Source organism: Balaenoptera ricei, chromosome 3 (genome assembly GCF_028023285.1).
Source record: "Balaenoptera ricei isolate mBalRic1 chromosome 3, mBalRic1.hap2, whole genome shotgun sequence".
NCBI lineage: Eukaryota > Metazoa > Chordata > Mammalia > Artiodactyla > Balaenopteridae > Balaenoptera > Balaenoptera ricei.
In genome coordinates this window covers 165,005,195-165,142,349 of record NC_082641.1, presented here as the reverse complement: position 1 = coordinate 165,142,349, position 137,155 = coordinate 165,005,195, and the positions used below count along the sequence as shown (strand labels likewise).

At 43.2% G+C, this 137,155-nt stretch overlaps 3 protein-coding genes, 1 non-coding gene and 1 pseudogene across 4 annotated transcripts; 4 read left to right on the top strand and 1 right to left on the bottom strand.

Moving 5' to 3' along the window:
- Positions 1–18,189: 18,189 nt before the first annotated feature.
- CBY3 (chibby family member 3) lies at positions 18,190–20,199 on the bottom strand. The gene is made up of 2 exons (XM_059919138.1): positions 20,150–20,199; positions 18,190–18,874 (listed from the first exon to the last, which is right to left on the bottom strand). Exons 1-2 carry the CDS (start codon positions 20,197–20,199, stop codon positions 18,190–18,192), a joined length of 735 nt encoding a protein of 244 aa, XP_059775121.1.
- An 11,056-nt stretch (positions 20,200–31,255) lies between these two features.
- Positions 31,256–31,823, top strand: LOC132363958 (60S ribosomal protein L7-like; annotated as a pseudogene).
- A 2,346-nt stretch (positions 31,824–34,169) lies between these two features.
- Positions 34,170–65,477, top strand: CANX (calnexin). The gene is made up of 15 exons (XM_059917908.1): positions 34,170–34,347; positions 50,600–50,776; positions 51,053–51,126; positions 51,579–51,637; positions 52,107–52,248; positions 52,688–52,769; positions 53,276–53,468; positions 54,888–55,077; positions 57,591–57,704; positions 58,010–58,166; positions 59,307–59,522; positions 60,425–60,544; positions 61,425–61,551; positions 61,738–61,817; positions 63,607–65,477. The coding sequence occupies exons 2-15, from the start codon at positions 50,603–50,605 to the stop codon at positions 63,658–63,660; spliced, it is 1,782 nt and encodes a 593-aa protein (XP_059773891.1). The 5' UTR covers positions 34,170–34,347; positions 50,600–50,602; the 3' UTR covers positions 63,661–65,477.
- Positions 65,478–67,686: 2,209 nt separating this feature from the next.
- On the top strand, positions 67,687–115,700 carry MAML1 (mastermind like transcriptional coactivator 1). The gene is made up of 5 exons (XM_059917907.1): positions 67,687–68,242; positions 104,443–105,855; positions 108,411–108,650; positions 110,148–110,244; positions 112,188–115,700. The coding sequence occupies exons 1-5, from the start codon at positions 67,916–67,918 to the stop codon at positions 113,165–113,167; spliced, it is 3,057 nt and encodes a 1,018-aa protein (XP_059773890.1). The 5' UTR covers positions 67,687–67,915; the 3' UTR covers positions 113,168–115,700.
- On the top strand, positions 107,515–107,587 carry TRNAW-CCA (transfer RNA tryptophan (anticodon CCA)). Its single transcript has one exon. It is a non-coding gene; the product is annotated as a tRNA-Trp (tRNA).
- Positions 115,701–137,155: the final 21,455 nt, after the last annotated feature.

The following is a 137,155-nucleotide window of genomic DNA, read 5'->3' as shown; positions in this document are numbered from 1 at the left end:
GGGGGATGAGAAAGTTTCTGGAAAGTGGCACTTAAACTGGGATTTGACAAGTGACAGGGCCTGGTTAGAAGAGAGTGATTTGGCAGAGGGGAGGCTTTGAGGCTGGGAGACTCCAAGGCAGGAGTGGCAGCCCCAAGGCCAGATGGGCAGGGAGGGGTTGCTTCTACCTGCAGAAGGAAACCACTGAAGGGTCAAGGTGCACAGTGGCACGACCCAATTTATATCCTTCAAAGATTATTCTTGCTTCTGTGCTGGGAATAGTTTCAAAAGGAATCCTCCTTCCTCCCCCCACCCCGTATGACATTCACCACACCCTGCCTTGTACCCATGGGCACCACTCTGGCCCAGGTTCCATCATCCCTCTGTCATCTGATGAATGCAGTTGATCTCCCTGGCTATACTCTTGGCATTTGTCTGGTCACCCTCACCACAGTCAGAATGATTTTTTTCCTGCCAACAGCTTTTCTGAGATATAATTCACATACCATACAATTTTTTTTTAGTATATTCACAGAGTTGTCCAACCATCACATTCTAAGTTTAGAACATTTTCATCACCCCATAAAGAAACCCCATAACCATTATCCAGAGTCATCTTTCAAAACTGCAAATCATATCATGTAACTCCCCTGCTTTAAATCCTCGGTGGCTCTCACTGCACTTCAAGTTAAGTCCTTTCTTTGCTGTGGTCTTCAGGGTCCTGCATGATGTGATGCTGTGTACCTCTCCAGCACCTCATTACTTTTCCACCCCCTTTTTTACTCCCCAGCCACACTGACCTCCTTTCTGCTCTTTTCCACCTGTAGGCCTTTGCAGATGGTGTCTCCTCTGCCTGGAGCTGTCTCCCCAAATGCTCATCCTCACTAGCTTCTTCTTCAGGTCTTTCTCTATCAAATTCCTCTATTCATTTCCTTCACAGTGTTTCTGCACTCTGTGATTATCTTATTTATTTATGTAATTACTTTTTATTGCCTGTTCCCCACACTAGAATGTTGGTTATATTGCTAACACTGGATGGAGTGCCTGGCGTGTAGTAGGCATGAACAAGTAAGTGTTGGATGAGAGGTGGATTAGGGAGAGGAGGCAGAAGGACATGTGAAGGTCAGTGCACTGGAGCAGATGAAGATGGGGAGAGCCGCAGGCAGGCAGAAAGGAAGGGGCATGTCAGTAGATCCATTTTAAACATGTTAAGTTTGAAATGCCTCCAAGATATCCAAGTGGAGATGTCATATAAGCAGCTGGCGTTTTTTGAGTTTAAAGCTAAAAAGAGTAATCTAAGCCGGATATAAAATCTGGATGTCACAGGATACAGATGATATTTAAAACCTTAGGAATGAATAAAGGGGCTGACCTTTGAGAATAGGCTCTTAGAGATTCCAACACAAGGTATCACACACATTACAGATTGGAAGTTTGTGACAATGAAAGAATGAGTGAATGAATGGGAGAAAACAGCAAAGGGGTCTGAAAGGGAGTGGCCAGAAAGATGGGCAAACCTGGGAATCATTAGGGTAACAAAGGAAAAAAAGGACAGGGTTTCAGGTGAAACAGTGTGGTCAACAGCATCAAATTATGGTGAGAGGACTCAGAAGATAGAGGAACCGAGGCCCCAGAATTTAGGTCTCTGGTGCCTTTAGCAAGAGCAGTTTAGGCTGAGCAGAAAGGGTGGAAGCAAGACTAGAAATGCAGAGAAGATTGAGGGCAAATGCAATACCAGCCTACACTTCTTAGAACCTAATATAATAAACGTGTGTTGATTTAAGCCACTAAATTTGTGGTAATTTTTTATAGCAGTATCAGGAAACTAATACAGGGTTTAGTCCAGGAAATAAAAAGGATCGTTCATTTTCTTGCAAATTAAGAAGAAAAATCATATGATTACCAATATCCATAAACACTCACTAGATAAAATTGATGGATAGATCTCTATCCCTAATAAAATCATAAGTTAAATAGGAATAGAAGTAAAATACTTAAATATGAAAATACTATTTATCAAAACCCAAAAGTATAAAGCAAACTAAATGGAAATATCAAAGTCGTTTCCACTAAAATCCAGATCAAGACAAGGATGCCCACTACTTCTTAAGACTGTGTTGGAGAGTCTAGCTATACCGTGCAATTAGAGCTGGTTTAAATGATTTTAAAGTTCAATTGGAAGAACAAATGCCTGAGTAGACCCCAGAATACCGTGAATAGAAGAATGGTAGTGGAGTGGAACTGGCCAAGAAACGGACAAGAAGAATTCAGAAATAGCTGCAGATATACGTTGGAAATTAACATATGGCTAAGACGGCATTACTGTTGAATGGAAAAAGAGGTGATTAATTTGATGACTGGTGCTGACATCATTGGCCATGATTATGGGCAAAAGAAACAAAAGCTGGGCTCCAACCCAGTCTTTCTCAAGTAGGGGGGACTTTACCCCCAACAGACATTTGGCAATGTCTGGTGACATTTTGGTTGTCACAACTGGAGGGTGCTATTGCATGTAGTGAGTAGAGGCCAGGGATGCTGTTAAACATCCTACAATGCACAGGATAGTCCCCACACCAAAGAATTATCTGACTCCAAATGTCAGTAGTGCCGTGGTTTAGAAACCTTGCTCTGAAATAACACAAAACACCAAAATACTTTTCTAACGTGTTAAAGATTTCATACTAAATATTTAAATATAAAACCAGATAGCAGAAGAAAAAAACAAGCATATTTATAAAACTTTGGGGTGGAAAATCCTCCCTAAGTCTGGAAACCAAAAAGCCAAAAAAAAAGATACATTTGACTGCACGCAAATTTTTAGTTTTCCTAGTAGAAGATAAAATATATAAACAAATGATAGGCTGAGAAAATATTTCTAAAATATGTGAAAGACAAAAATTCAAAAGCCCTAAGTCAAAAGTACCTACAATTTCTAACAGACCAATAAGAAAACAGGATATGTAAATGGTCTAAAGCTTACGAATAGGGGTTCAACCTAACAAGTGGTCAGAGAAATGCAAAGTAAAGCAGCAGCAGGATTGGCTAAAATTAAAGAGCGATTTGTGTCCACAATCCCTTATCCCCAATCCAAAATTCATAAAGTCCTGGAAACCAGAAAGATGGTAAATTTGAAGCCAGTTCATTTAGCAGCAAGATTTAACCTGGGCTAATATGAGGCTCTTTGCAGCATTGACTCGTCTTGCTTGGTGAGAATATTTCTTATATTCTGCTACAAAACCATTAATTAATGAGTTTGATTAGGAGATACTGATTCAGAGCCTGCTGGGAGTGTCATAGAATTTCCTAAAATCCAAAAAATTCTGCATTCTGAAACATATGTGAGGATTGTGAATAAGAGCTTATAGATCTGTAATCTCCAGGGCTGGCAAGGGGGCAGAGTAAGAGAAGCATGCACTGACTGATTTTCAAATATTAAAACAACCTTGCATCCCTGGGATAAACCCTACTTGGTCATAATGTGTTATATTTTTATATAATGTTGGATTTGATTTGCTAATATTTTATAAGGATATTTAAGGCTGTATTCATGAGGGCTATTGGTCTGCAATTTTCTCTTTGTAATGACTTCATAGGTTTCTGTCCTAGGTAATGCTGGCCTCAGAAAAAGAGTTTCTTCAGTGTTCCTCACTACTCTATTTTCTGCAAGTGTTTGTATGAGATTGGTGTTTATTTCTACTTTAATAAAATTGACCAGTGAAATCATCTGAGCCTGGATTTTTCTTTGGGAGAATGTTTGGATAACAAAATCAGTTTCTTAACCTGTGTCTCTTTTTAAAAACAAGCCCCAAGGCAAATACCTCCCCTGTCTCTCTCCACAGTCACAACTTGGTCACATTCTCAGCCCCAACCAACCAAGGGCGGGAAAATGGCTCTGCCATAATTGGCTTAGACAAGTCAGGATTTATCCCTGAACCAGGATAAGGGGCACCTTCTCCAAGGGTGGAACCCAAACCGTCACAATTCTGTAGGCAAAGAAGCAGGGAATAGAGATAATGCAGGCAACCCAGTGTCTGCTACAGAATGAGAAGGGGGAAAGGAAGAAAAATTGAACGACTGAGGAATTATCCCAAAGACTAAATTAAATCCAGAGAGACTGTCACCATTAAAGAGCAAGTTTGCTCGGTTTCCCTCTAGTAGGAATGGGGCTCAGAAAAAGATGTGCTTGGATTTGAGGATACTTTGACCTGCCATCCATTGTTCAAGAATGAATTCTGTATTCTCAGGGCTCACAATCTCAAGGGAAATAATCTGCTGGCTTTCTAGTTTGTACTGTTTTGTTTCAGAAAGGATTTAGAATGCATTAGTCGAGATGTGCTAGGTTATCCTGCAATAACAACCCAAAATATCAGTGGCTCAACACAGAAGAGTTGATTTCTCATTGCTCATACTACATGTCCATCTTAGGTCGGGGCTTCTGCTCCATTTTGCCTCTTTCAAGGACTTAGGCTGAGGGAGCCTCCACCATCCAGAACCACCACTCTGGCCCTTAGAGGCTTCTGCCCAGAAATGACACGCATACTTCTACCAACAGTTCATTAACCAAATAAGTCACATGGACAAACCTTTCCTCAGGAGGCCAATGTAAACATAAAAGAACAAAGAGTCTTGCCCAACATCCAGTTATAAAAAGGGTTAAGTCACAACCCACTGCAGTCGCCCACCAACAGTGTGCACTGAGGAGAATTCAGGATGGAGAAAAATAGGGTGAAGAATTCTGTGTCTTGGATATATGGCTCCTAGACAGTTAAGATGCATATCTAAGGAGGAATTTCAATGACCCCGGATTCTTGCATCTTCCCATACATAGAAAAGCACTAAAATTCTTAACTTGAGAACTTCCCTGGTTGTCCAGTGGTTAAGACTCCCCCACTCCCAAAGCAGGGGGCCCGGGTTCAATCCCCGGTCAAGGAACTAGATCCCACATGCATGCCACAACTAAGAGTTCAAATGCCACAACTAAGAGCCCGCATGATGCAACTAAATATCCCATGTGCCACAACTAAGACCTGGTGCAGCCAAATAAATAAATAAATAAGTTTTTTTAAAAAAGATGTATGCATGACTATATTTCCCAGTCAAAAATCTCATATATATACTAGTTCCTCCCCTACCTCTTCTGAGAAGTTCCTCAGAGCTGTCTGAGAGGCTATCTCCCAGGCTATAGTCCTCAGTAAGGGTCCCTAAATAAAACTGAAACTGACTGTTTTTGTATGGTGGGGTTTTTTTTTTTCCCAGTTGACACCAGGAATGAAATCTTATGAGCCTGGAAAGAGAAGAACCAGAAGTATCAGTGAACAATTAGTATGACCACCCTAGGTGGGGTGTCTGTGTTTATAAACACGCATGGAAGAGGAAATGCCTCTTGCAGTAAAAACAGAGCATGTGCTTGGTGGCATTGCTAAGTTTCATTTAGCCTTTGAACCATTCACCTCAGTCAATACCCTGTCCCAATCAATCAATCAGTCAGGAGACAAGGCAGCATCCCCAGAGAGCATGGCCTTGTCAATAACAGCCACATTACACTAAAGCCCTTGTATTTCTCACTTTCCATACCCTCCCCGCTGGGTTTTCCCCATTCAGGGATAAGTCTCCCAACTGATAAGACTCTAGTATTTTGGCCTAGAATTTGATAAATAATTATTTTAGTGTTGAGTTACTTCTGAGTCACATGAGTCTGAGAAATGTAAGACTTCCCTATGACCCTGGGCTACTATAAAAGAAAAGCGAAGCCCATGGTCAGGCCCAAGGGCTACGCAAAGTCACTTGGAGTGGTATGACAGGGAGTGGGTCGGGCGTTTCCAGTTGAGCAGAGGAACCAATGTTTGAGGGCTAGTCACAAGCTGGGGGGCCACAGTTGGGAAAGACTAGAGGGAGGTTATGAAAGTTCAGGCAGTTGGGTTCAATGACTATCTCAGGGCCAGACCTCATTGCTGGGTACTTCACCACCTCTGTCTCATTGGGGCCTCTCAACAATCCCAAGTCTCCAAGAAACAGGCTCAGAGATGTGCATAGTCAGAGATCCAGTGAGTGGGTGGAGTGGAACTAGACTCCAGGACACGTCCAAAGCCTGTGCCCCTTCCTCCACTCCAAGCAGTGGGAGAGCCAAGGGCACCTGGCCAAAAGGAACACTTGAGGAGTTGTGAGCTCCTGTGAAGAAGGTGCGACTACACTCCAGGACTGCTGTGAGGGAGAAGTCTCGGGCCTCTGGTGGACCCCAGGAAGAGGAGTCGCCCAGAATCTCAAAGAAGTTTCAGGAGCAGCAACGTGCAAACCAATCCAGAGCCCTACCCAGAGCCGGAAAGGTGCCGCCCCTCTAGGAGGCCGAAGCCACTCCAGACTCCATGTAACCAGCAGGGGGTGCCCCATCCCCATGCTCCCACCCAAAGCCTGAAGCTAGGCTGGGCCTGGGGACTTGATTCAGCCCAGGGAAGTCTTTTCCCTGTTAGTGCATTGAAAATGGTTGGAAACTATTATCCCTGGTTACCATTGTGGAATTGCACTGGGTTAGGATAAGGACCCCTGCTCCTTAAATACTAAACATACTGTTTGACACATTTATAAGCTTGTATCATTTTGATAGAGTGTATGTTCTATATCTGACTTGGCCTGGGTGCCCCTGAAAGCAGAGCCTATGGGGTATTGATTTAGCAGGTGACCATAAGGAATGTGAGCAGTAGAGGAGAAAGCACCAAAATAACCCCTCATTACCCAACTGGTCTCTGCACTCAGTCCCCCAGGACATTCTGGGGCACATCATGAAATGTCTCCATACCATCCTGCTGGGAAGGAGAAAAGGAATTTATCCATTGGCTCCTGACCCGCTCTTCCAGCACAGGTCTAAAGGGAGCTTCTGCCCAGTTGTACCTGTGTAAAGCCTGCCCAGGAAGTTCTCCCAGTGGGGGCTGGAATAAAGGTGAGCGAGGGTAAGAGAGTCTGAAGAGATGCACATGCGCTCAGAACCCCACCTGAGAAAGGGACCTAAAGGAAGCAAGAAGACCCTAAGGGAACCACTCAAAATAACTACCAAGCTCTTCATCTCAGGGCCCTTTATACTAGGGGGAAGTTGGTGTACGTTTGGAATAGATTCCGGGAAGTGGGATTGCCTGGCTAAAGGGTAAAGGCACATGCAATCTTACTACATGTCAAACCTTCATACCCAGCAGGTTGTACCATTTTTGCATTTTCCCCAACAATTCATGTGAGTGCCAGCTTCCCCACAGCCTTGCCAACGAAATATGTTGGAAAAACTTGGGTTTTTGCTGATCTGACAGGTGAGAAATGACATCTTAGTACATTTTCATTTTGTATTTCTGTTATTATGAGCAAGATTGAGCACCCAGCTTATGCACAAGGATTTTCATGGCACTAGGCTCTTCATTGCAATATTAATTATATTAGCTAATTACAGGAAATACAAAACCACAATGAGAGATCACCTCACACCCATTAAGATAATGACTATTAAACAAAGCAAAAACAGAAAATAGCAAGTATTGGTGAGGATGTGGAGAAATTGGAGCCCTTGTACAGTGTTGGTGGGAATGTAAAATCATACAACCACTGTGAAAAACAGTATGGTGGTTCCTTTAAAAATTTAGCATGGGGGCTTCCCTGGTGGCGCAGTGGTTGAGAATCTGCCTGCTAATGCAGGGGACACGGGTTCGAGCCCTGGTCTGGGAAGATCCCACATGCCACGAAGCAGCTGGGCCCGTGAGCCACAATTACTGAGCCTGCGTGTCTGGAGCCTGTGCTCCGCAACAAGAGAGGCCGCGATAGTGAGAGGCCCGCGCACAGTGATGAAGAGTGGCCCCCACTTGCCACAACTAGAGAAAGCCCTCGCACAGAAACGAAGACCCAACACAGCCATAAATTAAAAATAAATAAATAAATATTTTTAAAAAAAAGGAAAGCATTAAAAAAAAAATATTTAGCATGGGATTACCATATGATCCAGCAATTCCACTGGGTGTGCACCCTAAAGAATTAGAAGCAGAGTTTCAAAGAGATATTTGCACACCCATGTTCACAGCAGCATTATTCACAATAGCCGAAAGGTGGAAGCAACCCACATATCCATTGACAGATGAATGGATAAACAAAATGTGGTGCAGCCATACAATGGAATATTATTCAACCTTAAAAAGCAAGGACATTCTTACACATGCTACAACATAGACAAATCTTGAGGATATTGTGCTGCGTGAAATCAGCCAGTCACGAAAGGACAAATACTATATATGAGGTACTTAGTCAAATTCATAGAAACAGAAAGTAGAATTACCAAGGGCTGGGGATCGGTGGGAGGGAGAAATGGAAAGTCGTTTAATGGGTACAGAATTTCAGTTTTGCAAGATGAAAAGAGTTCTGGAAATGGATGGTGGTTACGGTTGCACAAGAAGGTGAATGTACTTCATGCCACTGAATTGTACACTTAAAATTGGTTAAGATGATAAATTTTACATGTATTTCATCACAATTTTAAAAGGGACAAGAAACAATCCAAACATTGAATACATAGTGAAATAGATTGTGCTACACTCACCCAGTGGGATACATTGCAGCTATAAACAGGAATAAGGAGTATCTCTATGTCCTGCTGAGGTGCGACCTGCAGGATATGTCTGTCATTCAGTGAAGAAAGTAAGGGTGTTGGACTGTAACCCACAGGACTGCAAGTCTTGTAATTGCCCAGCTGTGAGACTAAAGAAAGAGCCCAGAGACATCCACAATTTATTGGATAGGGAATCTTACAAGTCTGAAGCAGAGTCCTGGAGTGGCACCCCACTGTGGGTGGCAGATGGCAGGCAAGACAGGGCAGCAATCTTCACTCCTGGCCGGGGGAAGGAGGATACCATTTATAAGGGGGAGTTGACGTTAGGTTGGCTCATCAGTTACCAGGAAAACCAGTGGATGGGGCAAGGGGCAAGCACTAGGCAGTTACTAATGAAGCCCTATGATTAAGCGGTTTGGATAGTCATGTGAGTAGGATGCATGCGAAGCAGGGACTGGTCGAGGAGGGAATGTACAGAGAGCAAGAGAACAGCCATCTTGAGTGGCCTGACCATGCAAAAGGGTTTACAGGTTTTACTGTATGCTGCAGTAACCAAGAAAGGGAGGAAATGCAAATATATGCGCTTTATATTTTTCAATAGAAACAATTTAAATTTAAAAATTTAATATAAACATTTACCTAGGTGGGGAGGAATGATCAGGGTAGAAGGCACAGGGGTGAAGCTAGACACATCTGTACACACCTTGCTTCATGGTTTTTTCTCTGGAAACACGTAAATGTGTGCACAATTTTTTTTTTTTAAGAAGTTTATTTATTTATTTATTTATTTATTTATTTATTTATTTATTTATATATTTGGCTGTGTTGGGTTTTCATTTCTGTGCGAGGGCTTTCTCTAGTTGCGGCAAGCGGGGGCCACTCTTCATCGCAGTGCGCGGGCCTCTCACTATCGCGGCCTCTCTCGTTGTGGAGCACAGGCTCCAGACAGGCAGGCTCAGTAGCTGTGGCTCACAGGCTTAGTTGCTCCGCGGCATGTGGGATCTTCCCAGACCAGGGCTCGAACCCGTGTCCCCTGCATTGGCAGGCAGATTCTCAACCACTGCACCACCAGGGAAGCCCCCACAATTTTTTTAAAAAATTTAATCAATATAGAGTTAGTTGAATTGATTTCTCTGCAGTCTTAGTAAGCATAACGTGAGAGGGGTATGGATGGTAATTTTTGAGATTTCTTCCACTAGGGTGGGTATAAAAAAAAACACAGAAAATAACAAGTATTGATGAGAATGTGGAGAAATTGGAGCTCATACACTACTGGTGGGAATGTAAAATGACTGCTTTGGAAAATAGCCTGACTTCCTCAAAAATGTAAACACAGAATTAGCATATCCAAGAGAAATGAAAACACACGTCCACACAAAGGCTTGTACACAAATGTTCATAGCAGCTTTATTTATAATAGCCAAAAACTAGGAACAACCCAAATTTCTACCAAAAGGTGAGTAGATAAACAAATTGTGGTGTTTCCATACAATGGAAATGATGTATACAACAACATAGATGAATCTCAAAATAATAATGCAGAGCAAAAGAAACTAGGGTTTTGTTTTTGTTTTTGTTTTTTAGTACATACTGAATAATTCCATTTGCAGAAATTTCTAAAAAAATGAAAACTAATCTATAATGACAAAAAGTAGATCAGTGTTGTCCTGGGGCAGGGGTAGGAGGGAAGAATTACTAAGGAACACAAGGAACTTTTGGGGGTGATGAATATGTTCATTACTTGATTGTGTTGTTGGTTTCATGGGTATATACGTAAGTCAAAACTCATCCAATTATACACTTTAAATATGTGCAATTAATTGTTTACAAAAAATGGATGAGATAATAAACAGTACTTAAAAATTTAAAAACAATGGATGTTATAAGTTTTGGGAGGACATCTATCTAATTAGAAATTTCTTTCTTTTTTTAAAATTTATTTATTTATTTTTGGCTGCGTTGGGCCTTCGTTGCTGCGCACGGGCTTTCTCTAAGTTGCGGCGAGCGGGGGCTACTCTTCGTTGCGGTGTGCGGGCTTCTCATTGCAGTGGTTTCTCTTGTCTCGGAGCACAGGCCTTTAGGCGCGCGGGCTTCAGTAGTTGTGGCACACGGGCTTAGTTGTCCCGCGGCATGTGGGATCTTCCTGGACCAGGGCTCGAACCCGTGTCCCCTGCATTGGCAGGCGGATTCTTAACCACTACACCACCAGGAAAGTCCTGTTGTTGTTTTGTCTGTAGTTTGCTTGAAAATCAGGAGCCAAATAATGTCCATGCATTGTAACTAGCTGATATATCTCTTAAGTCTCTTTATAGGTCTGCTCACGGCTCGAGGGTTAGGCTCCACTCTCCCACCTGCCTTTCACTTCTTAGGCTACACACAGGCCGCACCCCAAGCCACTGACTGGCCTTGTGCTTTCTCTCTGGAGAGCTGTGGGACCGCTGGTATGACCCTAGGACATGGATCTCAAGAGTCCAAACCCATCCCCAGCCCCTGTTGAATGCACAGAGGCCCCATGACCCTGCTTCCCTTACTTCATGTCAGCTCTGGCTGATTAGAGCTAGGTTGGACATAGACCAGTTAAAACAGACTGAGTATTTGAAGATATTGATACTACAGTTTTATTAAACTTTTGTAGGTGCAATATATTAGGAGAGGACAGAAAGCAGCAGACACACCACTGGCGTTGGCTCCCAAGGGGGCAGGAGCCAAAGCTCCTGAACTGTGCTCCAGAGGCAGCTGGTGCTGGTCCCAGCCCTAGGCCACTCCTGCTCCCAGGATCCCAGGCAAGGCCCCCTTCCTCCCTGTCAGCACTGTTCCTGGTGACCAAGCAGGCTCTGTGGACCTTTGGTCCTTGCCCATCCTCTCTGGTCGCCACGGACTTCTGTGGTAATCCCATCCCACACGTGTGCAGATGCACATGGAACACCATGGGCACAGGCTTCTGAGTGATCTGGCCCCTGTGCTAGACACGTCTGAGAATCGAAGGCGGGCTAGGCCATGCACAGACAGCCTCCCAGACTGACCAGGTGAGGAGGTCGGTCCTGGTAGGAGTGGCCCCAGGAGTACGAGGGAGGAGACACACATGTGTTGGAACTGGCGGGTGAGGCAGGAGCAATGGTAAGTGACAAGAGGAAGCTGTTCAGAGCTAAGCTAGATGGGGACGGGAAAAGTGGAGAAATGGGGCGAGGCTGTGAACACTTTCCTCCTGGCCAGGCACAGGGGAAGCAGGTGATTTTCTGGGAGACACCCCACATCAGCTACCACCAGACAGCTGGGTCCCCTACAAAAGGCAGGAGGGCACAGCCCCAACCTAACCAATGCAAGGCCAATGCATTGGCTCTCCTGGACACATGACCATTGTCTACACCCGCTTGGCAGTCACATCCTGTTCCTCTCCCCTTTTATCCTACATGTATTTTCGAAAGCACTTCTGTCCTGGGATTTGCAGGTTGTTTTGTGGACACATATTGTTTTTCAGATACCGCCTGCTTTTCCTCTTAAGAGCTGTGCTGCTTCTTATGCTCCTCTGGCTAATATTCTATTCTAGACCCCAATCTCTACACAGTCACCACTAACCATTTTTTTCTTTTTTTTTTTTTTTATTATGGTAAAATACACATGACATAAAATTTACTATCTTAATCATTTTTCAGTGTACTGTTTAGTGGTATTAAACACATTCACATTGTTGTACAATCATCACCACCATCCATCCCCATAACTCTCTTCATCTTGCAAAAGCGAAACCACTGACCATTTTTACTGGCCCAGGTTACTGTCCCAGCTGCCATTTATCACCTGGACTGGTGGGGTGAGTTAAGTGCAGAGCACTGTGGCTGCAGGTAGAGGTCCTGGTCTCATCCCTGCTGCCTGCTGAGCCTGATTCCAGTTCTGGGATTTGCCTCCTGTCATGGACTGAATGTGTCCATAACATATGTCAAAACCCTACCCTGCAATGTGATGGTATTAGAAGGTGGGGCCTTGGGAGATGATTAGGATTAGATGAGATCATGACGTGGAGCCCTCACGATGGGATTAGTGCCTTTATAAGAGTCACAGGAGAGCTGGCTTCCCACCTCTGCTCTCTGCCATGTGAGGACACAAGAAGTTAGCCATCGGCAGGAGGGCCCTGACTTGACCATGCTGGCACCCTGACCTAAGATTTCCACCCTCTAAAACTGTGAGGAACTAATTCCGGTTGTTTATAAGTCCTCCAGTCTATGATGTTTTGTTACAGCAGCCTGAACTAAGACATCCACAAAAGGTCTGAATTTGGTTAGTCACTGTCACATTCATTTCTCTGCAGGCCATACATCAGCATCTCACACTGCCTTGTCTCCTTGTTGCTATTTGTGGCTGGTACAGATGTTGCTCCACGTTCTTGCGTGTTCAAGAAACATGGTTTTTAACTGCTTTTCAATAACTCAATTTGTATGTCAAACCTGCCACTCTGCTGCAGTGGTGGAAACTTAACTTCAGTCTATTTGGAGCATTCCTCACCTACCTTTCCTAGGATGTATCTAAATACTGACCTAATACTAAGTAAGGCATTTTAATAGCAAGACTGTCTTTGCTGGCATGTCTCTCATCCTTGTTCCCCCAACACTTTCTATCACTTATTCTCTGCCTCCATTGGCTGCCCATTTATTTTGCCCCTAAGAACACTGTGGCCTATTACCATCATTACCACAGGTCTCTGAGAAGCGAGGCCCCCCAAGTTGCCATTCCACTCTTGCTGCAAAGTAACGATAAGAATGCCCTCCTGGCTTCTGATCTGTAAATGTCACCATCCAGAATGGTTAAGTGCCATTCCCGAATCCCATCATCCCCAGTGACACTAGGGAGCCCAGTTCCATGGCAGCATCTCCTGCTGTCAACCCTGGCCTACCGGGGACAGCCATCAGCACCTTCTCCATGATGCAATGCCCCCCCTCACTGTCATATTCCCTACTGCTTTAGCCAAAGGAGCGTCCTCTGGGCAGCTCCCAGAGAACAGAGTCAAATGGTGAATCTTCTGGTCTCATGTAATAAACCCATTCTAACATTCCCACTTCCCTGTAGCCTTCAGACCCTTCTTTAAACTCAGCCAAGGCAATTCTGGCGTCTCCGCCTCATTGACCTCAGGCCACCATCGTGTCCAATTTTCCAGAGTCATCTGGTAGCACATTAGGAGAAGCTCCGGGTGTTCTTGGCAGAACTCTAGTCTTGAGTCATGGGAAATGTTCCATTGCAATCAACTTCCTACCCAGTCTTATATACCGACCCCCCCACCCTCTAGATCCACCCCCACATCTGTTCCCCCAGAGGTCCTGCGGTTAGACATGTCCTGCAGCCTTTTGGACGATCAAGCTATTTCCTTCTAGAGTAGGGACTGTGCTTCACTGCTTGGGCTATGCTGAGACTCGATCCTAGTTATTGGTCTAGAGGCAATGAGAGGTGGAGCTTCAGAAGGATTAGCATCATTTTATGACATCTACCTCAGGTGAGATCGTTGCATTGTCTCCAGGAAAAATAAAGCTGTTCTTCTCTATCAAGGGAAGGAGCAGCTGCTGCTGGCCAGAAGGGTTCAGGGGCTCTGGGGGCTCAAGGTTCTTAGGTATATCCACCCAAACATCCCCATGCCAGGCCTTGAGGTCCCATTCCTTCCCCTTAAAACGCTTGACTTTAGTACAGGAAAATTGTTGAGGATGCACGGGTCTTCTCTGCAGCTCTACTGCCCTTGATTAAATGTTGAGCCTTATTTGCAGCACACTCTGCTTCCTGGCCACAGAAGTGAGCAGTTCTTTACATGTTGCCCTGGGAGACTTTCCAGCTTTCACATCATGCCCTGAGTTGAGTGGGCTAAGAAGAGCCTTTCATTCTTTCTTCAAAGCTTCTAAGACAGTTTAGAAAAGTTAACCACCTCCATAATCCTTGTAATTACAGCTGCCTCCATATCTTTCAAGTGCCAAAGCTACTACATAAGCCAAACTTTCCCTTCAATTTCTATCTCATTCCAATCCACCAAAGGTAAGAGTCTTATGCTTCAGGACACTAGGGGTTACTACCATCCTTCTCACCAACAGTGGTGAGAGGTCTTTGTTGCCTTCTGAATGGGGGGGTGATCTAGTTCTAGATTCCTTTCCCTATGGCCTGCCTTCTAGTGCTACTTCCTACTAACTGCCTTAGCTTGAATCCCCATAAAAGCAGAGCCTGAGCTTAGAACTTGGGTGCAGTTTATCTGGTAGATGATTCCACGAACTGAGAGAGGGGGAGTGAGGAAAATGGTAGAAGGAAAATTCAACAAAGTGTGTTTTGGTTTCTGTCCTCTACTGGAGGTTGCCCCAGAAGGCATTAACTCTCCTGCACTCCCAGACTATGTCTGTGGGTTGAGAGAGCTCCTGAGGCTTAGGAGAAAGCCCTGAAGCAGAAAGGCAGAGAAACCCACAGTAGACACTTGAAATGAGGCACTGACAGTATACGCAGAGCCATCCACCATAGTTGCGGCAAAAATCAGAGGTGGACTTATCAGATGCAACCAAAAGTTCCAAAAGCATCTGGTACACCTTCCCTGCCTCCTAGAGGATTAGATACCTATGACAATACCAAAGGCCAAACACCATCTGCTCCTGGGATTCAGGTGCCTGTCTCTTATAGACCTTTGTTCATTCTAGAAATATCTAGAGAGAGCCTAGTAAGTGTTAAGCACTTTTCTAACTAAGATACAGGGAAAAAAAAAAAAAAAAAAACCCTATGGAACTTACACTCTAGTTGGGGCGGAGGGGGTGGAGGGAGACTGACAAAATACATAGCATGTCAAATGGTGACAGATGCTAGATAACAAAGCAGGAAAGGAGAATAAGTTGTGCTCGTTTGGTTGGGTGTGGAGAGAATGCATGCTCTTTTAAATAAAGTCATTAGGGAAAACTTCACTGAAAAGGTGACATTTAAGTAGACACCTGAAGGAAGTAAAATCAGCAAGACACTGAGAAGGAGCAACTGTGAGGTAGGAGAGAAATCAGAAGAGTGTAGTGTCCTAGAAGACAAGTGAAGATGAGGAGGCGTCAACTGCATGAAATGCTGCTGATGGGCCAAGATGAGGATGGAGAATTAGCCAAAGGACTTAACACTGGAGTCAATTTCATCCTTGACAAGAGCAGGCTGGGGAGACTCGGAGGTGAGAAATCCAAAGCTGAGGGGAACTAAGAGCAAAGAGGGAGGGGAGGAATTGAAGACAGTGAATATAAGCAACTTTTTGGAGTTTAGTTATACAGGGAAGCAGAGAAATGGGGCAGTAGCTGGAAAGTAATGTAGGGTCAAGAAAGGACTTTTTTCCAAGATGGAAGACCTACCAGGATCTCTACTTCCATTTCTCTTCATCTTTCCTCTTGCTGTAGACAAATCTACAGCCTTTTTGACCTCCCTCCTCAAGCCCAAAAAATATTTTTTCAAAGCTCTGTTCCCCAGAGGGTTCTGAGCTGTAGAAGATGAAAGCCACAAAGAGTTCTTTGTTCCTACTTTCTGCTCTGTCACACACACACAGCCCCACCCCCACCCGAGGAGCAATGAGCTTGCTGCCTCAGTCAGGGGGTGAAATTCCAGAGCAGAAAGAACAAAGTCAGATATCTTAAAATATCATTCTGCCCCATTTGATCTGGGTCCTTTATCCACTTGGATACCTGTCCCTAAACATGGGGTTCCCCATCTGCTGCTGATCTGGCAGGGCAGATACTTTTCTCTGTTCTAGAAAATAAACTATTTGTTTGCCAGTGCTCTGGCCAAAGCAATATTCCCTGAACTTTAGGCACTCTTGGATCACCTTTATGATTTTTGCTATTTCCCCATACCACATAGTTTTTATCTCATGTTTTAATGTAAAGCACTTTCCTCCTTAAAAAAAAATCTTTTTTTATTGTGGTAAAATTCACATAAAACTCACTCTTTTAAAGTGTACAATTCAGTGGCTTTTAGAACATTCACAATGTTGTACAACCATTACCACTACAGCTCCAAAACATTTTTCATCAAACCAAAAGGAAACCCTGCTCCTGTTAAGTAGTCACTCCTTCCTCCCCACATCCCCCAGCTGTGGATTTGTCTATTCTGGATATTTTATATAAACAAAATCATACAATATGTGGTCCTTTGCATCTGGCTTCTTTCACTTAGTATAATTTCTCCATCAGTGCCTTATTTTGTGTTTTTTTCTAGGTATTGTTTTGATTCCCTTCTCATTTCCTTTTCTGTATATTTTTTATTTTCTAAGTTATTCTAAAAGGAAATTATATTTTACAACTATTTAAAAATATTTTAATCCATGTTAATATAAATATAGAATTATTAAAATACAAAAGAGCACTGCTCAAAAGAAATGTTTTTAAGCATAGTGTCTAATGACATGTTTTGTGTTGTTTTGCTGATTTAATTAGGCAACATTTTTATACAAAGTAGTGGTTTAGTAATCCCTAGTCTTTCTCCTGAAAGCAAGTTAGGCTGAAGAAGGACACCCACTTCTCTCAAAGTTTTCACATGGCTCTAGGAAAATGTGTTGGAATCCTACCGGACTTAAGTTTCACTGGGTGCTGAAAGGGCCTGTCTACATTCCAAGGAAAGGTTGCAGATTGCAAGGACCAGTGTCATCACCTTTGTTATGCAGCCACATCACTCACAACACCCTCACCAAAAGCACTTTATATGATACCTTGGGCACAGGGCTCCCCATGCCCCAGGAGAGAACATCGATCTAGAACGGATATAGAAGGAGGTCCAAAATCAGACACCTATAGGAGGAAAGGAGTGAAGCTGAGCAGGAGCTGACAGCCACAATTCAGGCAACTGCTGCTGGGCAAAACCAAGGTCCAGCATGGCTGAGTCTTCCGGGTTTTCAGGAGAAGACGGGAAATCTGGATTTTTAATGTGAAATCTCCAAATTCTTAAATGTTGGCAACTCATGCAAAATTGTAAAATAAAGTGGGTCGAGCAAATCCTATCTGTGCGCTGTATTAGCTCTGGACAGTGCTTGTTTGTATCCCCGACCCATAATTCTAGAGAGAGGAAAAGGAAACCCGTAACGAAGAAGCGACTCGCCAAAAGCCACACAACCAGGAGGAGGAGGCAGAGCTCAAAGTTTCGAGAGATTCTTTCGGGAAACAGTTTCCAGGTCATAAAATACACTTTTATCCGGGACTCAGGCTGAAACCCCTCCCGGGAGCGCCTCAGGGAGGGAAAGGCCAACTGTAAGGTCACCGACCCCGCCCGCCTGCCCGCCCGCCCAACCGCACCCTCCATCCCTGGGCCCAGGTTTCCCTGCCTCCCGGACTTTGCCCTCCGTCCCTTGGGCCAAGAAAGCCATTGCTACCACTACCTCTCATCGCCTGCCATCCCCGCCCCCTGCTGCACTGTTGCAAGCCTGGCTCCTACTCCGCGTTCCCAACGGGCTGCAAACATCTTCCTCCACCGCCCTATCGCACCCTCCCGAGACGGGCTGCTGGCTGAGTCTCCCCTCCACACCAGGCCCGGAGTGATGGTCGCTGAAGGCGCGCAGCGAGCCGCCGCGCACCCGGAGCCCAGTCCTGGCCGGGCCCTCGAGAGGCCACAGGAACGCGCCCGAGCCTAAGGTGAGGAGCGAGGTGCGCATGCGCCGCACGGGTTTTATTGCGTCACCGCGACTCTGGAGCCCGCGGCTCGATCAGGAGCACGCCGCCCGCGCCTTCGCGCTTGCGCATCTTCTTCTGCCAGGCGCGCGCCGCAGCGGCAGTGCTTGCCTCGTGGTCTATCTTCTTTTCCAACAGGTGCATGCGCGCTGTGGTCTCCGTCAGCATGTCCATGAGCAGTTCCTGCTGCAGCTTCAGGTAGTTGTTCTCCTCCAGCAGCACCTGGCTCTTGATCCGCTGCACCTGCGCCTTCCAGCCCGAGGTGGTCGGCGAGGGCAGCTGCGGCCGCGACCGCACCGGCTGGCCCTCCGCGGTCCACCGGCCGCCGCGGAACACGAAGGCCTCGTCGCTGAGACGCGTGCGCGGCGTGCCGTAGCTGAGGCCTAGCTCTGCCTGGCGCGTCTGGTGGTCCAGCAGGTAGAAGGTGGACATGGAGGAGATGCGGCGCAGCGGAGGGCGCCGCGGCGAGAAGCGCCGCGAGAAATGGTGGGCCCAGAACTGCCGGAGCTGCTCCCACAGGCGGCTCGCGTGGCCCGAGGCCGGGCACCCGAAGGCCTCCAGGGCAAGGGCCGGGCGGGCCTCGTTGGGCGCACGGATACCCGGAGCAGAGCCTCGAGGACGCGGGCGACCCAGGCTGCTCCCTTGTCTCGCAAGCCTCGATGTCCAGAATGATAAAGGCGAGCCAGGGGCACTGCTGGGGAGCAAGAATCTGGGTGAGCAACCTGCTTGGACGAGCTGCCTCCTCAAACCGCGAGGCCTGGTGGGCAGGGCTCAGGCCCGCAGCTGGCGCTCAGGGTTAACCAGCTGCTGGCCACTGGGGAGTCCATCCCTGCACACTCGCACTAGCAGCAGTCTCCCCGAAACCCCCTTCCCTAAAGACTACTCTGTCAGGCTTTGGGGATAGATAGGCAGGTGAAGGACCAGAACCTTGCTCTCTGAGTGCTGGGTGGCTGCTGGAAGGGGTTAATAGGCCCTTAAGGGAGGAGGAAGAAATGATAGCAGAGACAAGTAGGTACTTAAAAGACGCACAGGAATTTGACAGGTAGATTGGGGGTGGATAAGGGAGAGCCTCTAGGCAGAGTGAAGAGCTAGGCAAGGCTCGAATGTTGCACATGTGAGGAAGAGCTTGGGGTAGGATTGGTGTAGGGTACTGAGCTGGAAATAGCAGAAGAGGAAGCTGGAAAGGGGGACCAGGGCACTATATGAGGGTGCTGTACAGGCAGGCTTAAAAGTTTAGACTTCCTTCTGTGGGTTAGAGGGCGCTACTGAAGCATTGCAAAGCCAGGGCTGGATCTACATTCTGAAAAGTATCTGGTGGATGTCTAGCATACCCAACAGCATTACTGCCCTCGTCATTCAGTTATTTTACAACCTTGAACTGACTGGCACCTGCTTTGTGCCAGGCCCTGGTCTGGGTGGAGGGTCCCAGCACAGCCTATGCCTGCCCTCAAGATGCTCCTGGTCCAGCTGGGAACCAGTTGTGTGCGTGTAGATCACAGTCTGGTGTAGTCAGTCCAGTAGGGGCATGTGCCATGGGCTAGGACCTATGCTTAGGGCTTGAGCCAACAGGGGTTGCGCAGACTGGACGTGACTTTTATTCCAAGCAGACTACATGCTCAAGGAAGCTAAAGTCCAGATAACAGACATGTCTCGTACTCCCTCTCCCCCCATTCCTGTACGTGCTGATTCTGTTGTGTGAGAAAGAAGACTGTATGCTTTCTTTTGAATTCCTCTTCTCTCTATGGAGAGTGAAAAGAGAAGGAACCCTGGGGCAGGGTTCCCTCTGTCATGCCTTCATTAATTCAAAACACACAAATACTCCTCACACATAGCTGGGCAGTACTATCCCCTAGATCTGGCTCAGGGACATGTCTCTTGGAAGCCCAAGGCTAGAACCCGGCCCACCCTTGAGGTTGCATCTTTCCAGAGGATCCTTCCCCGATAATCCTCACATGTTGTACCTCACCTGGAGGATGTGTTGGAGGTGCCAAGCTGCTGTCCCAGGCCTGGCCCCATCTTTGAACCACTCAGTTGCTGTCTACTGGCTATGACTCACAATGCCTCTAGGCCAGATCAGCTAAGCTATAAAACAGACCCCTGGGCTCTCCCCTGTATTCATTCAGCACACTTATTGAGTGCCTTCTGTGTTCCAGACACTGTTCTTCCAACGTGACGAAGATCTTCCGTCATCAAGCTATCATTCTTAGGGGGGAGAAGGTCATAAGCAGAGCCTAAGATAGGAATTTGTTCTAGGGGATTGAACAAAATAGTCCCTCATGAAGCTTACCAAGGGTGTCATGGGTCAGGTTTCCTAGAAGCAGAGCCTCAGATGAGAATTTTTGAGGGATTTACTGGGGAAGTGTTCTCGGGAGAAGGGAGTAAGGGAAGCAGGACAGGGCAGGGAAAAGAGCTAAAGCTAAGCAGGAATGTGGCCTCAAGTGGAGACTAGCTCTAGCCAGATCCCACGGGGAACTGTAGAAATTGTGCCACAGAGTTAGGTCTCCTTACTGCGAGGGAGCCAATCTTTTGTGCCCTTCTTCTCCCCCACCCAGCCTTCATTTCAGTCAGTCATTGTCAGGGGCATCTGTGAGTTGTCAGCCAACACTTAAGGCACCTATGGGGTGGGTGCACCCCCAGTAAAGGGATTTGTGGGATGTCAACAGCATAAAAGAGGGAGGAAGAGAATAGATAATAAAAGTGAAAGGAAATGGGGCTTCCCTGGTGGCACAGTGGTTGAGAATCCTGCCAATGCAGGGGGCACGGGTTCAATCCCTGGTCCAGGAACATCCCACATCCTGCAGAGCGACTAAGCCCGTGCGCCACAACTACTGAGCCTGTGCTCCTGAGCCCGCAAGCCACAACTGCTGAGCCCGCGCGCCTAGAGCCCATGCTCTGCAACAAACGAAGCCACCGCAACGAGAAGACTGCGCACACTGCAACGAAGAGTAGCCCCCACTTCCTGCAATTAGAGAAAGCCCGCGCACAGCAACGAAGACCCAATGCAGCCAATAAAAAAAAAGTTTATTAAAAAAAATTTTAGTTATTCTAGTGGGTGTGTCTAAATTGTGATTTTGATTTCATTTCTCTGTTGGCTAATAATGTTGAATGTCTTTTCATGTGCTTATTTGTTACCCTTGTTGCTGAAGTTCTTGTCTTTTGACCTTTTTTTTTTTTTAAACTGGATTGTTTGTCTTGTTGAGTGTAAGTTCTTTAATGCTAGATAAAAGTCCTTTGTCAGATATGTTTTGCAAATATTTTTTTTCCCAGTCTATGGCTTGCCTATTAAAGCAGAAGTTTTTAATAAAGTCCAATATATCAATTTTTACTTTGACCCTCAAAAGGTCATGCTTTTCATGCCATATTAAAGAACGCTTTGCCAAACTAAAAGTTTCACCATTTTAGCTTTACATTTTGTGTTCTATTTTGAGTCAATTTTTGTTGATAGTGTTCTTTTCATATGGATGTCAAGTTGACCCAGCACCATTTATAAAGACTAGCCTTTCCTCACTATTTGCGGTTGTGTCTTTATTGTTCATCATGTGACTGTGTATGTATGACTGTTTCTGGGCTCTCTATTCTCTTTATTGTTCTTTTTATTCTTGTACCAATACCATATTTTCTTAATTATTGTAGCTTACAGTAAGTCTTTATCTGGTAATGTAAATCTTCAAACAATTTTTTTAAGAGTGCTTTGGTTTTCTAGGTCCTTGGAATTTTCATATAATTTCAATTCCATGTAATTGAATTTCTATCCTAATTTTAGAATTAGAATGTCAGTTTCCGCAAATAAACCTTTATGCTCACTGTTCAAAGCTCTCTCTTATCATCAGGATAAGCTTGAATCAGCCCTCAGAAGGTTGTCTAATGGACATGGAATCAGAGCCCAGGAATATTTTAACCCAGCCAATCACACATTCGCCTTCTCTCCCTCACTCCCTCTTCCACCCCCCCCCCCAATTGTGTCTGTGTTATTAAAGCTACTTTTCATTAACACTCATGACATTTCAGGAAGGTCCTGAGTGATCATCAGGAATGGTATTCAGCAACTTTCAGTTTCCCTATTTCCATGGTATACAAAAGAGGAAAAACTACAAAAACCAAGGAAGTCTTTTTTGATGATTTGAAAAGGAAAAGTTTAGAGGAGGAATAATTCCCACTTAACATGTTAACTCCTTTCACAAACAGACCTTGATTTTGAGGAAATTTGATGGAAACTGTAGTTTGTTTTTTTTTTGCTGCACGGTGCAGCATGCGGGATCCCAGTTCCCCTAACAGTGATCAAACCCACGACCCCTGAAGTGGAAGCGCGGAGTCCCAACCACTGGACTGCCAGGGAAGTCCCGAAAACTGTAGAATTTTAAAATGCACAGTCAATAACAATGGTTCCTGGCTCCTTTGAGGGACTCCGTTTAAATGTCACTGAAAAGACCAGATTTGGAGCCTGTGAGGAAAGGAGTGCCCGGTCCCAAAAGGTCTGAGTTTAAGGACATAAAGCTCATTCTGATGGCACAGAGGAAAGGAGAGAGGACTTAAAAAAGAATTTTCATTTCTTCACAGCCATAGTGGCTGTAAATGTCAGTGGATCTCTTCTCTTGGCAACCAAGAGGAATAGTTCCAAAACCAAGGAAGCAAAATCTTGTTTACCCTCATGACCATTTCAATCCCGCTTCTAAGATAATCTGTTAGTGATATTTACCCTTCCCTGAAACAGTGAGGGGTTCTCTGTGCTAATATAGTTTTTTAAAAAAGCCAAATATTTGCAATTGTATAAGACCTGATAAAAACAGTAATTCAAGTAGTACGGAACACAAGAAGAACATAGTTATACAAAATGCACACGCTTCACCCAGTACTTCCATTTTCTGCACGGTGCCTTTTTAGGATGCATGAAAGGATGCCCATCCCCTATGTGGTTCATCCTTCCCTTGGGCTTTTTCTTCTTTAGCTTCTCCTTCAGCCTTCCTCTTGGGCTTGGTGGTTTCAGCAGGGGTGGGATGCAGCATGAGGGGTGACCACAGTGGTGGTCTAAGGGTTGCTGTTGCTTCCTCTCATACCCATGCTGCTCCCAAGCCATTTTGCCTTAAAATTAGTTATATGCATGTTCTTTGGAATCTGCAATACTCTATAGAAAATGTTTAAGTTTTGTTTTAAAAAATAACTGAAAAAAAGTGTTGATGATGTTCTATCTGCTCTAGATAACCACCAGGAAGCGCCCTGGAACCTAAGAGTCTGCACCTGGGTTTGAGTGGTGGTGGCTAACCAGAGGGGAAGGTAAGCAGACAGGCATGAGAGCACTGAGTTCCCCTGAGAATGGAAGATTTCAAAGTCTTCTGAAGAGTGAAAAGTGGACTTAGAATGTGCATCATGGCACAGTACAGAGTGTGTGCCAGCTGAATTTGGAAACATCTGCCTCAGGGCACTGGGAGCAGATTACAGGTCAAATAGCACTTATTTTCAGCAGAAAAACATTTTTTGTTGTCCTATTGAAATGTTAATTTAAATGCTGTATAGGTAATTTATAAATTTATTGTGGTTTTATATTTGTATAACAGCTGTAAATAAATGAATGTATGGTAGGCTTATGTTTATAGACATTTAAACAAGAATGTGTGGTGGGTTAATATTTTGATTAGCCCATATATAGTTGTCCTGAATATTCCTTTTTATACAGGTACCTTTTATCATTTAAATGAAAATCTGAGGCTTTCTGCAGAAAACAGAATTATCTGGGGGCTTCTAACTTCCAAAATAGGCTCTATAGTATCTGAACAACTCTGAACAATTGTCTTGAATTGTGAGAGCCTGACCTTTTTTTTTTTTTTTTTGCCACGCTTGCTGCGTGGCTTGCAGGATCTCAGTTCAGTTCCCCGACCAGGGATTGAACCCTGGCCACAGCAGTGAAAGCACCGAATCCTAACTACTAGACCACCAGGGAACTCCCCTGGCTTTTTTTTTTTTTTTTTAAGTTGTAAATTTAAAAATTGTGCAAGGAAAAATATTTTTTTTTTAATAAAAATTGTTCAAGGAACACCAGTATACCCTTTATCTAGATTCCCCTACACTCAACATTTTACCCTATTTCCTTGATCATTTCTGAACCTTTTACATACATCATAGTCCTTTGCCCTAAATACTTCAATGTGTATTCTCTTACGTAACCACAGTACAGTTATCAACCTTATGAATTTACGTTGATATATTACAACCATCCATATTTCAGTTTTGTCAGTTTACTAAGAATGTCCTTTATAGCATTTTTTCCCTCTAGTACAGGATCCCATCTAGGGATAGGTATTGCATTTAAGTGTTGCAAAGGAACCTTCCCTACTGTGGGCAGACACTTTAAAGACCATTTAAATGTCCTGTTCCTCAAAATTCCCCCTAAAGTTAGCATCCACTGGTGACTCTTGCCTGATCCAATCTTTATGATTGCCAAATTATGCTTTTCCAACACTAGCACTCACTTTATACTTATCAGTTGGCCCTCAGCATTCTACTCTAAGCAAGAGATCTTCTCTCTCCTCTGCTGGTATGGTGAGATAATAGAGAAAAAAAATTATATATATATATGTATATATGTATGTATGTGTGTGTGTGTGTGTGTGTATATATATATATATATATATATATATATATATATATCTCCGCCCCAGTTCCTGGCACAGAGTTCCTAAAACCCTTGTAATTTCCTAGGTGTTAAGAGCACTAGGCACATCTTTTGTTCTAATATTTGGTCTTTGACCCCTGTTCCTGACAGTTTCTAAATCCCTCAGAATTTCCTGAGTTATAGCAGTGTCTTTTGGTCTAATGAAGTGACTCATGGTGGGCTCCTGGATAGGAGCTGTTCACCAGAAAGACAGAGCCATGATTGGACACTTGGGACTTTCAGCCCCTCCTCCCCTCCCCCATTCTCCAAAGGCGAGAGGGGTTGGAAATGGAGTTAATGATTGATCCTGCTTCCATAAAAATCCCCCAAGTACTGGGTTCAGAAAGTTTCCAGATCGGTGAACACAGCCATGTACTGGGAGAGTGACACATCCAGCTCCACGGGGACAGAAGTTTGTGCTTGGGACCCTCCCGGACCTCGCCTTGTGTATCTCTTCATCTCGCTGCTCATCAGTATCCTTTATCATATCCTTTAGTAAACTGATACATGTAAGTGTTTCTCTGAATTCTGTGAGCTGTTCTAGCAAATAATCGAAGCCAAGGGGGAGGAAGTCATGGAAACCTCTGATTTATAGCCAAGTCGGACAGAAATTGCGGGTAAGCTGAGGATCCAATTCTTGCGATTAGCATCTGAAGTGGGGTCAGTCTTACAGAACTAAGCCCTTAACCTGTGGGATCTGACACTAGCTATCTCCAGGTAGCTAGTGTCAGAATCAAGTTGTAGGACACCCAGCTGGTGTCACAGAATTGCTTGGCATGGGGAAAACTCGCACACATCTGGTGTAGGAAGTGATGTGAATGTGGTAGTAGTGTGACAGTAAAGAAGGAACACAGGAGGGGGACTTCCCTGGTGGTGCAGTGGTTAAGAATCCGCCTGTCAATACAGGGCACACAGGTTCGAGCCCTGGTCCGGGAAGAGCCCACATGCCGCAGAGCAACTAAGCCCGTGCACCACAACTACTGAGCCTGCGCTCTAGAGCCTGCGAGCCACAACTACTGAGCCTGCATGCCACAACTACTGAAGCCTATGCGCCTAGAGCCTGTGCTCCGCAACAAGAGAAGCCACCGCAATGAGAAGCCTGCGCACCGCAACCAAGAGTAGCCCCCACTCGCTGCAACTAAAGAAAAGCCCACGCGCAGCAACAAAGACCCAATGCAGCCAAAAATAAATAAATAAAAAATAAATAAATTTATTAAAAAAAAGAAACACAGGAGGAGTGTAAGTTTTTTCTTTACAGGTATAGACTTATTCTATTTTTCTTTTCCTTTTTTAAATTTGTTTACAGTTCTCTTTTTCAGTGGTTTATAGTTCATTTAATTATTTTGATTCTCAGATGGCTGGGCCCTCCCCCAGAGATTCTGATGTAATGTTCTGGGGGTACAGCTTGGGCACTAGGATTTTAAAAGCTTTCCAGGTAATTCCAATGTACAGACAAGGCAAAAAACAAAAACAACAAAAACAAAACAAAACAAAAAAACCCTTGCAATGTAAAACATAGAGACCAAGGCAAGCAAACAGAAAACAGCAGACGGGAAATAGAGAAAACATACAGAGAAAAAAATCTTCAACCAAAAGTAGTCAGCAAATTTTCTCCCCAGAAAACAATTATGAAACTGGAAAAAAAGATTTTTTTAAAGATTTAGGGCTCTGGAAATTGACCAAAAGTAAATGAAAAATTGAGAAGCATTTATCCATGAAAAACTTCTGAACTCTGGTTAGAACAGTGAGAGTCTGTGGCATTCTCGTCTGAGGCTGCTAACATTCCCCCAGCTTGGTCAGCAAGCTAGCTGTCCCAGAAATGGGGAGGCTGCACAAACCAACAGCTTCACTGCCAGAGGGGGCTCACTGAATCTGAAGCAAACCACAGTGAGATACTACTCTATATCTACTAAAATGGCTACTGGCGAAGATGTGGAGAAACTGAAATCCTCCTACATGGGAAATGTAAAATCAGCAGCCAATTTGTAAAACAATTTAGTAGTGTCAAACAGTTAAACATAAACTTAGCATACAAGTCAGCAATTCTATTCCTATGTACTACTCAAATGGAAACATGTCCATATGAAGACTTGTATACAGGGAGTTCCCTGATGGTCCAGTAGTTAGGATTCGGCTCTTTCACTGCCCTGGCCTGGGTTCAGTCCCTGGAAGCTGCACGGCGTGGCCATGGATAAACAAAATGTATATCTATGCAATGTAATATTATTCAATAATGGAAAAAGAATCAATTCTTGATACATGCTACAACATGAATGAAGTGCAAAAACATTACGCTCAGTGAAAGAAGTCAGATAATGATTCCATTTATGTGAAATGGCTAGAAAAGGGAGATCAAGAGCGGGAGAAAGCAGTTCTATGGTTGCCTTGGGTTGGTTGGGAGTTGACTACAAATAGGCACAAAGGAACTTTTTGGTGGTGGAGTTATTCTTTTTTAAAAAAAAAAAAATTAGTTAATTAATTTGGCTGCATAGGGTATTCATTGCTGCGCGCAGGCTTTCTCTAGTTACGGCAAGCGGGGGCTACTTTTCGTTGCCGTGCACGGGCTTCTCATTGTAGTGGCTTCTCTTGTTGCGGAGCACGGGCTCTAGGTGCGTGGGCTTCAGTAGTTGTGGCACACGGGCTCAGTAGTTGTGGCTCACGGGCTCTAGAGTACAGGCTCAGTAGTTGTGGCCCATGGGCTTAGTTGCTCCGTGGCATGTGGGATCTTCCCGGACCAGGGCTCCAACCCATGTCCCCTGCATTGGCAGGCGGATTCTTAACCACTGCGCCACCAGGGAAGTCCGGTGGTGGAGTTATTCTAAAACTGGATTGTGGTAATGGTTGCACAATTCTATAAATTTACTAAAAATCAACGAATCATTCACTTACAGTGGGAAAACTTTATAGTATGTAAATTATATTTCAATAAAGTTAAAAAAACTATGTGAGGGTAGAATAAAGACACTTTTAGATGTGCAAGATTTCAAAAAAAATTACTACACAGTCTTTCTTGGGATAGATGTAACTATTAATTGAGGTCGTAAACCAAGAAAAAGTGAAAATGTTGGGTTTTAAGGGAAAAATAAAATATATGTCTATACAAAGAGTGGTACGCCATGTCCATAGAAGTTTTATATCATATAGCCAAAACTTGGGAACAGCCCAGTTGTCTTATTACCTGGTTAATGGATAAACAAACTGTGGCATACTTGTACAATAGACTACTACTCAGCAATTAAAAGCAACAAATTACTGATACATTTTACAACACAGATGAGGATCTCAAAACAATATGAGTTAAATAAGCCAGATACAAAACACTATATACTATATAATTACAGTTACATTAAGCTCTAGAAATGACCAGTCTTTTCTATAGTAACAGAAAGCAGATCAATTTTTTGCCTGTTGCTGGTGGTGGGGAGGGAATGGGAATGGATATGAGGAAACTGTAGTATAATAAAAAATACATTTGGTCTTTATTCTGGGTTCCTGGCACAGAGCTTCTAAAACCCTTGGCATTTCCTGAGTGATGAGTGCCTTTTGTTATTCATATCATTATAAATATCCTATCGTCATTCATATCATTATGATGATGTCCCCTTCCAAGAACACCTGAGTTTATGCTGATCAGGTGATTATTGCTGGGCCCCTTGATCAATTCAGGATAAGGGTGCTAGAGAAACCAAACCAAGTGATTTAGAGGAGTAGGATTTTCAGCTCCACTTCTGACCTTTAGGAAGGGGAGAGGGACTGGAGATTGAGTACAATCACCAATGGTCAACGATTTATCAATCATGCCTACTAATGGAACCTCCATAAAACCCCCTAAATAATGGTGTTCAGAGAGCTTGCAGCTTGGTCAACACATGCAGGTGCTGGGAGGTTGCATGCCCAGAGAGGGTATAGAAGCTCTGCACATTCACACACATACACACCCATACCTTGCCCTATGCATTTTTCCATTTGTTCCTGAGTTGTACCTTTTTTAGTAAACCTGTGATAGCAAGTAAAGCACTTTCCTGAGTTCTGTGAGTTATTCTCTTGAATTACTGAACCTGAAGTGGGGGGGTCTTGGGAACCCCCAAATTTGTAGCTGGTCAAGCAGACATGTGGGTAACCCGTGCACGTCATTTGCAGCTGGGCATCTGATGTGGGGTCAGTCTTAGCCTCTAAACCTGTGGTGTCTGAGACTAACCGGGTAGTTAGTGTCAAAATTGAATTGAACTGACAGAAGTGGTGTCAGAAGAGAACACATATTTGGTGTAGGGGGAAAAGAAAGAACTTCAGAGGAAACTTATGGGGTAATGGAAATGTTCTATATCTTCATTATGTAGTGGTTACATGGTATGTGCTGTACATTACCAAAATCAGTGAACTGTACAATAAAGTTGAATTTTTAGAATGTGGGGTCTAGGAGTTGAGGAAACAGGAGATCTGAACCCAGGAGGAGGTACAAGGAGGTCCAGCGACAGTGGCTGAAGAGCAGTCTGTTGACTGAAAAATAAAAATTGCACAACCTAAAAGTTGAGAATTATGTTTTATTTGGTGGACTTGCTGAGGACTTAAGCCCAGGGGATAGCCTCTCAGATAGCTCGGAGGGACTGCTCCAAAGAGGTAAGGTAGGAGTCAAGATATACAGGGGGTTTTGCAACAAAAACCAGGTAGTCGGAACATCAAAAGATTACTATTTTTTTTTTAATTTATTTTATTTATTTATTTTTGGCTGTGTCGGGTCTTCATTGCTGCGCACGGGCTTTCTCTAGTCGCAGTGAGTGGGGGCTACTCTTCGTTGCGGTGCTCAGGCTTCTCACTGCGGTGGCCTCTCTTGTTGCGGAGAATGGGTTCTAGGCTCACAGGCTCAGTAGTTGTGGCTCGCAGGCTCTAGAGCACAGGCTCAGTAGTTGTGGTGCACGGGCTTAGTTGCTCTGTGGCATGTGGGATCTTCCTAGACCAGGGCTCGAACCCGTGTCCCCTGCATTGGCAGGCGGATTCTTAACCACTGCGCCACCAGGGAAGCCCTATGGTGGGTTTTTAATATATATTCTATCTTTTTTGAAAATCTAAGCACAAAAGCAGAAATTTGATTAGTTATTGAAAAAATAACATACACATTATAAAAATATCTCCTTTCCATTTCCAAAGTCTTAGCCACCTCTTGGGCATCAACCACTCTTAGCAGTTTCTCATGCATCTTTCCAGAAAGCTTGTTTGTCCAAGCTTATATCCATGAGAATATAGCTCCCTTTGCAACATGAAAGGAAACATACTTTTCTCAGTGCTTTTTCACATAACACTAAATCTTGGCAATCATATCTATACACATAGATGTTCACTGAATGCTTTCCAATGCAGAACCATTATATGGATGAGCTATATTTTATTTAACCAGTTCTCTATGATGGTGGTTAGGTTGTTTCTAGGATTTGGATACTACAAACAATGCTGCAATGCACATCATTGTGTATATTTTTAAACACAAGTACATCATGTGAATATTCTATCAAACCTAGATATAGATACAGATATATTCCCAGGAGTAGAATTGCTGGCCCAAAGCATATGTGCATTTTTATTTTATTTTTTTTTAAGTTTTTAAAAAAATTTATTCATTTTGGTTGCTCTGGGTCTTAGTTGCAGCATGCAGGATCTTTAGTTGTGGCATGCGGGCTTCTTAGTTGCAGCATTTGAACTCTTAGTTGCAGCACACAAACTCTTAGTTGTGGCATGCACGCATGCGGGATCTAGTTCCCCGGCCAGGGATCGAACCCAGGCCCCCTGCATTGGGAGCGCAGAGTCTTACTGGACCACCAGGGAAGTCCCCATATGTGCATTTTTTTAAAAAATAAATTTATTTACTTATTAAATTTTGGGGTGTGTTGGGTCTTCGTTTCTGTGCGAGGGCTTTCTCTAGTTGCGGCAAGCGGGGGCCACTCTTCATCGCGGTGCGCGGGCCTCTCACTGTCGCGGCCTCTCTTGTTGCGGAGCACAGGCTCCAGACGCGCAGGCTCAGTAGTTGTGGCTCACGGGCCCATTTGCTCCGCGGCATGTGGGATCTTCCCAGACCAGGGCTCGAACCCATGTCCCCTGCATTGGCAGGCAGACTCTCAACCACTGTGCCACCAGGGAAGCCTCCATATGTGCATTTTTAAATGAATATAAATAATTTATTTTGAAAATCATCTTGCAGATTATAAGGTCAAAATACATTCAACTCAATCTCCCACACATTCGACATCTAAGAATTATAAAATGATTATTTCTTTTAAAGAAATACTCCAATACCTCAAAGTACCTTTTGCATTATCAAGAAAAGATCTTATGCCTTTTTCCAGCTGGAACCATGGTGGGTGTAGAAGAGAAGGAAAAGCCTTAAGAAACAAGTGGAGGGATTTTACAGAGCCTGAGATCGAGTACCTGAGAAAGAAGTTTGCCCAAAAGATGCTTCAAAAGGCAAGGAAGAAGCTTATCTATGAAAAAGCTAATCACTGTCACAAGGAATATAGGCAGATAGAACTGAGATTCAGATGGCAAGGCTGACAAGAAAAGCGGCAAGTTTGGTGTACCTGCTGGACCCAAATGGGCATTCCTCATCAGGATCACAGGTATCAATGGTGTGAGCCCAGAGATCTGAAAGGTGTTACAGCTTCTTCGTTTTCGCTGGATCATCAACGGCACCTTTGTTAAGCTCAGCAAGGCTTCAGTTAACACTTGAGGATTGTGGAACCACATATTTCATGGGAGTACCTGAACCTGAAGTCAGAAAATGAATGCATCTACAATTATTGTTATGGCAAAATCAACAAGAAGAGAATTGCCCTGACAGATAACACTTTGCTCCATCCCTTGGTAAATATGGCATCATCTACATGGAGGATCTTATTCATGAGATCCATACTGTTGGAAAATACAGCTTCCTGTGGCCCTTCAAATTATCTTCTCCAGGAGGGCCCAGATCAGCAGATCTAACAGGCTTATTAGATGGATGAACTGAGGTGTGTCTACCATGATTATTTTTGTAATCTGGTCAGTTAATAAACAGTGACTGATTTCAGACTATAAAAAAACAAAAACTCATTCTGCAGGGATTTGTCCTCAACTTCTTCTTAAGAACATTATGCTTTAGCAGAAAAACCCCTAGCAAGATTCTTGGCAGGACAAGTCCTACAGTCCTGCTCTGTCTTGGGCCCAGACCCAGGATTCCCAGGATCAGCTAAACCTGAATTCCCTTTTTTTTTAGGGGCTCTATACTTTACCACCAGTCACTCAGGCTCATACTCTCATCGTTGCCTTTGGTTCTTCTCTTTCCCTAGCCTCCTGAATCCAGTGAAGCATTCTTCAGCATCAGCATTTAATGCTTTTGTTTCTATACACCCTGTCATTCCCTAATTCTGCCCTTTAATCAACTTCAAGAAGTGGCTTCCTAACCAGCCTCATAGTGGCGGCGTGCAGGCTTCTCCACGCGGTGGCTTCTCTTGTTGCAGAGCACGAGCTGTAGGCACGCGGGCTTCAGTAGTTGTGGTGCTCAGGCTTAGTTGCTCCTCAGCATATGGGATCTTCCCGGACCAGGGATCAAACCTGTGTCCCCTGCATTGGCAGGCGGATTCTTATCCACTGCGCCCTGGAATAATATTAAAATAATGCTTCCCTAGGGAATTCCCTGGTGGTCCAGTGGTTAGGACTTGGCTTTTTCACTGCCAGGCCGGGTTTGATCCCTAATTGGGGAACTAGGATCCTGCATACCACATGGTGCGGCCAAAAAAAAAAAAAAAAAAAAAAGCTTCTCTAAATATCTAAATCATTTAAACTATCTCCCTACAGACTCCTTGGCTAGGTCCTAACCCAACTCTGGAGCTGACCGATCTCCTGTTACTTTCTTGAACACCTTTCTCCAGCCAAAATACTCTCGTACATGGTGTCCCCAAACACAATACCCATTTTCCTGCCTTTGCGTATGCCATTCCCTCATCCAAAGAAACCTTTCTCCAAGTCTCCACCTATAGAAATCCTGCATATCCTACCAGGCCCAGCTCAAGTCTTACCTATTTCCCAGTCCATTCTAGATGAAAGCAGTTCTTCCCAACTCAAAATCCCATTAAATTCTCTTTAGTACCACCATCTTTTAGCAGTTACCTTTGCTGCAGTAGCTCTTTTGCTCACATACAGTTCCTGTAACTACATTTTAAGCTCATTGTTTGGAACCTGTGACATCCAGAACATCATTTTGCCTCGAATATCCACTTCCCCACGTAAAAAGGAAGCAAATGCTCTTAACACAAATTTGGGGGATGAGAGTTGGAGAATACGAAACTCATGCAAACACCAAACTCTTGACTTTTCATTTTCCCTTCCAGATGGCAGGAGGGAATAAAGCTGGCTCCTGGGGTAGTTGATACACCTACTGATTCTAGTTTTTCCCAGCCTAGCATTCAGCCTTTGGGTATCCAAACAAATGGAAGACAGAGACCAGGACCTATAAAGGTCTAGAAAAACCATAAACCACTTCCATTTTCTGAGGTTCTCAGTATACTGAAAACTGAAGATGTGCTAAAAGTGAGTTACAAAAATTGTGGTGTGTTTGAAATTTTTCCATTGCACCATCCTTTTCTTTCAATCCTGTTGTCAGTGTATTTTTGTGCCCTCTATGTCTAATGTTACTTAAGGAAACATGACAAATTGAAAGTTGAAATAACCTTGGAGGGTAGTGTTCTGGACTGTATTTGATGTTGGGTAACAGGGTGGCCTCAGGCTGCTGGGCCCAGAGCAGTGACTCTGCAGGAACGGTGGAGCCTGGTTACACAGCGTGGTGCAGTCGACCTCAGGCCAGACTTACGGAGCCGTGACGGGTTCCGTCAGCGCCGCGCACTCGCTGCATTGGGGACCAGGCCCTTCCCGATATCTCACCGGACTTCCCACCCCTTCTTGCCAGCTATCATTTGCCCCTCCAGAGAAGGAAACGGGATACCAGACCCCGAGACCCGGGTCCAGGCCCAGGAGGGGTCGGAACCACAGCGACCAGGATGCAACGCAGGGCAGCGGGCCCAGTAACGAACGAGGGCAACAAGGCGCGGGAACGCCGGCCCGGCCGGCCCCGCCTCAGGGCGCGCGCCCCGGGCGGTACTCCATTCTGCCGCAGCCCGACCCCTTCCCTCCCGCCCAACCAACGGCCACTTCCTGCCTCACTCCCAGCCAATCCCCACACTCCACGAAGAATAGCCCTAGGGGGCGTATGGGAAAGTGCAGAGAGCGATGGTCTCATCGACCAACCGAATCCCGGAGCTTGCGCGGGGGGGCGGGATTTAGCGCTGGCCGCAGCTACTCAGGAGCGAGGGGCGGACGCAGGGCCGGGCTTCGTGCAGTGAGGCTCGCTCGCGCGGCGGTCGCGGCAGTCAAGGCCTCTTGGTTTTGCAGCACGTGACGGTTGTGCTGCCTCAGCCGCTGTCTTTACTGCAGCGCGGGGCCAGGTGTGCGGGCGGGAGGAGGCGCGGGTGCCGCCGGCGGTCCCCCTGAGGCTCGAGGTGAGACGGGAGGCCTGCTCATGTTCTCGGGCCTGTGAGGACCCCTGGGGGCCTGGGTACGCGGCGCCGCGGCCGAGGGCCCGAGGAGCCGGGCGTGGCCGGGGCCGAGGGGTCCGGCTGGGTTTCAAGAGCTCAGGCCCAGGCGGACGCTCGGGCCGTGAGGGGCGAGGCCCGAACCTGGGCCGCCTGAGTTGGGGAGCCAGGCCCAAGCCGCGCCGGCGGGGTCGGGAGGCGTGGCAGGTGCCCTAGAGCCTCTCTTGACCTCTGGGAAAGCTAACTGCTCCTTCTGGCTTTGCTTCTAGGGCTTTCTTAAACCTGTTGTTGGCTGCTTGTGAAGCTGCGAGGTGTTCTGGTGTAACCGGGTAAAGGTCTGGAATAGGACCGGGCCTAGTCGGTATCCCTAGTAGTGGGGAAGGGTGATAGTGGGCCGAGAGAGAATGTTTAGGATTAGCATTACAGCTTCAGTATTTGAAAATTAAAACCACAAAGTGAAGACTGGACTCTGGTAGCCTGACGAGTATGGAGAATGTGCTAGAACACGCAGTGGTTGAAAAATTTCAGTCCTAACATTTACATCTATTCGGGGATGGGGTGTAAGTAAGCTAGTAAATTCACAGGATTTTTAAAGTAGGAAAGCTCCCAAAAGCTCTCTGTGGGCAGGTTGTTTTACAGTGGAGGAAACTGAGGCCCAGAGCTCTGAATGATTGGCTCAAGGTCATGCGATTAATTTTATGATCACGTTGGAATTACTGTTGAGGCAGATTTGGTGTAGTTGTTAAGGCTAAGCCCTGATTCAGTCCTTCATCAGCCATTTGTTGCTATGTGAACTTGGACAATTTACTTCCCCTTTGTGCCCCAGTTCTCTCCAAATAATGGATATAATACCTGGTGGAGTTGTTAGAATTAAATTGTGTATAAAAAAGGACTTTAACTGCTTGATAAGCGATTGAAATAAATTGTTATCGTCTGAATGATGTTGGTCCACTACACCAGCATCCTACTTTTTGAGTTGGTTAAGTCCTGGGACCTAAAGTCACATTTATGGAGATAGGAGGAAGAAACTGATTTAGTGGATTAACTGCTGGGCATGACACAAGTGAATGCTGGCTGAAGGAAGTTAAACTGAGCTGAATATTAAAAGGTTGGGAGGACAAAGGTGAGCCACAGTTAGGCTCTTTACGTCTAATTTAGGAAATGGAACATTTTGCTTAATTTATTAATAAGTAGAGTTGGTGGGTTGGGGGGAGGATTTTATTTTTTTTGGTTTAGTTTTTTTTAAGGGAGGAACTGTATTGATCTTAAAATCATTCTGTACCTCAGTCTTTTGACAGTGCTGTTCAAGGGCCATGAATAAAATCACTGCTGAATTGTACATTTGCTATAGTTAGAGCAGAGGTAAAAGATGGTGTGGGGAGTACACAAGCAAATAAGCGGGGGAACTGATTATGAGATGGCCAGAATGAACTTTGTATTGGAGTAAATGTGTCGCACAACAAACAAATTTTCTGACCTATCTAATAATGGGTGTTAGCATCCCTTCCTACCTTACTATCTTAACTCAGCAGTTTCAACTAGCACATTATCTTTCAAGGACCTCGAGGGGTAAACGTTTTGACGGAAGTTGTTGCTGCAGTTTTGGCAATCATGCTCTTGCATCCTTTCAGTTACAGAGTTCACTTTGCCCTGAGAGATAGCTTAAGGGGATGAAGTGACAGTTGGTAAGCATAAATGCAGGCTCAAGAGACTTGAATTCCAGGCCCAGCATGGTAACTAGCTTAATGAACTACGTTGATTTTCACCTCTTTAAAATGGGAATGAAGAGAGCCCTGGGTACTTTACCAGGAGGGACAAATAAGATGGTGAACATGAAATTACTTTGAATGGCATAATGAACTGTGCAAATAGAATTGGCAGCTCATAACAACTCCTAGGAAATAATAAAAGTGCGTGAACATAGTTATAACCTATATAGCTTACCGTAGAACTTTGTCAGTAAAGTGTAGGTTGAATGCTTTGTTAACTAAAACAGATGTGCCTTTAAATTAAGCTTAACTGTGAGCTGTGAAAATTATTTGGAGAATTTTGTTTTTTAAATAATTTAGAATCTTCAGCAATGTTTTGCGTATCCACATCTTAAACCTACTTAGTTTATAGGAGAAAAGAAAGTGCTATGGAAAAATAGATTTTAATGTTCCTGTCAGTGAAAAGCAAAATTCAGAACTGTAAACTAGGCAGTAGTACATATCTGTTTTTAAGTGGATGATCATTTACAATAAAGACCACTTTGAATGTACTTTTTTTCTCCCTTTAAGTGCTTCTATATTTTGACTAGATGCACATGTAGTAATATCAGAGGGACAGAAAGTAGTAGTATTAAAATGGTTATCTGTGGCTGGAATCAAATTCCTTTTAAGTGGTTCCTTTTCAATGTAAGACTTCAAATTTCTTATTGCCTTAAAACTCAGGGTTTTAGAACCATCAAAACTTAAATGGTGTCACTGGGCAATACCTAGTAATAGTAGATATCACTGCTAATGTTGCATTTACTGTAAGCCAAGTACTGACATAAACACTTAACATGCATTTTGTTTATATAGCAATCCTAAGAAGTACATAGTGTTGTTATTATCATTTTAGAGATGAAGAAACTGAGACCCTGAAGTTGTTAAGTAGCCGATTAGGGATTGTGACTTCTGAGTTCCTGCTCATAACACTATTCTATGTCTAACTGTGACCTTGGACAGCTTATGTAACTTCTCTTAGCCTTAGTTTTGTCGTGTGTCACATGGGGATGATAGAACTTCCCGGGGTTCTTCTGAGGGTTAAATTAGACAATCTAAGGTAAGACTTAACATTTTTTAAAGGGTATATTGGGACTTCCGTGGTGGTCCAGTGGTTAAGACTCTGTGCTCCCGATGCAGGGAGCCCGGGTTTGATCCCTGGTCAGGGAACTAGATCCCACATGCATGCCGCAACTAAAAGATCCCGCATGCCGCAGTGAAGATTCTGCGTGCTGCAACTAAGACCTGGCGCAGCCAAAATAAATAAATAAATAAATAAATATTAAAAAATAAAAGGGTATATTAACAGATGAATGGATAGCCTACATGAAAGAAAGACTGCCTAATTTTTTATTACACACTGCCTTTTTAAAAAAATCACTTTTGGGAATTCCCTGGCAGTCCAGTGGTTAGGACTCAGCGCTTCCACTGCAGGAGGCCGGGGTTCGATCCCTGGTTGGGGAACTAAGATCCCACAAGCTGTGCGGCGTGGCCAAAAAAAAAAAAAATTCCCCCCAGAAACCTAGAACACCAGCTAGGTCACGTCTCCTGTTCTTCTTTCTAATTTCTCATGGATCAAAGGAATTAGAGGTGAAATTTCCTAACTACTTTTAAGAGGTAAAATTCCACAAAGGAAAGCCCCGAACCAAATGGTTTTAACACCAATCCTTCACAAACTCTTCTAAAAAATAGAAGAGGGAACACTTCCCAACTCATTCTATGAAGCCAATCTTACCATGATACCAAAACCAGACAGACTTCACAGGAAAAGAAAAACATAGAACAGTATCCCTTAAGAAAATAGATGCAAAAATCCTCAAAATGCTAGCAAATGGGATCCAGCAACATATAGAATTATAGGGCTTCCCTGGTGGCACAGTAGTTAAGAATCTGCCTGCCAATGCAGGGGACACGGGTTTGAGCCCTGGTCTGGGAGGATCCCACATGCCGCGGAGCAACTAAGCCCGTGCGCCACAACTGCTGAAGCCCGAGCACCTAGAGCCTGTGCTCTGCAACGAGAAGCCACTGCAATGAGAAGCCTGCGCACTGCAACAAAGAGTAGCCTCCACTTGCTGCAACTAGAGAAAGCCCGCGTGCAGCAACGAAGACCCAATGCAGCCAAAAGTAAATAAATAAAATTTAAAAATTAAAAAAAAAAAAATTATACACCACCACCAAGTGGGATTTATCCCAGAAATGTAAGGTTGGTTCACCAAACTATAATAAAGAATGTAATATACTGCATTAATAAAGGACAAAAACCGCATGATCATTGCAGTTGATAAAGTGCAACACCCTTTCATGATAGAAGCACTCAATAAACTAGGAATAGAAAGGAACTTCTTCAGCCCTCTTAAGAGACAAATAATCCCTTCTGTGGGATTCCTTCTGTTCCTCTTTCTAATTTCTCATGGATTAAAGGAATTAGAGGTGAAATTTCCTAACTACTTTTAAGGAACAAAGTCTCACAAAGAAAAGCCCAGAACCAAATGGCTTCACTGGTGAATTCTACCAAATACTTAGGGAAGAATTAACACTAGTCCTTCACAAACTCTTCCAAAAATACAAGAGAGAACACTTTCCAACTCATTCTATGAGGCCAATATTACCCTGATACCAAAACCAGACAAAGACTTCATAAAACCGTAGACCGGTATCTTTTAAGAAAATAGATGCAAAACTAGACTAACTTGAAAATATTAAAGTTTAAATTTAATTTAAAAATAATTTGAGCCTCCCTTTGTTTTAAAGATTTTTCTTTCTGAATGGACCCTTACTGAGCATAAAGATTCTGCCAATGAGAGGTGACAAATGTAATATTTCTTTAGTATTTGCCCATTCCTAAAGTTGATCAATTTTGGATTTGTTAAAATTCAATGCAGAATGTGTCTGTTTCCGTTAAAGAGAATATTTTGTGTTCAGTTGAAGTCTTGTACATTATTGAATGTGTATAGTAAAATAATATGGAGTGTTTTTAGAATGTGTGCTGAGAACAGAATTATTAACCAAAAATAAGTTAAATTTGGGAGAATTCATAAAGAAAATTGGTGGCAGAGCAGGAAAAAAGAAAATCACAGATAAACAGGGATATTTCCCTGTCCAAATGCTATAATTGTATATACACCCGTTGCAAGGAAGAGTTAAAGACGAAATCATAGAATATAATCAGAGGAAAGCTAGTTTTTCTTGTTACATAAAATCATTCAGCTTTGTTGAAATACAGGAGGTGTACAGGCACAGTTACACCTTTTGGCCCATTCTGGGAATTGAAAATGTATTCACTGTGGTTGTACTAATTTTGTGTCAAAGAACAAACCATTTGGGAACTCCTATGAGGTACTGGACTCTGATAGACTTTGTATTATCTTTTTATATTTTCACAGCAAGCCTTTGAGCCACTAATACTACTAGCTACATTATAAAATAGGGAAAAAAGACTCATGGAAATTCAATAAGCTGACCAAGGCCACAAAGGATCAGGAAAGTCTAGAACCCAGCTTTCTCTGACTTGACAGTTCACACCATCACATACACCATACTGCCTTTTGTATAAGGAGTTCATTTTCTGAATCATCAGTTTTTAAAATAGAAAACTTCCATCTCTAGAATTCAAGACAAATTCACTCTTTGAAAAGTTAAAAGAGTGAACTGAAACATTAAAGGTGAGTAGATTAGTTTCTCTTGAAGAATCCTGACTCAGATTTTGAGAACTGGGCTTTTTGCTCTGTCCTTGGCAAACTGAGAAGCAAGTCAGAAGTCATTTATATTATTTATAAATGTATATTACAAATGTGCATATGTTTAGCTCCTGTTTTCTTGGCTTTGTGTACATTTGTCTATGTGATCCCAGGGGGTAGAGCTTCTCTGACTTGGATATAGGTTGATAATTATATTTTATCATTAAAAACAAAACACTTATTAACTGGAAGGAAGGGAGTAAGAGGTTCACTTTTCTAATCCAACTCATTTCTGAGTCTTCCTTTGTACTTCTATGCTTTAGAATTTAAAGCTGGTTTCTAGAAAACTTTGATCAAGTCTAAAGAACCATCTATACTGATCCAGTAATACATTTCTTAAAAGAAGCTTTTAATTTTGAAATAATTATAGGCCCGCAGAAAGTTGCAAAATAGTACAGAGAGGTCTCTTGTGCCCATCACCCAGCTTCCCCCAATAGTAGTATAGATAGATAACTATTGTAAAATATCAAAACTAGGAAAAAATTGCACTGGTACAGTCTACAGACCTTATTCAGATTTCTCCAGGTTTTATATGCCCTTGTGTGTACATAGTTATGTGCAATTTTATCATGACACTAATTCATTTTTGAAATTTTTACTTTTTTGACACTTTTTTAATAGAAGGAAAATACTCAAGCTAGAGCGTTAAGTGGTACTAATATACCTATGTGCATTTTTTTCTTAGTTAGATAAAAGGTTATGAGTTTATTTTGATATTATCCTCCCAAAACCCCCAACATTTGATTAATAGAACTAATACTACAGAATACTCATAAACTCTGAAAACATGGGCAAATACTTTTTATGTTTCCAGACTTTTTTTTTTTTTAATGAATTTACTTATTTATTTATTTTTTGGGTGTGTTGGGTCTTCGTTTCTGTGCGAGGGCTTTTCTCTAGTTGTGGCAAGTCGGGGCCACTCTTCATCGCGGTGCGCGGGCCTCTCACCATCGTGGCCTCTCCCGTTGCGGAGCACAGGCTCTAGACGCGCAGGCTCAGCAATTGTGGCTCACGGGCCTAGTTGCTCTGCGGCATGTGGGATCTTCCCAGACCAGGGCCCGAACCCGTGTCCCCTGCATTGGCAGGCAGATTCCCAACCACTGCGCCACCAGGGAAGCCCTCCAGACTTTTTTTTAATAGATTTTTTTTTAAGTATTTATTTATGTCTATGTTGGGTCTTCGTTTCTGTGCGAGGGCTTTCTGTAGTTGTGGCAAGCGGAGGCCACTCTTCATCACGGTGCCACTCTTCATCACGGTGCGCGGGCTTCTCACTATCGTGGCCTCTCTTGTTGCGGAGCACAGGCTCCAGACACGCAGGCTCAGTAATAGTGGCTCACGGGCCCAGCTGCTCCGCAGCACGTGGGATCTTCCCAGACCAGGGCTCCAACCCGTGTCCCCTGCATTGGCAGGCAGATTCTCAACCACTGCACCACCAGGGAAGCCCAATGTTTCCAGACTTTAAGGACACCCTATATAGATCGATCCTTAAGGTTAGAGACTTTTTTTTTTTTTTTTTTTAATCCTTGGTAACTAGTTGACACTCATGGAATTGACCACTATCAGCAAACATTCATTTAGTTTCTGACATGTGCTGGGTTTTCAGATGGGCATCAGATATATTCTGCTTTAACCCTTTGTAACGCAGAATTCCGACAGTTTAGTCGTGACTGCCAGAAAACAGTCTTGAACTCTGCCACCCAGCATTTATTAAAAGTCCAGTTGCGAGAATTCACTGGTGGTCCAGTGGTTAGGACTCGCCGCTTTCACTGCTGGGGCCTGGGTTCGATCCCTGGTGGGGGAACAAAGGTCCTGCAAGCTGTGCAGTGGGGCCAAAAAAAATAAATCCAGTTGAGAGATTTATTGATGAGTATTTGAAGGAAGTGCAGTCTGTTCACTTCTCTAGAACCTAGAAATTTTAAGTTGTATTTGTAGATCAAGTTCTGGATCAACAGAAATCAGAACTTGGACTGTATAGTGTTGGCCCTCATAGTATTGGTTTTATTGACTTAGCCTTTGCTCTAGTTAAGGGATATTGTAAGATAAAGCCACACAAAACTCACATTTACATATAACTTAAGGGTATTTTTAAGGAAAGTTCACTTCAGTAGACTCATAAATATTAAAAGATTTTCTTGTTCGTGGTTTTGATTTTTAATTGCTGGCTCTCCTGGAGGTCTATGCCTGTAAGTAATTTGTAATTTGGCCAAGACAGGAATTTAAATGGGCCTACTGTGAGACAGTTTGTGGCACTAAGTAGCTTAGTCATGAGTTAGACATCCACCCAGCATTTGCACCCTAGCTCAAAGGGGCACTGCTGTAGAGTAACAGTCTTGCAGTGATAAAAAAATTAGAGCGAGAAAATGGCTCTTGGAAGAAAACCAGGAAATGAAGTGCACCAAGAAAATGATGGCTTTCAAGTAGAAAGTAAAAGTATGGGAGAAACTGCTATAATGGCATTCAGGAATATGAGAAATCTTGTACTAGAAGAGCTAATGTAGCTTAGTGAGCATAAACTGTGAAGTAGAAGGGACTTAGAAAATGTGGTAAATGTTTATTTACTGCTGGAAAGTTACTCGGTTTAAAGGTACCTAATTTCTTTATTCACTTTTATTCCTGAGCATTCTGGATCTAGGAATCACTTGCTCTGTGGCCTTGGGCAAGTTGGGGGTGGGGGAGATGTGCTCTTTGTTTTTTAAAAGCATTATTGGTTTGTTGTTGAGCTACTTGTTACGTATTTCCTATTGATAATCTTAGAAATAGTGGGTGACAACAGAGAAATACGCTCCCTGCTTAGGAGTCTGTAAATGTTAAGACAAATGAAGAGGTTTGTTTTTTTTTTTTTTTAATATTAATTTATTTTTATTTGGTTGTGCCGGGTCTTATGGGCAGCAGGTGGGCTCCTTAGTTGTGGCATGCGAACTCTTAGTTGTGGCATGCATGTGGGATCTAGTTCCCTGACCAGGGATCGAACCTGGGCCCCCTGCATTGGGAGCATGGAGTCTTAACCAATGTGCCACCAAGGAAGTCCTCAAATGAAGGGTTTTAAAGGGAGAAAAAAGCTTCTGAAATCTTTTTAGACACTAAAATGTGAAAAATCATTTTGTGTTTCTAAGACAAAAGCAGTATAGAATTACCAAGTAAGGTATTGGGAGACAGGAAACTTGGCCTCTGATCCTGATTATGCCAGTAACTGGTTTTTGGCAAATCAATCACATTTGGTGCATAATAATGGAACATCTTTTAAAAAAAAATAAACTAATTTTTACAGAATAGTTTTGGATCTACAAGAAGATTATAAAGATAGTACAGAGTATTCCCATATAACCCATACCCAGTTTCTGCCATTATTAACAACTTAACATTAGTATAGTACATTTATTATAATTAATGAACCAATATTGATAATTACCAACTAAAGCCCATATTTAATTCAGATTTCCTTTGTTTTTACTTGCTGCCCTTTTTCTGTTCCATGATACCACATTACATTTAGTCATCATGTCTCCTTAAGCTCCTCTTGGCTGTGACAGTTTTTTAGATTTTCTTTGTTTTTTGATGACCTTGACATATTTTGAGGACTACTGGTCAGATTATTTTGTAGCATGTCCCTCTATTGGGATTTCTTTGATATTTTTCTCATGATGAGAGGGAATATGGATTTTTGGGAAGAAGACCACAGAGGTTAAAGTACTGTTTTCATCACATTGTATCAAGGGTACATACTATCAACATGACCTATTACTTTGGATGTTGACCTTGATCACCTGGCTGAGGTAGTGTTTGCTAGGTTTCTCCACTGTAAAGTTCTTGTTTTTCCCCCTTTCCATACTGTGCTCTTTGGAAGGATATCAATATCACTATGTGTAGCTCACACGTAAGGAGTGGGGGGTTATGTTCCACCTCCTTGACAGTGGAGTATCTACATCCGTTACTTGGAATATTTCTTCATGGGAAATTTGTCTCTTCCTCATTTATTTATTTACTCAGTAATATATTTGTATTGTATAGATTCATGGGCATTTATTTTATACTTTGAGGTATAATCCAGTACCACTTACTTTGTTGCTTGTATTGTTCCAGCTTTGGCCATTGCTTTTTCTTGTGTTCCTTTGACATAGCCCCCATCACTGTGGGTGTTTTGTTTTTGTTTTGAACACTTCCCTTTCTGGCACTACAAGATGCTCCAGGCTCGTCTTGTATATTTCCTGCCTAATCCTAGAATCAGCCAAGGAACACTGTTTCCTTGTATTGGAGATGATATTGGAAACTAAGATCCTTGCTACTAGGTGTATTTATTGCTACTGGGGTGTAGCAGTTTCTTGTATGCCCTCTTAGCTGACAGAGCAAGGAAATATATATGTGTATACTAACTGGTATATATGCACATATCTATAAATACTTCTCTGTGTAACCCTCTGTATATTAAGATAAACATGAATTCATACTATAGTCTCTCTCGCCCATTACAATGAGGATTATTTTAGTCTCTTTCCCTTGCTTATCTGTAAAATTCACACACCCAACACTGAAAGTGGCTCCCACAATCCATTTATTTAGTTGTTCAATTCTGATATACATATATAGCAGTATCCGAATTGTTAACCTGTGTATTCATGTGAAACAACTTACTCAACTTGAACAGTGCTTTTGTACAGTCTGGTTTTACAGACTCCACTCACTTTCCTGCGTTACTTAGGTTAACATCTTTTCCCTCCACCCCGTTCAGTGAGGTTGTTTTGTATATTTGTAATACAGTTAGATTGTTTTGTCACATCCTGTGTGCTATCCTTGGATCACTCAACCTCTTCAATGATTTTTTAAAATTTTCATACATGGGGCTTCCCTGGTGGCGCAGTGGTTAAGGATCCACCTGCCAATGCAGGGGACACAGGTTCGAGCCCTGGTCTGGGAAAATCCCACATGCCACGGAGCAACTAAGCCCGTGTGCCACAACTACTGAAGCCCGCACACCTAGGGCCCATGCTCCACACAAGAGAAGCCACCACAGTGAGAAGCCTGCGCACTGCAACAAAGAGTAACCTCCCTCGCTGCAACTAGAGAAAGCCTGCACGCAGCAACGAAGACCCAATGTAGCCAAAAATAAATAAATAAATAAAATAAGTTTAAAAAAACATATTTAAAAAAATTTTTTTTCATACATGAAGATTCATTCTTTGTGCTATAAAGTTTTTTATGGGATTTGAAAGATGGATAGTGTCATGTATCCATAATTATAGCATCATATAGAATGGTTTCACTGCCTAAGAAAGTCCCCTGTGCTTATCTATTCAACCTGACCCCCTCCCCTGAACCTCTGACAACCACTGACTTTTTTTTTTTGTTTTTGGTATCTAGAGTTTTGCCTTTTTCAGAATGTGATCTAATTGGAATTCTATAGCATGTCGCCTTTTCAGACTGACTTCTTTCAGTTAGCAGTAGGCATTAAAGATTCATCCAAGTCTTTTTTTGGCTTGATAGCTCTTTTTTTTTTTTAATTGAAGTATAGTTTATAGTTTATTTACAATGTTGTGTTAATTTCTGCTGTATGGCAAAGTGATTCATTTTAGATAGCTCATCTTTTAATTTCTGAACAATGTTCCATCGTATGGGTGTACTACAGTTTGTTTATTCATTCCCCTACTGAAGAACATTTTGGTTTCTTCAAGTTTTGGGTGCTTATGGATAAAGCTGCTAATTGCGAGTGCGAGTTTTTGTGCATTCGTAAGCTTTCAGATCAGTTGGGCGAGTACCTGTGAGCATGATTGCTGAATCCTGTGGTAAGTCTATAGTTAGCTTTGTAAGAAATTGCCAAACTATGTTCCAGAGTGGCTGTACTATTTTGGATTTTCACCAGCAGTGAAATGAGAGTTGCCGTTACTTCACATCCTTGCCAGTTTTTTTAATCTTAGCCATGCTAATAGGTGTATATTAGTATCTCATTGTTTTGTTTTATTTTATTTATTTTTTTAAATTTATTTATCTTTGGCTGTGTTGGGTCTTCGTTGCGAGTGGGGGTTATTCTTCGTTGCGGTGTGCGGGCTTCTCATTGCGGTGGCTTCTCTTGTTGCAGAGCATGGGCTCTAGGCTCGCGGGCTCAGTAGCTGTGGCTCAAGGGCTCTAGAGCACAGACTCAGTAGTTGTGGTGCATGGGCTTAGTTGCTCTGCAGGATGTGGGATCTTCCTGGACCAGGGATTGAACCCCTGTCCCCTGCATGGGCAGGCAAACTCTTAACCACTGCGCCACCAGGGAAGGCCTTCGTTGTTTTAATTTGCAGTTACTTAATGGCAAATGATGTTTGATCTTTTCATATGCCATCTGAATATCTTCTTTGGTGAGGTATCTGTTCAGATCTTTTGCCCATTTTATAATTGGGTTTGTTTTCTGATTTTTAAAAAATATTTATTTTTTAATTTATTTGGCTGTGCTGGGTCTTAGTTGTGACATGCGGGATCTTTAGTTGCGGCATGTGGGATCTTTAGTTGCGGCATGCGGACTCCTAGTTGTGGTGTGTGGGATCTAGTCCCCTGACCAGGGATCAAACCCAGGCCCCCTGCGTTGGGAGCACGGGGTCTTTTTTTTTTTTTTTGGCTGGGTTGGATCTTTGTTACTGCACGTGGGCTTTCTCTAGTTGCAGTGAGTGGGGGGCTACTCTTTGTTGTGGCGCACGGCCTTCTCTTTGCGGTAGCTTCTCTTGTTGAGGAGCACGGGCTCTAAGTGTGTGGGCTTCGGTATTTGTGGCTTGCGGGCTCTAGAGTGCAGGCTCAGTAGTTGTGGCGCACTGGCTTAGTTGCTCTGCGGCATGTGGGATCTTCCCGGACCAGGGCTCAAACCTGTGTCCCCTGCATTGGCAGGCGGATCCTTAACCACTGCGCCACCAGGGAAGTCCGGGAGCGCGGAGTCTTAACTGCTGGACCACCAGGGAAGTCCCTGTTTTCTTATTGTTGAGTTGTGTTCTTTGTACATTTTGGAAACCAGTTCATTATTAGATATGTATTTTGCAAATATTTTTTCCTACCTTGTTTTGTTTTTTAATTCTCTTAAGTTTCTTTCATAGAGTTGAAGTTTTACATTTTAATAAAGTTCAATTTAACTTATTTTTTCTTTCACGTATCTTGCTTTTTTTTAATTTTAAAAAATTTATTAAAAAACAAAACAATGGTACAAAAAGGTTGAAAGTAAAAGAGTTGGAAAAGATATACTGTGCAAATAATGTACCTTGCTTTTGATGTTGTATTGAAAACTCATCGTCAAGCCCAAGATCACTTAAAATTTCTCCTATGTTTTCATCTAGAAAGCGTAATAGCGCAACATTCTTTTTGGACTCCATTTGATATAAGGAGTGTGGGTAAGAGGATTGAAATGAGGGCGGATTTTGTTTCTTGGTAATATTGGATTTTCATTAATGAAGCAGAGAATTAAGATCACTTTAAAATATATTGTCTTGAATTATTTTAAGTATGACCAGGTCTTTAACAAAACTTGAAATGTTTGGGCTGGCTTCATAGTGGCTCTTGGAACTAGACCCGTTTGCTGTAGCGGTTTCTCGGGAGTATTGGCAAATTACAAATGTTGAAATAGCATATGTAAAACTAGCAGTGGCTTAGGATCATCAGTGCACAGCTATGAGAATCGGTTTACCATGGTTTGGCAGTAATGGTTCCTCCACAGCTTTAACAACCCTCTGGATAATGCAAAAGTTAACAGATATGTGCCTTAGACTTCTGAAAAACTGGGTCCTGCAACTCAGGGTGTAGGGGAAATGGTGGTGGAGAGAAGTGCATTTCCTGAAGTTTGCTGGAGACTCCCTATCCCTTTGTTGTTCCTGACAGGGATGGTAGCCTTCTGCTACCTGAAAACTGTTTTCCTTTCATTGGGTCATTCTGCCTCCCCCACACAGATGCCTCCTTTCCCAGGATCTTTGGTCCACCAACCAGGGCTAGCTGTTCTGCAGTTGCACTTTCCCTCACTAAACCCTACCTGAATCCCCTATTCCAGACCGCTCCCTTTAGTACCCTTACTGACTAGTCTTCCTGTCCTGTCTCTGTCACACCTCTTCAGTATTCAACTACATTTTGTCTAGCGTAATAGAAATATGGGATATGAATTCTTTGACTTTTTGGTTGTGATAATGAGTAAATGATTGGGTTATTTTCATTTTACTAAGTCTTAGTTATTAATATGTAAAGTAAAATGAGAGTAATACCTCAAGGGAGGTTTATGCGAAACAGTGTGCCTATGTGAAAGTGCTTTTATTAACTGGAAAACAAAGCACAAATTGATTATTCATAAACCCTAATCATTGGTTCTCAAAGTGTGATTCCTGAGCTAGCAGCCTTTGCATCCCCTGGAACTTGTTAGAAATGTGAAGTCCCAGCCCACATCTACTGAATCAGCAATTTTTTAAATTTATTTTTAATTTTTAAAATAAATTTATTTATTGTATTTATTTTTGGTGGTGTTGGGTCTTTGTCGCTGCGTGCAGGCTTTCTCTAGTTGTAGCGAGCGGGGGCTACTCTTCGTTGCGGTGCACAGGCTTCTCATTGCGGTGGCTTCTCTTGTTGCGGAGCAAGGGCTCTAGGCGCACAAGCTTCAGTAGTTGTGGTAGGCTGGCTCAGTAGTTGTGACTCGCGGGCTCTAGGGCACAGGCTCAGTAGTTGTGGCGCACGGGCTTAGTTGCTCCACGGCACGTGGGATCTTCCTGGACCAAGGCTCAAACCCGTGTCCCCTGCATTGGCAGGCGGATTTTTTTTTTGAATTTTATTTATTTTTTTATACAGCAGGTTCTTATTATCCATTTTATACATATTAGTGTATATATGTCAATCCCAATCTCCCAATTCATCCCACCACCACCACCACCCCCACTACCCCACCCCCAGCAGGCAGATTCTTAACCACTGCGCCTCCAGGGAAGCCCATGATTTGTTTTAAAAAGCCCCTTGATGCATGCTCAAGTTTGAGAAGCACTGCCTTATATAAAATTATGCTTAACCTAAGGACAGTTGTATTAGTCTGCTTGGACTGCCGTAACAGTACCACAGGCTGGGTAGCTTAAACAACAGAAATTTATTTTCTCAGAGTCTGGAGTCTGGAAGTCCATGATCAGGGCATTGGCAGAGTTGGTTTCTGGTGTGGACTTTCTCCTCGGCTTACAGAGGGCCACCATCTTGTTGTGTCCTCTCACATGGACTTATTACCTCTGTGCACACGGACTCCTGGTTGTCTTCATCTTATATAGATTCCAGGCCTATCAGATTAGGGCCCCAGCCTTATGACCTCTTTTAACCTTATTACTTCCCTAAAGGTCCTATCTCCAAATATTACATTGGGAGTTAGGGCTTCAACATGTGAATTGGGGGAGGGGGGGAAAGTTAAGCCCACAACAGCAATATATCAACAAATTAAAAATTATTGAGAAAAAAAAATCAGTCTTACCTTTTTAAAAGGGTAAGTAGTTAGCTCATCTCCCTGATTAGCTTTTCCTTGAGCAGCGGTGTTCCAGCATCAGTACTTAGTCTGGATTAATCCACTGGTTTTGTGCTTCATTTAATTACTACTAGGCTTACCACATTTTGTCTTTTAAAAAGTTTTAACAATTGTATGCATTATATTGTTTTAGCTATGTTTTGGGCTAATTTGGTTTTGTAGCTTATCCCTGGGAACCCAGCTACCATTTATAGCATTGTTTCTGTGAGGACTTGGGAGTTGTTCGAGCCCTGATCTGGGAAGATCCCACATGCCGCGGAGCAACTAAGCCCGTGAGCCACAACTACTGAGCCTGCGCGTCTGGAGCCTGTGCTCTGCAACGGGAGAGGCCACAACAGTGAGAGGCCCGTGCACTGCGATGAAGAGTGGCCCCCGCTCACTGCAACTGGAGAAAGCCCTCGCACAGAAACGAAGACCCAACACAGCCAAAAATAAATAAAATATAAAAAAGAAGACTTACCATCTTAACCATTATTAAGTTCAGTGGCATTAAGTACATTCTCATTGTTGTGCAGCTTTCACCTCCATCCATTTCCAGAGAGAACTCTTTTCGTCTTGGAGAATTGAAACTCTATACTACCTACTACCAAATATTTTTGTGCATCCATGTGGCTCAGTTTTTATATCTTTAGATCTGCGGTTTTGGGAAAAGGACCGACTACCATTCATGACAGTCTAATACAATACATAAGGCACTTACAGGCTTAGAAAATAAGAGGTAAAGATAGCTGGTCCGTGGTTTAATATATTTTTTTGTTGAGCCTTAAAACACTAATTTAAAACCATATCTACACTTGATGGTCTTTGGACAAGAGCAGCAGCATCTAAATTAAGTGTTTAATGTGAGGCTAGTTAGCTCCTCTGTTACTTCATTGTAATGTTTTAACTCATTTGAACTAACCTGTAAAAGGGGCTTTGTCCATTATAGAGCTCTTTACAAATGCAGGAAGTTAGTTTGAAATTGTATCTGAACACCCTGAATTTGTGTAGCCAACATGATATTCTGTATGGGGACACCTGTTTATGTTTGAGCTTTATTTTGAAATTTTTATTGAAGTTGAATCTTTTAACTAACTGATTTTAGGAAAACTGCTTTATCATTCTGGGTTCACTTTCTTTATCTGTAAAATGAAATACAATAAAGTTCTGATTTGAAAGCCTTAATTTTAAATAAGAGAGGGGTTAGTGGTCTTACAAAATTTTTAAAAGGAGGTGATACATTTAACTGTACCCTTTTTTATATTTAGATCATGGAAGGGAAGTGGTTGCTGTGTGTGTTACTGGTCCTTGGAACTGCTCTTGTTCAGGCTCATGATGGACATGACGATGATGTGATTGACATTGAGGATGACCTTGATGATGTCATTGAAGAGGTAGAAGACTCAAAACCGAAAGCAGATACCAGCACTCCTCCATCTCCAAAGGTTTGAAGTGGTCTTTGAATCTATTCATTTTGCCTCTTGAGATTATCAGAGAATGAAGGTAAATTTTGGATCCTTATCACAGGGAAAGCAAAATTGGCTAAAATTTTTATTGATCTCTCTGTCAGCCTTTGTTATATTGTCCCAAAGATAAGTTATATGGATTGAATTCAAGGGCCAGCTATGAAAGTTTGAAAGCAAACCAAGAGAATAGATCCTACTGAGAAAGGAGTGTTGCTGAATATTTCAATTCTTAATTCATTTTTATATTTAACACAGGTCACCTACAAAGCTCCAGTTCCAACAGGGGAAGTGTATTTTGCTGATTGCTTTGACAGAGGAACTCTGTCAGGGTAAGTGTTTCTTAGGGGAAAAAAATCTTAGAGGCAGACATCATATAAATATGATGGAATAGTGTATTCCTTTTTGGATATTATTTTATATAGTGAAATGTCTAACTATTTTATATGTTTGTCCCATTTAGGAAAATAGTGTTTTAGAACATGTGGTTCTTGCTTCCATTTCTTTTCCCTTCACCCTGTGTTTTGTTCTATGAGAAAATTGTTTTCTCTTGAGTCTTAAAAGGTGAAATTATTTCATGGGTTTGGTACTTTTTCTTACAGGTTTTTGAGTTGAGTACAATATATTATCACTACTTGAATGACACATTTAAAAGTTGAAAGTAGAGTGGTTAGGTAGGCTAAGAAGAGCTGGATAGTTCCTGTTTTTATTATTGTTTACATTGTTTCTTTTTACAGGCCAACTATAATTTGAATCTTAATTTAGGGGTATGTCTTAATTACAGGTGGATTTTATCCAAAGCCAAGAAAGATGACACTGATGACGAAATTGCCAAATATGATGGTGAGAGTTGCATTTGATTTAGATATAATAGCAGATTGAGGTTTGATGTATTTCCATAGTATCTCCCAAGACTAGTTTAAAAGGAGTATGTATACATTTTAAGATTTTTCATTGGAAGTTTGCTTTCTTTGTGTGTCCCATTATATTTTATAGGGTTAGACCTGTTTAATGTTTATTTTTACACCATAAAATGGAAAGAAAATTTATTACCCATGGTGCTGTATTTTGGAAATGGAAGGTCTTTTCTAGGCATTGGTAGAATGAATGTGCTATAGGTTTTTAAAAACCATATCCTAATATTTGTCAATTATGTGTGTTTAATATTAATAGACCAGCTCTCAGAGGTAAATGGAACATGTTAAACATTTGTCAGTATGATGGATTTGCACAACTTGGAGTTTTGTTTGTTACGATTTCAGGATCTTCAGAGGTGTAATTAGGGAGTGGGACCTTTTTTGTTGTCTTGCAGGAAAATGGGAGGTAGATGAAATGAAGGAAACAAAACTTCCAGGCGATAAAGGACTTGTATTGATGTCTCGAGCCAAGCATCATGCTATCTCTGCTAAACTGAACAAGCCCTTCATCTTTGATACCAAGCCTCTCATTGTTCAGTGAGTGAAACACTTGCTTGATAGACCCTTTCTAGGAAGAGTGAAGACATTATATTATAAAACTATTACTCTATGTAAAAAAAAATTATGAGAATAATTACATGCTACAGTAGGAATTTTAGGATGTATTTAAGCATCCTGTAATGTAACATTTTTTTCATGCCCAGTAAATTATTTTGAAATAAATCAGCTATTTTTCCTACTGATAGCAAATGAACTTCTGGATTTTGCAAACAGTATTTACTGGGAATCTGCATTAAGATTTAATTTTCTTTTACTTATTTAATTTTGGGGCATTGGTTAAGTATAACAGTAGAAAATGGAATCTTCACATATGACCTGTGATAAAACATGTGACCAAAGTGGGGGAAAGGGAAATAAATTAAGAAATTTGATCTTTCAAATGCCATATGGTCTCTGCCTTTCTCTCTGAAATTAGGTATGAGGTTAATTTCCAAAATGGAATAGAATGTGGTGGTGCCTATGTGAAACTACTTTCCAAAACCCCAGAGCTCAACCTGGTAGGTACTTGCTATTTCTTTATGTGGCCACCCACAGCTACCTTTTAAGAATCTCAAGAGAAAAGGAAAGAAAATTTTCTAAGACCTGTGAAAATAAGGCCGTTTCTCCTGCTGTTGAAATATTTTGGAGGTTGGAAATACTGACTTTGACATTTCTGTGCTTTTTATTTGAAATGTAAATTTCAAAGCTGTTTTGTTTTATTCTTGGTTTCTGTCCTGTGTAATTTTTAGTTTTAGCAAACTTATTTCTTTGTTTTATGAAAGAAGCAGTAACTATCTAGGTATATGCATTGTTTTGTGTTTTTAAGCACTTTCATACATTCTTATGTAAAATTTTCCAGTAATTTCTGGTTATTCCTTTTCACTGGTATCTATACAAACCTCATAAATGAATAAACTTTTCCTTTAATAGGACACTATTTGGGATTTTATAAGAGGACATATCACACTTTTGAAAGGTTGCTTTTCAACACTTTGAGTTACTTAATCCATTTTTGTTTCTGAAGGATCAGTTCCACGACAAGACCCCTTACACGATTATGTTTGGTCCAGATAAATGTGGAGAGGACTATAAATTGCACTTCATCTTTCGCCACAAAAACCCCAAAACGGGTGTATATGAAGAAAAGCATGCTAAGAGGCCAGATGCAGATCTGAAGACCTATTTTACTGATAAGAAAACACATCTTTATACATTAAGTAAGAAAAACTACTAATAAATTTTGGGTTTTATGGCACTACACATTTATCATCCATTTAATTTAAAGATTGTAAGGCTGCAAGTAAGAATCTCTGTTGACTTAGTATCTTAGTAGTCAGAAGAACTTAATTTCTCAGCACTAAAACATCTCTTCCTTAGGTTGAATTGAGAGCTAGGGTTTGAAACAATTTTAAGAATAAGCTTGTATGTCCCATAAAGAGCTTCTTTGCTTGATCCTCACCCTTCATTTCCTCCCTTTGTTTATTGTTGATGGGATGTTAAGTTATAGGACATACAGTAGAAATATGTGTACAGTTTTTTTCAAAGTATCTTCTAGTTGAACTTGTTTGGATGCTCCAACACCTAGACAGTTGAGTTTCATCATTTGGACATTGGAATGGGTCTTTTTATTTAATGAAGTTTTTCCTGCTGCTTTGAGATCACATATAGACATGCCTCTGTTCCTAAAGAATGCAATAACCTTTCTTCTTTATAACAAAAGTAATATATATTCAGCATAGGAATTTAAAAGGAAAAAATAAGCAAAAAGAAGACATTTAAAATTATCTGAAATATCAACACTGTGATATGTATTTGACTATATGTGAATAAACATGTATATATGTATAGACACACATGTAATTTTTATTAAAAGTTAAGTGTGCTATATTTCACTTTTTCTCTTCACAAAAGCATGAGAATCTTTCTGTGAGAGTACATACCATTGATAACCTTCATTGTCATTGAGGATAGCAGCATAGTACTCTGTCATTTTCCATAGTATTCTGGATGTGCTGTGACCTAGTCAGTTGCCTATTAGGCATTTAGATGTAGGATCCAGGCTTTAGCATAATTCACACTTAAGATACCTTTATGGATTTAAAATTATGTTTGCATTCTTCACTGGATTCCAGAAGTACAACCTGAGTAGACACGTGGTTTAATAAACCACATGTAATTGAAATTTTGTGTAATTTGAAATTTTGGCAACATAGTGGTAATACCAACTCAAAAAATGAGGAAATGGGCTTTTTCTGTTGGGGGACAGTTATAATAAATAAACTTATTTGCCTGTTGACTGGTGTGTAACCATTTGTGTCAAACCAATATTGCATTAGTTTATGTACCTTTGGGTTTTTTTGATGTTTTTCATGTTCATACATGGAATCTTTTGGTGTGTAAAAATTTTACCTGTCATTTGTTTTAATTCCTAAAAACCTGAAGAACTAACATTTACGACTTACAGATAAGGAAAAAGCTTGCTAACTTGCGTAAGGCTCTATGACCATGTTCTAACGCCCAAGGTCTTTACTCCATGCTCTGCTATCTGTTAGAAATATGATTGTTTGTGTTGTGGTAAAGAGAGCTTGGGAATGAGTGGCTAATTAACTTTTTTAAATTGCATTTAATTTTTTCAGTCTTGAATCCAGATAATAGTTTTGAAATATTAGTGGACCAGTCTGTTGTAAACAGTGGGAATCTGTTAAATGACATGACTCCTCCTGTAAATCCTTCACGTGAAATTGAGGACCCAGAAGACCAGAAGCCTGAAGATTGGGATGAAAGACCAAAAATACCAGATCCTGATGCTGTCAAACCAGATGACTGGTGAGTGAGTCTTTGGGACCTGTCTTTGAATGCAGTGGAGCATTTCATACATTCCATTTGGCTTGAACAATTGAATGGTGGTTGAAATCTGATAATTTGGATAATCTGTGATGCAGTCTAAATGTTAGGAAAAATGTAGACTACTATAGCTGAAAATAGTAGTGACCACCTAGTGATCACTAGGGCCATCGTGATCATCTGGGCTGCCTCATACCATTTTACAAGCCACCAAATGCTGAAACTGATGATAGAGTTTGCCTGTGGTGACACGGTTGGTTTGTGGCAGAACCTCGGGTCTTTTGGCCTGGCCTTTCCAATGCTTCTGTGAATTCACATTTAAAGCTGGAGTCCTAAAATTTTAAATTTTAATTTGAAAAATAACCTTTTTCCTATTTAAACAATACTTATGAGATCTCTGCTCTGTGTTGGGCACTGGAATACAAAACCACAAGCACACCAGCTGCCTACACAACTCCCAGTCTAGTTGTGAGACAGGCACTTGAAGTTGGCATGCATGGGGTGAATGGTCTAATATGTGTTACTTGTGACCAGAGCACCAGGTATACCTAACTTCAGTAGTTTCTTGGAGTTGGGCAAATCAAATTGAGAACTGAAAGTGGGCAAGAGTTAACTAACTGGTGAAGATGGGAAATGGTATTCCCTGGTTGAAGGAGAATATCATGTGCAAAAGTAGAGGAATAGGAGTGAGCTTAACACGGGTGAGGGAAATTGAGTAGCCTTTTACATAGGGTGCAAATTGGAGAGTGGTAAGAAAAGAAAACAGGTGGGTTGTACTCTTGTATGTGACCATCTTTGAACTCTGGTATGGTGACTTTTGGAAATGTCAGGAAGTGAACAAAGAGAAGTGATAAAACTGATCTTCCACTTGTAAGTATCCTCTTAGGTTTCACAGTTAAATTCTAGTTGATACTTTTATGCTGCACTGGTGTAATGGGTGAGTTTATTTGTGTATTTGGTGAACATTAGATTTGGACTCAGCCTTGTTCAGTATTGTATTCCTTAACTAGCTGTTTTATTTTGGGGGTGGAGAAGTGAATGTTCAGCTTGAAAGATCAGCTGAATGATACACAAGTTTAAGTTCTCACACAATTTTAAACTAGCAAAGTTCAAAAACAAGCATAATCCTGACCAAGAATAGAAGATGTCTCTGCTTACCAGCTAAAGTGGCTCTAACAGTAACTGCATAAAGCTTTGAAATTAGGTACTTCTTGATGAACTTTTAAGAGTAACTGTTTGAGTCATAATTCATATGCTAAAATCCACCCTTTAAAGTGTACAGTTCAGTGGTTTTACAGTATGTTCGCAGTGTTCTGCAACCATCACCACTGTCTAATTCCAGAACATTTTTATCACCCAAAAAGAAGCCCATACCCATGAAGCAGTTACTCCCTATTTCTCCCTTCCACCAGCCCCTGGCAACCACTAATCTGCCTTCTGTCTCTGGATTTGCCCATTCTGGATATAGAATAATATAATATGTGGTCTTTTGTGTCTAGCTTCTTTTGCTCAGCATGATGTTTTTAAGACTCATCCATGTTGAAGCATGGATCAGTACTTCATTCTTTTTTATGACTGAAGACTGTTCCATTGTGTGGATAATACCACATTTTATTTATCCATTCCTTATTTGATTGATATTTAGGGTGTTTCCCTTTTTTGGCTATGGTTATGAATAATGCTGCTATGAACATTCATGTATAGGTTTTTGGGTGAATATACTTTTTCATTTCTCTTGGGTATATTCCTAGGAGTGGAATTGCTGGGTCATATGGTAATGATGTTTAACTTTTTGAGGGACTGCCAAACTGTTTTCCAAAGTGGCTGTACCATTTTGCTTTCTCACAATCAGTGTATGAGGGTTTCATTTTCTCCACATCCTTGCCAATACTTAGTTAGTTTTTTTATTATAGCCATCCTACTGGGTATGAAGTGGTATCTTATTGTGGTTTTGATTTGCATTTCCCTGATGGCTAATGATGTTGAACATATTTTCATGTGCTTATTGGGCATTTCTGTGTCTGAAGAAATGTCTATTCAAATCCTTTGCTGGTTTTTAAATTGAGTTGTCTTTTTTTTTTTTTTTTTAAATTTATTTATTTATTTGGTTGTGCTGGGTCTTAGTTGCGGCAGGCAGGTTCCTCAGTTATGGCGTGAGAACTCTTAGTTGCGGCATGCATGTGGGATCCAGCTCCCTGACCAAGGATCGAACCCGGGCCCCCTGCATTGGGAGCGCAGAGTCCTATCCACTGTGCCACCAGGGAAGTCCCTTGAGTTGTCTTTTTATTATTAGGTTGTAAGAGTTCTTTATATATTCTGCATACTAGGCCCTTGTATATGATTTTAGATATTTCTAGGAGGAACTATTTTAAGTATTTTGATTAAGTAAGGCCTACATATTTTTAGATTGCCCTGTTTAAGATTCACAAAGTGGGACCACATTGTGATTCTCTGGCCAATGTTGTCAGTAATTGGCTTTTTCTTTTGTGTTTAAGGGATGAAGATGCCCCTGCTAAGATTCCAGATGAAGAAGCCACAAAGCCTGAAGGCTGGTTAGATGATGAGCCTGAATATGTACCTGATCCAGATGCAGAGAAGCCAGAGGATTGGTATGAACTTTAGTTAACTTTTGAAATTGCCTGCTTTTTTATTGAAGTAAAAGTTAATACTTAAATACAGCTAACTGCTCAAACTTAAGTGTAGAGCTCAACAAACTAAATTGATTACATTTTCATCTCTTTTTTTAAACGCATCTGTCATGAGAAACACTTACTATTGGAAATGTGGAAATAAGATGATGCTCCGTAGTACGACATTGTGAAAGTATTTCTGCAGGATTTCAGGGAAGCCCTGGGGCAGCTTTTCACAGTCCTGCATCACAGAACCCATTTGTAGTTTGTTTGTATCTCCACAGGGATGAAGATATGGATGGAGAATGGGAGGCTCCTCAGATTGCCAACCCTAAGTGTGAGTCGGCTCCTGGGTGTGGTGTCTGGCAGCGACCTATGATTGACAACCCTAATTATAAGGGCAAATGGAAGCCGCCCATGATTGACAATCCTAACTACCAGGTTTGTACCTCTCTGTGGTTTCATAGATCTCTTTGTGTTCAGATAGAAGTTTTGTCTGTAGTGAGGCTGCCAGGTTGATCCCCTGTATTCAACCTATTGAATTGAAAACAAAGTAAACTTCAAAATTGAGAGAGAACTTATATGTTAAGTGTTGAAAAGGTAAACCTAGAAACTAGAAAGAACTTTAATAATTGCTTTGTAACTTGTGTTTAAAAGCAAACAAAAAATGGAAAATTTGTGGTTTGGGCACTCTGCTGCCATGTGGATCCAACTTGGCAATCTCTGTGGTAGGGTGGATAGAGGATTATGATGGGCGTTGGTTCCCTGACCACAAGTCAGGGAACACAAGTCAGCTCATTGCTTGACCTCAGTATCTTCAACTATAAAAAGACTGTGAGGCTCAAATGAGATGGTAATACAGGTGGTGATATTTTAAAGCTTCAAGTTTACTATGGACACGTAACAACTCAGACCCTGGTCTCACTTCTGTTTCTGTTCTAGTCAAATTATTTAAAATCATCAATTTCTACTTTGTCACACTTCAAAATGTAAGGTGTAGGTCTGTATCTCTATGTATCCACTATGTATATACTTTTCTGTTTTTAAATGTACTTGTGCAGTCAATAAGGTAAGTTAAAAATTGCCCTTTAGCTGTTCTGTTGATGGCCATTTAGGTGAATTGCCATTTTTGCTTTTAGAGTCCTTGCTGCAGTAATTTTCCTTGTAAGTGTCTGAGTATATGTGTTAACTGTTTCTCTAGGTAGTTATCTGAGGTGAAATATCTGTTTGAAGATTGTGTACATTTTAAATCACCACTGAAGGAGTCTGTACTGATTTATGCTCCCACTCAGTTAGTTGATAAGAGTGGAGGCTGTTCGTTGATAAGAGTGGAGGCTGTTGGAATGTGCCAGGTAGAGCAAGGTGTTTGGATCAAGGTCATGGATGAAATTGAAAGTAGTTGGAGTCCAGATGTCTTAGAGGCATCAGTAGCATTTATTGTTTTCTTCCTGTTACTTATGTTTTACAAAGTCAGCACTTAACTCGCAGGTAATGCAGAATTCATCTTAATTCTTATTTAGGTTCACCATAAATTTGTGGTGATCATTATCTGAAATGATTTTTTAAAATATTTTTCTCTAGGGAATCTGGAAACCCCGGAAAATACCAAATCCAGATTTCTTTGAAGATCTGGAGCCTTTCAAGATGACTCCTTTTAGTGCTGTTGGTTTAGAACTGTGGTCTATGACCTCAGACATTTTTTTTGACAACTTTATTATTTCTGGTGATCGAAGAGTAGTTGACGATTGGGCCAGTGATGGATGGGGTCTGAAGAAAGCTGCGGACGGGGCTGCTGAGGTTTGTGCTTGCTTGTTTCTTGTGCATTTATGTCTTTTATTACAGGTAACTAATTGCTTCTGTTGTGAAAAGCTGTCTTCCAAGATTTGTCTTTTCCCTTATTTGGGGATGTTGGGATAGAAAGTGTGACCTTTGTCTGCTAAAGACAAAATACTGGGGCTTTGGACATGATTTCATTAGGCTAATATAATGGCTTTAGAGTCTGTATTTGTGGTACATGTAGGGTTTTTTCTTTTTTAAACTGTGTTAAGATACATTTAACAGGGATTGACATATACACACTACTATGTATAAAATAGATATCTAATAAGAACCTACTGTATTGCACAGGGAACTCTATTCAATTCTATTCTGTAATGACCTATATGGGAATAGACTCTAAAAAGAGTGGATATATGTATAATTAACTCACTTTGTTGTACAGCAGAAACTAACACAACATTGTAAATCAACTATACTTCAATTTAAAAAAAATTTTTTTAAAGATATTTAACAAAATTTGCCATTTAGGATATATGTTAATGCACTCTTAAATACTGAATCTTGGTTTACCCAATAAATGGAATTTTCAAATAATTGGTCGTAAGGCCAAGATGGGAATTGGAGAGACATTGAGATCAAGAAATTCTCCATTCACTGGTCCCTGAGGTTAAGGAAACCTTTGTAGGTGATTAAGAAGCCAGCTTTCACACCTAGGAAGGGGAAATCCCCTTGATGATAAAGAGAGCAGGAAAACTGAAGTTTTTCTCTTACTTCCTTTTTACATTGTGTGAACATCTAGGCTTGAATCCTCTGAAAAAGGTGCCTGAGTAGTGCCATGCGGTAATTGAACAGTGGGACAGTACAGCCTATATTTAGTGTCAAAAGCCAAAACTTGAAATGAGTCCTGTCTTGTTTTTCAGCCAGGTGTAATGGGGCAGATGATTGAGGCAGCCGAGGAGCGCCCATGGCTCTGGGTGGTCTACATTTTGACTGTAGCTCTGCCCGTATTTCTTGTCATTCTCTTCTGCTGTTCTGGAAAGGTATGAGTTGTTGTTGGTTTGTTTTTGTTTTGTTTTTTTATTTTGATTCACTCTTATATTGTTAAAAATATCTAAGATACGTTGCCTGAGGTGGTTCTTTGTAGCAGCTCAGTAGTGACTGAGTCACATTTGGTGTTGACTTCTGAAACCCTGTTCACTACTTTCAGTGGCCATTTATTGTGCCCAGATGGAAGTAGGATTGTTAGCCTCTCGGTTTCTAATAGTATTAGCCTACTGTATTACTCTCCTTCACATTTGGCAGAAGCTTTCTGAAAGAAAAGAAAAAAACAACTTAGAGATATAAAACCGAGCCATCTGGGCACGAACTAGCTTTTCCTTCTGGCATAGCTGTTTCTATTCATATACTTTATAATTCAGTCTTTGATATCTCATTATCCATTTCTCCCTCAGCATCCCTACCCTCCCTTCCCCCACAAAACACATGTAGGGCTGATACAGCCTTATTCTTTAGCCTTTGTTATATGCAATCAAAAGAAAGATCATTTTGTTTAGGCCCTCTACTGCTACTAAATGAGGATTATGCTTCACCTTGCATTCAAGATGTTTTGTAACCTGATCCCCAATCTTCCTTTCCAGCCTTATCCCCCACCACTATTCTGCATATCTGTACCTCAGTCACCTTTGACTAGTTAGACTTGCACATTCCTGCCTGACCCCTTTGCTTCAACTGTTCCTTCTACCTTGAACCATACACTGAAGAGGAAGCTCTCAAGCAGGAATTCCACCTTACTCATTTCTTTGTATCTACCCCAGCATATAGCCTTTGTACAGAACTTTGCTCATGGGCCTTCGGTAATTATATGGTAACGTAATACATAAAATGTGAACAAAACTGTCATGCTTTGGGGGAATATTTCAGAAACAGGCCAGTCCTGTGGAGTACAAGAAGACTGATGCTCCTCAACCAGATATGAAGGAGGATGAAGAAGAAAAGGAAGAGGAAAAGGAAAAGGGAGATGAGGAGGAGGAAGGTGAAGAGAAACTTGGTAAGAAGTAGACCCCAAAATATCTGCTTTAAACCAACATCCTAAGACGACATTTCAAACCCTTATAAGCAAGTTACTGTCAAGATTGTTTCAGACTCTAGAGGTGTGTTCTAATGCTGATTTTCTAGTTAACCAAAAACAAGTATAAGATTTTGCTCAGTTGTTTTACTTTGTCTTCTGTCTTAGAAGAGAAGCAAAAAAGTGATGTTGAAGAAGATGGTGGCACTGTCAGTCAAGAAGAGGAAGATAGGAAACCTAAAGCAGAGGTAATAGAAAGGGGGAGAGTATATCTTAATGTTTCAAGCAACTCAGTGAAGGTACATTTAAGTAGAGAGTATTTTCATAGGGTAATTTTCAGTGGCTGTGGCAGTAAAAATTCCATTACAGCCAATTTTGTAAAAGTGGAATTCTTATCACTAGAAAATTAAATTTTTAAATTTCAAATTACATCTGAATCTCAAAAGTATTTTCTGTGCTGAAAATGGTTTTCTGTAATAAACAGAAGATAAGGAAAGACTAACAAAATGCTTTCTAAGATGGCAACTTCAGGTTATTATTTTACAGTTCTGTCTCATCATCTACCTCTCCTCACTGTGCCCTTAAAAATATTTATTGGACAAATCACTGCATTCTAAAATTTTTGTCCCTCTTGCTGATGGAGTCATTCTTTCGTTCATTCAATAAACATTTGTGGAGTACCCATTGTGTGCCAGGCATTGTTAATGAACAAGACAGACAAAGATACGCTACCTCTGGGGAACTTAAATTCTAGTGGAAGGAAACAGACAGTAAGCAGTAGATGTTACAACGAAGTAAATGAACAGTATGTTAAAAAGCAATGGGCTATGAAAAATAAAAGTTGTACAGGAAAAGGTATTGGAAATGCTGGAGGCGGGGTGGGTTGTATGTAATGTTAAAGATGGTAGGTAGGCCTCAGTGGAGAGGTGACATTTGAGCAAAGACTTGAAAGAGATGAAGGACTTTGCCATGGAGATGTCCATGGGAAGAGCATTCCTGGCAGAGAGAACAGCAGGTACAAGGGCCTGAAGTGGTAGCCTAGATGGCCAGTACGGTCAGTAGATTAAGAGGGTGGAGAAAAGGAACATGGGGAAGGCTCCAGATGAGGTGAGGCCTCCTAGGCTGTTGTAGGGGCTTGGCTTTTCCTCCTAGTGAAATGGGCAGCCATTGCAGGCTTTGGGGCAAAGGAGTGATCAGATCTGATTACTCTGGCTGCTATGTTTTTCACAGACCAGGGAGAATCAAGGAGCCTAGTTAGGAGATTACTGTAATAATCCAGGCAAGATATGGTGGCTCAGAGCAGGGTGATAGGAGAGAAGGATGTGAGCTTCTGATCTGGATTTTCTGGTGGATTGGATATGAGGTATGAGGGAAAGAGAATAGTTCACACCTTTCTTACCAAGGTCCCTTTTCTAAGCACTGCTGTTTCATTCTGATCCTTTCTGGAAACTACCCAGTTTCCATTTACAGCTACCACAACTCTGCCCTTCTATTGATAAAGGTCAATGCTGTTTATATTTTCAGTGGATGTATTCTGTCTCAACTAGAATGCAGAGTTCTTTCAGGTAGGGACCAGTCTATTTTTATATTCCCCAAACTTCCTCACACAATAAGTGTGTGTAGAGTAGAAAGAGCACTGGGCTTGTAGTCTTGAGTTTTATATGGGACTTAGCTTTGATAGCCTTTAGTCCTCATGAATCTTTGCTTTCTCAGCCTCAAAGTGGGACTAATGTGTCCACAGGCCAGTAGATTATTCAGGATTAAGCAGGATAACATGTGAAAGCCTGGTGTCTGATCCTTTTTAAAGAAAATGCTTATAGGTTAGATTTAGAAAACAAAGACTGAATTAGAGCATATACAATCCCACCACCTTTGAGCCAACATTGTTTTTGATGCATTTCCTTCTAATCATTTTTCTTTTTCTGTTTTTCCTCAGATGGGTTATACTCAGCCTGGCTCATTTGAAAACTTGGTGAACTTTTACTTTTTTAAAAAATATGCTAATTATAGTGAATTTCTTGTTTTTTCAACCAACAGGAGGATGAAATTTTGAACAGATCACCAAGAAACAGAAAGCCACGAAGAGAGTGAAACAATCTTAAGAACTTGATCTGTGATTTCCTCTCCCTACCCTTCCCCTGCAGTGTGGGTCCTAGGAGAGGACCTGGCACATCTTAGGTTGAAACTCAGAAAACCTTCAGAGTCACCATCAACAGGTTCCAGTTGAACACTAGCCCGTGTAATTTTAAACATCTAGCAGTAAATAATTGCAGTTGTGACATAAAGGACCCTGTTTCTGTAGAAAGAAAGCATTTAACATAATGGTTGTGAAATGTAACATGAAGCAACTAACTTGTATTTTTTTGTTTTTAAACATCTTTGTTTTTTAAAATAGAGTGGTAGAACTTTGTCAGTCTTTAAAAATCTTGGCTTAATTTAATATATTAATCTGTCCATGCAGAAATAACACCAACCTTTAAAAATGCTAGGGGGCTGAATTTGAAGTAACTGATTTTGTTTCTTAAGTTTGGTATTACAAAACATTCACGTGTCTTTGTCCCTTAAAATTGATAATCATGTTTAAAGTGCAGTCATTTGTGGTTATAATCTTGTTTTGCTTGCTTCCATTATTCAATTCCTCCTAAGGAAATTGAGGAGAGTGATTGGATGGAAGCCCAAATTTATATAAAGGTTCTGTTAAAATTGTATTAAAAATAGACATACAAAAAGAAAAAAATTTTTCACTTGATGTTGGTTAGGCCATGAAGTATGTGTGTTCTTTAGCCTTTGGAACAGTTCAGTTCCCAGACAGCTTTGCAGTTAGTGGAGGAGGTGGCATAACGTGGCGCTCGGGCATTCATTCGTCACACCCTGGGAGTGTCTGGGCTCCAGCCTTCTCAAGCAGGTGGCTTCTTAAGGAACGCTACCAGAGTAGATGCAGATGTTTTCATCACATCTTCCACTGTGTTGACACTGTTTTTACCTTCTCAGTTTCCCCAAATTCCCAGCTTTCTCCTCTGCTATGCATTGTCTTCACAGCACAGCTTGCAGTCCGTTGCTGAAAATGCTTATGAGCTCTGCATAGTGTTAAGCTTTACTGTGATTATGTGTATGTTTCTTTTTCCTTTATTAAGCAGACCCACACCTTTCCAGGGTCAAAGTACACGATAGAATAGTGTCCTTCATCTTTACCATTTCTTTTACTCCGTGTAAAGACTTTAGAAGTCTAATCCAGAGGCGAGCCAATTCAGAATTGACTGTAATTGAACACAGGCTAAAAGTATTTATGGAGGAGTGACTTTTAGCATGAGTTTTCTGATTTTTGTAGCTGCTAAATCTTTTAAGTCTTTATTTGCAGTTCATGTAACAGTTCTGTCTTAGATTACATGATAAAGCAGTCCTGTTCACATTTTTTTTTTAAGTATGTGGCTTGTAGAATTTTTAAGAAATGATATTAGGTTTGTTTTTTCATGTGGAATGCAGATGGGTGCTATCAGAGCCTCTCCCCCATCACTATAGTGTAATAACATCATTATTACACCACACTGAAATGTATTCAGAATTAGATTTCTTTTTTTAGCTTTATTGTTTCTTCAGAGGTGTTTCAAATGTACCGATGATACTGTTCCTTGCACTGAATATATAAACACTCCAGAGTGTTTATATTGGGGAGATATTGGGGAGGAAGTATATTCATAAAAGATGAAGGCTGTATCTGTTTATTTTGTTTATCTTCAGTTTTTTACTGGTTCACTTAAATTCTTATGAGGGTGGGATGCATTTTTCTTACTGTTCAGTGCTTTATCCTTTTCATCTGTTGTTCTGTGGTCACAGTGACCTTAGCTATGTAGCAGACTTTCCCAAATGTATTGAGTGCAAATAAACAGTTACTTAGCAAGACCTGAAAATATGTCTGCAGGTTTCTCCTTGAAGCAAGTGTGTGGGATCATTGCATTTCCAGAAATCTGCCTTCTTCACCCTCCATTGACATTACGGTTTCTTCCAGCTGAGCTGTGGAATAACAAGTATAAATCAGTAGACTGTTCATTTGCCTTTCCAAGGGTAATTTAGCAACGTTTGTCCAAAAAAAGACAGACAAAACAAAAAGTCATTTCTTGGTTTTCTTTTCACTCTTTGTTGAAGGTGCAGCCTTCTGATTAGAAGTCTGACACATTAATGAATGACCAGCAGCAGTATTCAGCTCTTTAAAAGGCACTTACATTATGATTTTACATGCTGGTTATTTGTCCCATTGTTGTAAAATGCCCACTCCATCAGATGTGTTCCTCAGTTTCTCTCATCCATAAAATACTCTTCACTTTTCTCAAATTGTTGCGTTACTAAATGGTATTACATTAAAGCCCTGTGTGAAGCATCTGCTTTTGACTGACCTTCTTTCATAATAACCTTAAATTTGTGTTTTACTGGTTCAATAGTGGGTTGATCTTCCTTTAATTGACTACTACATGAAATTTGCTAATATGCAGAAACTATTATGGACGGTGAAATAATTACTACGTCTCACCACGTGGATTTGAATATAATTCAAAGTAGGCTTTGCATCCTTTTCCTTCTGGATTGGGGTTCAGTATGTTTCAGTTCTATAATAGGTATAGCAGCTCAGAAAGGGAAGGGTAATTTGTAGATTATTCTTTGAGATTTATGGGAACCATTCGACTTTTAAACATTTATTAGAAAATAAATCTTTGTTCAGAATCAGACTCCATCTTTTATATATTCCTACATAGTTCAGGGATATTTTTGAACATTAGGCCATAACTATTTTTTATGCAGTATTATTAGGCTTTTGAATTGCTTACTGAAGAGTACACAAAATGTACTGCTCCTAGTTACGATTATTTCCCATTAGAAAAGAAATTTAATTCTGGTGTAAAATTTATGTTTGAAGAATGGTAAAAGCAAGACTATGTTATGGCGTTCATGAGCCCTAAGCACTTTTGCCTTGGTGGGCCACTTGTATTTTTTACTGCATTTGTATGAAAAGTACTATTTGAATAAGGACTCAATTTTTTCTTCTGATTTTGAAATAAAACATTTTCATTGGCCTAGTAATAAGTTACTGTACCAAAGTTTGAGCTGTTTATGGTGTCTCATTGTGCAGCCTTTTGGCACCTCCTGTTTAACTTTCTAGCAGTTAGGGTGCCAATACCTGTCTCTAGTTTCTCTTGGCCCAACAGAGACGGTCTGTAGTTTCATTGCTCCTGTTTTTTTCCCCTACAGTCTCCCACTCCCTTTGCGTACTAGGTATAATACTAGAGTGTAATTGTCTTTAGTTGTATTTTGTTGAGACTCAGTTTTACCTAACAGACCATCTTTTAAATGTAAAGCTTGCAGGCCAGGCTCCCTGTTTTTTTACTGAGGCATCATCCTTTGCAGTTCTACCCCACCCCCCGCCCGAAAAGGAGCTAGGCTCCTTCCCATCCTCTTCTTCATGTCTGCTAGGGCTTTTGTTGTTGTAGTAATTGAACTTCTGAAATTTGTTCAAACTTTTATATAAGGGAAGATTATATAGTCTCGATGATTCAGAACAGCGCAAGAGGAAACCTTCCTTCACCTCACCCGTGTACAATTCTTACCAATTGTGAGGCTGAATATGAGCCGTGAGGTCGAATGAAAACAGCTGACACTGAAAACCCGTGGATACTTTTTAGCTCATCAAAGCCACATTTAAGAGGCTACAGGAGGAATCAAATGATGAAGCGCGATGGTGCCAGGCGAGCGTCTGGATCTGGCGGGTTACGCCGCGCCGACTGCCCGTCTTTCCGCGGCGGACCCGGAAGGGCCTGTCCGCGTGAGGCGGCGTTTAGAGCCGGCTCTTGTCGGTCACTTAACATGGGTGAGGAAGACTGAAGCCCGCCCACCTGCTTCCCTCCGCCTCACTTGAGAATTCCTTTTAAACTGCGCACGGGAGCAGCCCCAGCCCGCCTCTTGCGTGCTAGGCCCCGCCCCTCGGGCGGCCCGCTCTTCCTTGTCTGATTGGCCGCAGTCCCTGTTCATCAGCTGTGACGCCGCTTTCGCCTGCCGGAGCCCCGCCCTTTTCCGAGAGCCCTGAAAACAATTTTAAGATGGCGGCGGCGGCGGCGCGGAAAACAATGGGGCCGGGGCGGCGGGGACAGGCCGAGGCCTGAGGTGGGCAGCGAGCGACTGCCTGGGTTGGGCCGAGCGGGGCCAGAGGAAGACCCCCGCCGCGCGCGAGCCCGCTCCGCAGCTCGCGGGGCCATGGCGTGGCCGTGAGGCAGCCGGGCAGCCGGCGGGGAGCGGAGCCTGCCGTGCCAGCCGACCCCGAGAGGCCCGCCTCGGGCCCGACCCGTGCAGCCCGCGGCCCATGGTGCTGCCCACCTGCCCCATGGCGGAGTTCGCGCTGCCGCGACACAGCGCGGTCATGGAGCGCCTCCGCCGGCGCATCGAGCTGTGCCGGCGCCACCACAGCACCTGCGAGGCCCGCTATGAGGCCGTATCGCCCGAGCGCCTGGAGCTCGAGCGCCAGCACACCTTCGCCCTCCACCAGCGCTGCATCCAGGCCAAGGCCAAGCGCGCCGGCAAGCACCGGCAGCCGCCCGCCCCGGCCCCAGCTCAGGCCCCGGCCCCGGCGCCCGCCCCGGCCCCCCGCCTCGACGCCGCCGATGGCCCAGAGCACGGCCTCCCGGTCGCGGTGAGTAGGGCTCGGGGAGCAGCCTCTTCCCGGGAGATGCTGCCCCTGACGCCGCCCAGGGCCCTTTGAGACTTCCCCAGTGCCCGCAACTTCTCTGGTCTGGCTTGGGGGAGGCTAACATGGCAGGGACTGAGCGGTTGTCATCTGCGGGAAATGGCACTGTGGCGTTACTTTGGGAAAACATGACCCTAAGGACCTTACATTAAGGTCCCGGGTGGGAAGGCTGGCGAACTGTCGGTGAAAGGTTTTTCTTCCAGACTGCATTCCGAAATTTTGAGATCTTTATTTTGGAACAGACTGGCATTAAAGTCGCCTGTGATAGTGGCTTCATTTATTCTGCAAATGTTCATTGGGTCCTTGCTCTTTGCAGGGTCAGGGCTTAAATATGGAAATAAAACGGCCTTTAGTTGACCAAACTGTTCTTCATGGAAAATCAAGAATCTTTGGAAATCTTAGTGAAGACATAGTACTGCTCATTGAGGTGTACAAAGGTATTCTTTATTTAGGCAACCCTGAAATTTGTGAATTTGTGATTCCAGAAATACTGTTGACAAAGCCAGTTTTCATTATAAGCCTGTTTAAAACCTCTGATGATATTAGAGTTTGTTGGTAAATTATTATGCCCTTTGGGTTCTCAGTAGATATTCGGGAAATTTGTTGGTTAGAGGTTTTCCGTCCTGAGACTGATTATAAGGTTCCTTGCTGTTGTTTTCTTGGTAATTTAAAGTTTAGAACAAATGTTACCAATTTAATTTCTGTGTGTTTTTAAATTCATGCCTTTGTTAAGGTCTCACCTGGGCTGTTGCAGTACTCTTCCCTAATTAGTCTCCAGGTGTTCAGTCTCTTTCACCCTTGAAGTGCTAGGTCTGTCACAGCCCCTATGCTCTGGTTGAATTATTTTCCTGATTCTCTCCCACACTAGCTTGGGCTGCTGGACATCTCATTGCTTATTGTTATCAAGTCTTATATAGTCAAGTCTTCTCATCCTCACTTTTCTTGTCTGTAAACCGAGGATGTGTTTGGTTTCCTCTAGGATTTTTATAAGACTCAAAAGAAGTGAGTGTCGATGTGAAAAATATTTCATAAATGGAAAGGCTGCCTGCAGGACCCTCCCCCATCACCTTTCAGAATCCTGACATCCTTCAGGTCTATCTCATCTTCCACTTTAAAACCAGTTTCCACCCTACCCCACAGCAGTTAGAATCTCCTTTGTCAAAACATTTAGGAAATGTATTGTCTGTGCTACTTATTTTAAGCACGTTGTCACATACTAGTTTAGGACATGTCTTGCAAACAGACTGTAAGCCCTGGGAGACAGGGAGGAGTGCAGCTCACAGTCAAAGGAAAGACTTTTAAGAGTTATGGGGGTGGGCTTCCCTGGTGGCGCAGTGGTTAAGAATCCGCCTGCCAATGCAGGGGACACGGGTTGGAGCACTGGTCCGGGAAGATCCCACATGCCGCGGAGCAACTAAGCCCGTGTGCCACAACTACTGAGCCTGAGCTCTAGAGCCCGTGAGCCACAACTACTGAGCCCACGTGCCACAACTACTGAGCCCACATGCCACAACTACTGAAGCCTGTGCACCTAGAGCCCGTGCTCCGCAACAAGAGAAGCCACCACAATGAGAAGCCCGCACACTGCAACTAGAGAAAGCCCACGCGCAGCAACAAAACCCAACACAGCCAGAAATTAATTAATTAATTAATTATTTTAAAAAAAGAGTTGTCGGTGGTAATTCCGTGTAAGTAAATAGTGAAAGCTCATAAAAATCTCAATTTTACACACACATAGTTACCTTGAACACCCCCTAGAATGTATATTAGTAGTGATTCAATTTGTTTAAAGAGACTAAGAACTTAGATCCCCTATGATATTTTTAGTCCTAAACTACTAGAGAGAAATTGGACGTGCTGTTTGAAGAGAAATTAATTCTGAGTGTGTTAGAACTTGAGTCTGGCCTGTCAGTCATTCTTTTGGGTGATTAGGTGTGCCATGTTATGTTGATGTCTTATCACATTAAACCTTGACCCATGGATTTCATGAGTTAAACTTTAGAATGGAATTGCTCTTCAGCCTCCTTACTAGGAAGAGGGACCCTTTTCACTTCAGTCTCCAAGTGACTCTAGGTGAGCTCTTTGGCCTTGGAGTGGGGTTTTAGGAATGGAAGATCAGTGTCACTAAGAACACAGTGGCTTGTTCCGTTTTAGTGGCTCCTTCAGTTCAGAGAGGGGGAGAGTCCTTGCCTTGGTAGGATTTTGGCTTGGAGAGAGAGCACAGCTTTGCCAGAGAAATGGAGGGGAGAACGTGCCTCTTAGTCATTGTTATTTTTGACAATTCTGTGTATGTATATGATCTAATTAATATTCCTTACATAAGGAATATTATTCCTATTTTTTTCCAAATGTCCTGTAGTACTCTTAGGCAGTCATTTCATAGCAAAGTTACCATCGGTAAACCATTTGTACAAGTGAAAAGGAATCAAGTCAAATTATAGTAGAGTACACCTTCTGCTTATGTTTTTCCCCTTCTTAGGATATTCCACCACAACAAAACCTTGACCACTATCTTCCTACTGTAGATACTGTGAGAGATGGATCAGAAACAGTGCTTCAGACTTTTTCCTACTCTAATTGTCAAGGAATTACCTCATTAGGTTTTCTTCATACTGTGTGTGCTCATTAAAAACCAAATAGTAGTTTTCTAATGACAGGATTGACTTTTTTTTAAATTTATTTATTTTTGGCTGCGTTGGGTCTTCATTGCTGCATGGGGGCTTTCTCTAGTTGCGGCGAGTGGGAGCTACTCTTCATTGTGGTGCGCGGGCTTCTCGTTGCGGTGGCTTCTCTTGTTGCGGAGCACGGGTTATAGGCATGCGGGCTTCAGTAGTTGTCACACGTGGGCTCAGTAGTTGTGGCACACAGGCTTAGTTGCTCCGCGGCATGTGGGATCTTCCTGGACCAGGGATCGAACCCATGTCCCCTGCATTGGCAGGCGGATTCTTAACCACTGTGCCACCAGGGAAGTCCAGATTGGCTTCTTTGTATTAAGGATGCCAGATAATAGAGAATTATCCACTCACTTTATACATTCATTCTGTCATGAAAATAGTCTTCTACAATAGCCTGAACATTTTCTTTTAGTAAAATTTTTTTTTTTAATATTTATTTATTTTGGCTGCACCGGGTCTTAGTTGCAGCACACGGGATCCTCGCCATGACACGTGGACTTCTTAGTTGCAGCATGCATGTGGGGTCTAGTTCCCTGACCAGGGCTCGAACCCGGGCCCCCCTGAATTGGGAGCGCAGAGCCTCAGCCACTGGACCACCAGGGAAATCCCTCTTTTAGTAAAATGTTGTAAAGGTTTATGCCACATCCCCTTATCCACCATTGTCACACTTTTGCTGCTTACTCCTTAAGTCATTGCGATAGTCTACCAAGAAATTTGACGGTTGCATGCCAACCATTCATGGAAGTTGCCTTTCCTGCTTAGTTTAGGCATGCAGTATTTCTCTCTCTCTGTCTCTTTTTTTTTTTTCTTTTTCTTTTTATCCTTTTAATAAGATCTTTCACAGGACAGAAAAATTTAATTTTGATAAAATCCAGTTTATAATCATTTATTTTATGAATTGTGTTTTGGTGTTATGTTTAAGAACTCTTTTTATACATCTGTAGATTCAAAATGTTCATATTTTATCGAGAATTTTTTGCATTTAAGTTAATGAAAAATGTTAATCTGTAATTTCCTTCCTTTCTCTCTTCTTTCCTCTTTTTCTTTCTTCTCTCTCTTTTTAACTTTTATCTGTACATAACTACACAAATAGTACAAAGAACATCTGCATACCCTCCTCTTAGATTCTACCCATTGTCATCATCATGCCCCATTTGCTTTATCATTTGCATACATACCTCTTTTTGTCCTCTCTTTCTCCCTAAAACTTTGGTTCTCTGAACCGCCTGTGAGAGCACTGCACACATGGCTCTCTACTCCAGACACCCCAGTGTGTACCTTCTAAGAGTTAAGAAAGATGTGCGAAATTTTAATGATTTTGTAGACCGAACTTGTGTAGGAATTATGTAAATAACAAATTATTTTCAGGGAGTAGATATTCTGAACATAAAACAGACATTGTTCTATAATCATGTGGGATAATTTTAGAGAAAAGATGACTAATGTGGCTTTAGGATCCCATTTCTTCCTGTAACATTTGCGACCTTGTCATAGTACCATCTTTCCTTTTTTATTATCTTCAGTATCCCCTTTCCCACTGGGTCCTTCCCTGTAGCTTGAAACAGGAGCACATATTCTCCTTTCTTTTGTCTTTTCTCACCCTCAAAATAGTATTCTATCTCCTTCCTTCCCTTTGCACTTTCCACTGCACTTCCCATTTACTCATTGCCCCATTGTAATCTGCCTTCTACCTCTTCTACTTTTCCGAAGCTGCCCCCTTAAAGGACACCAAAGATGGAATTACCAAATTCAGTGGCTTCTTAGTCATCATTCTTTTTGACTTCCTCCTTCCTAAGACTCTTCTCTTAGCTTCTACTCTCTTCTGATTTTCTTTCCAGCTTTCTGACTTTTTTTCTGTCTCCTTCCTGCTTTCCCTTATTAATTCATGCAACAAATATTTGAGTGCCTACTATGGGCCAGAGCATATTTTAGTTGCTAGGGATACAGCAGTGAACAAGACAGATTGAAACTCTGCTCTCATGGAGAGAGATCAATAATTTTTTAAATTAATTTTAAGTTATAATAAATGCTAAGAAAAAATTTAGAGTTATATGATACTGAGTGATTTGTAGCAGCAGCTTTAGATATGGTAGTAGCAGCTCTGTCTTAATTTGGCCTGAATGACAGGAGGTTATGAATCAGCTGAAAGTTTCAGAAAAGAACATTCCAGTTAGAGAGAACCACCAGCACAAAGTCTCTGAGGCAGGAACCTTCTGAGCTTGTATGAAGAACAGAAAGGAGGTCAGTGTGGCCAGAGCAGCAGGTATGCAGCTGGTATGAGTAAGCAAGGATCAGATCAGGTGCAGTGAGAAGCAATAGCAGAATTTTAAGCAGCAACATTACATGATCTAACATTTTTTAAAGGCCATTCTGGTGCTAGATGGAGGATGTCTGGGATTGGTCTGGGCAAGAGTGGATGCAGTTAAAGCTTTTGCAATGTCTAAGCTGGGGCTAGTGGTAGTAGTGCAGATGGACAGGAGGAGATGGATTCTGGACAGCTTCTGAAGGCAGAGGTGACAGAGGTTGCTGATGGACTAAATGGATTGGATGGGGGCAAACGGGAGGAGTTGAAGGGAATTCCAGTTTTTTTGGCTTGAGAAACTTTCTTTGCACACTTTTTAGACATTCATGGTCCTCAACCAACTATATTCTCTACTTTTTTCACTCAGTTTTCTTTTCCTGGGTTAATGTCATTGATTTTTTTTTTTTAATATTTATTTATTTGGCTGCGTCGGGTCTTAGTTGTGGCACGTGGGATATTCGTTGCGGCATGCGGGATCTTTCATTGTGGCGCTCGGGTTCTTCGTCGCAGTGCGCAGGCTTCTCTCTAGTTGTGGTGTGCGGACTCCAGGGCGCCCAAGCTCAGTAGTTGTGGCACGTGGGCTCTCTAGCTGTGGCTTGCAGGCTTAGTTGCCCCGCAGCATATGGGATCTTAGTTCCCCGATCAGTGATCGAACCCGCATCCCCTGCATTGGAAGGTGGATTCTTAACCGCTGGACCACCAGGGAAGTCCCTGTCATTGATTCTTTCATGGCTTCGTCTATCACCTATAATAATGAGATTCTCCAGATATCTCTACCAAGGTTCAGATCCAGCTGTCTACCGGACATTTCCACTTTGATTTCCCACATGTCCAAAAGGGACTCTCCCTTTTTCTTGCCAGTCTTGTTTGTTCAGAGTATTTTCCCTAGTCCAGTCATTCAAAGTAGAAACTTGGGAATTATCCACTCCTTTTCTTCATTTCCTGTTTTTTTGGTTTTTGTGGTTTTTTTTTTTTTTTTTTTTTTTTTTGGCCACGCTCTGCAACGGAATCTTAGTTCCCCGACCAGGGATTGAACCAGTGCCCTCTGCATTGGGAGAGCAGAGTCTTAAACACTTGGACTGCCAGGGAAGTCTCTATTTCTGTCTTTAAGTTGGTTATTTGTTCAACCAACATTGAGCTCCTGCTGGGAGCCAGAAATTGTGGTGGTGCCAGACCTGTGTGTCATGCAGTCTGTTGGGGAGTAGATGGTAAACAGTTCATTGCAAAGCCCTGTCGAGGGCTGAAAAGCCTGTGGGAATACCAGGAAAGGGATGCCCCTTGGGTGAAGTTTGGAAAGCTTTAAAGACTTGACTTTTAAAATGGGTCTTAATATTTTGCCAGATGTTTTCCCAAAGGGTGTTACATGAAACGCTAATTTCATGGGCTGTTATAAGAGTTCTAGAGTTGAGCAAATTTGGGTGACACTGGGATAAACAGATTTAAAGTTTCCTTTATTTAGGACATTTCCAAACATTTAATAGGCTAATATGCATGTGGACTTGAGCTCTTATCAGGGGGCATCTAATAGGATTTTGATTCCTTTGGAAAACTAGGCAAAAGCACAAAATTATGACAGTGAGTAAATCTTTGAATTTAAGGCTTAAAGTGCCAGAGAGGCTGGAAGATAAAACTGGAAAGGTAGGAGTCATATCACGAAAAGCTTTGTGTTTGATACTGGGTGTTTGGACTAAATAATTTTGAAACATTGTGAACCCCGCCTCACATATTTTTATGTTGACATTTTGAACTTTTCATCCTAAGTTTTTAAGCTTATGAAAAATTATAATGCATTTGTTGTTAATCAATTGTATATTAAATTATTGTAACTCAGTTTATTAAGTGAAATATATGAAATAAGAAACTTATGTAACACGTAAGTGCTACATATGTTTAATGTGAATCAACTATTTTAAAAAGAGAAAAGAAAAAGGGCAAAATGCTCTTTATAGTTGCAGAGGATATAACTTCCAGAGAATTATAAATATTAACATTTAAAAATAAAATGGTTATCATTTTTTAAAATGTCGCCAGTGGAATCTGAATACCTTAGTGATATGCTTTCGTCAACCATTTAAAGAATGCTTTTCTTTAACAGAAATTTTATTTATTTATTTTAAGAAGGTTTATTTATTTATTTATTTTTTAATTAATTTATTTATTTTACTGCTCATGGGCTTTTCTCTAGTTGTGGCAAGCGGGGACTACTCTTTGTTGCGGTGCGTGGGCTTCTCATTGCGGTGGCTTCTCTTGTTGCAGAGCACTGGCTCTAGGCACGTGGGCTCAGTAGTTGTGGCACGTGGGCTCAGTAGTTGTGGCTCGCGGGCTCAGTAGTTGTGGCTCGCGGGCTCTAGAGTGCAGGCTCAGTAGTTGTGGCACACGGACTTAGTTGCTCCGTGGCATGTGGTATCTTCCCAGACCAGGGCTCGAACCCGTGTCCCCTGCATTGGCAGGCGGTTTCTTAACCACTGCGCCACCAGGGAAGTCCCTATTTTTAAAATTTATTATTTTTGGCTGCGTTGGGTCTTCATTGCTGCGCGTGAGGGCTTTCTCTAGTTGCAGCGAGCGGGGGCTACTCTTCGTTGTGGTGCGCAGGCTTCTCGTTGCAGTGGCTTCTCTTGTTGCGGAGCATGGGCTCTAGGCTTGCAGGCTTCACTAGTTGTGGCACGCGGGCTCAGTAGTTGTGGCGCACAGGCTTAGTTGCTCCGTGGCATGTGGGATCTTCCCGGACCAGGGCTCGAACTCATGTCCCCTGCATTGGCAGGTAGATTCTTAACCATTGTGCCGCCAGGGAAGTCCTAACAGAAATGTTAAATCATTCCTTTTTCTTGGAATTTGCATTTCTTTTTTTTTTTTTTTTTAATTATTTATTTATTTTTGGCTGTGTTGGCTCTTCGTTGCTACGCGCGGGCTTTCTCTAGTTGCAGTGAGCGGGGGCTACTCTTCATTGCGGTGCGCGGGCTTCTCGTTGCAGTGGCTTCTCTTGTTGCGGAGCACGGGGTCTAGGCACGTGGGCTTCAGTAGTTGTGGCACACGGGCTCAGTAGTTGTGGCTTGCAGGCTCTAGATCGCAGGCTCAGTAGTTGTGGCACATGGGCTTAGTTGCTCCGCGGCATGTGGGATCTTCCCGGAGCAGGGCTCGAACCCGTGTCCCCTGCATTGGCAGGCGGATTCTTAACCACTCTGCCACCAGGGAAGTCCCGGAACTTGCATTTCTTTTTCCTTTTCTTTTTGTTTTTGTTTTTGTTTTTTTTAATTGGAGTATAGTTGATTTACAATGCTATGCTAGTTTCAGGCACACGGCAAAGTGATTCAGCCATACACACATATATATCCTTTTTCAGATTCTTTTCTCTTATAGGTTATTACTGTACAGTAAATTCCCTTTTTGTTCTTTTTAAAGTTGATTTATAGGGAATTCCCTGGCAGTCCAGTGGTTGGGACTCCACGCTTTCACTGCTGAGGGCCCGGGTTTGATCCCTGGTCATGGAACTAGGATCCCACAAGCCACATAGCGTGGCCAAAAAAAAAGTCGATTTATACAAAAGAATGTATGTAGCATTTATAGGGTTCTGTGTGTTATATATATTTCTTATTTCAGTAAGTGGAATTACAGTAAATTAGTATACAACAAATAACAAACACATTATAAATTTTTATAAATAATTAAGCAAAAAAAGTACAGGTTTATTATACATGCCTCCCTTAATGAGATGGATGAGGCTTTTCCCACCTCAATTTGTTCACATAACTGTGGATGAATATTACTTGTTGACAAAATGACAGTTCTTAATTCTTTTCCTATTTTTTGTTTGTTTTTATACATTTAAGTTCCAGTAATCCTTGTTCACATATGTATAAAAGAAAGGAAGAAATTTAATTATACAATGTTAATCAAGTTTTTGAAATTTGAGTTGGTATGCCAAAAATCACACAGTGATAATGTATGATCAAAATTCATTTACCAATTAGATGACAGCTTGGTTAGGTACAGTTTCAACTTTAATGAAAGCAGAGAATTAGAAACCATTTGACTTATAAAAGGATAATCTAGTCATCAGTCATTCACTTTCTCAGTTACAGAGAAATGAAACACAAAGGCTTTACCAAATCTTTATCAATTGATTGTTGATTATACCTGTTATTCTTTCACTTAGAAGGGCCTTGTTTAACCGAATATACTCAAAATTGGTTGGGAAAATCAAAATACTGTTCATTTCAATACACCTTTGCCAATACAGTATTTTTTGATAGAATATTTTTATCTGCTTTAGATATATTTTCATCGAAACCTTAGAGCTGTGACTGTAGCTTGTTTAATGTATGAAAAATGTCTACCTAATTGGCAAAATCAGTCTTCATTTTCAAGTTAATCAGCTTTCTGTCAGAAAATGTTTGACTTCATTTTTCAAATACAAATAATACTGTACAACCCCGTGAGTACCATCTCACTTCTGAATTCTAAGGGCGAGTTCGAGAGCATGGAGCCTTGTCATGAGTTTTGTTGCCTGCATCAAATACTGTGCATTGCCTGCATGTATTTTGTTCATATTTAGCATTCTTTTGAAGAGCTATACGTTATTTGGTTAGTTGAGGATGGAAGAATGATGTCTTTAAATGAAAAATATCACCACTCCTGCTGCCCACTCTATGGTAGTCTTAATTCACAGCATCCCAACTCGCAGACCAAACTTTGGCAATTTAAGTGCTCAAGGCCCTTAAGTCAGTGAAGAACTATTGTGCCTAGCAGAGCAACAGAAGAGACTGTGGTATACGGTGAACATTTGGAGCAGCATGTCATTGGGGTGGCATCTGGCACCATGGGAATGAAACCCATGTGCAGCACTCCAAGGTCCCTAAAATACTTTGAATGCAGTTCTTTGAAAATGGCCTTATTTCTCTAGGTGTCTTTACACGTATGCCCTTCCCTAGTCTCATAATGCCTGACACCTGCTCACCATTCAGAACTCTGCTCATGTGCCATCTCCTCTAGGACCTCTTTCCTAAGTCCCTCCTCTAGCCAGGCTAGGTACTTAAACCTCTGCCAGAACAACCACAGTGAGCTTTAATTAGCATGTTTGCCGCTCTCCATTAGACTGTGAGCAATCTGAGAGCAAGACCAGTAGTTTAGCACCATACCTCCCACATATTTGGCAGTCAGCAAGCATCTGTTAATGCTATTAATGTTAATGATATTGTGGAAGGAGCTCTGAATTGGGAGTCAGAAGCTGTATGTTTTTAGGCTGGGATCATTTCAGAGGTGGAGTTGACAGAGGTAAGACAGTAGGCCCTGATTTGTACTGCCATGTTCATTGCAGCCTTGTTCATAATAGCCAAGAGGTGGAAGCAATCTGAGTTTCCTTCAACAGATATGAATGGATGAAGAAAATGTGGTGTATACATACAGTGGACTATCATTAAGCCTTAAAAAGGAAGGAAATCTTGTCATATGTTGAAACATGGATGAACCTTGTGGACATTATGCTAAATGAAATAAGTCAATTGCAGAAAGAGAAATACTGCATGATTCCACTTATCTGAGATATCTAAAATAGTGAAACTCTTAGAAACACAAAGTAGAATGGTAGTTGCCAGGGGCTGGAGGGAAGGGGAGAGTGGGAGTTGTTCAGTGGACGTAGAGTTTCAGTTTTGCCAGATGAAAAGTTCTAGAGATTTGTTGCACAACAGTGTGCATATACTTAACACTACTGTACTGTACACATAAAAAAGATGGTAACTTTTATGATATGGTTTTTGACCACAAATTATTTCTGAAGTGTAGTTGAATTAGTGTGTTACTTATTGCTGTACTGCACAGTGACTCAGTTGTACATAGATATATACATTCTTTTTCATATTCTTTTCCATTATGGTTTATCACAGGATACTGAATATAGTTCCCAGTGCTGTACAGTAGGACCTTGTTGTTTATCCATTCTATATATATCAGTTTGCATCTGCTAATCCCAAACTCCCCATCTAACTCTCTCCCCCCAGCCCCTTGGCAACCACCAATCTATTCCCTATGTTTCTGATTCTACTTCTGTTTCATAGATAGGTTCATTTGTGACCACAATTTTTTAAAAATTAATTACAAGACAAAAACTATGATTTTCCAAGCCATATGCCTGGAAAATTTTTAGCAATTATAAGGGCTTTAGTTATTTATTTATTGGCCACACCTTGCTGGCATGCGGGATCTTAGTTCCATGACCAGGGATCAAACCAGTGCCCCCTGCATTGGAAGCACAGAGTCTTAACCACTCGATCACCAGGGAAGTCCCTAATAAGGGCTTCTTAATAAAGGCATATCGGGACATCCCTGGAGGCTCAGTGGTTAAGAATCCGCCTGCCAGTGCAGGGGACACGGGTTTGAGCCCTGGTCCAGGAAGATCCCACATGCTGTGGAGCAGCTAAGCCCATGTGCCACAACTACTGAGCCTGAGCTCAAGAGCCCGTGAGCCACAACTACTGAGCACGTGTGCCACAACTACTGAAGCCTGCGCGCCTGGAGCCCGTGCTCCACAACAAGAGAAGCCACCACAATGAGAAGCCTACGCACCACAACGAAGAGTAGCCCCCACTCGCCACAACTAGAGAAAGCCCGTGCGCAGCAATGAAGACCCGACACAGCCAAAAATAAATAAACAAATAAATAAATAAATTTATTTAAAAAAAGATACTCTGTGGCAGAGTGTCATGTATATCAGAATTAGAGCAGTCCCCACTTATCTGCAGTTTTGCTTTCCACTGTTCCAGTTACCTGAGGTCAACCATTGTCCGAAAATATTAAGTGGAAAATTTTAGAAATAATTCGTAAGTTTTAAATTAGGTGCCATTCTGAGTAGTGTGACGAAATCTTGTGCTCTGTCCCCCTGAGGACATGAATCATCCCTTTGTCTAGCACATCTACGCTGTATACCCTACACACCCTTTAGTCACTTAGTAGCCATCTGGGTTATCAGATTGATAGTCACGGTATTTAAGTGCATCTAATTCTCATTTTACTTAATAATGGCCCCAAAACACAGGAGTGGTGATGCCAGAAATTCAGAGCTGCCAAAGAGAAAGTGTAAAGTGCTTCCTTTAAGTGAAATGTATAGATTTCAGTACTATCCCCGGTTTCAGGCGTCCACTGGGGGTGCAACCCCATGGATAAGGGGGAACTACTGTACTTGGGGCACTTTTTTTTTTATTTTTATTTTTTTTATTTATTTTTGCTGTGTTGGGTCTTCGTTTCTGTGCAAGGGCTTTCTCTAGTTGCAGCAAGCGGGGGCCACTCTTCTTCGCGGTGCGCGGGCCTCTCACTATCGCGGCCTCTGTTGTTGCGGAGAACAGGCTCCAGACGCGCAGGCTCAGTAGTTGTGGCTCACGGGCCCAGTCGCTCCGTGGCATGTGGGATCTTCCCAGACCAGGGCTCGAACCCGTGTCCCCTGCCTTGGCAGGCAGACTCTCAACAACTGCGCCACCAGGGAAGCCCCTTGGGGCACTTTTTAACTATATATCTTCTTGCCTACTGATGCCCTCCCTTTTCCACCTCTCCCCTGACTTTCATCCCTATCACTGCTAAAATGAGTCACTGTTATTCATGGGAATATGTCATATCCCTTAGTTGTGTGGAGGTAGGTTAAATGTTCGGTCTCAATTCTTCACTCTTTGGGTCATATTATAGATACACCTACACCCTTGCCATAGTTTCAGAGCAGTCAGAGTATACGTCCCCATTCCTTGCTTTGGAGCTTGGACATATGACTTGCTTTGGCCAATGAGATGTTAATGAGAGGGATAAGAGGATATATTGTATTTATGAAACAATAATTTTTTAATTCAGAAAACAAAATCTTGGAAATATTATAAAAATACGAAATATATGTGTGAACTATACATATGAAATATGAGTAATTTTCCCAAAAAGTAAAGAAAAAGAAGACAAAACCGAAAATAGAGAAGAAAATTAGAGGACCAGTGTAGGAGGTTGAACATCTGAAAAACAGAAGTTACTAGCAGAAAGAAATGATTTAAAAAATAATTTGAGGGACTTCCCTGGTTGTCCAGTGGTAAAGAATCCACCTTCCAATGCAGGGGACGTGGATTCCATCCCTGGTCGGGGAACTAAGGTCCCACATGCTGTGGGGCAACTAAGCCTGCACACCACAATATTGAGCTCGCGTGCCTCAACGAGAGAGCCTGAATGCTGCAAACTACAGAGCCCACGTGCTCTGGAGCCCGTGTACCACAACTACAGAGTCCATGTGCCCAGGAGCCTGCACGTCACAACTAGAGAGAGAAAACCTGCACACCACAGCTAGAAAGTAACCTGAGTGCCACAACTAGAGAGAAGCCCGAGCCCTGCAATGAAGAGCCTGCGCACCGTAACAAAAGATCCCACATGCTTCAACGAAGATCTCGTGTGCCGCAACTAAGACCTGACGCAGCCAAAAAAATAAGGAAAATAAATAAATTAAATAAATATTTTAAAAATAGTAATAATTTGAGAATTTAAGGGCATGAGTTGCCAGATTAAAAGGGCACACTGTGCCCAGCACTGGGGAAGAAAATAGGCGCACGCCAGTTACAAATTCTGAACATTCAGTTTAAAGAAGAGATACAAACTTCCAGCATGGGGAGAGTAGGGTACTAGGTCATATATCAAGAATCAGAGTATCTTTGGACTTCTTGGCGGCACCATAGGAATCAAGAAGACAACAGTACAATGCTGAAATTCTGAAGTAAAATGATTACCAACCTAGAATTCTATACCTAGGCAAAGTATACAACAAGAATGAGTATAGAATAAAGTCATTTTCAGAAATAAAGGATTTAAAAAATTTTAACTGTCACCCTTTTTAAGAAGCTACTGCAAGAAATACTCCATCAATATTGAAAGAATAAATCAAGAAAGAGTAAGACATTAGGTACAGAAAACAGGAGACCCAACAACAACAAAAAAAAATGACAAGGGTTCACTTGGAGGAGGATGATAAGTGATACCAGGATGGCTTGTCTTGATCATGTCTCTCCTTTCATGCTTTGCCAAGGACACTCATGCAAGTTTTCAGCTTTTCCGAGAGTGGGAGGTAGGCCATGGTGGGCTCAGAAGCGGAAGTGCAGAGCAGCCCACTCTCACTGACCAGACTTCTGCTGCATGTCCAGTGCCTGGTCTACATGCTGCATGTCTTGCCATGCGCCCAACTACGGAGAAACCTGTGTTTCCCAAGACTCACTCATGACCTCGCTTGCAACTTCCTCAGAGAGGACCTTGTCAGCTTCCATAGAAGTGGAAGTCAGACCATGACCCAAGACTGCTCTGCTCACCTCATTCTAGAACCTCTGTCCAGTGAGATCAGTGCTGCCTGCTCCTTGCATGGCTGGTGTTTGCTTGCCCTCCCTTTTCAAGACTAGGTGGTATGTTGTTTGGGGATAGATTAAATGAGGGTGGTAGAACTATTATTAAACGCAATTAACACAAAATCAAGATATTCGATATCTGTGTCAGGGGTTGAAGAGAAGGGATACAGGGGCTTCTAAGGAGAGCTTCTCAGACTTAATGTGCATGTGAATCACGTGGAGACCCTGTTAAAATGCAGATTCTAAGCCAGAGCAGGGGGAGGCTGAGATTCAGCATTTTTTAAACCTTCCAGGTGATGCTAGTTCTGTCCTGGGACCATACTTTGAGTGCCAACGTTCTAAAGTGCTGGTACTGTTGTTTCTTAATTTGAGCAGTTGATGCACAGTGTTCATTTTATTGTTACTCTTGATGTATGCATGTATGTGTGATACCTTTCACAACAAAAAGGTTTTAATTACAAAGGAAAAATATATGAGAAGGATGTATTGAGCAAAAATCCTGGAGATGTAAATATGTCAAATCATAAAAGCCTTGCATGCTTTATTATATTAGTCAGTGTTCTCCAGAGAAACAGAACCATTAGGAGACATATACATATGGAGGGGAGGGGAGTATCGATTGGTTTTATTGTAATGAATTGGCTCACACAGTGACAGAGGCTGACAAGTCCCAAGATCTGCAGTCGGCAAGCTGGAGACCCAGGAGAACCAATGCTATAGTTCCATAGTCAGAATGTTGGCATGCTCCAGACCCCATGAAGAGCAAGTGTTCCAGTTTGAGTTCACAGGCAGGAAAAAAAAAAAAATGATGTCTCAGCTCAAGGCAATCAGGCAGGAGGAGTTCCTTCTTGCTTAGCCTTTTTATTCTGTTCAGGATCCCACTTGATTGGATCCATCCAAATCAGGAGGGCAATCTGCTTTATTCGGTCTACTGATGCAAGTATTAATTTCATCCAGAAGCACCTTCATAGCCACACCCACAATAATGTTTGACCAAATATCTGGGCACCCCATGGCCCAGTCAGGTTGATGAACAAATGTTAAGAAATTGAATGACTTAGAATTTCTCAACAGCAACACAGGGAGCTAAAAGACAATGGTGCAGTTCCTTCCAAATTCTGAAGAATGATCTCCATGCTGGACTTATCTATCCAGACAAAATACGAGTCAAGGGCATGTGTAGAAGGAAGACATCTTCAGACGTATGAAAAATTAATCTACATGCTTTTTCTTAGGAAACTATGGGAGAGTGTGTTTCATAAAACAAAGGAATGAACCAAGAAGGAAGAAGATATGAGATAAGAGGGACCATAGGATGACAGTAGCCAGTCCACACAAGAGCTTGTCAGAGGACTCCTGGACAGACTCCGCCAGAAGATGAAGAGACAATGTCTTATGTGAATGCACATCTCAAGAGACATCTAGAACACTGGCATAGAATCAGGGGTTGACAAATGTATGGAAAACCAAAGATATAAGCAAAAAGAATATAACCTTTTTACACTTTTGTCCTAAACATTTTTATTAGAAAGTCTACAATCTGTGTCATTAATTGGATTCTGTTGTACAGCTTGAGCACACGTGTGCCGTCTGTATAAGTTGTTGTGTGGAGAGTTAAGAATTTGTGTGTTCTGTGTACTGTATGGTACCAGCCTCTAGTATGGCAGTCAGTGAGCCATGTCTGGGAGTTATGAAGCTGCAGGTGGATGTTTGCAGCTCATGTTCCCCAGTGTTCTCTATTGTGCCTTCAAGGATTATTAAGATGTGAGCAGGGGACTTCCCTGGTGGTGCAGTGGTTAAGAATCCGCCTGCCAATGCAGGGGACACGGGTTTGAGCCCTGGTCCGGGAAGATCCCACATGCCGTGGAGCAACTAAGCCCGTGCGCTACAGCTACTGAGCCTGCGCTCTACAGCCAGCGAGCCACAACTACTGAGCCCGCCTGCCACAACTACTGAAGATCGCGCACCTGGAGCCCATGCTCTGCAACAAGAGAAGCCACCACAAGGAGAAGCCTGCGCTCCACAACGAAGAGTAAGTAGCCCCCGCTTGCCGCAACTAGAGAAAGCCCGCACACAGCAACGAAGACCCAACGCAGCCAAAAACAAACTAATTAATTAATTAATTTTAAAAAAAAAGATGTGAGCAGCTGTCACTCCCATGTTCACTCCACACACACTCTGATACTGCTTCTGAGCTACAATTACTGCTGATCTTCTTCCTCTTTGCTCTCTTTACCCTCTCCGAACCTTAGTTCCCTTCCCTGTGAAATGGTGGTAACACCTGCTTTGCAGAGTTGCTCTGCCTAGCACAGAATAGATGCTTAATAAATGGTAGCTCTTACTGGTTTAGGAGATTTCTTTTTAAATGTTTTTTTTTTAACTGGGTTTTTTTTTTTGTTTTTTTTTTAAATAAACTTATTTATTTATTTATTTATGGCTGTGTTGGGTCTTCGTTTCTGTGCGAGGGCTTTCTCTAGTTGGCAGCAAGCGGGGGCCACTCTTCATGGCGGTGCGCGGGCCTCTCACTATCGCGGCCTCTCTTGTTGCAGAGCACAGGCTCCAGACGCGCAGGCTCAGTAGTTGTGGCACACGGGCTTAGTTGCTCCGCGGCATGTGGGATCTTCCCAGACCAGGGCTCGAACCCGTGTCCCCTGCATTGGCAGGCAGATTCTCAACCACAGCGCCACCAGGGAAGCCCTAAATGTTTGTTTTTATTTTGTTGTTTTTGATGTCCTGCCTACCTCTTTTCATCAAATCAGGTATGAGCTGGTTTGGCAAACTAGCCAATCCCAACTAACAGACAGAATTTAGGGGTCTGTTTACTGAGCGGTGTTAATGAGTCAGGTCCCGTTCTGGTGCTGAAAAGACAAGGTGGATGAGGGAGTGACCCTGCCTTTGGAGCTGACAGAGACAGATGCAGGATTGGACTGGACATCACTGTGCTGTGTTACGTGTGCCACATTAGAGGGTAGCACGAAAAGCCAGTGGCAAACTCTGCAGTCGCCTCTGGGAATTGAGGAAGACTTTAAGGTGGGCACTAGGTGCCCTTTACTGTTGAGTGCAGGGGGATGCCCACACAGCTCCCTGTGCTCCTGGCACATCCACTTTTCTGCCTGCTCACCTCCATCCTTATCGCCACACACCCATGACCTCTCCCCACTGCCAGCCTGAGAGTCCATCAGAATAGCACCAGTGAACCTGACCTCTCTGCTGCCACCTGTCATCACTCACTGTGCTCTAGCCACACACGAGCCTGCCAGGGACACTCTTTTCCCAGAGACCCTTGGGCAAAACCCTATCAGCAAACCTCAACAGCTCCGCCTTCAGCATACATTCAGAATTGGCCACATCTCACCACCTCTGCTACTACCACCCCAGTCTAAGCCATTGTTTCTTTTACCTGGATTATTGCCTCCTAATCAGTCTTCCTGTTTGCCCTAATATTCCTATGATCTGGTCTCTGCCCAGCAGCCAGAATGATCTTGTTCCCCTGCTGGACCCTGCCACAGGTTTTCCATCTCACCTGAGGATAAAACCAACCCTTAACCAGGGCCCACAGACCCTGTGCAGTCTGGTACTCCTGTCCTTCCTGCCTTCTCTTGCTCACTCTCCTCCCCCTGTATCCCCTCTGGCACAATCACTTCAGGCTCCCCATCACCACCACCACTAGGCACGCTCCCAACTCGGCCCCTGCATCACTGTTCCCTAGGCCTGGACCCTCTTGCAGCGATGGCACTTCTCATCTCTCACAGATTTTGGCTCAGACTTCTCACACTCAGTGAGGCCTTTACTGAGCACATTTTAAAAATCATAAGCCCCGACAAACTCCCTTTCTGTGCTTTATTTCCTTGGGAGCACAAGTTGGTAGGAATGTAGGCTCCAGGAGAGCAAGGGATTTGTCTGTTTCCTTCCCTACTATATCCCCAAGGCCCAGACAGTTGCTGGCTTGATGAGCTCTAAGTAGATTTTGGTTGAATACCCTGAATGAGATAATGAGAAGCAGTTTGGGAGAAAGTGAGAAGGGGCACGGTTGAGGCTTCCCAGCCAGGAAGTCACCCATGCAGAGGCACAAAGGGTCCTGGTATGTTGAAGTTCAGCTTTCCTGACACAGGAGGGCAGGCTGTGACGAGCAGCCTGGTGTGCAGTAAGGAGCCTGCTGCCAGAAGCAGGCAGCAGGTTTAGGGGCGCTCCCTTTCGTCTTAGTGCTGTCCTGAAAACTTAGGTTCACAGCTAATTTCTAGAGCTGCGTTGTCCAGTACTGTAGTCACCAGCCACGGAGGGCTGTTAAGTGCTTGAAGTGTGTCTAGTCCAAATTGAATTGTGCCAAAAGTGTAAAATTCGTACTGGATTTTGAAACTGAGTACCAAAAAAGAATGCAAAATCTTTTTTTAATATTACATTTGAAATGGAATATATTGGGTTAAATAAATTATTAAAATTAGCTTCACCTGTTTATTTTTGATGTGACTACGCCTGGAGGGCTTGTTAAAACTGTTTCCTTGGCCGAACCCCAAGTTTCTCACTCAGTGGGTCTCATTAACCCAAGTTGATGCCTGAGAATTTGCATTTCTAATAGGTTCTCAGGTGATGCTGATGCCACTGGTCTGGGACTACACTTTGAGAACCACTGCGCTAGAACCAAACAGGTTGAAGTTATTTTTTGAGGTGGGGAGGGGAGGAATTTGAAGGGGAAAAGTCTCAGATGAGGCAGGTCCGGAGGGAATAAGAAGGTGCAGCTGAAGGGAGTTAATCTTTGCAAGGAGAGATGTTTCCCTCTCAGAGAAGAGGGAAAGAAGAGAGTTGATAAGTAAAGACATTAAGTTTTGAGGTGAAAAAGAGGTACATTTGAAGGAATCACAGAAGTTGAACTTTGGGAATTGACTCTGAATCAAATATATCTGTGTTCAAATCCTGGTTCAGCACTTACTTTCCATTCACTGTAAGCCCACCCCATAGGTAGTTGTGGAGATTAGGTGAACCAGTACTGCCTCCATTATTGGGCAGAGATCCCACAAAACTGAAGGACAAATACCCACGGGGCTAAAGAACAGTAGAGTGACTGTGAAAGGGAGTGATGGGAAAGGTGGGAGGGTTAATTCTAGAAATGTTCATTGGGTGCTTGTAACTTGCTGAGCATTGGACTTGGTACTGGGGGTGAAAAGGGCAGGGCTCTTGCCCGCCACGGATGGAGGGAGATGCAGAGAAATAGATCAGTGAGTATTTACAGTATGACTCTGGTCATGGAATACAAGTACAAAGGTTTGTTAGAGCACTAAGGGATGGAATAAGGAACTTGACCAGGTTTGGGGTAAGTGGCCAGGGAAAAAATGCTATAGAGGAGTTGATGTTTGAGCTAAATCTTAAAAGATTAGTAGGAGGTCGCCAGGCCAGAGATATATTCTCAGTCCTGAAAGGAGTTCATTTAAGTCTAGGCTTCAAGGGAACAGCAGAGGATTGAGCAGAGTTTATTGAGGTCAGATCAAACAGGCCTGTACATGCCAGGTTAAGGAATTGGAACTTCATGTGTAAGTGATGGGGAAGTAAGTAATTTTAAATGGTTCAAATATGTGTGTTTTTTAGAGATCATGTTGAAAGCATTATAAAGAGTGGGTTAGAACAGAGTGAGAATAGATCAGCATGAAGTTACTTCAGTAATCTAGGTTAAAAAAATAATAATAATGAAGAGTTGAACTAAGATGGAGGTGGTGTGGAGGGATCTTAATGGAGAGCGATTAAAAAGGTAGAATCAGCAGAAATCAATGCCTGATCATCCAAGAGGTCAAGGATTGAGCCATGCACCGAGTCAGGGAGAAAGGGGAAGGAACGGATTTGGGGAGGAAGGCAAAGAGCTGAGTTTGGAGGATATCCTGTCTGATATCCACTTAGAGATTACCAGTTTACAGTTGTCTAGAGCACAGGACAGAGGACTGGGCCCAAAGGTGATGATTTGGGAAACGTTCACTTAGTAAATATTTGAGTGCGTGCCTGTGCCAGGTTGTCAGGCCGTGGATGGGGTTGCCTGGTGAGGTGACAGCAGTGAAGAGGGACGAATGCCCTGCAGGTGTCATCACTGAAGGAGCAGGCATGAGAAGGAGCAGCCTGCAAAGAGTGGCCTTGGAAGCAGGAGCAGGTCCAGTGTGGTTGCATGGGCCTTAAGGGAGGAAGACGTTTGGAGACGGTCAGAGCTCAGTGCCTGAAAAAGGTCAAGTAGATACAGTTTGAAACGAGTTCCTTGGATTTAAGAACCAGGAGATCACCTTGGTGAGTATGACAAAGTAGAGACTGCTCTTTGAAGAAGCTCTGAAGCGAAGGAAGAGGATTAGCTGAACGGTAAGAACGTTAGCTGCTCAATAAGTGGTAGTGATGCGCCTCACAGCCCCTCCTCCCCACCCCCTGGAAGTGGTTCTTCTTACCACCGCCACCCCTTATTTTTTAGATGAGGAGCCAGAGCTTCTGTAGATGTTTAGCAATTTCTCTGTGAGCACACAGCAGTTAAGCAACTGAACCAGGATTCAAACCCAGCCTAGCTGTGCTCTTAACACTGTGCTAAATGGTATGGAGAGTAGGATGGAGGTTAAAAGATGGGAGGTACTGAGCATGTGTCAGTGCTCAGGGGAGGAAGGAACTGGTAAAGAGGGAGATGAATGGGAAATAGAGAAAAAGGTGGTAATTGAATGAGCAAGAACCTGGAGGAGGCCAAATGAGGTAGAGAACCCAAGTGGAGGAGGGCTTGGCTTCGGAAGGGCATAGCATTGCTTTTACATACACAGTCCCTAATTAAGTCAGAATTTCCCCATAAACAGGAAGATCATGGTGTTTATGCTTTAGGTAGTTGTTATGATACATTTTTCATATTCATATTCCTATGCCTGATTGCATTCATAGAATAACAGAATTCCAGAGGATTTCAGAGAGATCTAATCTAATCAATAAGTAATTATCTGCTGTTCTTTAAGTGAGCTCATGTATCATTCCAAAATAACCCTCCTCCTTTAACCCTCTCTGGCTACCAACTGGTCCCCTCCACTTTTTAAAAACAAATTTATGAGATACAATTTACATACCATAAATTTCACCCATTTAAAGTGTACAATTCAATCATTTTTAGTATATTCAGAGTTGTGTGACCATCAGCACAATTAATTTTAGAACATTTTATCACCCCAGAAAGAAACCTGTACATCCCTTATCCTATCAATCCCCCAACTCCCTTCCTTTCCAGCCCTAGGCAGCCACTAGTCTACTTTGTCTCTATATCTCCCTTTTTTTAAAATAAATGTATTTGTTTTATTTATTTATTTTTGTCTGTGTTGGGTCTTTGTTGCTGCTCACGGGCTTTGTCTAATTGCGGCAATTGGGGGCTACTCTTTGTTGTGGTGCGCAGGCTTCTCACTGTGGTGGCTTCTCTTGTTGCGGAGCACAGGCTCTAGGCGCGCTGGCTTCAGTAGTTGCAGCACGTGGGCTCAGTAGTTGTGGCTCGCGGGCTTAGTTGCTACACGGCATATGGGATCTTCCCGGACCAGGGCTCGAACCCGTGTCCCGTGCATTGGCAGGCGGATTCTCAACCACTGCGCCACCAGGGAAGTCCTCTATATCTCCCTTTTTAAACTAAACTTGGAAGAGAACAATCCATATTCTCTCTACTTACTCACGTCTCAAGTCGAGGGTTTTTACTTCAGTCGTTCTTCTGGAACTGTTCTGGGCAACAAAATCGGTGAACTTTTCGGATACATTTAACCCATCACTCTCCCTTGTCTTCAGTATGGGCTCTTCATCTGCCCCTTGGCTGGCTTCTCACTCTTTCTGAGTGAATGGATCTGCTCTTGGTTTTAGCTGCATGTGTTGCTGATGACCGTCTTTCCATGGAACTCATAGTCAATATTATTCACTGCCTCATGGACATTACCTGGATGGTCCAGTCATTTCTTCGTGGCTGAAACTGAACAACACCCCCCCCAAAAACCCTGCTTTTCCTTTGTTCTCTATCTTACCCATGTATGCAGACTAGATAGAAACTCCTTTCTCCCTCACCCTCAATATGAAATAGGTTTCTAGTATCTGCTGAATTTTCTTCCATCCTAAATTTGAAATCATTTCTTTTTTCCCATACCCATGGTCAGATCCTCATCTCTTTCATGAACTATTTCTGCAATTACCTACTTGTTTACCCTGGCTTGTAGCCTCCCTCCCTGAAATCCGTTCACCACACAGTCATTATAGAGAGCTTATAAAAAGACAAATCTGACCTCATCTGCTAAGGTCCTATTAAAATGACATGCAACACATCACCTATAAGTATTTATGCCCCACCCACCCCCCAATCTGAATCTGATCAAGCTTCTAACTGCCAGTTTATAGAAAATACAGAGGATAGAACTTGTAAAGGGCACCGTGGGGCCACAGTCAGCCAACTATGGAAGTGGAAAATTTTACAGGACAAGTGACTAAGCATCCTGGACAAATAAATGACAAAGGGAAGAAAGGGAGAGAGAACTGTTACATTTTGAAAGTCTTAAGAGCATGTCAACCAAGTGCAACGTGTTGGATACTGATTTGAATAAACCAACTGTAGCAACAATTTTTTTTTTTTTTTAACATTCAGTAATGGTGTTATGGTTATCTTTTTTTTTTGTCTCTAACTTTTCATTGGAGAATTTAATTCATTTACATTTATATAATCACTGACATTTAAAATTATTTCTGTTCTTTCAGTACTTGTTGGTTTATTGTCTCCTTTCTTTGATTCTTCCTTTTTTCTTTCCTACTTTTGGATAGATTGATAGTGTTTTCTGTGATCCCTTTTGTTCTATTGCTGGTTCTAAAGCTAAAAACCATATTTCTATTTTTTTGGTAGTTAACCATAAATTTTAAGGTAAGTACTTAACCATAATTTTTTTCTAACATACTTTATTTTTCACAAGTCTGTGGAATGGGTATTATTAGTCCCTGCATATAAATGAAAGAAGTGAGTTTCAAAAGGTAAAGCATATTGCCCAAGATCGTATAGCTTGTTAGTGACCGAGGTGGATTTTAAATGAGGTCTATATTATTTGAAAGCCTGTATTTTTAAAAAATCTAACACCATGCTGCTTACAAGTGATTAAGGTTCAGTTAACTAGAATCATCCTTGTGTGGACCATATTTTTTTGAAACATCAGGCAGTCCAGATCTTCCATTAATTTTGCTGTGCAACCTTCAGCAACATACATTCTCTCTCCAAGTCTTAATATCCCTAGCTGTAAAGTGGCTTGATTATCCCTAATAACGTTTTTATTTTTATTATTTTTTTTAAGATTTTTATTATTTATTTATTTTACTTACTTACTTTTGGCTGCGTTGCGTCTTAGTTGTGGCACACGGGATCTTTCGTTGTGGTGTGTGGGCCTCCTCTTGTTGTGGTGTGTGGGTTTTTTTTCCTCTTCTCTGGTTGTGACGCACAGGCTCCAGGGTGTGTGGGCTCTGTAGTTGTGGCACGCGGGTTCCAGAGTGTGTGGGCTCTGTAGTTGGCAGCACGGGGGCTCTAGTTGAGGTGTGGGAGCTCAGTAGTTGCGCGTGGGCTTAGTTTCCCCAAGACATGTGGGATCTTAGTTCTCTGACCAGGGATCAAACCCACGTCCCCTGCATTGGAAGGCGGATTCTTTACCACTGCACCACCAGGGAAGTCCCAACATTTTTTAGATCATATTTTTAAAGTGCTTGGAGAGTTCTTTGGTGATTGTCTTTTAAAAAGCTTTTATATTTTAGCAATACATGCTGAAGTATTTAAGGAGAAATGGTGTGATTCCTAGGTTAGCCCAGGGAGCATGGGTAGGGTGTGAATAAGACAAGATGGGCTATGTGTTGTTTCAGCTGGACAATGGATACATGGGGGTCATTGTACTTTCTTTCTACTGTAGTGTATGTTTGAAATTTTCCATAATTTATTATGCTTAATTTTGTTTTATTTGTTTTGTTTGCAAAAGATATTGATGAGACAGGGAAATGTGAGCACTGATGGGATATAGGATAATAATAAAGAATTAAAATTTTTAAATTGTGGTAAAATACATATAACATAAAAATTTACCATCTTAACCATTTTTAAGTGTACAGTTCAGTGGCATGATGTATGTTCACATTGTCTACAACCACACCGCCATCCATCCTCTTCAGAACTCTTTTATCTTGCAAAACTGAAAACACTATACCCATTAAACAATAAGTCCCCGTTTTCTCCTCTCTCCAACCTCTGGTAACCACCATTCTACTTTCTGTCTTTAATGAATTTGCTTCAGATATCTCATATGAGTAGAATCATATAGTATTTGTCCTTCTGTGGCTGGCTTATTTCACTTAACAGTGTCCTCAGGTTTCATCCATGTTATAGCATGTATCCAAATTTCCTTCCTTTTTAAGGCTTCTGTGGGTATACCACATTTTGTTTATCCATTCATCCATTGATGGACCCTTGGGCTGCTTCTACCTTTTGGCTATTGTGGATAACGCTACTATGAACATGGATGTACGAATCCTTGGTTTCAGTTCTTTTGGAAATGGAATTCTTTTAGAAATTAAATTGCTGGCTAATACAGTAAGTCTTTTTTTTTTTTTTTTTTGAGGAACCACCATACTGTTTTCATAGTGGCTGCACCATTTTACATTCCCACCAGTAGTGCACAAGGGTTCCAGTTTCTCTGTATCCTTGCCAACACTTGTTACTTTCTGGCTTTTTGATGGTAGCCATCCTAATGGGTTTGAGGTGGTGATGATAAAGAATTATTAATGTTGTAGGTGTGATAATGACATCGTGTTGTTATACACATGCATATATGTTTAAGAGTTCTTACTTTTTAGAGATATATAGTGAAGTATTTGTGGATTAAATGATGTTATGCCTAGGATTTGTTTTTTAAATTATCCAGTTTTTGGGGGGGGGGGGAAGATAAGGAGATAGAAATGAAACAAAATGCCCAAATACTAATGGTTGTTTAAGTTGAGTGATGGGCATTTTGGGATTCATTATACTGTTCTCTCTAGTTTTTTTTTTTTTTTTTAATTATTTAATTTTGACTGTGTTGGGTCTTCGTTTCTGTGCGAGGGCTTTCTCTAGTTGTGGCAAGCGGGGGCCACTCTTCATCGCGGTGCGTGGGCCTCTCACTATTGCGGCCTCTCCTGTTGTGGAGCACAGGCTCCAGACGCGCAGGCTCAGTAGTTGTGGCTTACGGGCCCAGTTGCTCCGCGGCATGTGGGATGCTCCCAGACCAGGGCTCGAACCCGTGTCCCCTGCATTAGCAGGCAGATTCTCAACCACTGCGCCACCAGGGAAGCCCTGTTCTCTCTAGTTTTGCGTATTTTTTAACATTTTCCATTAAATCACATTTGGGACAGTCATAGTCCATTCCAGCCTTTCCCTTTCAGCACTCCCTGTTGTGCCCTTTACGCTTCATCAACATTAAACAACTCATTTTTTTCTGCTTGCCTCCCTCCATCTACTGCCATTCAGTGCTCATTTGTGTATCCTTGCCTTTGCCTCTCAGCCGAAGGGCCTTCCCCCTCTTCTGGATGACTTCTCGGCATCCCCTTCTCCAGAAAGTCTAGCATGCCATCCCCACACTGTGCTGTTCTCTTTCCTCCCATGACACTCGGGCTTGCCTTCGTTGATTCTCCATCAGATTCTGGGGGTGGAGCCGGAACTATGTCTTGTCCTTTTTTTTTTTAAGTGAAAATATTTTTATTTTTTAATTTTTTGGCTGCACCTTGCTGCATGTGGAATCTTAGTTCCCCAGTCAGGGGTGGAACCTGTGCCCCCTGCAGTAGAAGCACGGAGTCTTAACCACTGGACAGCCAGGGAAGTCCCATGTCTTGTTTATCTTTTTATCCCCAGTGCCTAGTGCTCTGCCTAGCATATAGTGAAAACCTAGTGAATATCTGAATTCACCGTTACTTTCTGCACAGCCTGTATAGGGCATTATCTGTCACATAGTAGGATCTCGGTGATCGAGCACTGCATGAACCCGTGAGGGTATCTCCCTCTACAGGGCATTGCTCGATATTAACAGGACAGCAGTGTGGACCTTTAAAGCTGAGTGGAACTTTAGATCATTTTACCCAGGATCTTAATTTTATAGGGCATGAAAGCAGATCCTAGAAGAATTGCATCTTAACTAAGATCACACAGCCAGTTAGCAGTAGCCTTTGTTTTCATGGACACCATGCAACCTTCTGAGCCTCACGTGGCTTCCCAAATAGGTTTTTCTGTAGCAAAGAGAATGTGCGGACTGTTTGCCAAGCATGAGAACCAATCTGTTTATCAATTTTGATTCTCAGTATACAGTGTGAATTTTAACTTTCTGCTTTATAACCATTGCAGGAAGAGATTACATTGTGTTAAATACATAGTCTTGCTTTCTTAAATAGCTTTTTATAAAAAAGCTTTTTAAAACTTTTCTTATCAAAAAAGGTGATAGTCTAAACGGGAAAAGAATTTTAAAAAGAATAGATACATGTGTATGTATAACGGAATCACTTTGCTCTACACCTGAAACTAACACAACGTTGTTAATCAACTATGCTCCAATGTAAAATAAAAATTTTTTTAAAAGGTGATAGTCATTTGCTAAAATGACATAGAACTGTATACCCACATTCTACCCATATCTTCTTCCTCGTTGATATTTTGCTATAATTATGTAAAACACAACTGTTGAGGGAAACTGGGTGAAGGGTACACAGAACCCTCTGTACTCTTTGCAACTTCCTATGAATCTATAATTGTTTCAAAATTTAAAAAAAAAATTTTTTTAAGGTGATGATAAAAATGTCTAGGCACGAAACTATAAAGTTTTCTGGAAAATACATTTCTCAGAACTTGCCATTTTCATTATATCCTTGTAGGCAGATTTAGTGGCAAGGAGTGGTGCTTACACATTTCCTTAGTACTCAGTGTGCTTCTAATCAGTGATGATACCAAACTATTAAGACATAATGTCTTAAGAGTGGGAATCTTTAGTAGCAAATTATAGAAGGTTCTGTAACATTTTTTTCTTTAAATATTTTACAAAGAATCTTTTGTAGCCTTGGTGTGTGAGATTTTTTTCAGCACAGCCCATTTTTCTGGTAAGGTCTTAACAGGGCTCTTTGTGCTTGGTCTCAGGGAGGTTCTCCTTACAGTTTGAAACTCTGACTCACTCCCTGCTGCTTGTTTTTTACCAAACTCTTTTAGCTTCACAGGCAGAGGTGGGATTAAATTGGGACCGATCTCAGATTGATCAGGGAAGGGGCAGGGCTGTGGGGATCTGCTGCAGATCCTTCCCAAGACCTCTGAATGCTCAAACTTTAGGAAACCTCATGTAATCTGACTTTCATCTGCTATAAAACAGAAACAGTGATACTCATCTTCAGGGTACCTTTGAAGATTGAGTGAGATTCTGAATCAGTGGGGAATAGTAAGTGCAGGTGCTGAGTGGTCTTCGAGGCACATTAAGGAAGTAATGACTTGTCCTTGCAGCATTTGGCTCAAATTAGTGCCTTATCAAAGTTGCTACTTTGGACCTCACTGATTTTTCCTCAAATCATTGAAACCTTTAATGTTGGATGAAAATAGATCCACTTTACCTTTAGAGGATCTTTTCCAACAACAGTCGGGGTTCCTGAGGGTCCTCACTGTATATACAGGGTACTAGAAGAGCTCATGGGGAAAAGAAAGGTGAGCATGGTATTAGGTTGAAATTACCAATATTTAACTACTATTACCTTAAAGAGTTCAATGATTTTATATGTTTCAACCTATACTCTTTTTTTTTGAAGTATAGTTGATTTACAATGTTGTGTTAATTTCTGCTGTACAGCAGTGATTCCGTTATACATATATATTACGTTTTTTTATAAAATCCTTTTTGGACTTCCCTGGTGGTCCAGTGGTTAAGACTCCACACTTCCAATGCAGGGGGCACAGATTCGATCCCTGGTCGGAGAAGTTCTGCATGCTGTGTGCTGTGGCAAAAAAAAAAAAAAAAATTCTTTTCCATTATTGTTTATCATAGGATATTGAATGTAGTTCCCTGTGCTATACAGTAGGGCCTTGTTGTTTATCCATTCTCTATATAATAGTTTGCATCTGCTAACCCCAAACTTCCAATCCATCCCTCCCCGACCCCCCACCCACCTTGGCAACCACGAGTCTGTTCTGTCTGTGAATCTGTTTCTGTTTTGTAGATAGGTTCATTTGTGTCATATTTTAGATTCCACATATAAGTGATATCATATGGTATTTGTCTTTCTCTTTCTGAATTACTTTACTTAGTATGATAATCTCTAGTTGCATCCATGTTGCTGCAAATGGCATTATTTCCTTCTTTTTTACGGCTGAGTAGTATTCCATTGTATAAACGTACCACATCTTCATTATCCATTCATCTGTTGATGGACATTTAGATTGTGAATAGTGCTGCTGTGAACATAGGGGTGCATGTATCTTTTTTTATTTTATTTTGTTTTATTTTTTAGAAATTTATTTTTTATTTATTTTTGGCTGCGTTGGGTCTTCGTTGCTGTGCGCAGGCTTTCTTTAGTTGCAGCAAGTGGGGGCTACTGTTTGTTGCGGTACATGGGCTTCTCATTGCGGTGGCTTCTCTTGTTGCAGAGCATGGGCTCTAGGGCACATGGGCTTCAGTAGTTGTGGCTTGCGGGCTCTAGAGCGCCGGCTCAGTAGTTGTGGCTCACGGGCTTAGTTGCTCTGCGGCATGTGGGATCTTCCTGGACCAGGGCTCGAACCCATGTCCCCTGTGTTGGCAGGTGGATTCTTAACCACTGCACCACCAGGGAAGTCCCTGTCTTTTTGAATTATAGTATTGTCTGGATATATGCCCAGGAGTGGGATTGCTGGAACATATGACAACTCTATTTTTAGTTTTTTGAGGAACCTCTATATTGTCAACCTATACTTTTTTTTTTTTCCTTCTTCTTTTGGCCGCGCCACACAGCATGCGGATCTTAGTTCCCTGACCAGGGATTGAACCTGTGACCCCTGCAGTGGAAGTGCAGAGTCCCAACCACTGGACTGCCAGGGAAGTCCCTGTCAACCTGTACTTTCATCTACATGTCAGTGCATAAGGAACATTGATGAGAGAGCCACCCCTGTCTTGAACAGCCACATCTGTTTGTTAACTCAGAGTGGGAGAACTCTCATTTGGGGGAGTTTTACCACAAAGCACACTGGAATTTCATTGGTGGGTGGTGGAAGAGGGTGGAAGTAGAGACTAGGTGAGGGACTGTCCTCACTAAGTGAGGACTAGTGGGTGGGTGGGGACAGGATACTGATTTGGTGTCCATAAGGTGTGGCAACTCCAGCTTGACTCACCGTTGATATCCTGGGGCCCCTCTCCCAGAGTAGAAGACGATGGGTGGCACAGGCTAGGGTAGGAGTCAGGACTGACTGGGTGAGCATGCAAGGCCTCCAGTTTACCATCAAGCATGAAGTATTCTTCAACAAAACCCCCTTGTGGAGGAAATGAGCACCAGATCACATTATCCCAGAACTGAATCCTCCTGAAACCCTGTGCATCGGGAGACCATTAGGTAGTTACAACAGAAACCTCTGAGCTGAGTACCCAGAAGTACCAGATACACTGAGGGCAAGCACAAGGGCAGCCAGTCTTGTATGCTTTATAGCTCTTACTGTGTTTGTTCTTAACTAATTTATAATCAGTTCAGACCATTTTCCCATCTCTGTTTTAAATTCCTAGAGATCAGCCTCCATGGTTTACTCATCTTTGTCTTCCTCTACAGTGCCCTGCACATATCAGGCACTCCTGCAAATGCTCAAGACTCAGAAATCTGCCAGAGCCACCGTATTCCACACTTCCCAAACCCACCTACATCATTCCAGTTAAATTTTGTGCACAGTTGAGAAAATGACCTGGCGTTTCCTTTGGCTAAAAGCAGTTGGTATTGCAAAATTAAGTTGTTACTTTGGAACTTGTCTGTAGCTGTTTACATGTGGATATTGAAAGAGGACGTGGTAGCTTTTATAACTGTTATGGCAAAGAAGGATTCTGTTTCTAATCTGGGACAATCAGCTGACTTATCAGGTGCGTTGACCTCTTAGGTGTCCATCTTCCCCCTTAGGAAAATAGAAAACTGAGCTCCCAGGTTTACAGAGAGCCCAAACCTGACACTGAGGAACAAATGATTTTCCAAAAAAAAGAAATAATAGAAAGAATAACCCCCCCAAAAATTAGCAACTCATTTTTATTTCCTTCTGACCGATTAAATGGGTATGAATTTACCTTCCCAGAAGGAAACTTTTAAAACAAAGGATCTTATAAAGGGTCCATTTTAGGATTATGGTTCCTTTCCCCCTCTCACCCCTAGGTGGCAGCAGGAAGCAGAAAAACCTACATGAAAGTAAAGCACACATGTCCTTGTGTTGTAGGGGCTGTGTTCTTAGTTTTGTTTTGTTTTAATATTTATTTATTTATTTATTTGGCTGTGCCAGGTCTTAGTTGCAGCACACAGGATCTTTGTTGCGGCAAGCGGGATCTTTAGTTGTGGCACGCGAACTCTTAGTTGTGGCATGTGGGATCTAGTTCCCTGACCAGGGATCCAACCTGGGCCCCCTGCATTGGGAGCATGGTGTCTTAGCCATTGGACCACCGGGGAAGTCCCAGTATTTTTTTTTTTAATTGAAGTATAGTTGATTTACAATGTTGTGTTAATTACTGCTGTACAGCAAAGTGATTCAGTTATACATATGTATATATACATTCTTTTTTTTATGTTCTTTTCCATTATGGTTTATCATAAGATAGTAAATATAGTTCTCTGCGCTATACAGTAGGACCTTGCTTATCCGTTCTGTATATAAAAACTTACATCTGCTAACCCCAACTTCCCACTCCAACCCCTCCCCGCTGGCAACCACCAGTCTGTTCTCTATGTCCGTGATTCTATTTATTTCATAGATAAGTTCATTTGTGTCGTATTTTAGAGTCCACATATAAGTGATATATCATGGTATTTGTCTTTCTCTTTCTGGCTTACATTACTTAGTATGATAATCTCTAGTTGCATCCATGTTGCTGCTAATGGCATTATTTCCTTCTTTTCTATGGCTGAGTAGTATTCCATTGTATATATGTACCACATCTTCTTTATCCATTCATCTGTCGATGGACATTTAGGTTGTTTTCAGGTCTTGGCTGTTGTGAATAGTGCTGCTGTGAACATAGCAGTGCATGTATCTTTCTGAATTATAGTTTTGTCTGGATATATACCCAGGAGTGGGATTGCTGGATCATATGGTAATTCTGTTTTTAGTTTCTTGAGGAACCTCCATACTGTTTTCCACAGTGGCTGCACTAACTGACATCCCCACCAACAGTATGGGAGGGTTCCCTTTTCTCCACACCCTCTCCAACATTTATTTTATTTTATTTTTTAAAGGGTTTTTTTTTAATATAAATTTATTTTATTTTTGGCTGCGTTGGGTCTAAGTTGCTGCACACGGGCTTTCTCTAGTTGCAGCGAGTGGGGGCTGCTGTTCATTGCGGTGCGTGAGCCTCTCATTGCGGTGGCCTCTCTTTGTTTCGGAGCATGGGCTCTAGGCACAGGGACTTAAGTAGTTGTGGCGTGTGGGCTCAGTACTTGTGGCTCGCGGGCTCTGGAGTGCAGGCTCAGTAGTTGTGCACAGGCTTAGTTGCTCCACAGCATGTGGGATCTTCCCGGACCAGAGCTCGAACCCGTGTCCCCTGCATTGGCAGGTGGATTCCCAGCCATTGCACCACCAGGGAAGCCCTCCAGCATTCATTGTTTGTAGATTTTTTGATGATGGCCATTCTGACCGGTGTAAGGTGATAGATACCTCATTGTAGTTTTGATTTGCATTTGTCTGATAATTAGCCATGTTGAGCATCTTTTCATATGCCTATTGGCCATCTGTATGTCTTCTTTGGAGAAATGTCTATTTAGGTCTTCTGCCCATTTTTTCATTGGGTTGTTTGATTTTTTGTTGTCGAGTTGTATGAGCTGTCTGTATATTTTGGAAATTAAGCCCTTGTCAGTCTCATCGTTTGCAAATATTTTCTCGCATTCCATAGGTTGTCTTTTCATTTTGTCGATGGTTTCCTTTGCTGTGCAAGAGCTTGTAAGTTTCATTAGGTCCTATTTGGTTTTTTTGTTTGGTTTGGTTTATATTTCTATTACCTTGGGAGACTGACCTAAGAAAACATTGGTACAGTTCATGTCAGAGAATGTTTTGCCTATGATCTCTTCTAGGATTTTTATGGTGTCATGTCTTACATTTAAGTCTTTAAGCCATTTTGAGTTTATTTTTGTGTGTGGTGAGAGGGTGTGTTCTAACTTCATTGATTTACATGCAGCTGTCCAACTTTCCCAACACCAGTTGCTGAAGAGGCTGTCTTTTTCCCATTGTATATTCTTACCTCCTTTGTTGAAGATAAATTGATTGTAGGTGTGTAGGTTTATTTCTGGACCCTCTGTTCCATTGATCCATATGTCTGTTTTTGTGCCAATACCACACTGTTTTGATTACTATAGCTAGCTTTGTAGTATTGTCTGAAGTCTGGAAGGGTTATGCCTCCAGCTTTGTTCTTTTTCCTCAGGGTTGCTTTCACAATTCTGGGTCTTTTATGGTTCCATATGAATTTTAAGATTATTTGTTCTAGGGACTTCGCTGGTGGTCCAGTGGTAAAGCATCTGCCTTACAATGCAGGGGACACGGGTTTGATCCCTGGTCAGGGAACTGAGATGCCACATGCTGCGGGGCAACTAAGCCCATGTTCCACAACTACTGAGCTCACACGCCTCAACTAGAGAGCCTGCATGCTGCAAACTACAGAGCCCACATGCCCTGGAACCCACGTGCCACAGCTAGAGAAGAGAAAACCCACATGCCACAACTACATAGAAGCTCACTTGCTGCAATGAAGAGTCCATGTGCTGCCATGAAGATCCCACGTGCCGCAACCAAGACCCAACACAAGCCAAAAATAAATTAAATAAATAAATAAATCTTTTAAAACGTGTTTTAAAAAAAGATTATTCTAGTTCTGTGGAAAATGTCATGGGTAATTTGATAGGGATTGCATTAAATCTGTCGATTGCTTTGGGTAGTATGGCCATTTTAACGTATTAATAAGTATTTCAATCCAAGAGCATGGGATATCTTTCCATTTCTTTGAATCATCTTCAGTTTCCTTTATTAATGTTTGATAGTTCTCAGTGTCTAAGTCTTTCACCTCCTTGGTCAGGTTTATTCCTAAGTATTTTATTTTGGGGGGTGCGATTTTAAAAGGTATTCTTTTTTTTTTTTTTACATTCCTTTTCTGATATTTCATTGTTGGTGTATAGAAATGCAACTGATTTCTGTATGTTAATCTTATATCCTGCTACCTTGCTGAATTCGTTTATCAGTTCTAGTAGTTTTTGTGTGGAGTATTTAGGGTTTTCTGTGTATGGTATCATATCATCTGCATATAATGACAATTTTACCTTTTCTCTTGCAATTTGAATACTTTTATTTCTTTTCTTGTCTGATTTCTGTGGCTAGAACTTCCAGTACTGTGTTGAATAGAAGAGGTGAGAGTGAGCATCCTTGTCTTGTTCCAGAATTTAGCAGGAAGGCTTTCAGCTTTTCACCACAGAATATTATACTGGCTGTGGGTTTGTCATAAATTTATTATCTTGAGATATGTTCCCTCTATACGTAGGGGCTGTGTTCTTGAGTCCTAAGATCATGTTTTGCTTATACCTCTGCCCTACAGTTCCATTTATTGAGCATTCCTAACCTTTTCTGAGCTAACTTAAGTACCCAGATATGCATTTAAAGAAATACTTAGCCAGGATTTATAGAACACTGTGCAGTCAGCTTTAACAGTTAAGAAATAGGGGCTTCCCTGGTGGCGCAGTGGTTAGGAATCTGCCTGCCAATGCAGGGGACGTGGGTTCGAGCCCTGGTCTGGGAAGATCCCACATGCCGGGGAGCAACTAAGCCCGTGAGCCACAATTGCTGAGCCTGCGCATCTGGAGCCTGTGCTCCGCAACGGGAGAGGCCGTGACGGTGAGAGGCCCACGCACCGCGATGAAGAGTGGCCCCCGCTCGCTGCAGCTGGAGAAAGCCCTTGCACAGAAACAAAGACCCAACACAGCCAAAAATAAAAATATATATATAAATTTAAAAAAAAAAGAAATAAGAAAATCTTTAAGGAGAGGGAATGGAACATTAAAATTGGAACTCAGAGACTGATAAATTGCCCTCCTTGTTTTCTTGCTCATTGCACATTTGTGTCTACAGGTAGTTTGCTGCTGAGAGCTGGTGCCCTTGGCCCCCTCCTTCCCTCCACCCCCCACCCAGGGGGTCAGGTACTTCTGTGCTCAGCCTCCTGGGGTGGATGTGGTGGGTCACTGTGGCCCTTCTCTGCAGCAGAAGAAAGCAGCACAGTGTCCTGTGCTACTCTCTGACTCCTCTGAAATCTGCTTGAAGATAATAATGAAAGCTGTTAATTGGAATGTTGTAAATAGCACAGTATAAATGCTTAGGGCCAGTGGTTGGGGAGGAGGTTGGAATTGAGAGTGGGGGATAAAGGACAAAAATGTAACAGAAGTAAACATAGGAAAGGAGCAGACATGTATAGAGGCTGAGTGCAGGTGCCTCTTTAGTGGAAGAGTTGTGTCCTGGTAGCTGAAAACGAGGCTGGGAAATAATGGAAAGATACCACCTCTTCTCTTCCCTGTCATATTCTCTCCATGAAACTCCTGCCCTTGAACTCTCAGGGTGCTTATTTCTCTATGGGTTGCATATGGTGTTTGTCTTATTCTGTAGCCATGTCCATGTATGTCCCATGTCCTAGAAGATTGGAAGCCCATGAAGAGCAGGGACCACCTCATTTGTCTTGATATCCCCACAGCACTTGTCCCTGACACACGGTAGACTCTTAATAAGGTTAGTTGAACAAATCCAATTGAGGAGAACATGGGGAAGTAAGTAACTGCCAGACAGACCTGACTGTGTTCAAATTAATGGTCTTGTTAAGAAGTGGTAGGGTTTGGGACCGCTGGTGACTGGGTGCAGGGGATTAGAAGATGCTCACGGTTGGTGGGGAGCAGAGTGGGACAAAAGCCAAAAGGCAGAGGCCTGTAAGGCATATGAGGAAGCAGCCTAGCCTGGAGAGAAGGGGTGGAGCTGGGCAAGGGCACCTAGAAAGATGAGGAAGGGCATGAAAATGCCTGTGCACCAAGATGGAGGCCTGGAGCTTGTGATCAGCCCCCAACAAGGCCTGAAAAAGAGCCTGTACTAGCCAAGTCGCCTTTAGCTAAAAGCAACAGAAATCCAGGTTAAACCAGCTTAAACACAAGGGGGAATTTATTGGTTCCCATAAGTGAAAAGTCCAGGGGGATGGCTGGTCTCGTGTATAACCTAGATCCGGGATGCAAATGATGTCCTCAAGAATATATATGTATCCTTTGGCTCTTTCTCATTAGCTCTATTCTCAGTCACACCCTCAGATTAGATGACTGTGGGCTGCATCAGGCTTGTGTCCTACAAAAAGAGCTGCAAGAGTCCAGGGACTGACGCATTGACTGCAGCCGGATTACTTTCCCACAGCTGAGCTAGTCTTCACTCAGGCAAGGCCACAGGAGAGGAAGAGGCAGAGAGAACCCTGGACGGGGAATGGGGGGGTGTTCCCAGAAGTGAGGGTTGTAAACTGGGCAAGCTAAATCGGCAGGAGAGCACTGCAGGGATACAGGCCCCTGGTTTAAGTCACCATTAGAAGCAGATGGGCCTCATACGTGGTGTATATATAAGTCACTCTTTTTCTTGTTTTTCAGCATCTCCATGATACAGTGAAGAGGAATCTCGATAGTGCCACATCCCCTCAGAATGGTGATCAACAGAATGGCTATGGAGACTTCTTTCCTGGGCATAAGAAGACCCGCCGGGAGGCCCCTCTGGGAGTTGCCGTCTCTTCCAATGGCCTGCCTCCAGCCTCCCCCCTTGGTCAGCCTGACAAGCCTGGCACAGAGGCCCTACAGGCCAGCGGGAAGCACTCACTGGGGCTGGACTCCATCAACAAGAAGTGTCTGGCAGACTCGAGCCTCCACTTGAATGGAGGCAGCAACCCCAGTGAGTCATTTCCCCTGAGCCTGAATAAAGAACTGAAGCAGGAGCCCGTGGATGACCTGCCTTGCATGATCGCAGGGGCCGGAGGCTCCATATCTCAAAGCAACCTCATGCCTGACCTCAACCTTAATGAGCAGGAGTGGAAGGAGCTCATCGAGGAGCTGAACAGGTCAGTGCCTGATGAAGACATGAAGGATCTATTTAATGAGGACTTTGAAGAGAAGAAGGATCCAGAGTCTTCTGGTTCTGCCACACAGACCCCCTTGGCACAGGACATTAATATTAAAACAGAATTCTCTCCAGCAGCCTTTGAACAAGAACAGTTAGGCTCTCCTCAAGTGAGGGCTGGGTCTGCAGGACAGACCTTTATGGGGCCTTCATCTGGCCCTGTGAGCACAGATTCACCCAGCCTAGGGGGCTCTCAGCCCCTGTTCCACACCTCTGGTCAGCCTGGGGTGGACAATCCCAGTCCCAACCTGATGTCGGCATCAGCCCAGGCCCAGAATGCACAAAGAGCCCTCTCCAGTGTGGTGTTGCCTAGCCAGGGCCCAGGCGGGAGCTCAGAGCTGTCCTCTGCCCACCAACTCCAGCAGATCGCTGCCAAGCAGAAGCGTGAGCAGATGCTCCAGAACCCACAGCAGGCTGCCCCAGCACCAGCTCCAGGCCAGATATCCACGTGGCAGCAGACAGGCCCCTCCCACAGTCCCTTAAATGTCCCTTATTCCATGGAAAAACCTGCCAGCCCTCCCGGTTACAAGCAAGACTTCACTAGCTCCAAACTGCTCATGATGCCCAGTGTGAACAAGAGCTCCCCTCGGCCCGGAGGCCCCTACCTCCAGCCCAGCCATGTGAACCTGCTGAGTCACCAGCCACCAAGTAACTTGAATCAGAATCCCGTGGCTAACCAAGGATCAGTGCTGGACTACGGCAACACCAAACCCCTTTCTCACTACAAAGCAGACTGTGGGCAAGGCGGCCCTGGGGCTGGCCAGAGCAAGCCGACCCTGATGGCTTATCTTCCCCAGCAGCTGTCTCATCTGAACAACGAGCAGAACTCCTTATTTCTAATGAAACCAAAGCCAGGAAATTTGCCCTTCCGATCACTGGTTCCACCTAGCCAGGTGAGCACAGGGCTTTACTCTGTTACTCTGCATCCACATCCATCCTAGTGTGGTTACCAGATCCCAGGTAGTTGCGGAACAAAGGGAGGGAGGGAGCTGGTACTTTCGTCCTTTGAGTCCCTTGGGAGTGAAAATTGACCAAGCAAATGAGGATTGATTCTTAATAAACAAAAATAGGGTAAAATTCCCTAGTGTAATTTGGTTTTAACTGTATACCCGTTTGAAGAATCCCCTGCACTTGGTCTGGTGTCTCTTTCATGCCATACAACTTAAGTCATTTGTGGCAAGATCACATTTAATGTCCTTAGAGGCTCTGCTTTTTTTTTTTTATACCACTTTTCAGACATGTGTGTTCAAAATACCGTAAGTTTTAGTAAGCGTATAACATTTAGGTGAGTGCTGCTTCCTAACAGGTTATTTAGTCAAGACATTCAAGCCTGGCAGAATCACATGGCTTTGTAGGGTGGAGAATGGTCAAGTACCATTCTGTGATGATCATTATTTGCACTTCTACTCACATTCGAATATGTTCTAAAATGTCTTCCCACTGGAAGCCTTCTCATGGCTAGGGCTTGTATAGTAAACAAACACAGAGTGTTCCCGGACTTCCTCAAAGTTAGCACTTGCTTTTCTTACTCCACAGTGTGTCCTGGATTGTCTTCTATATCTATAGAAGACATATATATATAGATCCATTGATACTTTTTAACACTTGTGTGACAATAGTTGTGTCACATGCAGTTGGGTGTATTGCATTGCCTCCTTTCTTTCACTGCTGTAAGCCTGCAGTCTATTTGTAGCACACTCTAAAATTTTAAAAATTAAAAATTAAAAAACTCGGGGCTTCCCTGGTGGTGCAGTGGTTGAGAGTCTGCCTGCCAATGCGGGGCACACGGGTTCGAGCCCTGGCCTGGGAAGATCCCACATGCCGCGGAGCAACTGGGCCCGTGAGCCACAGTTACTGAGCCTGCGCGTCTGGAGCCTGTGCTCTGCAACAAGAGAGTCCGCGATAGTGAGAGGCCCGCGCACCGTTATTAAGAGTGGCCCCCGCTCGCCGCAACTAGAGAAAGCCCTCGCACAGAAACAAAACTCGCACAGAAGACCCAACACAGCCAAAAATTAAATAAATAAATAAATTTAAAAAAAAAAATTAAAAAACTCAATGCTAGTAATACTATGAGGAAATTGACATGTTCAGATAGTAGTGAGGTGTGTAAATGGGCACAATGCTTTTGGAAAGTAATTTGACATTTCAGATCTTTCATAAGCCATAAAAATGTTCGTAAGCATTGACACATTATATACCCCTGCAAGAAATAATCCAAAAAAAAGAAGAAAGTTACATACAAGATATTCATTGCATGATTATTTCTAATAGCCAAAAACTGGAGGCAGTCTAAGCATCTGTCAGCAGAAGAATGCATGTGTAAACGTTTATAATTCTAATTATTTCAGCCATTAAACTGCTACACAGCCACTGAGAGCATCCTAAAGAAAGAGCTGCACAGTGATGTCTGCCATTTCAGTAGTACTTTGCACCTTACAAGACACTCTTGTAGTCCATAAGCTTCTGGTGATTGGGGTGAGGAGATTACTTCAGAATCTGTCTGCTCAAAGATTAGAATCTTGTAAAAAGATTAAATATACAAATGAGGGACTTCCCTGGTAGTCCAGTGGTTAAGACTCCACGCTCCCAATGCAGGGGGCCCAGGTTCGATCCCTGGTCAGGGAACTAGATCCCACATGCCGCAACTAAGACCCGGTGCAGCCAAATATATACATAGATACATACATACAAATAAATAAGGACTGGGGAGAAGCTCAAAAAGTTGAATTTGTTTAAATGATAATTGCTTTTTGCCTTTTTCCGGTATGAGTTAAAATTTCTCCTTTTAAAGGTAAGTAATGATGTTGGGGTAATATTGTGGTAACCTTTGACATGACTCTCACTTTAGGTCCAGGTATTAATAGGAATATCCATTAAAGTTCTCATTGGTACTCAGTATTTTTTGAGCATGAGTATCTGACAAAAGTCAAGCAGTCTCTTCCCAGGAAAATGCTGTACACAGGTGGACAAACCATATAATTTCAGGAGGTTCAGGGACAGCCCTGCCACCAGGGGCCCAAGGTTTGCACACTCAGAATGTAGCATCTCCATCGACCAGAGCCCCTCAGAAGTTCCTCCTCTGGGGACCTGTCCACACCCATGCATTCCAGTAAGGGAGCATTTATAAGCTACAGTAGCCACTGGAACTATGTATACAAATATACGAGCTTAAATGTAAAATCACACCTTTGCCACTGGTGAATCATAGGAAACCTAACATGCAGCTAGTGACTGTTCATTGCCATGCCTGGATACTCAGGTGTTAGTGCTATTGGTCTGCAGCCCCACCCTAGGGGGTGGTTTCACTGGAGTCACCTGCAGGGAAGAAGAGGCTTCAAGAGAGAGCCTTGAGCCAGGCTTTCACTGGATGCAGCTCATCTTCTCTGATCAGGGCTTACAGTCTTCAGTGTGTCCCACCTGACTTGAGACCCCCTTTCTGTGTTGACAGGACCAGAACCCTCCCAGCGTCCCTGTACCAACCCAGGCTGCCAGTGTGGGGACTCAGCCACCCGCCGTGTCCGTGGCCAGCACTCACAGTAGCACCTCCTTTCTCAGTAACCAGCAGCAGGCAGCTGTAATGAAGCAGCATCAGTTGCTTTTGGACCAGCAGAAACAGAGGGAGCAGCAACAAAAGCATTTGCAACAACAGCAGTTTTTGCAAAGGCAACAGCACCTTCTGGCAGAACAGGTAAAGAGAAAGGTGGAAGAAAACCCCACCATCCCTTCCCATGTTTGGCTGCCTCCCAAGTCACTGCAGTGGCTACAAGCTCCAGTGTGTATGTATGTGGATTTGTGATTGTATGCCCGGTATTAGAGTACTCCTGGAAACAGGAGTGTGGTGTTTCTCAGACAGTGGTAGCCTGTGTCAGAGCAGCTTTATGTCACTCAGTGGGGATCAATGAAGGCCGAATCTGTGGCTAAAACTGTATGTGTTAGGAACATTTTTCCATGTCCCTTGTCAGCAGCTACCAAAGCACTGAGCTCACTGGTCCACCAGTTTGCTATGGGATCCACCTTTTTTGTAAAGGTAGAGATTGCTATAAGGGAGAACATAAAGCAGGGAAATGAAGACATCCCTGAGGTCCTGGGGTTCAAGAATCAGGACTGACAAGCCCCTTCCCAGTCCTGCAGTTCACCCACTTGGTCACCAAATGTAGTGTTCAGGTACCAAGGTTACAGGAGTTCTCAGGATTTTAAATTACATCCTTAAGTCATAAGAGAACTAGCTACCCAGAGGATAAAGTTGATTGAAGATGACTTTAAAACCCACATTACTGCCTCATTTCTGCCATTTTTTAAATAACAGCTTTATTGGGATGTAATTCACATGACATACAATCCACCCATTTAAAGTGTATAATTCAAATAGTTTTTAGTTTATTCACAGAGTTATACAAACCATCACCACAGCCACTTTTAGAACATTACCTAAAAGAAACCCTGTACCCATTAAAAGTTGTTCCCCCATCTTCCCAAGCTTAGGGAACCACTAATCTACTTTTTATCTCTATAGATTTACCTATTCTGGACATTTCATATAAATGCATTCAAGATTCAACCATATTGTAGCATGTATCTGTACTTCACTCCTTTCTGTGGCTGAATAATATTCCATTATGTGAATATGCTGCATTTTATTTATCTGTTCATCAGTTTATAGACGTTTGGGTTATTTCCCCTTTTTGTGGACATAGGTTTTCAGTCCTCTTGAGTATACACCCAGGGATGGAATTGTTGGGTCATATGGTAACTCTTTAGTTTAACCTTTTGAGAAACTGCCAGACTGTTTTCCAAAGCAGCTGCACCATTTTGCGTTCCCACAGCAGTGTGTGAGGGGGCCAGTTTCTCCACATCCTTGACACGCTTACCTGTCTTTTTGATTCTAGCCATCCTAGTAGGTGTGAAGTGGTATCTGTCTCATTGTGGCTTTGATTTGCATTTCCCTGGTCTGCTATTCTTTTTTCTTTTAACTGATATATCACCTTTTTTTTTTTTTTTTTAAATCATTGCCCCATCCTTCTGTCTCATACTGTAATTTATTAAGAGTCCCCCAAATGAGATTACGAGCATTATCTCCATAGGAGTCCCTCTGAGTAACAAATTTGGACAGTTTACTTTTCTCTAATCGCTTTGTTTTTGTTTTATGTGGGTCTTGTTGTTTTCTGTTGTTATTGGCATTTTCTAGGAGAAGCAACAATTTCAGCGCCATCTGACCCGCCCGCCACCCCAGTACCAAGACCCAACACAGAGCACCTTCCCACAACAGGTTGGACAGTTCACAGGTGAGGAGTGTCTGAGGCAGTGGAGTGGGGCAGGGGAAGGCAGGCACTGGACAGAGCAGGTAGGCTGTTCCACTCATGCTGAGTTCCTGCCGTCTGCCCAGCTTTATGCTATAGATGCTAAATGGATGTATATGCTCCTGTAACTCCATTCTGCATAAGGAGCCTAGCGTTCTGGTTACCCTACAGGTCAGGAGAAGAAAGTCATAGAGGCAGACTACTTTGGCTAAGTGCTTTGGCTGGGTCCCTGGCTGTATAATCTTTTGAGGCAAAATCATCTGTAGTTGGAAGATATCTTATCAATAGGAAGTGGCTTCTGTAATTCTTAGGAAAGTTCTTTGCTTCTACCATTATGTGTCTGTTCAAAAAATGACCCTCTCCTATTTTCCAGATAAGGAGAGACTTAATGCACTTGTATGGCCTTTTGCTTCTTTTCTTTCTTCCTGTCTGCTCATATTGGTGTCACGGATGGCAGTATCAGCAGCAGACAGTTGACGAGAAAGGGGCAGGAAGCATTCTGAGGTCTCAGCTGTCATGTCTCAGATATGTGAGGGAACCTGACCGCCATTGCTCAGGCTGTTGCTCCAGAAATATAGAGAGATTTCAGGTGACAGATGCAGTAAAATCTAGGCCATACCTGCCTTCCTAGCTCTTGGAATATCTTCGAAACCTGTGCTTCTCTTGGTCAGTGATTCTCGCTATAAAGTGTCCCAGAGAAGTTGACCACAGCTGTGCATTCCAGAGGAGACTTAAGTGGGGTTTTATGCTTGTGCTAACAGGGACCAGGGGTTGAAGTCTGTGGGCATCTCAGAAGCCTGGGTCTTGGCCAGCTTTCCTGCCTTCATCCCATCTGATATTGTTGTGGGCTATCAGTGGGAGAGAAGTGGACTGTTTCAGCATTTCCCTTTTGTCTTCAGCTCAGTTTTTAGTTAGGTGCTGATGGAGAGAGGAAGAGGAGAAACAAAGTGTACTCAGTTATGGCCAACCCCTGAACAATCGCTCCCCTACCCACAAAAAAACATCTCAGTCAGGGCTGTCACCATGCATCCACTGCTTAAGACAGAGTCCCAAATAGCAAGTTCCCTGAGGACAGGACCCCTCTGTCCCATTCCGTGCTGTCTCCCCAGCACAGAACCCACCACAGAGCAGGTGCTCAGTAAATATCTTCTGATCTCAGTCCAGACTCCTTCCTGCCTTCACCACCCTGCAGTGCCACACTGTGTGGGCTCATCTAAGTGATCCTGACAGTCCCTGCCGAGCTAGGTCTAAACCAGAGTCACAGTCCAGCTCCCCTTTGGCTTTGCAACCCTGTCCCCTCCTGTGATGGCTACAGCTCTTCTGAATCTGGCCGGGACCATCTCTTCCTTTTATCTCTAGACACTCTCCCCACATTCTAGCCATAGAGTTTGCCCCTTCCTCTGTGCCTGTCTTATAAATTATTTATTTATTTATTTTTGCTGTGTTGGGTCTTCGTCTCTGTGCGAGGGCCTCCTCTAGCTGTGGCGAGCTGGGGCCACTCCTCATCGCGGTGCGCGGGCCTCCCACCACCGAGGCCTCTCTTGTTGCGGAGCACAGGCTCCAGACGCGCAGGCTCAGCAATTGTGGCTCACGGACCCAGCTGCTCCGCGGCACGTGGGATCCTCCCAGACCAGGACTCGAACCCGTGTCCCCTGCATTGGCAGGCGGACTCCCAACCACTGCACCACCAGGGAAGCCCCTGTGCCTCTTAATCTCCTTTTTGCTGCAGACCGGCCTCCGTTCCACCCTGTGGGAAACCTTTGCCCCCAGGGCTCTCTTTGAGGTTCCACTGATCATGAGGTATCTGGTGTTCTGATTTTGCCTTTCAGGCCTGTGGGATAGCAGCTGCAGCTTGGGTCTTGGAGGTATCTCCATAGTGGTGGTGAAGAAATGCTAGCTTAGTTGACAGAATTTTCTCTGTCTTCTAGGGTCCTCTTCTGCCATGCCTGGCATGAACAACTTGGGTCCATCTAACTCCAGCTGTCCTCGAGTGTTCCCTCAGGCAGGGAATCTGATGCCAATGGGCCCTGGACACACTTCGGTTTCCTCTCTCCCTTCAAGCTCAGGCCAGCAGGACCGGGGTGTGGCTCAGTTCACTGGCTCGCAAAGCATGCCACAGGGCAGCCTCTATGGCATGGCTTCTGGTATGACCCAGAGAGTTGCCCAGCCCCCGCCACAGGCCACCAATGGACATGCCCACATTCCACGGCAGACCGGTGTGGGCCCGAACACCTCGGTTTCAGCTGCCTATGGGCAGAACTCTCTGGGGAACTCGGGTCTCTCCCAACAGCACAATAAGGGGACCCTGAACTCTGGTTTAACTAAGCCACAGGTCCCAAGGGTATCGGCAACCATGGGAGGCCAGAATTCCACATGGCAACATCAGGGAATGCCGAACCTGAGTGGCCAAACCCCAGGGAACAGCTCCGTAAGCCCCTTCACTGCAGCTTCCAGTTTCCACATGCAGCAGGCCCACCTGAAGATGTCCAGCCCGCAGTTCTCCCAGGCGATGCCCAGCAGGCCCATGGCCCCCATGAGCTCAGCAGCTGCAGCGGGGTCCATGCTGCCCCCTGTGAGCACGCAGCAGAGGACCAGTGCCCCTGCCCCAGCACCTCCCCAGGGAGCCCCACAGCAGGCCTTGCCGGGCCTGAGCCCAGCTGGGCCTGAGCTGGGGGCCTTCAGCCAGAGCCCCGCCCCAACAGTGAGCGGCCGGGCAGGGCTACACTGTGCCCAAGCCTACCCTGTGCGGACCGCAGGCCAAGAACTGCCCTTTGCCTACAGTGGGCAGCCGGGTAGCAGCGGGCTGGCCAGTATGGCCGGCGATGCCGACCTGATCGACTCCCTGCTGAAGAACAGGACTTCGGAGGAGTGGATGAATGATTTGGACGACCTTCTAGGACCTCAGTAACAGGAGGATTTGTGGTGTTTTCAGTGTTCATACAGCCTATATTTTTGTTCTCAAATTCAAGAAAGAGCAACTACTTTGGACCAAAAGCCCACAGCCCAGGGAGCTGGGCAGGTAGAGCTAGAGCCATGGGGCTGAGGCCTGGTCCTCCCAGGCTCTTTGGGACCCAGGGCTCCCAGCCAGCAGTTGTGGTATGTTGGGCTGGCCCCACCCCATCTGCTGGCATCGTTATCTGGTGTTGGGACAGCAGGACAGGGTTCTGCAGGTGGTTTTCTATCCAAATGACCAAAAAACCAACAGTGAAACCCCACGATGTCAGGCTTATAAAAATCTGTGCTATCATGTTGACTTAATCCAAGATTTCTCCACTTGCCCCAGTTTGGGGACAAATTTTTGTTGAAACTTTATAGCAGAACTATTTGCAATTTGTAGCATAGAAAAGATTTTAAATTTTTTTTAAGGTTTTAAAACAGATTAGGGTAGGTGGTGGTTTAAATTGATAAGTGGCATTGGGAACTTAGGGTTTCCTTTTGATTAAGAGCCTTTTTTATTCCTGCTCTTTGTCAGCTTTCAGGGCAAAGGGAGGCTCACTGGAAAATCATTTCCGTAAGTGCAGGCTGTGACTGCACGTGCCAAAAAGGAACAGGATGCCACGAGACAGTAGAGTTAGTGACACAGATCTGGTCTTTGCAGCAGCTCCTCCTCCTCCCAGAGTGCTGGTCTTCCAGGCTGGACGTGGGCTGCGGAGTCCCTTCCTCCCACGTGTTGGTAGCAAGACCCCAGGCAGCCCCCAGGCCAAATGCGGAAATGAAATAATTGGGATTCCTGTGTCCTCTTTTGTTTCTCCTTTTGCAGTTTCTCCGAAAACTCATATTTAATATGTTAGGAAGGTGATCATTGTTGAGTTATGCACAGATGTCTTTCCTGCACCCTGTTTTCATTTCCCATAACCTTTCTTTCTGCCTCCCCTTCTTTCTCTCTCCAGCCCAAATGGAAAAACTCCTTAAGCCACTGATTTACTAGATTGGAGAGGAAAAGGAAGAGTCATTAGAATTCCCTAGGGAAGCCTAGCGTAGTAAGGAGCTGGGTATCCCTTCCCCAGAAAGCAAAGGTTTGTGGGAAGGAGAAAAATAGGTGTGCCCTGTTTGGCAGGGAGGACGCAGGCTGGGCCAGAGGAAGGAATTCCACTTTGTTTTACTACTTCTGCCACTCCCTTGTCAGATGACTTGCACTTTTTAAAGAGAATTGCTTTGTAACACTAATACATCCTTTCTAACGATTCAAGTGGATTTCTCTTTTAAGGTCTATGACTTTTTAGGTCTTGACTAAGCTAAGAGTCCACAACAACCTGTGGGCTGTTTGTGGGAAATGAAGACAGCACTTCGATGTAACGAAAGCAACATGGTAAGCACAAGGTGAGACCCTTTTAAATGGGGTGTCAGAGAGAAAATAGTACACTGAAAAGAGTGGCGTATATGCAGAGTGGTCTCTGGCAAAACCGCAACCCCATTTTTATTTCCCTGGAGCCTCAAAATGGATAATTCAAGGAGTATCATATGTAAAGAATTGAGCCAAGGAAAATATTCACACAACCAGCTTGAGTGGCTTTGAGGGGACAAAGGGTTGTACACACATTGGTAATTATTTTGCACCAGCAGTGCCTTTCATGGGGGTACTTGGACCCTCAGATCTTCTTCTCTAATAGCCATTTGCCACCACGGGTGGTGTTTGGGCCATTTCCCCTTTAAACACCCTCCCTGCCTTCCCCAGTTACTGAATATAACTCTCAAAGAAGGGAATGAATCATAAAGCCAGTGAAGACTCCACCCTCTGAGTGAGTTCCCCGATCTGAAGGGGAAGAGGGTGACTTCAGCGGGTTTTCTACCAAAAATAGCAGGCCGAAGGCTGGTGGTGGGTCCTTATTCCTCTCCTGGTCTCCCTCTGGCTGCTGCTCACCTCTATCCCCGGGCGCTTGCGCCTCTGCCTCCCCCTTGTGGGGAGGGCTGCCCCTGCCTTAGTCCTGGGGCCACCTAGACGGACAGCAGGCTTCTCACTTGCTGCAGTGTCAGAGCAATAAAATGTGATGCTTGGAGTCCCCCCAGGGAGCTGCCTGTGGCTTTATTTATGAATCTGGTTTTTGGGTAGTCAGGGAAGGAGACAACTCCACTTCAGTGCAAATCCCCATCTTCCAGGAGCCATGACTCAAAAGGGTGCTTGGACTTTTGTTATACACACTTGCTTTGTGTAAATAAATGTTTACAATTTTATATTAAAGATGGAATAAGCGTTAGAGCTTCTGACTGTATATTTTTTACTTTTATAGATTTTAAAACTATGATCCTTTATATATGTGTTTTGGGGGCTATAAGTTTTATGTCAAACAGTTGGTATTGTTAACTTTTTACTGTCATCAAAGTACATAAAAGTCCTATTAATTCCCTTATTCTTCTACTTCCCTTAACTCTGGTATACACCAAAAAGAAATCTTTACTTTCCTGTTTTATCATTATAAAATAATAAAAGTATTTTGCTAGTATGGAAACTGCCCATGTATTTCACTTCACATGGCTGTGCCACAAGGTAGGAGGTGGACCAGTACACAGCTGCTTTGTTTGGTAGTTGATTTCCTTTTGTGATTTAGCTGCTTTCTTAATGCACATTGGTGGTGGGGGTCATTGGTTTGTTTTTTGGTGATAGATAGGAAATTAGCACTGACATAGCCCAGGGCCACCGGTGTCTCCCCTCTCTAGACCTCATCCATGCCCTTATGTCTAATGTGAGGGAAGTTGGACTTCAGGGATACTTTAGATCCTTAGCAGTTCAGATGTTTTACTTAAACCCTTAGGTTTACCGTCAATGCAGTTCTCTAGGTCTTGTTGAGTTTTCTTTTTTATTGTAAGAAAATGTGTGCTCTGGCATGTTCACCCACCCACTCCTGTCAGTGTCACACTGTGAAGGGGCATCAAATGATGACAGAAGCCACACTGGGAGCCTGGAAGGCAAGTCTTCCCAGTGACCTCTCACCTCAGCCATAGGCTGGAAGCGGGTCAGACCTAGAGAAGCTGGAGCTCTTAGAAGGGCAGGAAAGAGCAGCCTTCAGGGAGGAAGCCTGTCATGTGATGGAATTAAAAGGTTTAATTGCTCTAATGAAGCCTAACATAGCCATGTATATAAGGCACAGTAAAAGGAAGAACACAAGACTCATGAAGTCTTGGCTGAGAATGCACAGAATGTGTGTGTGGTTTGGGGTGGGGTGGGGGGCTCGCTCTCATTAGTGGTGAAGGAAGTACAAAACAGAACCAAAGGGAGATGATTCTGCTTGTCAGATTACCTCAGTCATCCTCAGTGCTGACTGCAGTGTGATGAGGCAGGCTGCTGTACAACTTTTTTGTGGGAAGAAATTTTGAAAAAGGTAGCAAGCGCCTTAAAATATTCGTGCCGTCTGTCCACCCCAGAAATTCCAATTCTGAGAAGCCATCCTTGAAAATAATTCTGAGTGCAGAAAAAGGTTATATAGCACAGTGGTGTTCCTAGTAGCACTATTTATAACTGCAGAAGACTAGGAGAATCTAAAGAGCTGTCAGAGGGGATTGGTTAAGTAAACTGCAGTACTTCCTCTTGATGAGATACAATATAGTTACTTTAAATATTTAGGAAGGTTTTGAACATTGCAACTTGGAATGCTGGTTTTGTTGGGCTTCTGTTGGGAGCCAACAGAAAAACTGGCTAATAAAACCCGGAACATTCCCTGGCCCCGGTCTGTATTTTAGGTTACCAGCTAATTCCCAGAATCAGAGGAGGTGTTTAACAAGCCAGGCCTCAGGAGTGCCAAGGGTCAGGCAGTTCCAGTCTCTGCTGCCTGGCCATCTTCCCGAGTCTGTCGAGAGTTACAAGCCAGACTCGTGTGGTGACGGAGGCAGGCTTCTTGAGGCACAGCTCCCTCAGCCCATGTTTATAGAGCACCCACTATGTCCAGGCATTGTATTAGGAGCAGGGAAAGTAGCAGCAGTATAGGAGAGCAGGGCCCTGCTCCGTGGACCTTCAGTCTCATGTGAAGGGGCTGTCATAAACAGGTGACAGATGATTTCAAAATGGTGTCAGGAAAAAACTAAAGCAGTGCATAACGTAGAGGCTGCCGTGGGGGAGGGGAGGCCTGAGAGACTTTAGATGTGGTGGGCAGAGTAGGCCCCTCTAAGGAGACACCTAACTGAAGCCGAGTACTGGAAGGGAGCCGGCCAGAGCTCTGGGGAAGAGCAGTTCACAGCCACATGGAACGGGAGAGGAAATTCCCCAGAGGAAGAGGGTGCTGTTAACAGGAGGAGAGGAACGCTGAGAAGGTAAAATCAACAGATGCCCAACACATGTTCAATTAAAAGCACAAAGGACATATGTTGCATATAGTAGGAGAGTGGGCCCTTGCCTCTCTGCCAGGTGACCCCAGCACTGCAGCATCCGCGGTGCAGGCCTGCGCTACTCTGGGGCCTCTGCCAGCCCAGCCCAAGGAGATGCTGAAGGTAAGATGGGGTCCCACGTTCATCGCTGGGGTTGGACTGCTCCTGCCATCATTAGCAGCTTTATCAATTAGTCAACCTTAAGGCCAGTCAGCTGATGAGGGCATGGAAGTGGCAACGTGGAAGTGGTAAAGGTGTTGAAAGATGCAAAATGGTGGTCGCCTGTGAACTTGGTCCAAGGCTAGTCAACTAAAAGTTCCAGGTACTCCGGGACCAGCACAAAGAATGGTAGGTGATGTCTTGGAAACAGGTCAGCTCTTCTGCACATGGGATCAATTTGCCTTACTGGACCTTTCCTTCTTGTTCTTCAAGCTGGTGATGCACTGGCCACTTTTCAGATAGGCTTTGCTTATGTGTCAAAGATAATTTGCCTTCTGAATGGTTGCAGTAAGCTGGGCTGCAGACCCTAGTCAGTACCTGCAGACCATTTCATGGAAGTTGGAAAAAATAGCTTCAGACCCTCACTCAAAGTGGAATCCAGCATGGCAAAGACAGAACACACGGCTCCACCTCGATATCAATGTCCTGGAATGCAAACTTTGAGAGAGGTAACCTGTGCAAGAAAAAGGAAGGTATCTGAGAAAAAGATATCTGCTGCAAAAAAAACAGATACGGCAACGAATACAACAGCTGCCCGAGGGTGGGGTGAGGGGGTTCAAGATTCCCTCTCCTGTCTAGTGGGGCTGGGTGGGAAGAGTCCTCTGCTGCAAGTGACACGGCGGGTCCTGGCCGGACAGGCACACCGTGCACTCCGGGGCTGTTAGGTGGTCGGTGCCAGGAGTCCAAGCAGAAGTCTCCATTTGTCTTTGTATCTGGAGAGCAGAATTTTCCAAGGTTACAGGAAAAAAAAGCTGGAGTTACATATTCTTAATAAGTTGTGAAGGATCTAGCTCCACTTGACGCAGCTGAGGTGAGTGCTTGCTGCCCTACCTTTGTATTTATCACTACTGACACCACCACCATCTCTCATCTTGAGTTTTAAGGCTCTAGATAGGTTGTATACTGTAAGTACCCACTTCTTTAACGCAGGGCGAAGCCCAACCACATACAGTCATCTTCAAGGTCCAGAGCTGCAAATGTTGCCGTCCTTCCTACTATGTCATGTTACCCTTGGAGTTGGAGGCCCAAGAGAATCCTTGCACCCAAGTAGTAAAAAAAAAATCCAAACCTGCTTTATTAGTTATATCTCCCCCCATGCCACTTCTTCTTTTTGATACTTGCTTGTGCAGTAAAAGACGCTTAAACTCTGCTGCTGCCTCTCATTCTTTCTGTTGAACCTATCCAACCTCCTCTGTTGGCTCCTCTCTCCACCCATCCAGCTTTTTAGTCCTGCCATAGTGTTATAGAAAGACTAGAACAAGAGAACAGGCTTGTCTGAGCCCAATCCTGCCACTGCAGACAAGGTGTGAGCCCAGCTGCCTCTTCAGGACCGAGGGGCTCCTTCCACCAAATGCCAGGAAGGTTGGCTGCTGCCAGCTCTCAGCTGAGTCTGGGAATTGCCTTCAGTGGAAAGGAGCTGCCTTGCCTGTGGCTATGCCCCCTATTCAGGGGCAGCCCACATCTGGAGCCTGGCCAATATGGGGGTACAAAGGCCCAGCCCCTTTCCTCAATTTGGGACATGAAAGGGCCGCCCAGATCCACGGTGCCAGTGGGACCATCTGAGGCCTCAGTTGCGACTGCATCTTGGTTCAACACCCCTCTGCCCAGTCCAGCTGCCCTTGCCTACTCACCAGAATCTGCTTCTGGGGAAGCCAACCTGAGCCAGTAGGAGTGGGGAGTGCTCTCAGAGCTGGCTGGAGCGGGCTTACTGCCAGCTGCCCGGCCATGAGAGCCCCATCACTGGTGACCATGGGGCAGGAAAAGCCACTAGCATGCTGAAGTTAACAGGCTTTCAGCATGGTGATACTAGGATAGGATACTGGGGAAGGGAATGCAATATCCTACGCCTCTGAGAAGTTTAAGGGAAGGAGTAATTATAAGAACTGTGGAACAAAAGCCAAAAAAAGTTGTTAGTGAAGATGTGGAGAAGGTGGGAATGCAAAATAGTGCAGCAGCTATGGAAAACAGTATGAGTGTTCCTCAAAAAATTAGAACTACCACGTGATGAGGCAATCCCAGTTCTGACCATTTATTTATCCAAAAGTACAGAAATCAGCAGATACTAGCACAACCATGTTCATTGCAGCACTATTCACAGTAGCCAAGATGTGGAAACAATCTAAATGTCCACCCATAGATGAATGGATAAAGAAGAGTGCAGTACATACGTACAATGGAATATCCTCGGCCTTTAGCAAAAGAAAATTCCTCCATATGCAACAACAGGGATGAATTTTGAGGACATTTTGCTAAGTGAAATAAGCTAGCCACGGAAAGGCAAATACCGTATGATTCCATTTACATGAGGTATTGAAAATAGTCAAATTCACAGAATCAGAGTGGAATGTTGGCTGCCAGGGGCTGTGGGAAGGGAAAGGGAGAGATGCTAATCAATGGGCGAAATGTTTCAGTGAAGCAAGACGAAGAAGCTCTAGAGATCTGCTCTATAACAACAGTCAAGAACACTGTATTATACACTTAAAAATTTAAGAAGGCAGATCTCATGTTAAGTCTTCTTAACAAAGGGGAAAGACAAAGGGAAAAGCTAAACAAATACTCAACTCTAGCTTGTAGGTTTCTGGAGGCATAAGTTAGCAATTCTGGAACTCTTGCCTGTGCAAGTAAGTAAATAACATTGTGGATAATGGGAGCCAGATTTTTCACTGTTAGAGAAAGATAGAGTTACAAATATGGAAAGGAGGAGGGATAGAATGAACCCTGTGGTTTTAGATTTAAAACTAAAACTTAGTGCAAACTCATGGTTTTTAATGTACATATTTACATATGTAAATATATGTATCTGTCTATATATATGTGTGTATATACATATACACACTATATATATTTATATATATACATACATACACACAAATTGTATGTATGTGTGCATGTGTATACATACATCTCTTTCCCAGTTTTTTCTCCTGAGAAGGCATAGAAGCAATGAGACCAGAGTAGCAGTGAGCACACCTAGGCCCAGATCTTGGTTTCTAAATACCATTGTCCACTAAGAAGAACAGGTCTTCTTGTCCTTGGAGGAATGACTGATTCCAGAGCTGGAATAAGGAAAGTACTTAGATGCACTCTGAGAATCTTGTTGTGATAGAAAATAAGGAAATGCTCAAAGGAAGATGGGGACATGTCAAAAGGATACAGAAGCCAGTTCAAAGGTGTACCCACTGGCCAAATCTGGGACAATATGTACATCAAAATAAATAATGGCAATAAAGAATTGTAACCCATTAAGTAAAATAAGAATTTATTTTTAATTTAAGAATTTATGGGGCTTCCCTGGTGGCGCAGTGGTTGAGAATCTGCCTGCCAATGCAGGGGACACGGGTTCGAGCCCTGGTCTGGGAAGATTCCACATGCCGCGGAGCAACTAGGCCTGTGAGCCACAACTACTGAGCCTGCACGTCTGGAGCCTGTGCTCCGCAACAAGAGAGACCGCGACGGTGAGAGGCCCACGCACCGCGATGAAGAGTGGCCCCAACTCGCTGCTAGAGAAAGCCCTCACACAGAAACGAAGACCCAACACACCCAAAAGTAAATAAATAAATAAATAAATTTATAAAGAATTTATGAATCCACAATGGTTCAGATAAGTAATTAAGTGGAGAAGAAGGGAAAGCTCTTTCTTAGTAATAAAGGTAAAAAGAATGATGGAATTACAAAATCACCATTTGGCAATCATCTAATAATAAATAATAAGTGATTCAGGCAAGAATCACCAATACTTGTTAAAATTGGGGGGTGAAAGTTTGAGAAGAAACAGAATTTTTTACACAATCTCAAATTGTGGCCCTACAAAGATACTTATGTCAATGTGGGGGAAAAGTTACTTTTGTCAAAGATAAACAAAGTCAGACATTAGGTAAGGGAGGTAACAGAGTGGGGACTCCAGCAGAGTCCAGGAAGTGAAAGATTACAAAAAGTGGGTAAGAGGGTTGGTCAGTGTCAAAGTGATTAGGCCATCCTTGTCTGCTAACTGGCACTACTGAGGTTAGATTTCTCTCCTCCCTCAGAGATCAGAAGACAGAGGCCCCAGCCCAACTCATGATGACTTTTCAAGGGGATGACTTTCAGCTCCTTGAGAAGGACACTCCTGGGTTGTAGGAGATACAAATACATCTTAAAAGGAAAGAAGAAGTTCTTAACAATTGTAGGGTTTTTAAATAAACGCTCTAAGAACAGGGAGGTCAAGAGCCTAGCTTCAGGTGTTGGCTGGAACAAATGGTAAATTCTTGTGTCAGCCTTGAGTTTTCCTGGCACTCAAGGGGGCTGGGTCATCCCAGGAACGTGTGCAGCCTTAGGCTGAGTTTGGGCAAAGCCTCTTAGTGTGAGGGGTTTCTCCAGGGAGGGTGGCCTGAGAGTTCTTGCAGTTCTCACTTTACGGTATAGAAACCAGCAGACACCATGTTAACAGCACAGGTATATCACCAGGTATGGGACAGACTGACATCACGGACGGTGCTCTAAGGACACCACTTCTCTGACATTCCTGCCCAAAGAGCATCATCAATTATAATCTGTGGAAACTTTGGATAAACCCAAATAGGTAGATTTCTGCAAAATAACTGACCTATGATCATGAAAGACCAAGAAAGATCCACGAACTCATGAACTCTTCCAGACTAAAGGAGACTGAAGACTCTTGACAGCTGAACACAACATGTAATCCTGGAGTCCATAAAAACAGTACTGGGGGCTTCCCTGGTGGTGCAGTGGTTAAGAATCCACCTGCCAATGCAGGGGACACAGGTTCGAGCCCTGGTCCGGGAAGATCCCACATGCTGTGGAGCAACTAAGCCCGTGTGCCACAACTACTGAAGCCCGCATGCCTGGAGCCCGTGCTCCGCAACAAGAGAAGCCACCACAATGAGAAGCCTGCACACCGCAACAAGGAGTAGCCCCCGCTCGCCGCAACTAGAGAAAGCCAGTGTGCAGCAAAAAAGACCCAATGCAGCCAAAAAATGAAATATAAATAAATTAATTAAAAACAAACAGTATTGGGACAATTGGCAATATCTGGCTAAGGTCTATGGATTAGATAATGGTATTATCTTTTAAAAATTGAGACATAACTGACATATAACATTATATTAGTTTCAGGTGTAACAACATAATGATTCAATATTTGTGTATATTGATAATAGTATTGTCTTAATGTTAATTTCCTGATTTTGCTAATTGTACTGTAGCTATATAAGAGAATGTTCACACACACTGAAGTACTGATGAACAAAGATCTATTTTGTCTGCAAATTACCCTCAAATGGCTCAGAAAGATAATGTGTGTGTGTGTGTCTGTGTGTATGGAGAAAAAGAGAGAGACGAGACAGATCAATCAAATACAGTATTAAAACAATAGAAACTTGGGTTAAGGCTATATTGCAATTCTTTGTATTCTTTTTTATGTATTTATATATTTATTTATTTATTTTTGGCTGTGTTGGGTATTCGTTGCTGCATGCCAGCTTTCTCTAGTTGTGGTGAGTGGGGGCTACTCTTCGTTGCGGTGTGCGGGCTTCTCACTGCGGTGGCTTCTCTTGTTGTGGAGCATGGGCTCTAGGCACGCAGGCTTCAGTAGTTGTGGCTCGCAGGCTCTAGAGCACAGGCTCAGTAGTTGTGGTGCGTGGGCTTAGTTGCTCTGTGGCATGTGGGATCTTCCCAGACCAGGACTCAAACCCGTGTCCCCTGCATTGGCAGGTGGATTCTTAACCACTGCGCCACCAGGGAAGTCCCCTTTGTATTCTTCTTGCAAACTTTCTTTAAGTATTAAATTATGTTTTAAAAAAATTTGGGGGGAAAAATGCAAGACCAATCTGACATCATAAGCAAATTAATTCCAAGTGTATTAAAGACATCAGTGTGAAAGTTATCAAGCTTTTACAATAAGGTAATGTAGAAGAATATCTTGATGACCTGAGGGTAGGAAAGAATTTCTTAAACAAGACGGGAAAAGAGTTAACCATAACGTAAAACATGGATTAATGTCTTATAGTAAAATTAAGAGCTCCCGTACCAAAAGCCACCATGTGGACCCTGCGGACACTAGCCTCCGGTCAGAGGGAGCCCCTCCCCAAGCTGGCTTTGGCCAGTGGCCAAGGGAGAAGTGCTGCGGCCACAGTGGTGGGCGACTCTTACTTGTGCCACAAACCCAGCCGTTCCATGGTGTGATGGGCCGCTGCTGTGAATGTTTGGTCCCACAGAACCAGCTCATGTGACAGGCTGCTCTGGCCACATAGTCACTTGGCGCCCCAATGTCCCAAGGTCCTATGGTCAAGTTTAGCTTCATTTTTGGAACGGTGTTCAGTCACTGGGGAAGGCACAGCTTTGCTCCAGGGCCCTGAGGGTGTGCACTAGGACTCCTACTGGGCCTTGCCAGAAACACCTCACATCTCTGTCTACTTCTAGTACCAGGGGACCTGCTGGACCTTGTGGACCGAGCAGGAGTTTGCTTGCCCTGAAGCCTGGCCCTGCTGCAAAGCCCTTTACTTCCTCTGGGTCCTATTCACAGCTGACAGCCTTCTGTGTCACCTGATAAATGTGTCTTGGCAGAGTTCCCAAGTGCGGAATATGCTGCATCCAAAACCCAAGTCTTGTCTTCCTTTTATCGTGGTAGGAGGCGCAAAGTGCAATAGCCTGTATTAAATTCCGAGGGATGTCTGACATGCCGCTGCCTAGTGACCTCACCGAGGGGACAAGCCCCTGACGCTCCAGAGGGCCTGTGTCTTAACAAAGCCTCGATGTGCTCAACACTTCCTGCTCATCAGGCCAATTCACACCACGTCATCAATAGGATGACTCAAGACTCAAGCTTCCAAGAGCCCCTTGTCAGTGGAGTCACACAGGATTCGCTTAATTCCCCCAGCAATGAGTTGTGACAATACGTGTGAAATGTTGCCATCCGGGGAAGCTCATAAGAGACTCAGCACCCAGGGTTCTTACTGGCAGCTGGTCACCTAAGTACCCTCTGCTGGCATGAACTAAAATTCCAGACTCCCAAAAGGAAAGCAGGTGTTCAGAATAAACCCAAACAGGTTTGGCACAGTGAGCCATTTTTATCAGTTAGTGGTGGGAACACTCCCCAAATCGAAGTTCCCAGACACCAGCCAAGGGCCAGCCTTGCAAGCAGGTTGCAAGGACATTAGTCTCAGGACTGTTGTGTTAGCTGTTTTTTTGTACACTGCCAACTGCCTCATATGACCATTCTAACGACACATCCAGAAACCAGGGAAATGACCCAGGGGTCTTGGACCCAGTGGGTTCATGTGAAATGGACCTGGGCTAGGACTCTATTTGGAGGGCCTGGAACACGCTTGGATTGTCACCTGACCCCCACGGTACACCCCTGCACTAAGAACGGAGCCAATGATGGTGCTTTGGGTCCCTAGGTGTCAGTGTTAAATCAATTCTCTATTCCACAGTCTTCAAAGACCCGAGAGTGTGTGTTGCTCTTTCCCTAGAGAATGCCATTTACCAAGGCAACAAGGGATGCACTGGTGAGGGGGCAGGAACATTGCTCAAAAGCCCATAGTGGCCATCCTCTGCAGTCTGGGATGGATGATAGGAAATGCCGTTATAGAACTGGGTACCATGGGAAAGATGGGAATGATAACAATCAGAAATAATAGAGGCTAGATGGCAGCACAGAACTGTCAGAAACCAAGTGTCAGTGGTGACCATGATGGTCAGCAAGATCAGAATGCTGGGATATGGAGGGACGGCTCACAGAACGATGTTCCTAGGGATGGGAGAGATGGGCAGTCGACAGGTGGACTGTTAAACAGCTGCAGTCAAGAGAGATGGATAAGCAGAAAGCCAAGATAGCCGCCCCAGGAAAATTCATGATCCCTTGTCCCACTTCCAGGCCTGAATCACTTCTCAGACCCAGAACCTACTGACTGAAGTCAAGGTCAGGTCCCTCGTAAAAACTTTGCAATGCATGGCCAGTGTTCCCTGCATCCGCCCCTAAAGGGATCTGCCTAATTTACCCAGGTCAGTGTTCTTGCTACCAAGGTAGGAGAGTTTTTGTTTTTTTAGTTTTTTTTTTTTTTGAGGTATAAATGACTTAAAATATTATATTAGTTTCAGGTGTCCAACATAGTGATTCAATATCTTTAAACATTACAAATGATCACCACGTGAGAGTTCTTTATATATTCTGGATACAGGTGCTTTATCAACATATGGTTGCAAATATTTTCTCTAAGTCTATGGTTTATCTTTTTATTCTAGTGTCAACTACAAATTGGCACTTGCCATGGGCACTTGCCATCTACTTCTACAAATCAGTTAAATCAGTTGCCACTGCAGCTACTGACCTTCAACACCCCCTCAAAGAATTCAGGGTGGAGGGACGTCCCTGGTGGCGCAGTGGTTAAGAATCCGCCTGCCAATGCTGGGGACAGGGGTTCGAGCCCTTGTCCGGGAAGATCCCACATGCCACGGAGCAACTAAGCCCATGTGCCACAACTACTGAGTCTGTGCTCTAGAGCCCGCGAGCCACAACTACTGAAGCCTGCGCACCTAGAGTCTGTGCTCCGCGACAAGAGAAGCCACCGCAATGAGAAGCCCATGTGCCGCAACGAAGAGTAGCCCCCTCTCGCCACAACTAGAGAAAGCCTGCGCTCAGCAACGAAGACCCAACGCAGCCAAAAATAAATAAATAAAAGAATTCAGGGTGGAGATCAGGAATGAGGCACTCTGCTCTGGAAAAACTGGCAGATCAGGTCTTCAGATATAGTTGGATAGTTTCAGGAGCTGATTTTATGAGCCCAATTCTTGCATCTCCTCATATCTAGAAAAGCACTAAATTCCTTCATGGTGACATCTGCTCCTCGTGACTAGCAGTAACCCTCACAAGACCTTCTGCAAAAAATATGTGCTTGATTGCATGTACTCCTCCTTCACCAAAATCACATATATATTGAGCTTCCTCCCCTACCTACTTTTTTAAAAATATATTATTTTTAAAATTAATTTATTTTATTTTATTTATTTTTGGCTCTGTTTTGTCTGTTGCTGCACGTGGGCTTTCCCTAGTTGCGGTGAGTGGAGGCTACTTTTCGTTGTGGTGTGCGGGCTTCTCATTGCTGTGGCTTCTCTTGTTGTGGAGCACAGGCTCTAGGCGCGCGGGCTCAGTAGTTGTGGCACACGAGCTCTAGAGCCCAGGCTCCGTGGCATGTGGGATCTTCCCGGACCAGGGCTTGAACCCGTGTCCCCTGCATTGGCAGGTGGATTCTTAACCACTGTGCCACCAGGGAAGCCCCCTCCCCTACCTCTCTGGAGCAGTTTCTCAGAGCTATCCGAAATGCTGTCTCCAGGGCTATAGTCCTCATTTTGCCCCAAATAAAACTTAATTTGCAACTCTCACATTGTGCATTTTAAAAAACTATTTATTTATTTGGTTGTGCCAGGTCTTAGTTGCGGCAGGCTGGCTCCTTAGTTGCAGTACGTAGCTCCTTAGTTGCAGCAGGTAGGCTCCTTAGTTGTGGCTCGTGGGCTCCTTAGTTGTGGCGTGCAAACTCTTAGTTGCAGCATGTGTGTGGGATCTAGTTCCCTGACCAGGGACCGAACCCAGGCTCCCTGCATTGGGAGCATGGAATATTATCCACCGCGCCACCAGGGAAGTCCCTGTGCATTTTTTTTTAAGTCAGCACTAGTAGTATGTTTGGATGAGCAAAAGTTTTAAATTTTGATGAAGTCCAATTTATTTTTTCTTTTATGGATCACTGGAGCCAAGGTCACAAAGACTTTCTCCCGTGTTTTCTTCCAGAAGCTTTTATAGTTTTAGGTTTTACATTTAAGTCTATGATCCATTTTGAGGTACTTTTCGGATACGTGTGAGGTATGGATGCAATTTCATTTTTGCACGTTTGTATGTCCCTGTGTCCCAGTGAAACCATGTAACCATTCGAGATTCGGACTCAAACCCAGCCAAAGCCCATACTGGGACTTGAACCCACAGTCTTTTAACTGAGATCACACCTGGTCTCAAGACTTAATGAAGCTCAGGTTCTTGATGTCTCGTCACAGAAAGAGCTCAGTTAGAGACAAAGTGATGGGTAAGAAGTGGATTTATTTAGAGAGAAACACACTCCACAGACAGAGTGTGGGCTGTCTCAGAAGGTGAGAGAGGCACCAGGGTATGGGTTTGTCAGTTTTTATGCGCTGGGTAATTTCACAGGCTAATTACTGGGAGGAGTATTCCAGCTATTTTGGGGAATGGGTGGGGATTTCCAGGAACTGGGCCACTGCCCACTTTTTTTTTTTCTTAAATTTATTTGTTTTATTTATTATTTTTGGCTGTGTTGTCTTCGTTGCTGCGCGCAGGCTTTAGTTGCGGAGAGCGGGGGCTACTCTTCGTTGCGGTGTGCAGGCTTCTCATTGCAGTGGCTTCTCTTGTTGTGGAGCACGGGCTCTAGGCACGTGGGCTTCAGTAGTTGTGGCTCGCGGGCTCTAGAGTGCAGGCTCAGCAGTTGTGGCGCAAGGGCTTAGTTGCTCCGTGGCATGAGGGATCTTCCCGGAGCAGGGCTCGAACCTGTGTCCCCTGCATTGGCAGGTGGATTCCTAACCACTGCGCCACCAGGGAAGCCCCTCACTGCCCACTTTATGACCCTTATGGTCTGCCTCAGAACTGTCATGGCGCCTGTCGGTGTGTCATTTAGCTTGCTGATGTGTTGCAATGAATGTATACTGAGGCTCAAGGTCTAGTGGAAGTTGATTCGTCCTCCATCTTGGACCTATTCGGTTCTAACCAGTTTATGTTGTGTCCTCGGGCTATGTCATTCTTTTAAACGTTGTGCCCTACCCTCTTCCCTCCTGTTTCACTAGCAGCACTTGTAGAAAAGGCTAGATATCTTGCATTACATTGTCTTTCACCTTTGTCACAAATTGTCCCTAGATGTGTGAGCTTATTTCTAGACTCTGTTAGATTCCACTAATTTGTCTAATTTTTTGTCATAGTAAAATTGAGCGGGGCCCTGTGGGCTCCCGGGCACATGGGGCTTTTTGTCCTGTTTCTTGTAGGCAAGACTCCAGCCTCCATGATCTTCCCTAAGTTCCAGGGGCAGATTTGAACAGTTGCTAATCAAGGGAGGAGCAGCCAATAAACCACCTGAAGCAAGATTAAAGGGACCAAAGAAGCTCATCAAGATTAGGAGACTGGACCACCTGAGACCCTGCACACACCCTAATCTTGTCAGCAACCCCACCCTTAGGGTGGGGGGTATGGTTATAAAACTCCTCATCAGGGCTTCCCTGGTGGAGCAGTGGTTAAGAATCTGCCTGCCAGAAAACCTACATAGACATTTCTCCAAAGAAGATATACAGATGGCCAACAAACACATGAAAGAATGCTCAACATCACTAATCATTAGAAAAATGCAAATCAAAACTACAAAGAGGTATCACCTCACACCAATCAGAATGGCCCTCATCAAAAAATCTACAAACAAGAAATGCTGGAGAGGGTGTGGAGAAAAGAGAACCCTCTTGCACTGTTGGTGGGAATGTAAATTGATACAGCCACTATGGAGAACAGTATGGAGGTTCCTTAAAAAACTAAAAATAGAACTACCATGTGGCCCAGCAATCCCGCTACTGGGCATATACCCTGAGAAAACCATAATTCAAAACGAGTCATATAGAGCTTCATAGAAGCTCTATTTACAATAGCCAGGACATGGAAGCAACCTAAGTGTCCATCAACAGACGAATGGATAAAGAAGATGTGGCACATATATACAATGGAATATTACTCAGCCATAAAAAGAAATGAAATTGAGTTATTTGTAGTGAGGTGGATGGATCTAAAGTCTGTCATACAGAGTGAAGTAAGAAAGAGAAAAACAAATACCGTATGCTAACACATATATATGGAATCTAAAAAAAAATGATTCTGATAAACCTAGGGGCAGGACAGGAATAAAGACGCAGACGTAGAGAATGGACTTGAGGACACAGGGAGGGGGAAGGGTAAGCCGGGAGGAAGTGAGAGAGTGGCATGGACTTATATGAACTACCAAATGTAAAATAATAGCTAGTGGGAAGCAGCTGCATAGCACAGGGAGATCAGCTCGGTGCTTTGTGACCACCTAGAGGGGGGGGATAGGGAAGGTGGGAGGGAGACGCAAGAGGGAGGAGAGGGGCTTCCCTGGTGGCGCAGTGGTTGAGAATCTGCCTGCCAATGCAGGGGACACGGGTTCGAGCCCTGGTCTGGGAGGATCCCACATGCCGCGGAGCAACTGGGCCCGTGAGCCACAACTACTGAGCCTGCGTGTCTGGAGCCTGTGCTCCGCAACAAGAGAGGCCACGATAGTGAGAGGCCGGTGCAACGCGATGAAGAGTGACCCCCACTCGCTGCAACTAGAGAAAGCCCTTGCACAGAAACGAAGACCCTATACAGCCAAAAATAAATAAATAAATAAAATGAAAAATAAAAAGAGGGAGGAATATGGGGTTATATGTATATGTATAGCTGATTCACTTTGTTATAAAGCAGAAACTAACACACCATCGTAAAGAAATTATACTCCAATAAAGATGTTAAAAAAGAAAAAAGGATCTGCCTGCCAGTGTAGGGGACACGGGTTCGAGCCCTGGTCCGGGAGGATCCCACAAGCCGTGGAGCAACTAAGCCCGTGTGCCACAACTACTGAGCCTGCGCTCTAGAGCCCGCAAGCCACAACTACTGAGCCCGTGTGCCACAACTACTGAAGCCTGCGCACCTAGAGCCGGTGCTCTGCAACGGAAGAAGCCACTGCAATGAGAAGCCCACGCACCGCAACGAAGAGTAGCCCCCGTTCTCTGCAAGTAGAGAAAGCCTGCGCACAGCAACGAGGACCCAACGCAGCCAAAAATAAATTAATTAATTAATTTTAAAAAAAACAAAAAACCCCAACAACTCCTCATCAAATCTTCCTGGGTGGGGACACATAGTTTTTTGAGGCAGGAGCCTGCTGTGTCCTCCTTTGCCTGGCAAAGTAATAAAGCTATCCTTTTCTACTTCACCCAAAACTGTGTCTCTGAGATTCGGTTCGGCACCGGTGTACAGAGAAGTTTTCGGCATCAATACCGTTCTGATTACTGTAGCTTTATACTAAAGTCTTGTTGTGCTAAATGTTGCTGTGCTGAGGGGTCTCATTCACTAAGTCATTTTATGTTTCCTTGCTGGGTGCACATCAGGGATGTTGCTTTGTCCAAGGAGTAGCTAATGCTCAGAGGAGGGGGGAGATAAAGAGGAAGATAGGAGAGGCAGGAAGAGGAGGAAGAGGAGGAACAGAAGGAACAGAAAATTTCCAGTTGATGAGTCAGGGTGAGGAGGAGAGTTAGGAGACTGCAGAGTGGGATCCCTCAGGCTCCTTAGCACCCAGCATGGGGCCTGGGACCTATGGGTGCAAAGAGCAGAGATTTGCTGGTCAGTCAGAAGCAGCTCTCTGTGGAAGATGTCTGTGTCTACTGTTGTCACCCTGTAGAAGTTAGAGGTTCCTCCAAGAGAAGATTTATTGTAGTTAAGAGCATGAGCCATGGCGGTCACTGGATCTCAACTCATCCATCGAGAACCAGGCACCTACTAAGTGCCTGAAGCCGAATCCAGCCTCTGTACCCCAACACCAAATTAAATCTTGGAGACAGAGTTTTGGGTGAAGTAGAAAAGAATAGCTTTATTGTTTTGCCAGGCAAATGGTGCCACAGCGGGCTAATGCCCTCAAAACTGTATGTCCCAACTTGGAGAGGGTAGTGAGAAGTTTAATAGTAATGGTTCAAAGAGGGCGTGGCGTGATCAGCTCATGGACATTCTTCTGACTGGTTGGTGGTGAGGTAAGAAGGAGTCAGCATCAACCATCAGGTTCCAACTGGTCTGGGGTCTCCGGGCTTGTGGACAGCATACCATCATTTTAATTGATAACTTCTCCCACCTGGAGGGGGTTTCGGCTTCTGCAAAACAGCTCAAAGTTATTGTTGTGTGTAGCCGTTGATGGGGAACCAGGACCTTGCCCCAAGGCTGCACTATTTTTTCTCTTGACTGTTTCTCCCTTGTCTCGCATCCCCTCCCTTCCCTAATTAACAACTGCTTGAATCTGCCCGTTGGAACTCAGGGAAGGTCATGGAGGTTGAATGAAGGCTATTTCCTGTAATCAAAGAAATGGGGGACCCAGAAAGGCTTTGTGCCCAGGAGCCCCACAGGTCCCTTCTTGGTATCATGCTGAGGGCACCCAGCGCTGAGCAGGACGGACATAGCCCCCCACCCCAAACTGCCAAGTTGTGGAAGTACCTGGCTTGCCCCTGGCTTCTCTGGTCCCTGTGACCTTGGGCACAAACTTCCCACCTCTGAGCCTCAGCTATTCCTTCTACAAAGCAAGGTCCCTGGTGTGTACCCTGCAGGAAGTGTAACATGACCCCTCAGCACAACACACTTAGCAGGGAACTTCTTTTTGTCTCCAAATCTCCTCTATAATGGACCCACATTCTGGGTTTGTCTGGGCTTCTTGTGGTGCCCTCTATCCTGCCTACTTCCAGCACACAGGCAGTTTGATCCAAAAGACCTCGGAGGGGAGGAAGAGAGCTTTCTATTGCAGCACCTCTGGAGGCAATGTGATCGCCGGTTATTCCACTATCAGCAAAACTAAGTTTGATGAGGGATTCAGATGATGACAGCCTGTCTCCTCCCTTATAAAGGTCCCTTTCAACCTGCCACCTATTGGTTTTAGGAGCTGTTAATGATCTAGATCTATGATGTCATCACAGGCTCACTCCTACTTCATATAGTATCTAGAATTCATCTGTAAAGAAAGAACTTTTCATTAGAGAAATGCAAATCAAAACTACAATGAGATATCATCTCACACCAGTCAGAATGGCCATCATCAAAAAATCTAGAAACAATAAATGCCGGAGAGGGTGTGGAGGAAAGGGAACACTCTTGCACTGTTGGTGGGAATGTAAATTGATACAGCCACTATGGAGAACAGTATGGAGGTTCCTTAAAAAACTACAAATAGAACTACCATACGACCCAGCAATCCCACTACTGGGCATATACCCTGAGAAAACCATAGGTCAAAAAGTGTCATGTACCACAATGTTCATTGCAGCTCTATTTACAATAGCCAGGACATGGAAGCAACCTAAATGTCCATCGACAGATGAATGGATAAAGAAGATGTGGCACATATATACAATGGAATATTACTCAGCCATAAAAAGAAATGAAATGGAGGTATTTGTAATGAGGTGGATGGAGTTAGAGTCTGTCATACAGAGTGAAGTAAGTCAGAAAGAGAAAAACAAATACAGTATGCTAACACATATATACGGAATCTAAGGAAAAAAAAAAAAAAAAGGCCATGAAGAACCTAGTGGCAAGACGGGAATAAAGACACAGACCTACTAGAGAATGGACTTGAGGATATGGGGAGGGGGTGGGGTGAGATGTGACAGGGTAAGAGAATGTCATGGACATATATACACTACCAAATGTAAAATAGATAGCTAGTGGGAAGCAGCCGCATAGCACAGGAAGATCAGCTCGGTGCTTTGTGACCACCTAGAGGGGTGGGATGGGGAGGGTGGGAGGGAGGGAGATGCAAGAGGGAAGAGAAATGGGAACATATTGTATATGTATAACTGATTCACTTTGTTATAAAGCAGAAGCTAACACACCATTGTAAGGCAACTATACTTCAATAAAGATGTTTAAAAAAAAAAAAAAAAAACATATTTGCAGAGACCTAAGAGAGAAAATGTAAACATGCCAGGGGGCTTCTTAAGACTTTACATGTGCCCTTTAATGACCCTATACATTTCTAAATGTTATCAACAAATGTTAGTTATAATAAAATATTGGTAGTAATTATCATTAAAAAAAAAAAAAAAAAGAAAGAAAGAACTTTCCCTTATCTATTCTTTAGTTACCCCGATACTCAGTTTGACAAGCAAAGCAAGATAAATGCTCTATTGCATGTGTATATCTATATGTATGTATTAAAAAAATTTTTGTTTATTAAAATGTTTTGACATCTTAAAATCCCTTTCTGGCTGGTGACAGACTGCCCCTTGGGGTAGCCAATTCTTGGAGATAGTGAAACATCAGGGAAGGGGGCAGGGCACAACCTTTAGAAGAATGACATAGCCCAAGGACACAACATACACTGATTAGAACCCAATAGGTCCAAGATGGAGGATGAATCAACTTTCACTGGACCTTGAGCCTCAGTATACACTCATTGTAACACATCAGCAAGCTCAATGACACACCTCCAGGTGCCATGACAGTTGCAAGGCTGACCATAAAGGTAAAAAAGTAGGTGGTGGCCCAATTTCTGGAAATCCCCACCCCTTCCCCAAAATAGCTGGAATACTCCTCCCACTCATTAGCCTATGAAATTACTCACCCCTATAAAAACTGACAACTCCATATCCTGGTGTCTCTCTCGCCTTCTGAGATATCCCACACTCTGTCTGTGGAATGTGTTTCTCTCTAAATAAATCCACTTCTTACCTATCACTTTGTCTCTCACTGAATTCTTTCTGTGACGAGACATCAAGAACCTGAGCTTCATTAACTCCTGAGACCAGGTGTGTGATCTCAGTTAAAAGACCGTGGGTTCAAGTCCCAATCTGAATTACACGATTGCAATAGCAATTTCAGCTGGGTGCTTACCTTTGATATGCAAACTAACCAATCCAGAGCAATAGCTCCTCTATCTGGGCCCCACACCTCAGGAGGCACTATTCTTCTGCCTTAATCATCCCAGGGCCAGGCATCAGGCAGCTAGAGACCACCCCTATAGTTTAGAGGCTGCTAACAGTATCCCAACTAGGCAGTTATAAGCTGTTTACCCTGCCCTGCCTTGCCTTTCCTGTGGGAACCCCAGTAAAGGCTCTGACCTAGACTTTTCTCCCTCACTGCTATCTTCTGCCTCCTGACCACCCTGCTGCTTTCCCATGTGGCCCTGTGTGGGGTGCCCTGCCTCCTGTTTCTAGGACCTGCGAGTATAATGAACTTTGTTCTCCTGAGCCTCTCCTGTGGCCACACCTGACTGACCCTCACATAAGTGTACACAAGACAAATGTTTACTTCTTTCTTTGTATTTGTCAATTGTCAGAAGAATAAGTTAGTCCTTTAGCAAGCAACTATCATTACACATTCATGAATGTTTAAATATTCATATATTTGATATCTCAATAAATCTGTCTTTTTTTTAATCGATGCATGCATTGTCCAGTCTATTCTGTTTTTAACAACAACAACGACAAAGCATGGGCTTTAAGCCCAGGACAAACAATAATATCTAGCCAGAATTTAATCACATTGTTTTGTTTTCTATTTATGAAAAATAATACTGATTATTCTAAAGGTGATGATATAAAGTTTATTTCAAAGATTTAAAGAAAAGTATTAATAATCCTCAACAAATACTAACAAACCAAATCCAGCAGCATACAAAAAGGATTATATACCATGACCAAGTGGGAATTATACCAGGAATGCAAGGTTAGTTTAACATTCAAAAATCAATTGATGTAATACATCACTTTAATACGATAAAGAAAAAAAACATATGATCATCCCAATAGATGTACAATAAGCACTTAACAAAATCCAACACCATTTTTAAGATAAAAACAGTCAATGAACTAGGACTACCTGATAAAAAACATCTACAAAAACCCACAGGTAATATCATACTTAATGGTGCAAAACTGAATCCTTTCCCCCTAAGATCAAGAATGAAATAAGGCTTCTGCAACTTCAGGGTTTTCTAGTTAGGGCAATTAGGCAAGAAAATGAAAATATGCAAATGGAGGAAGTAAACCTATCTCTATTTGCAGATGACATGATCTTGTATATAGAAAATACTAAGAAATTCATTTAAAAAGCTAATAGAGGGACTTCCTTGGTGGCGCAGTGGTTAGGAATACGCCTGCCAATGCAGGGGGCACGAGTTTGAGCCCTGGTCCAGGAAGGTCCCACATCCCACGGAGCAATTAGGCCCATGTGTCACAATTACTGAGCCTGTGCTCTAGAGCCTGTGAGCCGCAACTACTGAGCCCATGTGCCACAACTACTGAAGCCCACGTGCCTAGAGCCCATGCTCCACAGCAAGAGAAGCCACCGTGATGAGAAGCCCGTGCACCACAATGAAGAGTAGCCCCCGCTTGCTGCGACTAGAGAAAGCCCGCCTGCAGCAATGAAGACTGAATGCAGCCAAAAATAAATAAATTAATTAATTTTTTTTTAAAAAGCTACTAGAACTAATAAATAAGCTCTTGAAGGATATAAGAGCAACTCACAAAAATTAGTTGTATTTCTATACATTTTGTTGAATAATCTAAGGATGAAATTAAGAAAACCATTTCATTTACAGTAGTATCAAAAAGAATAAAATATTTAGAAATAAATGTAACAAAAGAAATTCAAATCTTATACTCTGAAAACTATGAAACATTGTTGAAAGAAATTAAAGGCAATCTAAATAAATGGAAATACATTTCATGTGCACAGATCAGAATATTTAATATGTTGAGATGACAATACTCTCCAAATTAATATACAGATTTAACACAATTCCAATTAAAATCCAAGCTGGCTTCTTTGTAGAAATTGATAAGGTGATCCTAACATTCACAGAGAAATTCAAGGACTCCAGAATGGCCCAATGTTGAAAATGAAGATCACATTTGGAGGACTCACACTTCCTGGTTTCAAAACTTGCTAAAAAGCTACACTCAAAACTCTGATGAAAGAAATCCAAGAAGAATTAAATAAATGGAGAGATATTCCATGTCCATGGACAGGAATATTCAATATTGTCAAGATGCCAGTTCTTCCCAACTTGATTAATAGACTCAAAGCAATTCCAGTAAAAACTGCTGCAAATTATTTTGTGGACATCAACAATCTGGTTCTAAATTTTACATAGAGAGGCAAAATGCCCAGATAGCCAACTCAATATTGAAGGAGAGCAGAGTTGGAGGGCTGACACTACCTGACTTCAGGAATCACTATAGGACTTCCCTGGTGGTGCAGTAGTTAAGAATCCACCTGCCAATGCAGGGGACACAGGTTCAAGCCCTGGTCCAGGAAGATCCCACATGCCACGGAGCAACTAAGCCCGTGCGCCACAACTACTGAGCCTGTGCTCTAGAGCCCGCGAGCCACAACTACTAAGCCCACGTGTCACAACTACTGAGGCCTGTGCGCCTAGAGCCTGTGCTCCGCAACAAGAGAAGCCACTGCAATGAGAAACCCGCACACGACAACAAAGAGTAGCCCCTGTTTGCCACAACTAGAGAAAGCCCGCGTGCAGCAACGAAGACCAAATGCAACCAAAAATAAATAAATAAAAATAAAATTAAAAAAAAATCACTA

Excerpts from the sequence above, each read along its gene's own strand:
- CBY3 (XM_059919138.1), bottom strand. The coding sequence starts at position 20,199 with ATGGGGCCAGGCCTGGGACAGCAGCTTGGCACCTCCAACACATCCTCC. Across the intron at positions 18,875-20,149 it reads ACCTCCAACACATCCTCCAG|TGCCCCTGGCTCGCCTTTAT; the intron begins GTGAGGTACAAC and ends GCTCCCCAGCAG.
- CANX (XM_059917908.1), top strand. The coding sequence starts at position 50,603 with ATGGAAGGGAAGTGGTTGCTGTGTGTGTTACTGGTCCTTGGAACTGCT. Across the intron at positions 53,469-54,887 it reads AACACATCTTTATACATTAA|TCTTGAATCCAGATAATAGT; the intron begins GTAAGAAAAACT and ends TAATTTTTTCAG. Across the intron at positions 55,078-57,590 it reads GCTGTCAAACCAGATGACTG|GGATGAAGATGCCCCTGCTA; the intron begins GTGAGTGAGTCT and ends TTTGTGTTTAAG.
- MAML1 (XM_059917907.1), top strand. The coding sequence starts at position 67,916 with ATGGTGCTGCCCACCTGCCCCATGGCGGAGTTCGCGCTGCCGCGACAC. Across the intron at positions 68,243-104,442 it reads AGCACGGCCTCCCGGTCGCG|CATCTCCATGATACAGTGAA; the intron begins GTGAGTAGGGCT and ends CTTGTTTTTCAG. Across the intron at positions 105,856-108,410 it reads CACTGGTTCCACCTAGCCAG|GACCAGAACCCTCCCAGCGT; the intron begins GTGAGCACAGGG and ends CTGTGTTGACAG.